A 111,960-nucleotide genomic window follows, 5' to 3' on the forward strand; every position below is an offset into this window, starting at 1 on the left:
CGCAGCCCCACTCTACCCTCAATTTGTTTTCTACAGGCTGACACCAACCTTCTGCACCAAACTCCGTGTAATTTTCTTCTAGTATCACCTGGCTGCCCTTCCACCTGGCTGGGTTCCCATCTTCTTCTTAGGGTTCAAACCCATCCCCTTCTTCTTACCCTCTTTTACAATGTCCTCCTCGCCTTAAATTTACCTCAAATCTTGCTGTGTCCACCACACTTCTTGTCCCTCAGGCACTGTGCCCCACAGGTAGCCTTTCTCATGGAGCACTGTTGCTCCTGTGGCCTCTTCTCAAATGACCTCTTTCTGTGATCCTGTCCTTCTAATTGGGTTCTGCTCCTGGCATCCAGGGTTGGGGGGCTTGTTGCTAGGTAGATTTTGAATACCTCTGAGTCCTTAATAATCCCCTCTCAGTTTACAGTTGCATCTGCTCTGTTATAAGGTGAAATGGAAAGATTTTGTTATTGTTTTTTTGTTTCTTATTTGTTGAGACAGAGTTTCTCTGTGTAGCCCTGCGTGTCCTGAAACTTTTTCTGTGGACCAGGCTGGCCTCGAACTCAGAGATCTGCCTGTTTCTGCCTCTTGAGTGCTGGGATGAATGGTGTGCACCACCACTGCTCTACAGAATGTTTGTTTGTTTTCATTTTAAAATGAAGAAAAGTCCTAGATTCAGTTCTCAGCACAACATGCACAAAGTTAGAAGTGGGAACCTTGGACAAAGCCTGCCAAGACTGCAAGTTGGTAGCAGACAGAGGAGCTGCCCAGGCTGACACTGTGGCCAGGGACATCTATACAGCATCTGTTGCATGACTACTGCCTGGCAGTGCCCACCCCTGACTGCAGGTGCTGCCTGGCATTCTCTGCCCACTGTCTTGGCCACAATCTTTGGCCTTGGGACTCTTACCATTGAGCCTCAGTTTGCTCTGGTCTGTCCACTACCCTGTTCTCATCCTCATGTACTGTTAATATTTAAGTAACCCACAGCATCCCTATCAGGTTTGACCCTAGAAAACCAGGGCACCAAACTCTGATAGGGGTCTGAGAGCTCTTGCAAGGCTGCTGGGTTGCATCTAGAGAGTTAATTCAATACACCTTTGCCTTGTGAATCCACTTTCTGGCCTAACGGTGAAGTCAGGGGCTGGTTGAGCAGCCTTAGATCAGATGTTATTCTGTCTTACTGGACCTTGTCATCCATTCTGGGTATAGCCACAGTCAGAAGGAAGGCCCCAGGGACAGTTCTTTCCTGGCTGGGCTCTGCCAGATGTAAAGTGCCCCCAAATCTCTGCTCACCACACCCTGCAGTCTCTCAGCTCTCAGCAGCCTGGCTCTCACAGGGAGTTGCAGACCGTGTTCCCAATCCTGCACAGAGCCAGACAGCTGCATCTGGGGCTACGCTTGACATTCAGAGCTGCTATTTTTCTCTCACACGTGGGTCCTTTACATTTGCGTTGGAATGAATTCCGGCTAACTTCTTTGCTGCTGCTGGCAGACAGTTCTCCATGGCTCGTACAGCATGGACACTTCACACCTGCCCACTGCTATCCCCAAGGGAGCCTGGTGGACATGAGCAGCTTTGCCCCCATCCTGACCTCTGTCCTCATCTGGACAGAGACATAGCTCCCTCTCCTGCCCACAGCCCCTACTTTTGCTGTGAAGGTGTCTGAGCACACCTCCTTCCCCACTCAGTTCCCCTCCCCCATCAGCTCCCTCTGGTAGGAATGTCTCCATGTTTCCTTCCCTGGCACTAGGGTCCATTCTACCAGCCCTGGGGTAGATGCTGGAGCATGGGTTATGTGAGCCACTGTGGGTCCTGGATCCAGACCTGCCCCATCACACTGTAATTTGATCGACAGCTGTTTTTCTATTGCCAATTTTGCTAGTCTCTAATCTTCACTATTTCCTTTCTTCTGCTTTTCTTTTTAGGTTTAATTTTCTCTCCTTTTCAGCTTCTTTAGGTGAGAGCTCAGAGCATCTTTGAACTATTCTGTTACACGCAGGCTTTGATGCTATCCGTGCCTTTCCCTCAGCACCACATTGCCTGCCTCCCACACATTTGATATGTGCGCCTCGTTTTCACTTCAGTTCTAAGGAGTTTTCCATGTTCCTTAAGTTTCATTTCTGGGGATTCTTTGGGGGCCACTATTTAGTCCAGTTTAATTTCTTTATTTTCTGGAACCACAGTTTGTGTGAGTCCTGCTCCTTTCAACTTACAGTAGGCTCCGCTTAGTGGCCCAGGATCTGTCTGGTGGGGTCAGGAAAAGTTGATCATCTGTGTGTTTGGTTTCCCTGCAGAGGTTGGAGTGATGATTTCTGAATGGTCTTGTGAGTCAGCCTTGCCTTTGTTTTTGGAGGATACTTTATTGAGGTATAAAATTCTAGGTTGTTTTTCTCTTTTATATGTAAATACATTGTCTCCACAGCTTCTTACATTGTTTCTGTTAAGAACAGTGATTAATCTTAGCCCAGGTGGTAGCACGAGCCTTTAATCCCAGAAATCAGGAGGGAGGCAGAGGCAGAGGCAGGAGGCTCTTTGAGAGTCTGAGGCCAGCCTGGTTTAAATAGTGAGTTCCAGGGCCGCCAGAGATACAGAGTGAGGCCCACTCTAAGAAAAAAAAAAAAAAAAAAAAAAAACAGACTGAAACCAAACACACAGCAGCCTAAGAAAGAGCGGTACTCAAAGAGGGAAAATAAGAGCAGAAGCTCACAGGCAAGGCATTGCTGGAGAAAACAAGGGCTGTGGGGGCTGGACAGGGCTGCACATACAAAGAGCCTAAGACACACAAAACAACACATAAAAAGCACTAATAGTAACTCTAACCAAGGACATGTAGTACTGATACAGTACAAACCACTGCTGGAAGAGACCGAAGACCGAAATAAACGGAAGGACAATTGTATTCGCCAGGAAGACAATATTCTTCGAAAAAAGAGGAAATCTGCTATTCTTTTTGGAATTTTAATTTTCAATATTTTTAATGTGTGGGCATTTTGACTATGGTGCCATCTGTATGCAGTACCTCCAGAGGCCAGAAGAGGGTGTGTGGAATCTCTGGAACTGGCGTTAGAGTGTTGTAAGATGCCTTGTGGGTTCTGGGGACCTGAACCTGGGTCTCTATAAGAGCAACCACTGAGACATCTCTCTAGTCCCATCTGCTATCCTTTTTAAAATTTATTCTTATTATTTTAATAGCAGTGGTGTGTGTGTGTGTGTGTGTGTGTGTGTGTGTGTGTGTGAATGCAGGTGTCAGTAGAAGACAGAGGCCTCTAGACCTGGAATTACAAGTGATTGTGAGCTGCCTGGAATGTATATTAGGAACCAAACCCAAACCCTCTGTGAAGGCAGCATGTGCCCTTGACCTCTGAGCCATGCCTCTAAGCCCAAAATCTCTTGTTTCTTATTCTTCCTTTTTTTTTTTTTGACTTGTCTTTCCTAATCTTCGGCTGCTTTACTGATTTATTCCATTGAATTCTGTTAGATATTTCTTTTTGCCATAGACTATGAGTTTAATTATGATAGATCTGCATCAACTGAGTCCCACATATGCCCTGTGATTGTAATGTGTTCAATTTGGAGTGTTGAAATTCTAGAAAATTGTTGGTCAAGATTTGTTTTGGGGACAGGGTTTCTCTGTGTAGCCTTAGTTGTCCTTAGTTGTTTGTAGAGCAGGCTGGCCTCAAACTCAGAGTCTGCCTGTCTTTGCCTCCCAAGTGCTGGGATTAAAGGCGTGCACCACCATTGCTTGGCCTGATATTTTAAACTTTTATTTTATGTATGTGAGTGCTTGCCATGATTTCTGCCTGTGCACTACATGGGTGCAGTGCTCATGGGTGCCAGAAGCAGGAACTGAATTCCCCGTGACTGCAGTTATAGAAGGTTGTGAGCCTCCATGTGGGCACTGGGAATTGAACCAGGGTCCTCTGAAAGAGCAGTCAGCGCTCACAACTGCTGAGCCATCTCTCCAGTCCAGTTGGTCATGGTTTTTTTTCAGGTATTCTTTTCTGTCTCTTTATGGGGACTATAATTATAAGTGCATTATGTCACTTTGCGTTGTGGAGATCATATCATTGATTTTATTTCCTTTAAAATTCTCTTTTATGTTTTATTTTTAGTCCTTTCTTTGCTGCCCAAGTTTACTGGTCTTCTCTTTTGTCAAGTCTACTGAATTCTCTAAAAACATTTGGATCTTTTTTATATTTTCTCCATCACTATTTGAGTTTTTTAGTAAGTTAAATATAGCTACAATAACTTACAAATGTTCTTGTCTGCCAAGTCTAAAATAAATGCAAATTGTGGTCAGTTCCAATCGTTTGGATTTTGGTTCATTTACTCTGTTTCTTTGAATGCCTAGAAATCTGATTTAATATTATACACTGTGAATCTGATCCGCAGGGATTCTTTTGGTAGGGATATTTTCGCATGCCTGTGATTTTGACACTTGTTATGGGGTGATGTTATGTTTCTTGGAATACTTTGAGGTTTGGATCTTGGCTTTAAGATTTGTTCATCAGCATCAGATCAGCATTTATCCTGGTTTCAGCTGTCTTCTGCCCATGAGAGTTCTGTCTGGTGTCTGTTACAAGACTTTCCTTCTGTCCTTGTTTGGACACTTGTACTGGTCTGACCCCTGCATGGTCCTTTCTCCAAATACTGCAGAGCAGATCTCTGTGGAGGAGCACTCAAACCGGAAACTCACAAATCTCCAAGGCCCTGGACCCTCAGCCATTTCTCCTCTGTTCACCAGCCACTTCTGCAGACTTCCTGCTTTGCTCAACAAGTTGGGGCAGCCAGGAAGCACCTAAGAGGAACCAGAGGTCTTGTGTGCTTGCTGTGTCCTGGGTGAACTGTCCCCTTCTGCTTGGCGTCCGTGCCTCAAAGATGCTTCTTTCTGCACCCTGTCAGCTGTTCTGGGACCCTAGCTCTGCTCTACTCATGGTACTGTGTTTGTGTCATGATGTGCTGCGTAGGATACAAGAGCATGTTTGCCTTCATAGGAGACTTTGGAAACTAAGGGATTGCCAAGTTCACTGGCAGCCTGGCCAGCACCTCCCCTGAGCAAGAGGAGACAGATGGAAGTCCCTATTTAGACTTCTACTCCATTCCAACCTAAGAGGTCACCCGTTCCCCAGGGGAGCAGGACCACGGCCACAGGACTTGCCTGAAGGTGCTCATACCACATAGGCACCTAACCCTCCTGGGGACGTCTCCTCTGGTTCCTCACTGCCTGTTGTCCTCTCTTCAAATGGACTGGCTATGTATTATTACATCTAGGGTGAAGAGGAGATAACTCTGGCCAAGACTGAATGGTGAGGTTAGAATCGACAACCGAACAATATGGTCCCAGCATCTGTATCCTTTCGCGGGTCCACTACCAAGCACTTCCACAGTTCTCCAGCAGGTGGCGCTGCAGTCACACCTACTTGTTTGGCTCTGGTGAACTTGAAGCGTACTCAGTCTTGTGCCTGATTGGGTCAGGGTTCCTCCTTTGCAGAGGATGGGCCAGTGCTAATATCCATTTCACAAAGTGAGCCCACAGCTTCCTCAAGTGCACATTGACTTCAGATTAAATAGTTTATCTGAGCTGCATCTACTTAGGGTTTCCTGGGTCTCAGGGTCTGAGCTTCCCTGGAGAAACTGTTTCCAAAGAAGCCTCTGCTATCATTCCCCCCAGGAAAGACTGTGTATCCCAGAGGCAGCCTCCAAGTGGAGGAGGCAAGCACCACTGAATTCAGCTAGGGCTCCTTGCCCTAGGCCTTAATATGGCCAGGGATGTCAAGACAACCTGGGGGTTGGGACAGGAGGTGGGGGATGGGACAGCTCAGGAAGAGAAGGTGCAGGTTTCCCAGGTTCCCCCTTCTCTGAGATGATAGAATTGTCAGGAGAGGGTGAGGGAAGGTATCTGTACTTAGGTTCACACCCTTACATCCAGTGGCCACCATCTCTCAGTCACCAGTCTCCTTGGTTCAGCTTATTTTGAGCGAGGTGAACTCAAAATATATGAGACATCGATGCTGCTGTTTCAAGCCCACTCCTGGGTTTGAGGCTAGAGGTGTAGCAGGGCCAAGTGTTTGATGGGGAGAGCTGCCCTGGGGCAAGGCAGATGTTGCCTATAGAAGTCTGTAGGCCTATCAAGGTGCCTCCGTGGCAACATTTGGAGCCCAGCATGCCTGGGAACCCTTCCCATGGGGCAGCCACTCTGGCCATCTTTTGACTCCCTCTACACAAGGCCTCCCATCACTGCCCCTGTCCATGCTTAACCTGGGCCTGCCCAGGTCTGGCTCCAAGCACAGAGGCAGGTAGGGAGAAGGCCCAGTACACAGCAGGGGTCGGGTGTTTGGAAGTTGAAGTGGCTGTGGTGTGTACATCTGTGCCTCGTGGTCTTCCCTGTCCAGGGAACAGCAGGCTTATGGGAAGCTCTGTGTCTCCCTCCATTCCAGCCTCACATCTCATCCCAGGACTCCTAGATCTGAGTGCCCGTCATGAAGGTGTGGCAGAGCCTGTGGTACCACAGTGGTCTCCACTAGTCTTTGCCAAGTGTCTGCTGGCAGGGCTGGGACAGGAGTGATGACGGGTTAGTCACTGAAGTAAACCACAAAAGTCCCTGGGCAGTCATGGGGACACAGAAACAATAATGGTCTCCACGTTTTATTCCCCAATGGGTAAGTTCCAGTGATTTATTTGGGCTGAGAAATTTGCATCAGAAGTAATGGTTTTTCTATCAGAAATTGAAATGTAGAGTCTGGTGTATGTGAACTGATACGAGCTATTCACTTGTCCCCAAGGAAAGAATAGCCAGATGCTCACAAAGGGGCCTTTTCCTGTTGCTCTCTCAGGATGCGTGATATGATTTAAGCCACAGGGCTGGGTCTCAGCTGGGCCTGTTATAGCCCAGGTCTGAGGGGTCACCATTTGCTCACCCATTGCTAACTCAGGATGCCCTAGATATCGACAATGTAGATACTAGAAAACCCAATTGCCTTGCTATAAAGACGGGAACTCACAAGACACTAAGCCAGCTGTGTGAGATGTTGCAGCACTGGGAAAGTTGGTTCCTCTGCTAAAGTAGGTAGGCCCTCCCTCTACCTGTCCCCAGCCTCCCCAGTGAGTGCTCCTGGCTTTCTAGCTCCACGGACAGGCTCTGGGTAGAGGGGATGAAGTTCCCATAATCTCTGCATTCAGGCTGCTGAGCGGGAAGATCAGGCGTTCCGGCACAACCTGGGTTACACAGCTCCTGGAGCTGTTCTGTCAGGGGACCCCCTCTCCCCAGAGAGTTCCCAGCTAGAGCCAACAGTTGGCCTCTCACTGAGATACCAAACTCGATCATTGTGTGTGTCCTGTGCTGGTTCATGTTGTCACTGGTTATCATGATTCCCTTGTTCTTTTTATCTGAACAGGAGAGCTCTCTCTCTCTCTGGACTTCTTTATCTATTAATTTTACGTGGGCCATTTATCTGTTAAATGATGTTAATCCTGTTTTAGGATGTTCTTAGGGAAATGACATAGGAGGTGATGGGCAGGGCAGGGCAGGAGGATATGCGACGGAGGTACCTACTTGCCCATGGTTTTGGTTCAAGGTCACGGTGTCCCCACACTTGAGCTGTCATGAAGTATTCAAGTCAGGGTGGCACCTTCAAAGAGCTCACTGTCTGAAGAGAACATGTGCTAGTTGCTATGGAAACACATGGGCTACTTGCTGTGGGGGATGGGTCCCCAAGGGTCGTGAGAAGAGGTGCTGAAAGATAAATGAGTTTGCTGAGCAGAACAGGGCAAAGTGAGATGGAGGACGTATCCTGAACAAGTAGGGAGCTCCTGATGCTTGAAAACCTTAGGCAGAGGCCACCATATGTATTCACACGAAGATACCAGTGTACCTAGCAAAACCACTCTCAGACTGGGGGAACACAAAGCCGTCGGTCCCTTCAGCTGGCTTGGGTGGCAGAAGCAGAACTGGCTACTGATATGTGATCTGTGGATGCTCCTGCCCCGAAGCCTGGGTCTAGCTGAGCTCTTCAGGCCCTGGAAGAGAGCAGGACGATTCCATCTGTATCAAGTTGTGTGAAGGAATTATGGGTCCCCACCTCTAGAAGGTCCCAGATCCCAGGTTCTGAAGGGATGCATATTCTCTTGCTCTGAATTGTATTGTATTAGACAAAGTCCTGCGCAGTTTATCCTGAGTAGAGGCAGTTTAGTGAGGAGTGATGTCCCTCCATGGTGGCAGCTCCACGGGGTGATCCTTGGCCAGATATGGGGACCTAGAACCTCAGCAATAGTCTGGGATCTTCTAGCAGGCATCCAGAAGAAGAGCCATGTTATGCCCCTCCTCCTTTCCTTTTTGGCCCCGTCCACTATAAAGGGCGGGCATCAGAACTCAGTTCTTTCTCTTCAGCAACTCGGAGGTTACAGTAAGACCTCAGGAGACCTATGGGTCTGAGGGAGAGGCCTGCAGATGTGTGCACCCTGCAGGGTGTGGCCTCTTGCTTAGCTTTTCTCTGGGACAAGCTCTCCCAGTTCCTGTCTTCTGCATAGTCAGGGCCTGGGGGTTACCCCAAAGTAGATGTGAGCACAGACACAGCAGGACGGTGATGCATTCCCTGTGGTCTTAGAGAGGAGGTGCTGAGGTCTCATTGGGAGAACGAGAATAGTGTGTGTGTCCTGTAGAGAGAGGAAACACCATGTGGTGGGCTTACACAGATGCTGGAGTCCAGTGAGCTTGGTCACAAAGGACCCTAGTTCAAGTCTCCTCCATAGAGTTTTTCACTCTTCCCAAGGGCTTGCACTAGGCCTCATCCCTGGGGCCTGAAAGTCTCCCATTTTGCCTCTGCTGTCAGGAATCTTGGGTACAATGAACTGGTGTGCTTCAGGGCTAGAGTCCAAAGCCCAGGTGTTTCTCCTGATCCCCAGAAAGACCACCGCTCAGATCCAGGAATCTTGCTCTGACCGGGTATTTATACAGATCTAATCTTGCTGACAGTCGGGATTGTTTCAAAGGACATGGTATCCTTCAGATAAAGTGGGCGTCTCTGCCGGCAGTGCCTCTCATCTCTTGGATAAAGGCCCACTGCACAGAGCCCCCTCCATCTTCAACCCAGGTCCAGGCTCATGTGTCATTCTCCCCTGCATGCCTGTGGGACAGAGCTTCACCAACCAGCCCAGACCTGTCTCCAGTGGGACTGAGAGTCCCAGAGGTCTGATCTGTGAAGACATCCCCTAAGTCACAGGGAAGGACCACAGAGACCAGCATAAGGGATGCCCCCTCCCCACCTGCACGTCATCATGCCCTCCTCTCCAGCCCTAGCAAAGAATACAATCAAGTCTCCAACACAAGGCTGAAGTCCTGGATGAAGTTCCTGGTGCTAGGAAAAGGTTCCCAGACCACATAAAGGGTAAGGCCAGGTGCAGGAGAGCTCAGCTAGACCTGGGGGCTGGAGTTGGAGAGCCATCACCCCCCACTCCAAGCAAACAGAGTCTCTCTGAAAATATCCAGCTACCAAGAAACTGCGCTTGGCTCCCGTGTGTGTGGATCTAGAAGCCCTATTTTTTTTAAAAGCTTTTTTAGGTCTTATGTGAATTCATCCCTCAGACAATGGGCTCCATTTTGTAAGTGAAGACTACTCATTCATTTCCTGGCCACCCAGACCCGAAAAATCACACAGAAACTATGTTAATTACAACACTATTTGACCTATTAGCTCAGGCTTCTTATAAACTAACTCTTACATTTTAAATGAACCCATTTTTATTCATCTGTGTATCACCATGAGGCTGTGGCCTACTGGTAAGGTTCTGGCATCTATCTTCTTCAACAGCTACATGGTATGTTTGACTCTGCCTACTCTCTCTATATATATCATTTTGGAGTTCCTGCCTGGTTATATTCTCCCTGACACAGGACAAAGCAGCTTCTTTATTAACCAACAGTAATAAAACATATTCACAGCATCCGAGGGAAATCCCACATCAGTAAGGAACAGACAGGAACAGCCCCCTCATTTCTTTTTTCCAACATCATATCATAAGTCCCATCTGGTGTAATAAGGTAAGAAAAGAAACCAAAAAACCACATAGATGAGAAAGGAAGAATTAAAATTAGTTCTCTTCTTATGCAGAACATCCCAGACAACCTATAAAAAGTTCTTAAAATTAGCAAGGAGTAAGCTTGCAGGTTAGAAACACTACTGTATTTCTTCATGGTACCAATGAAAAGTTAGAAACCAACGTAGTACTAAAAGTGCCACTTCTGGGCTGGAGAGATGGCTCAGAGGTTAAGAGCGCTAGCTGCTCTTCCAGGGACCTGGGTTCAATTCCCAGCACCCACATGGCAGCTCACAACTGTCTATAAATCCAGTTCCAGGGGATCTGGCACCCTCACATAGACAAACATGTAAGTAAAACATCAATACACATAACAAGAGCCACATATAATAGTCCTTAGACTCTGGCTAGAAGGAGTCTGAGCTGGGCTAACAGTTCAGGATCCTAGCTGGCTCTGAGTTCAAGGTCTTGGCTGGCTCTTTTTGTAGGAAGGGTCCAAGGTCTGATGATGAGACTTCCAGTCTTGTCTTCCATCTGAGGCTCAGAAGTCTACCCCTAAACACAGGTACCTGGAAAGGGACAAGCAATTAGTCATCATTGCCACTACATTATTAATTAATTAGGTAGGTAACTGATGTGGGACTCCCCTCTGTATGCTATGAATATATTTTATTACCATTGATTAATAAAGAAACTGCTTTGGCCTATGGCAGGGCATAATATAGCTAGACAGAAAAACTAAACTGAATGCAGGGAGAAAAAAGGCAGAGTCAGGCAGACACCATGTAGTCCCCCAAGAAGCAAGATGTGAGGTAACAAACTGTGAGCCTCATGGTAAAATATAAAATGTTGTAATATGAGCGGTGGGCTATGTTCCTGGCACCCGGCTGCCCACACGGCTAGCTTTACCCGAAATAATTACACGGAAACTGTATTCTTTTAAACACTGCCTGGCCCATTAGTTCCAGCCTCTTATTGGCTAGCTCTTACATATTGATCTAACCCATTTCTAATAATCTGTATAGCCCACGAGGTGGCTTACCAGGGAAGATCTTAACCTGCGGCTGTGTCTGGTGGGAGAATCATGGCAACTGCCTGACTCGGCTTCTTTCTCCCAGCATTCTGTTCTGTTTACTCCGCCTACCTAATTTTCTGTCCTATCAGGCCAAGCAGTTTTCTTTATTAGTTAACCAATGAAAGCAACAGATAAGATACAAGACCCACCTCCATCAATAAAATAATAAAAATGGGTTAATTTAAGATGTACGAGCTAGCTAGGAATACATCTGAACCATTATAGTTTTGTGTGATTGTTCGGGTCTGGATGGCTGGAAAATGAAGACACAGTCTCTCTGTACAGGTAAGTGAAGTATTGGGCCCAACAACCAATCACCAGCACCTATCAGTGTTTTTTTTTTTTTAAGATTTATTTGTTTATTATGTATGCAGTGTTCTACCTGAATACATGCCTGCAGGCCAGAAGAGGGCACCAGATCTCATTACAGATGGTTGTGAGCCATCATGTGGTTGCTGGGAATTGAACTCAGTACCTCTGGAAGAGCAGTTAGTGCTCTTAACCTCTGATCTATCTCTCTAGCCCCCACCTGTCAGTGATCTCATCAGGGCAAAACAGAAGGTGGAAACCCAAAGTCCAGGAGCTGATTCCTCCTGGAATCTGCTCATGCAGGACTGCTGGGGCCCGTGAGCTCCTGGCTCGTATGATGTCAAGATTTTGGGACTGAGACACTTTCTCAGTTTGTAGGATTCTTGATGTGGGAAGTGATGTATGCTGTGAATATGTTTTATTGCCATTAATAAAGAATTTGCTTTTGGGGCTGGAGAGATGGCTCAGAGGTTGAGAGCATTGCCTGCTCTTCCAAAGGTCCTGAGTTCAATTCCCAGCAACCACATGGTGGCTCACAACCATCTGTAATGGGGTCCGGTGCCCTCTTCTGGCCTGCAGGCATACACACAGACAGAATATTGTATACATAATAAATAAATATTTTAAAAAAGAATTTGCGGGGGCTGGAGAGATGGCTCAGTGGTTAAAAGCATTGCCTGCTCTTCCAAAGGTCCTGAGTTCAATTCCCAGCAACCACATGGTGGCTCACAACCATCTGTAATGGGGTCTGGTACCCTCTTCTGGCCTGCAGGCATACACACAGATAGACTATTGTGTACATAATAAATAATAAATAAATATTTTTTTTAAAAAAAGAATTTGCTTTTGGCTTAACAGAGTGAAGTCAGGAAGGAAATCCAAACAGAGATTTAGAGAGAGTAGGCAGAGTCAAGGAGAAGCCATGAAGCCACCGCAGGAGACTGACACCTGACATTGGACAGAACCTTACCAGTAGGTTACAACCATGTGGCGATACACAGATTAATAGAAATGAGTTGATTTAAGATGCAAGAGCCAGCTAAGAATACACTAGAGTCCTTGGCCAAGCAGTGTTGCAATTAGTATAGTTTGGTGTGATTATTTCGTGTCTGGGCAGTGGGGAAACAAACACACAGCCTCCGCCTACAAATTCCGATGTGCCTATACAAAGAGATATGAATGGAGCAACTGAGGCAGTTCCAGGGAAGGCACAGAAAAGTCAGATCAAAACCCAGACATCCTGAGTACGGCTGCCACTGTCACAACCTTCAACATCATCACCATCCTCACCGGCAGCAGGACTGCCACCGTCCTCACCATCTTCACCATCACCACCCACAACTCTGTCATTATTATCATCAGCAGCCTCCTCTTCCTAGAGCAGTGGGCCTCAACTCTCCTAATGCCGTGTTGTAGTGACCCCAACCATAAAATCAGTTTCTTTGCTATGTTATAACTATGCTTTTGCTAGTTATTCTAATGGTCTTAGGCAACCAGTGAGCAAAGGTCGTTCAACCCCCAAGTGGGCTGTGCCCCACAGTTTGAGAACAGCTGCCCTAATCTGCACCGTCAAACGAATGTTCACTGCACCCAGACCTCTTTCCGGCTGCTTCTTTCTTGGGAATTGTGGGAGCGGCAGTCAGGGCCAGGTTATCTTTATCTCACACCTGCCTATCCTGGCAAGAGGTTCTAGGCTTTGGAAATCCACCAGGGTTTGGAAGCTCCCAACAAAGCCACAAGTATTTCCATGTGAATGATAAGTCCTGGAGAAGTCCTCAGGCCTCCAAACCTTTGTACCGTCTCCTTTCTAGTTCCTCATTTACCTCTCTGCTTCTGTGTCTGTGTCTGTCTCATTTTCTCTCTGTCTCTGTCTGCTCCTCTCTCTCTGTTTCTATCACATACACACATACACACGCACACACACATGCACACACACACATGCACGCACATGCACACACACATGCACAGGCACACGCACGCACATGCACACAAGCACACACATGCACATGCACACACACATGCACACGAACGCACATGCACACACATGCACACACACATGCACGCACATGCACAAACACATGCACATGCACACGCACGCACATGCACACAAGCACACACATGCACACACATGCACATGCACACACACATGCACACACACATGCACGCACATGCACACGCACGCACATGCACACAAGCACACACATGCACACACATGCACATGCACATGCACACACACATGCACACGAACGCACATGCACACACACATGCACACACATGCACATGCGCACACACACATGCACACACACATGCACATGCACTCACATGCACACATACACACGCACACACACTAAAAGCATGTACACCGTGGTGCTAAAGAAGCCTGCAGTTAGCTGACTACTCTCAGGTTGCTTCAGATCAGGGATCCTGACAACACTGAGGGTCATTAATGGTTCCCTTTACTTGGATTGTTTGATATCTTTCCCAAACATATATGTCTAACCCATGGAATTGAAGTAAACTCAAATGCATGGATACAAAAGGAAAATTGAGTGTCTGGAAGTGCCTAGTCCACAAAACCTGAATTACCACCAGTTACTGAGAAAATTACCCAAATTCCTGAGTCACAAACCCCAGAGCTGATGGAACCTGCTTCCTGGAACCCTGGCTTCCGGGGAAACACCAGCGTCCATGCAGGTGGATTAATACAGGGTAGAGGTGTGGATCTGGGGTGGGCACAGGGCTAGTCTGGGGTAGTGGGCAGAATTGGGGGTACAGAACTAATGCAGGGCTGGGGTGCAGAACTGGTACAGGGTGAGGGTGGGGCTGTTTGACCTGGTTCAGACTTCCCAGCTGGTGTCAGGACAGCCCTGACTTTTCTATTTTATAAATAGAACGACTATGCAGGCTTTCTTTTGAAGGCGAGTCCTGTGAAGAGAACAAAGTTACCACCTCCACCTGGGGCCACAGCCCACAGTGACTTCTCCACCAGTCCTAGAGCCAGCTGGTGGAGGAGAGGCCCCAGGTAGGGGTGGGGTGGGGTGGATGAGTTCAAAAGAGAACACTGGATGTTCTGTATCCTAGAGACTCTGGTAGCTGTGGTTCCATGCCTTGCCGAAAGGTTATCTCAGAAGATCCTGCACATCCTGGGAGGTGGGAAGGGGTCCCCATAAACCCCGGGGATTCCTCCCACTTGCTTCTATCCAGCTAGCATAGCCTCAGGCATAGGAATTCTATTAACATCACTCTGAGCACAGCTTCTCTGCTACAGCGTCATAGCAGCTCAGCTGGCAAGCAGAGCACACCGCCCGTACATCCGGAGCTGTGGGAGATGAAGGAGCTCTGTGTGAAGCCTACAGGAACCTCTGTAGGAGACAGAGAGAGCCCGCTGGGGCTGAGTGGGTGTCGCTGCTAATTAAGTGGGAGGTAAGGGGCATGAACCTTAATTAGCAGCGTAAGGAGCCTCTACCTCTCCAGAGCTGCGTGGAGGTGGTTTATGGAGCAGAAGTTCAGATCGGATGAGAACAGGTGTTGGAGAAGGGAGATAGATGAGCAAGCAGCTGCCACAGCTAGCGTTGCCGAGAGCCCGCCTGGGCTCATGGACTCACCTCCCTTCCGATACCACACTCTTCCCCGCGACACAGAAACCCCCACCTCCACCATGGGGTATTGGGGGTTCTGAAAACGGATGAGCCCTAGTGTCTAGAGGGTGCTGATGAGGGGCTCCTGGTAGGGACCAAACAGTGCCCTGCTTTGAAAAAGAAACTCCAAGGCCTCAAACTCGCTTGGGTCTTGGGTCCTCGGTTCTTCTCTGATGTGGTCACCAGACAATGCCTACCTAACTATTCCTGGCTCCCTAGAAGGCACTGCCCTAGGGTTTGGCTCTAAGGACAGATCTAGGAAACAAATGTTTTGTGCCAAGGCCCTGCTGTCTTGGGCTTTTAATTCCACAGCTGAGCACTAGGTGTTGATTGTCCTACTTAGCTTGCAGAAGTGAAAAGACTTGCTCAAACACCAAACCCTAGCGAATGTTGGGGCTGGACCCTGGCTGTCACTCATTATCTGTCTGCACATCAACTTGAGACTGTTTCCTCCTGACAGCTGAGCCAGGGATTCCCAAAGAGAACAAGAGAGGCCATTGCGTGTGGGGAGCAAGCTCTGGCTGCACATTTTGGCAGTAGCAAGGGACTAGTGGCAACATGGTTCCAAATTGTCCTTCAGGCATGCTTAAGTGGTTCTCAAAGTGACCCCCCCACCATGTGAGAGATGACAAAGGCCCAGATCTGCCCTGGGCTCTGCTAGAACACAGCGAACACTGCAGGGGGTAGGTGGGAAGCCCAGGGTAGCACTGCAGGGGTAGATGGGAAGCCCAGGGTATGCTCCTTGGGCTGCATCAGGAGGCATGGAGGTAGGGTGCTATCCCAGAGGCCAAAGTGCTTGGCATAGCTCAGATGCAGACCAGGGCTGAAACCCAGTAAGAAGCTGGTACTCAGCCTGCAAAGCCTCTCAGAGCCACTTCACCGAGAAGATTGGGGTCAGGGAGCCTGGGGATGGTGGCTCACACGCAGCTCTGGGGCCTCCTTCTGGAATGCCAGATTGATTTCTTAGGGCAGGATTTTCAATATAGAAAAAAGTCAATCCCATGTTCCACCTTTTAAGCCTTCTCAGCCACAGCTGGCTCCTCCATCAGGCCGGAAGGATTGTCTCCAATACCTAACGGCACCATGCTAGCCAAAGCTTCTGCTAACCCTCCCGCACCCTGTCTTTACACTCAGAGGTGTTGTCATAGGCATGAGTCAGGATAACCGAGGGTGATGCAGCAATGGCCCCCCCTGTGAAGCAGCCGGCTGTGCTCTGTGAAACGGAAAGGTGAATGGGAGGAGCTTAGACTGTTCAAGAACTTGCCACACACTTGAGAGGTGGGGCAGAGTGACAGGCCAGAGCACTGGTGTCCTTTTGTCCAAGGTTATATCATGGGTCCATTTGTCTCCTCGTTCAGCCCAAAACGTCATTCTGATCTGAGCTTTGGGTAGGGTAGGACTATTTTGTTCTTATTTCTGGTGGGGCTGGCAGCATGCCCAGACGGTTGTTAGGCTGAATGGATGGGCAGCAGCCCATCACTGGACTGTCTGGGCCTTGAACTGCAGACCTGATTCAGGGAAGGTAAGTCTTCACCAAAGAACAAGAGCAGGGAGCCATGGGATGGCTGGCATTCATAGTTATCTCAGAGATCTCAAAGCTGCCCTCGGGACGTCCCTGGATGGGCAGAGTCTTCCAGTCTACTGGTGTTCCATATCCTAACACCCCTACGCTTCTGCTTGTCTTTCCTGCTCAAGATGGAGCCTAGTTTCAGGATTGCAAAGCTGACAGGCAGCCAGACCTTAACTTCAAACAAAAGGCACAGGATGAGCTGTGCTTCTTGCTGGCACTGGCCCATGGGGACATCTAGGTACTCTGTAGGCAGTGATCTTTCTCAACGGACAGGCTCCTGTACTCTGGTGGTTGATGCCCATGGCTGGGCTGGTGCTGAGGGCCCAATGAAGAGGAACCTTCAACAGAGATGACTGTCCCAGCTGGGGCCCAGCCAGAGGGAAGGAACACATGCTAACCCATCAGCATACCACAGCCAAACTCATGTTTCCAATGCTGAGAAATCATATTTAAACTCTGCAAATGGACATCAGGGTAATTATCTTCACCAGGGCTGGGACAAGGGCCAGGGTTCTCTGAGAACAGTTCAGGAATGTTCCATGAACTTCACAGAGACAGTGAGCTGAAACTGGCGCCAGAACACAGAAAGGGAAATCAAGCCTGCCCACCCTATCTGGTCAAAGAGAACCATTTGAAGAGAGGAGCTCAAAGTCAGAGATTGGAGTTCCTGGGAAAGCTCCATTGGCTAAACTGGAGGTAAATAGAAAGGCTGTGACTGCGTCCTCAATCATGAATATTCATGAACCACGTTGCTTTGCCTAGGTAGCCAATGGCCCTGGCAGGCACTGAGTCAGGGCTCCCGTTTGAAACAACACAAGCACTCCTGGATTTTTGGATTGGAGAAGTGAGGGAGAAGCTATTTGTAGATGTCTTTGACAATAAGGTATGTGCACTGCTCCCCTGGGCAGACACTCTCAGGAGGACAGGGCTTCTTTGGGTGTGGAGGGGGTGGGGGAAGGTAACATGAGATTCGAGATGCTTTCAGGATGTTAGTGCCCCAGGTCTGGGGAATCAAGTGTCCAGAGGCTGATATGGGGGGGGAGGGCGGGGGAGTCTCAGAGCTGGGTCTCTCTTCTTTCTGCAATGACCTTGGCTTTGATATCATAGAAGTAACAACAATAATGTCACTTCTGATGCTCGTAACAATCCATCTGCTGTGACAAATGCTGGAACATGACAGAAACTGAAGGGGGAAAACAGTTCTCTGATGCAAATGACACCTTTCGTACAGCACTATTGAGATGGTTCAGAGACCCAGGGCAGGCAGTCTTGCCCCGCACCTGCTGGCAGGATAGCATTTCAATGTCCCACCGCCCCCAGCCAGCTGCACTAGGAAGGCTCCAGACCATGCTGACCTGGAGGCATCACCTGGATCCTGGTCACTTAAAGCCCCCCTCTTGTTCCTTGGGGCTTCCCTATCTTTCATCTTTCTTTTCAACCTGGATCCCCAGAGTTACTGCTAGGATAGGACCACTTCTTCACCCAGCCCACCTGAATAAGGACCTCACCATAAGATAAGTCCCAGATGCTGTCATCAGGCACTCAGAGGGCCATGGCAAGCTTTGTCCCTCCTGCTCTGTGGGATAGCGGGTACCCACATCCACGAGAGGTGTATCTGCCCTAGGACATCCTACATAGGATGAGTCATTTTCCTGCACAGGGTCTCAGCAGTGGAGGGCTTACCAGAAACAGCCCCTAGATGCCACAGGGATGCAGGGGGGCACTCATACACTGTGCTGTGGCCTGGACAGTCCTTGGGGACAGTGAGAAGGAAGGTGTGTGACTGGGTAAGAGAGGAGGCCAGAGAACGGGAAGGGGAGGAGGAAGCTGGTTCTGTGTCCTGTGCTGGTCTGGACAGAAGCACTGAGTGAGGAGGAGCCAAGTTAGGGACTGGCGGCCAAGAGCCTCCTGTATGGCTAAGCTTTACTGTCAGTCTCCCAGTTTACTGAGGGGGCATAAAATGCTTGAGCTGTAGGCTGTGGATGCCCAAAACAGACTCTGGAATCTTGGTTGCCAATCCCTAATACTGAGATGCCCAAGAACAGCCGGGCAGTGGTGGTGCACGCCTTTAATCCCAGCACTTGGGAGGCAGAGGCATATGGATCTCTTGAGTTTGAGGCCAGGCTGGTCTACAAGAGCTAGTTCCAGGACAGGCACCAAAGCCATAGAGAAACCCTATCTCTAAAAACAAACAAGAGAGAGAGAGAGAGAGAGAGAGAGAGAGAGAGAGAGAGGAGATGCCCAAGGACACCCAAAGGCAGAGGGGAGGGAAAATTACCCTCACCCATTATTCCCCCTTTTCAGTTGCTTAACAAGGAAAAACTTCCACGTAATGATCTTCTGGGCCTAGAGATCTGAGCCTCCAAGACCTTCTGTTTAGGGTCAGTGTCCTACTCAGAGGCAGAAGCTAAGCACAGGGCTATCCCTGCCTGCAGAACCCTCCAAGGAAATGACGGTAAAAGTGAGCAGGGCAGGGGCTGGGTCTTAGGCTCAGTCACTGGGCAAGCAAGATCACCTTGTCACAAGGGTTAAAAGACACGGCTGGAGGACTAACATGTACGAAGTACACATACCGTATGCAGACACCCACAAAGGCCGTGGACCTACGGCCCCAGAATGTGCACACTGTCTTTTACAAGCAATCATAGGAGGACAGCCCTGTGGTATGGAGACACAGACTATGGAGTCACATGACCTTATGACTAATCTAAATGGGAGCCATGTCTACTATGGAAATTTGGTATATGGAAACGTGGGATTGGCCTGCATGGGCAGTGAGGGAAATGACATGGTGTTCAGGGTGACCTCAGGGGTCTTGGGTATCAGCTTCATGTGGAACCACAGGAATACAATTGGACAGGCTTGGAGGAATAAGACAAGGTGAGTTGGAGCTGAAGGAGGAGAATTTACCGGAAGGACCTTGACTTCTCCCTGGAGGGTCACTTAATCCCTGGCTGGCCCTGCAGCTGCCAAATGCAGAGTGATTCAGAAGGCTGCCCCTCCCCCACCCTCCTCTACAGGGAAGCTGTGGCCATGGCTGCTTGTCCCTCCTGTCCCCCTATCTGTGTCCCTCAGGGTGGGAGCTACATCCATCCTTCACAGGGGCAGAGGCAGCATCTGAGGGACTCTGTCTGGAATCGTTTTCCGGCAGCCAGCTGGTGGGAACAAAGAGCTTTCCTTTGTCAGCCTGTCAGGACAAAATTCTTCACAAAGAGCCATACCACTGCCTCAGCATCAGCTGCAGGGCCCAAGCTGTATCTCTGGGCCGGGGATCAGCAGGTACTGATCGATTTAGGCTATGGTTGCCAGGCATGGGGACTGAGCGGCTGTGGTCCCTGATGTGGGTCACAGCCAATGCTCCTCAGTCCTGGGCCCATACATAATGGGGGAAAAAGCCAGATAACAGAGCCACCTCTTTGGGTTGTCATACCTAGTCTGTCCCATGCCCAGACTCTGAAGGCACCTGAGTTGTGGATCATAGATGCTGGCACTTGGATTATTCCCTGAGAGCTCCAAACTGCCAGGGAGTTAAAGGGCAAGCCCGGCACCTGGTCCTTACTGCCTTCCTCTTGGTGGTGATAACACACGATCAATCGTTGCTACCTCATTCAACAGCTGAGGAAACCAAGACTCGGAGAAGTGAATGGCTTACATGAGGTCACTGCATGGGAGGAGCTGAGCGGTTTTAAATCAGCTCTGGCTGCCAGCCATGATGCTGTCTCTGGGCCAACAGTAAGACTTGGAGCCAGCGGGCCGATCACTCTCATTCATCACCACAGTGCTCCCTGGAGTAGCAGTCCTCACAGTGCTCCCTGTAGACAATTAAGTGTGAGGGTAGAGGTGCCAGGGTAGGGAGAGGGACTGAGCACTGACTGCCCCAGGTCTGCAATCGCCCTATCAGCAAAAAGGAGCCCCCACAGGAAGTCAGATGAAGCAGGAGGTCCTGAGGTTACTGAGACAAGGAAAGTGGACTTTCAAACGCTAGCCACAGCCACAGATGGTCCTGGCTAACATCCTGGCAGCTGCTGACCCTGGATGACATGTCCCCTTAATCCAGAACCAGGCTGCAGGGTGCCAAGGACCCCCGGGCTTAGAGCTGCCACTACCGCACCAGGCCCAGCCTGTAGCTTGCCGGCTCTGCTTCGGCGCATGACTAGAACCTGGGGTGACTGCTCATGTCCTGGGATAAGAACATCTGAAGCAGCCAGGGGTCAGGATGAATTCTGATCAGAGGAGCACAGGAAATGCAGCCAGGCCCTGGGTACTCATGATCACCCTCTGCAGCGGAGATGAAGGGGAGAGAAAGGGCTCTGAGCCCTCCAGATCCCAGCATCTCTGCTCCTGCCTGAGGAGACCTAGTCTTGGGTCCCCAGTCTGTGCTCCAGCTGTTCACTTTGGCCACATGCCCATGGGCCCTAACCAAGCAGAGATACTCTCAGCCTGTTTAAGCCTGCTCCAGGGGTGGGGTTCAGAGTGGCAGTGCAGGGCTATAGAGGCAGAGATGCCCTTCTTCCCTCTTCCCCTTCCCTCCTCCATCTTTACTTCCCTCTGTTCTACATCCATTCCTCCATCTGCATTCAACACACATGCTCATCCACACTAATAGTCCTGCGTGTGTGTGTGAGAGAGAGGCCCAGAGTCTCCCTCCTGGACTCACATCCCTGTGGGATAGCGTCCGAGTGTAGCGGACACAGTCCTTTTATGAATCCCTGTTTATACCAGCATATGGTTACCATGGAAATGTCCTTGGGACAGGGTGGAGGGTAAAGAGGGCAGGGAGGGGGGGAGGGAAGTCCCCTCGGACTGTATCTGCAGAACTCCTGTCCAGCTGGGCAGCAGCATCCTGGGAGGGCAGTAGCTAGGGTGGGAGGCGTGTGCAGGGTCTTGCTCCATCCCCCACCCTCAAGGACACAAGAGTCTGGCTTCGGGGTCACCCTGATCTTCTGCCCAGAGTGGTCTACAGACTTTGTAAACCGGGCTTTTCTTACCTAGTGCCTGTAGTAAGTACTCAGTGCAGGACTCCCAGGGTCCCCAGCAGTGCTTCCTAGTGAGCAGGTGGAGCAGGAGGGGCGGACAAATTAATGAGACTGATTATCTGCTGCTTTAGCAAATCCACAGGGAAAGTCAACCAGCCAGGCAGCTGTGTGTGAGCAGTGAGCGGCGCAGCGGTCCAGGGGGCTGTGGTCCACAGGGCTGAGTCAGCAGAGCCTGAGATGGAGCTGACCCCCACCTGGCCTCTTGCCCCAGGAGAGACCTCCTGCTGGTGAGAGCCACCATCTCAGGCTGTTAAACCCAGAAGGCTGGGCACAAAGCTGTCTCTAGAAGCTTTGAAGAGGAGCAGGCAACTGAACTGAATTTCCCCAAGAAGCTCTCAGTCCCCTGACTCAGGCCTAAGCTAGGCTCTCGCTCAGATGTGGTCTGAGGCTTCTACATTTGAGCTGTCTGGAAAGGGCTTGGAGAATCACAGACCTGATATGTTATCGACAGTCTCAGAGAGTGGGTTACTGTACACAAAACAAATCCCCAAGTACACGCGAACACTGCAGCATCCACACTGTTATGTGTTTTCTTCGTGGAGCCTCTGAGGGCTCATTCAGTTCATCCCCTACCCCAGCCCAACCCCCAACTCCAAAACAACATTCAGAGGAAGCCCAACTCAAGGCAGCCAAAAGACAAAACTGGGTTGGACTTAGGATGGGAGAAACAAAGCAGCTTTACCCCAAAGGAGGTTTTGATTTGCCCTGGGGCAGGAGTCAGGGCCCTCATCACTGAACCTAGAAAGCAGAGTGACAAGCCTTAGTCTGCCTACCTTTCTCCACAGCCATGTCTGAATGACAGCTCCTAATCAGAGTTCCAGGGGAATTGGCAGAGGCTCCAGGGGACCTGAATCATGGTTGACTACTTCTATATATGTATGAGGAGCTCACATGGTAGCCCAGGCTGACCTCGAACTCTCTGTGTAGCCTAGCCTTGCTTTGAATTTGTGGCAATCCTCCTGTCTCAGCCTCTAAGTACTGGAATCACAGGCATGCACCACCTTTGCGTCTGCATCCATCTTTGGCTTCTGGCATTAATGAAAGAAGATGGGGTTAGCCCTGTGCACGGTCACGGAAGGCGATCCCTTTGTTTTCCCACACGGGACCTATGGCCTTGCTCTTTCCAGCTCCCTCAGGGTCCACCATGCCAGGCTTGCTTTCTGCCTCCCCCCCCCCCCACAGGCAGTGCTCCGCCACCTGCTGATTTTTAGTCCAAGACTACAGGTGTACTTAAAAATACCCAGCTAGTGGGGGGATGGGGCTAATACCTGAAATGTGGGGCCAAGGTCTGACTCCTTGGGGGACTGGGGTGGATGAGGACAAACTAAGAAGGGCCCCAAAGGGAGGAATAGCCCGAGTGGTGAGAGTGGAAAGGGTGCAATTCTATTGGGAAAGTCAGGCTTCCCTTGGCTCCTGGAAAGACTCCAGGCAGAAAGGGAGTGGGTACCCAAAGAACTGTCTTCACACAGGGCCAGGGTGCCAACCTGAAGTTCAATAGCTGTGTTGCTATCTCACTACTGAATTATGGTCTTGAGCAAATTGATTAAATCTTTTTGTGCCATTTCCTCTTAGCTAAGACTTAGGTATGGTAAGAACTGGCTTTGGAGGGTATGGTGAGAGTCTGGCACCTACACATCCTCAATACTTGGGCCAGCATCGAGGAGGGCACAATGGGAGAACAATGGCCACTGTTAAGGTAGTCTGCCCAGGAGGAGAATAATTTGGAAGGTTCTGCTCACAAAGTACAGACAGATGGTTCTGTAACCTGGAGGAGTCTGAGTGTCCCCAGGCAGTGTGTGACATGTATTCACTGTAGGCCGGAGGGCAAGAGAGCTGGGTACAAAGATAGAGGGGCAGATGGGGGAGCAGGGTGGAGAGATGGGAAAGAGGACAGTCGTGGGAGCAGGACTTGGGCAGTGAAAACTGTCCCTATACTGTTGTGGATAGGTGTGGGCCAGAGAGACAGTCAGCCTCGGAGCCACCATGCCTGGGGACAAAGGGGGCATGTGCTACTGGGACAGAGACAGCACCTTTATGCCTTCAACTTCAAGATTGTCTCCATCTAGGGGCTCAGAGCCGGCTGTGGAGTCTCTGGGACAAGGCAAGGTTGGGACACATCAAGCTTTTGTGATGTGGCAGGGCTTCTTCTTTCTTGGGAAACTCAGGCCCACAAACCACAGTCCTTTCTCCCAGGACCTCCTGCTCAGACGGGCCCCATTCCCTAGGAACAACAGGACCCGAGCACCTCGTTAGTGGCATCCCCAGCACCCAGCGGTTTTTCTCCAAGCACCTGTCCTCTTTAGCCAGTAGCTCGCTGCCACAGAGTTGGGGTGGGGAGCTGCTTTAGTGCCAGCACAGTCCACCCGGCTGGCGGGGGGAGGGATGGGGGGCGAAAATCTGCACTCCCAGAAAGGACAAAGGTGGACCCTGGTACCGGGCTGGTCCTGCGAGACGCAGGGTCCGGGTCGCCAGGATCTTCTCAGTAGAACAGCAGTCTGAGCCTGGGCGCTGCAGGATGCTTCTTAAGCTTGCAGTACAGGAGGAGGGTAGCAGGCTGATGGGGGTTCTTTCCCTCAACACTGGGCTAGAGAAGGAGACGAGAGAAAGAGAGACTTGTTATTTCCAAACTGCAAACAGTCGCGCCAAGGCGGGGTGGAGAGATGGAGTTAGTCAGAGCCAAGCAGGGTGCCCTCTTCTGCGCACAATTCCTGAATGAGCGCCCAATCTTAGGGCTGGAGACCGGGGTTGGGGGCTTGATTCCTGAAGGCGCTGGGGTTGCTGGGATGACCAGGGGGTCGCCAACCCCACCCGGCACGTCGCGAGCCCCAGGGGGGACAAGAAAACTTTACCCCCACGCGGGGCCGAGCGTGGCCTCCACCTACCCTCGGGGCCCGGTCCGCCCCCTCCTCCCGCCCGCTTCCTCCTCCCTCCCGTCCCTACCCCTCCTCCCCTCTCGCCGGCGGCTTAAGGCAGCAGGTCCGGGCGGGGCCGCGCCGCGGAGCCCACAACCTCGAGCTCCCGCCCCGCCGCCGCGCCCCGCGGGACAAGCTGCGGAGCCCGGCTTGGGGACGAGCGGCCGCGGCGCGGGGCATGAAGTTGGGCGCGCGCGGGTCTTGGAGCGGAGGCGCGGCACAGCTGGGAGCCGCCCGCGTCTAGAGCCCGTTCGGTGCGCCATGGAGCTCTGGGGGCCCCGGGCGCCGCAGCCGCCGCTGCTACTGCCGCTGCTGTTGCTCTTAGGGGTCGGCCTCTTGCCTGGTAAGTTTCAAAACGCAGAACGTTTTTTTTCTCCCGGGTCCTGGCTTCTGGGATTCCCGGGCCAGGGGAGAGGAGGCCCCGGGCTGCGGTGCCAAGCCGCGGGTGCGCGCAACGGGATAGCCAGAGACTCCTCCACCCACTACAGCTCCGACGTCCTGCGGTGCTAGCTGAGCCAGTGAGGAAGGAATCAGCCGCCAAGTGCTGGGAGAGGGGGCTTGAGTGGAGGCGGGTGTGAGGCGGGGGGGTGGGGGGGGGAGGATGGTCTGGCTGCAATTCCGAGCTGGAACCAGAACCTCCAACTAGGATAGAGGTGGAGTCCACCTGGGAGGGAGGTTCCATCCTGTCAAATCTCTCAGCAGACCACCCCCATGTCTGCTCCTGGTTTCGAGGATCTGCCTCTGCCCCTGGAGCTCCCACCCTATCCTTTCTGCACCCCCCCCCCCGCCGTCCCCCGGCTTCCGCCACCTCCCATTTAAACGGACACCTTTCACCCTAACCCATCCAGGGGTTTCCGGGGGTTATTTAATCCCTGGCCACCCCACTGAGCGGTGAAGCTGTGCCTTACTGGTCCAAGGTACCAGGAAGAATGAGATTGAGGGAGGAGGCTGTGGGGGTACTCTAGAAGACCCCTCCTGAGGAGTTCCTCTCAGGTAAGCAGGAGCCAGCAGACAGCAGAGGCTCCCCTCCCTCTTCCCACCCCCCTCTTTAATGCAGCAACCGAACAGATGGAGGCAGGGAGGCCCCCTAGCCACGTAGGGGACCTATGGAGAGAACACAGATGGGCTGCTGACTGGTGGAATGAGGGACCACCCTCTCCAGGCAGCAGTGTGGCGCTTATCCAGGGCATCTTGCTTCTGCCCTGAACTCTGGGCGCTAGTGGCCCTGAGGGTCTGCACTCGCTGTCAGGGTGGACACTAAAACCCAGGCAGCTGGACCACCCTCGCTGCCCCGTGCACCTTCTGTCCCCATTCCCATGCGGCTGTCAGTCACTTCATGTCCTTTGTCTCTGCCGGTCACCGGCGATAGGGCACTTCCATCCAGAGTGATCGTCTGCAGGGAAGTTGTACTCAGTTCAGTGTTCACGCGGTCAGTTGCCTTGTTTTCCTGGCGAAGGAAATGCAGGAGGGCCTGACCCATTCTGAGGGCGCTGGAAAGGCTTCCTTGAGGGGAGTCAGGAAAATCAAGGCAGCATGCCCAGGGCTCCTAAGGTGGAAGGTGATGTGGAAGAGGACCTGGAAGGCAGGAAAGACTGTGGTGGCATGGGGCTGGAGGGACACCCTTTGTGTTCACCTGCCCCTAAACCTCCTGCCTCCCCCACAGCTAGCAGCCACATCGAGACCCGGGCCCATGCGGAGGAGCGGCTCCTGAAGAGACTTTTCTCTGGCTACAACAAGTGGTCTCGGCCAGTAGCCAACATCTCAGACGTGGTCCTTGTCCGCTTCGGCCTGTCCATTGCTCAGCTCATTGATGTGGTAGGTGTGGGATGACCTGGTGTTGTATGGGACAATGGGGTCACGCTGTAGGAGGTACTACCGTGAGACTCCATCTGACAGAAAAATGTCACCCTAGCTTCAGTGGGTACTCAGCGCTGGGGAAGGGAGGTGGGCTCCATGGCTTGGACCTATTCCATAGGAAAGCTGTGGGAAGTGTCACCCTTCCAGTGGGCACTGTGGTACACCGGGGGCACATCCCAGGCTGATCCCAGAGGCCACAGAGTACCAGCCAACATGGAAAGTCGGGCTTGGGTGAATCTCAGACAGATCTTCTTTACCTGGCTGTGTTCATTTTCCCAGTGAGGGTCCAGGAAGATTTCTGGGAGGACCTGTGTGAGCTAGGCAGTAGCCCCTGCTGCATGGGCTGGGGCCCAAGGAGTCCCGAAGGAAGCACCAGAGATGAGTCTTGACCCAGGGAAGTATTCTGTAGGAGTCTGTCCTCATGTGAGGCTGAGATGTTCCTTATGGGGTGGGACCAGGCTTTGGGGAATGCTGCCAGGGGTTGGTACCACTGAAGGCTCTGCCCTTCAGGCTGGGCCCAACGTGAGTTCTGTCCCGGCTGGGGGAAGGATGCTGGGAAGGCATAATCTTACCAGTGGGGCAGCCATAGCCATTTGACTTAGTAAGCTTGAGAGCTCCACACTGAGTTTTGCTGGGTTCAGGGGCAGAGCCTGGATCCAAGGAGAGAGAGGAAGAGAGAGAGAGAGAGAGAGAGAGAGAGAGAGAGAGAGAGCTGTCCCTGCATAGCCTTCTAGGAGGGATAGAAGATAAAGGGGAGGACACAAAAGAGACTTCTGCCTTGCTTGAGTTCATACCCCAGCGTGAGTGTCCTAAAGGTCCACCCCAGTCTCTGCTACAAGAGGAAGTGTTGGCTCGAGACTGTCACTGATCATGTGTGGTTCTCAGTCTTTCCATGTGCTTGCCTGACATGCTCTAAGAGCAACTATACCATCTCTGACAGAGCCAGCAGCATCCCAGGGATCCGGCCTGATGGGATTGGACACAGAGACCCTTGCCAGTTGGCTCTATTCAGCGTAGCCACTCAGACTTTCATCCTCAGGAGAGCCTAGCATTTGGCCCCTACATGGTTCCTGCAGTGTCCCTGGCTGGGGGACATCAAGGACAGTGCAAGATGCACAGGCCCCTCATCCTTGCTGAGGTTTGCAAACACCGTTACAAAGTGGTGGCTGGCAGAGGCAGCTGTTGGCAGCGGCTCAAGGCTCTGGGTCTGCTACCACCAGGCATGCCTAAGCCTGTCGAGTTCAGTCTCATGTTCTCTGCCTTGGGAGACACTAGGCTCAGAGCAAACCCAGCATCAAAATGTCTCCAAGGGATGTGGCCTCCAGGCCTGACCTCTGTAGCTCCTGGGCCTGGTTGGAGGGTGCCCAAAGGCTCTCCCTGCACCCTGCGAGGGATCTACCTTGACTTTTCCGTAAAGGGAAATGCTGGCTCTAGGCAGGCACTGTACATGTTGAAAGTTCATGGCTACATTTGCGTAGAAAGGTCTGCCTTGTGTCTGGCCTACTCTTTCTTCCACTAGGGCCTGGGATCCAGGTGCCCCCATCCTAGCGTCCAGCCTGCCTGTGTCCCTTTGTGAGCTACTAGATCTACTATAGATGCCTCTCTGGGGTCTGCACCCAGTAAGGGAGACTACGTGCCTTGCTTGAGTTTATACCCAGCGACCGCTGCAGAGAAGGCTACGGAATCACCAGGACTTTCCTAACCCAATGCTGAGTCCTTGTGAAATGTGCTCCAGATATCTGTGACATCTATGGGATCCAAAGGCCCTGCGGTGTGACGGCCACATGGGGCTGGAAGGGATGCTTAGGGCAAGAAGACCCAGCCCGGCAACAGTCAAGTTTGTCCTGATAATTCTGGAGGCCCTGTGGGATGAAGCAAGCAGCGTTCCATTTCCAGCTTCCTTGGGTGTAGGTCAAGGTCATGCAGGGATGAGGTTGCTGTCGGCCAGCCCATTCAGGCAGCGGGAGGAAGCCACAGGCTCCAGCTCTGCATCCCACCTTCTCTTTAGTGTCCTTCTAGGGAGGGGACTCACTCAGGCCACTGGGTCACCTTCCTAGGTGACTGCACTGGAGAGGACCCAGGCCTGGGGCTGGGCATCAGGGGATGCAACCTCCTCCCATTTACTAGTCTATAATGATTTTTGTGGGGGCAGGATCATGCTCTATTCTGAGCAAGACACTTTCTTGCTGGATGTCCTGGGAATCTCCTTGGTTAGGTCCCTGGAGGAGTCTGTTAGTCAAGCTTAGGCTGATGACAGAAAATGTTGGTCCAGTTTGGGACTCATGGTGCCCAGTATCAGATGCTCCCTGAGAAGCCCAGTGCTGTTCCCCAGACTGTGGGCATGAGGTCTCAGACCCTTCCTGAGGCTAGAAGGTGTGACAGTGCCTATGGCTGCCAGTCTGTCCCCACAGACATCTGTGCTTACACCAAAGCTTGCTCATTCTCCACAAGGGTCCTGTCTGCTTTAGGAACTGACTGATCAGAACGTGGGTCTCCAACCTGCTGTTCCTCACCAGATGGGCAGCTGCAACAGATGGGCCCATTCCTGTGGCTCAGTGGGGAAATAAACCTGGGGCAGCAACCCTAAGAGACCTCACAGAGTAGTCTGCAGCCTAGATCTTCTCAGCCTGACTGGTTGTTGCATGGTGACCTTGAGATGAAACCACCAGAATCTCTGCCACGGCATCCACCTTGGCCCTGGGAGGATGGTTTTATCAAGATCTCCCTAACCTGTGGCTTTGATGGCCTTAGGAGTAGTGACACGTGGACCCCATCTGCAGAGGGAGGAGGGAGGGAGCAATGTGAGTGGACATGGCTGACAGATTTCAGCCTGCAAGGAGCCTGGGGTTCATTTGGAGCTGAACTGCTCCCCCATGTCTCTCTGGAAGGGTTCCAGAGTCTTTCTCTCCTCATCCTACCTCCCCTTAGGCTGCCATCCCAGACTAGGTTGCCTTCAGGGCTGAGGCACTCTTCTCCTGAAGATTGGCCCTGACTTGTCCATGCCTTTGCTAGCTATGGATTGTAGATTTAAGCAGGGACATATCTGTGACTGAGGGGACCCTCAAGCTCCCTTCTCCCTTGTGCCCTAGGACGAGAAGAACCAGATGATGACGACAAATGTGTGGGTGAAGCAGGTGAGTGGGGAGGGCTCCCCCGCCTCTGCCCTCCGCCCCATACCCCCCCATGTGGCTCTCCACCCCCTCTCAGAAGTGCCGGTGAGTGGGGAGGGCTCCCCTGCCTCTGCCCTTCGCCCCATACCCCCCCATGTGGCTCTCCACCCCCTCTCAGAAGTGCCGGTGAGTGGAGGGGCTCCCACGCCTCTGCCCTCCGCCCCATAACCCACGTCACACGTGGCTCTCCACCCCCACTCAGGAGTGGTATGACTACAAGCTGCGCTGGGTCCCCAGTGACTACGAGAATGTTACCTCCATCCGCATCCCCTCCGAGCTCATCTGGAGGCCCGACATCGTACTCTACAACAAGTAAGCCTCGTGGGCCCTGGCAGGTGAGGTTAGAACCCAGCCCGGCAAGGAAGCTGCTGGAAGCAAAGAGGAACCAGGCAAAGGGAGTGGAAACCCAAGGGGCTGGGTGTAGGCACCAACACCCAGTGCGGGGGGGTCGGGGGTACCCGCTGTGAGGTTCTTCTGTGTCCTGAGGGCAGGGAATGGATTTGACACCCTCTCCCAGAAGTGACTGCAGGTCCCACCCCAGGCAGGTTTTCTTAACCCCTGAGGTGTACAAGTCACAGTCGGAAAGGCCAATGATGCAGGGACTTTGGGGTAGATGGAGAGGTAAAGAGATGTGGGTGCTCCACAGAGACTTGCCTCCGCTCTTCTTGGTCCCAGCTTTGTGCTGTGCCCCACACTGGGCGCCGAGCCAACGGACAATCCCAGCTCCTAAGCTCAGTTCACACCCTGTCGTGGCTCCTAGAAGCTGAAGTCTGCACGGAGATGAATGCAGTCATTGGTGACAGGAAGGCAGGAGACAGGCATCCTCACACTTATTTTCCCGGGGACCCTTACAGAGAGGAGCAGCTGGATTTCTGAGCTTAGTCTACGCGGGGTGATACACTACTCCAGCTCCCACGGTGCTTGCAGACAAAGCAAACAGAAAGCCCTTCCACCCCCTAGTCCCAGCCATCTGCCCACAGCCCCCTCCAGGCCCTGGGGTGCCCATCTGACCTACAAATGCTCCCATTAGATTAAGAATGACTGGGGTTTTATTTCCTCTTTCATTGAGTAGAGTACTAGCCACATCCTTGACTTTTAGAAGGAGCTGTGGGTGTTTTCCCAAAATGTGTTTATTAAGGGCAGGTTTAAGAATGAGCAGATGGCAGGAACCATTAAGGTCCATGACCCTTGCTCTTCCCTCAAAAAGGCCCCTTTGTCTTCTGTACCCCTCCAGTTGAACCTTGAGCCCTGGAAGACTTCTAGCGACTGGGCCTTTCTGGGACTCACCCTCTACCTGTTCCTCCTTGAGCCCTAAGATCAAGTACTGAATCTACTCTGAGCAGCCTATTGGACCCATGCATTCCCTGGGCGGTACTGGGTAGGCAGAGGAGGAGGAGGTGGGGGAGCCGATAAACAGCCCAGGACCAGGTTCCTGATGACGGGCACTCAGAAGTCTCCACTCCTCCCAGGTCGTCTTTGTCTCTCTCTCCTACGTGCTCAGACACATGCCAAAGGGACAGACCCCCTTTTCTCTGGGGCTGGGATGAGCACTTGAGATCTACCTGAGCAGGGCTTGGAGCTGGTGAAGGTTGAAAGGACTTTTATGCTGGCAGGAAGGAGGCCATTTTTAGTGCAATCAGCAGCTGCTAGCCAATGGTTGGTCCCACTGCTGGACTGGGGGCGTCCCTACTCTTTTGTTGACTTGGGGCTTCCTCTCCTGGAAACCCAGATGCTCTCAGCCAGGTGTGGATCAAACATGAACTCATTTCCCCCTGGATCGCAGCCTCAGGTGGTGGGGCCTCTCAGGAATAGGTAAAATCCAGGACCCACCCGCCCCCAGCTCCTGGCCAGTTCACTGAGTCCAGAACTAACATCACATTGGTTGACTGTAGGACCCAAAAGTTTATACTTCCTCTTGTGTTGTGGGGTCTGTAAGGTACAGAACTGGAAACTGAGGACCTATCATCTTTACCCTGCATCAGCAGCCTTGGCACTGAAATGCCGACAGCTCACTTGACAAACCTGCTGTCCTGGTGCGTGGCTGGGCTGCCAGTGGTCACTGGGACAGCATTATCCTTTGGGCGTTCTGACTGCCTTCCTCTTGGCAATGTGAGAAGAACAAAGCAGCCAGAGCTACTACAGAGTGCTGAACTCTGTGGATTCGGCTGCCACCTTCTCCACAGCTGGGGCTTTGTGGAAGGAAACAGAGCCAGAATCTGATGGAGGTGGCCTGCATTGCCCCCCTCAGAGACCTCCTCCCTCAGAGAGTACGCTTGGTACCCATCTACAAACACAAGCACAACAGTAACCTCAGAGGAATCCATCTATACAGGCTTAGGTGCTCTGCCAGGCTCACGCGGGGCTGGGCTGGGGAGAGCAGGGAGTGGTGAGCAGTACAGTTGGAGCCACAACAGCCTGAGCTATGAGTGCCGGGTCCCCAGTGTGTCTGAAGGGTGGGAAACCCAGACCCAGCAGCCAAGGCTGCAGATGGGAGTCACTAATTCAAGTGAGCCCTGAGGGCCCCTGCCGACCAGCTGGTTGCAGCCTTTCCTGCCTGCTCTGTAGAAAGTTGTCAAAGCAGAGGATCCACTCTCTTGCTTGGGAGAATTTAAATTTGTGCCTGCAGTGCTGAGGCTTTGATTTTTGGAGAGAAGGGACTGTGAGAAGGGAACCAGCCCAAGCCTGATTCCACAGGGCCTGAAATATCTGCAAGATCCACCCCCGTGTGCCCGGAGGGAACCTTGGCTTCTGTAGAAACCAGGCTGTGCACTGTGCAGCCTGAAGCCTTATTAGGGTGCATGTGTGCAACCTGAAGCCTTATTGGGGTGCATGTTGACAGCAGCTTTTCCAATGTTTTCTATATGTAGCACAGCTGTGCTGGAGAAAACCAGTAGCATTGACCCAGGATGAGTTAACATGCAGGAGGGCCCAGGCTCTGAGATCATGGGAAGCTCAGGTCTTCTGGACCTTGTGGATGGTGCTGCAGGTGATTGGTTAGCATAGAAAGGACCACTAAGGGTTCCAGGTGGCCACCATGAGCTCTGGTCAGGACTTGAGAAGCTTTTCAGGGGAGGATGGCCAGTTGGCTGATGAAATTTAGGGGACCTGGATTTCTCTGCCTAAGAACCTTGGAGGGCACTAGCCGATGAGCTGGGCCCGTGAATGGAGGTGGGAGGAGGGATGGACAGATGGAGCTGGGCACTTGGGAAATCAGAGGGTTCTGGAGCCTGTGGCTCAGGGGTGCATTGTTTTGTGAGTGGTGAGACGGACGTGCTGCATGCTGGTGCCATTAGTGAGAAGTTTAATCGTGCTTCAGGGAGCTCATTAGCTATAAATCGAGGTTTCCCATCAGTGTTTCTGAGCTGAGGCTGGCAGGGTTTGCCCCAAAGTGTTTGTGCACTGTTGCTGACTCTGATGGACTCGGAATGCTAATTCAGGGCCAAAGCGAATGGTCTGGGCATGTAGAGACACCAAGGCCTGAGAGTGCCACACTGCCGCTTGGATTCCACGGGGAAAATAGGGTACGGATTTCACAGCCAAATAGGGTACGATTCCACAGGCAAACATGAAATACTAGCAGTTCTGGGGAGGGTTGTGGAGGTAATCACGGTGAGAAGGGCTTCATGGAGCTGTTGTCCAGTGTCACCAAGTTCCAAGAATGGGTAAAATGAGACACAGCATCACTGTCTGTGAAGCCCAGAGGTCAAGGCTGGAACTCTGGCCAAGAGAAGAGGCTGGAGGGACAGCAGACCCATGCTCCACTGCCCAACCTGGCAAACATCCCTCAAGGCAGAGAGAGAGAGAGAGGCAAGAAGCCAATAGTCAGGCACCAGAACCTGGATGAGGCAGCTGGGGTCCTCACCCAGCCCGTGTACCACGGCCTGTAGAGAGGGGGCCTCCAAATTCTTGGGGCCAGTGGAAAGGAAAGGAGATCTATCCTGAGTTTGAGCCCTGTCCAGGGGGACATTCAAAGGGGTACTTGTCCTGGGAGGCACCTTGAGCAGCTCTGCGCTACCTCCATATGGATGAGATGGGCAGAGAGTCCTGCTGGCCTCCAGAAAGATTATCCATTCACCGGGGACCTGTGAGAAGCTGCTTGGTACGAAACCTCCTTTTTCATAGGTGAGGAGGAGGAAATCTTGCTTATCCCACACCCTGTGCTCCTGGGCCCAGCAGGCATCCATTCTTCTGAATCAGGCCTCTGGGCACACTTGTCCTGTTCCTGCAGACACATACTTCATACGCAGTGGGCTTGGTCCTGCAGGGACCTCTGGGATATCCATAGCACCTGCTGGAGCCAGTTGTAAGCTCCTGAACTGAAGGAGACAGGCACCTGCACCTCCTCTCAGTGCATGAAGTGCTCAGGTGGTAACCATTAGAATCCAAGGAGAAACTTCCATGGTACCTCAGTCCTCAAAGGCACAGAGGTGACCCAGGCCCCTCTGCAAGGAGAAGGCACAAATGCAAATTCATGGGGCAGTGGGTGTTCAGGAGAGAAGCCAGGAGATTGGTTCCACCTCAAGCCACTCATGATAGTAATGGAAAAGAGCTGTAATACTAACTCCGCTCACTGGGTGAGCACCATGGTCTCTGGACCACATGGCACCTTGACTCTTCAAGGGTGACAAACTGAAGCACACAGGTGAGTGATGGCCCAGACCACATGACCACCATACATAATCCTGCACTCTTCATGGTAGCTGGTGGGGCTGTTGGTCAGGCTGTGAGCCTTTCTCTACAAGAATGTCCGTGGGTGTGGTGTAGGGATGGGCAGACCTCACTGCTCTCTCTCCCTCTTCCTGGCAGTGCGGACGGGGACTTCGCAGTCACCCACCTGACCAAAGCCCACCTGTTCTATGATGGGCGGGTGCAGTGGACACCCCCAGCCATCTATAAGAGCTCCTGCAGCATCGATGTCACCTTCTTCCCCTTCGACCAGCAGAACTGTACCATGAAGTTTGGGTCCTGGACCTATGACAAGGCCAAGATTGACTTGGTGAGCATGCATAGCCGCGTGGACCAGCTGGACTTCTGGGAAAGTGGGGAGTGGGTCATTGTGGATGCCGTGGGCACCTACAACACCAGGAAGTATGAATGCTGCGCCGAGATCTACCCTGACATCACCTACGCCTTCATCATCCGCCGGCTGCCGCTCTTCTACACCATCAACCTCATCATCCCGTGCCTGCTCATCTCCTGCCTCACCGTGCTGGTCTTCTACCTGCCCTCCGAATGCGGCGAGAAGGTCACCCTGTGCATCTCGGTGCTGCTCTCACTCACCGTCTTCCTCCTGCTCATCACCGAGATCATCCCGTCCACCTCGCTGGTCATCCCGCTCATCGGCGAGTACCTGCTCTTCACCATGATCTTCGTCACCCTCTCCATCGTCATCACGGTCTTCGTGCTCAACGTTCACCACCGCTCGCCACGCACGCATACCATGCCTGCCTGGGTGCGCAGAGTCTTCCTGGACATCGTGCCGCGCCTCCTCTTCATGAAGCGCCCGTCTGTGGTCAAAGACAACTGCCGAAGACTTATCGAGTCCATGCATAAGATGGCCAATGCCCCTCGTCTCTGGCCAGAACCGGAGGGTGAGCCTGGCGTCTTGAGTGACACTCGAAACCGAGGCCTGTCATCGGCCCCATCTTTCTGCAACCCTCTGACCACGCCAGTCGAGGCCCAGCCTACATGCAAGTCACCCTCTCACAAGGCCCCTGAATTGCAGACATCAGAGGTGAAGAAGACCAGTCCCTGTCCATCACCTGGCCCCTGTCACGCACCCAACAGTACCAGGGTCCCGACACTTGTCAAAGCCAGGTCCCTCAGTGTCCAGCACGTGCCCAGCTCCCAGGAAACGGCAGAAGGTGGCATCCGCTGCCGGTCTCGGAGTATCCAGTACTGTGTTTCTCGAGATGGAGCTGTCTCCCTGGCTGACAGCCAGCCAACTGCCTCCCCTGCCTCCCTGAAGGCCCATCCATCCCAGCTTCCACTGTCCGACCAGGTCTCTCCATGCAAATGCACATGCAAGGAACCATCTCCCGTGTCTCCGGTCACTGTGCTCAAGGCCCGAGGCACCAAACCACGCCCCCAGCACCTCCCCCTGTCACCAGCCCTGATGCGGGCAGTAGAGGGTGTCCAGTACATTGCAGACCACCTCAAGGCAGAAGACACAGACTTCTCGGTAAGTCCTGGCCAGCAGCTATGCATGGGAGGTGCCCCTGGCCCAGACAGGATGTGATGTCCAGTGTTTTCCATAAATGATCCAGAAACCAAGGGCCCAGACAAATGTTGCACAGCTTGAGGGTACAGGGTCTCTGCCTAGCATCCTTTATAGATCCCTAGGCCAAGTTGGGCTTAGGTGAGGCCCTATCAGTGGGGAGCAAGCTGAGGTGCTTCGTCCAGGTGCCAGGACTTAATGAGCCCTGGTGAGCCGTGGGTTGAGAGGCTGCTTCTAACACTGCCAACCCAACGCTCAGAAGGTCTTCCTTTGAAGTCTTCAGACTGTTACCGGCTGCTTGGAAATCCTGGTTGACAGGCTCATCCCACACTAGCCTTCCCCAAAATTCAGTGGAACTGTTGCTTCTGCTGCCACCCAAAAACAGGTCTCCCTTGAGCTTCTGTGGCAGAGGGTGGTCCTCTGAACGCTAGGAAGGTTGAGAGGGCATAGAGAAGAGAATGGGGCTGCCGGGAACTACACCCCACCCCCACTCCATCAGTCCTTTGGAGGGTTGTGGGGTGAGGACATAATGCTGCCACACTGCAAGGCCCTCGGGAACCTGGAGACAGGAAGCCAGTGCTCAGCCAGCCGACCCCCATGCGTTCTCATGCTCCAAGCTGTGGCTCTCCAGAGGCCTGAGAAGGAATGGTTATCTTGCTCCATAGGTGTTGGTCTCCTGCACTTTTCACAGAGTGCATCTCTGATGAACAGCTGGGCTGGGCAGCAGTGCCAGCTCTGTCTGCCCTTGCCACCAGGGCATTGTGGGTACGCTCTCTCCCCTTTCACATTTATCCGACTGTAGCACGTAGGGGTCTCTGGGACTGGAGTGTGGGCTCAGATGATGCTGAGATGAAGGACAACTGGTGCTAGGCAAGCTGTTTTCCCAGATCTGACTCAGCCTATGAGAATCAGAGTCTCAGCCAGAGGTCGGGTGAAGAGGTCCTCAGGGGAAGTCCTGTCCTGGCCAACCTCTGCTGTGTCCCCTAAAAAGTGACATCACCTAAAAGCATCTGACCTTTACACTGTCCTTGCCCTGAACTGGCATTTGCCAGTGTCCCTCCTGGGACGTCGGTTTTGTTGGCTTCTGCTCATCTTCCTACTCAACCTGGGACTTGCCTGTTGTCTATTCCCAGATGTCTATGGTTTGTCTTCTGGAGCTGCTAAGCCCTGGAAAGAAAGGAGCCTGGTGCCCTACATCCCAGGAGTGGGTCTCTGCTCCCAGAATCACCCCCACTGAGTCTCGGGGACTCATGAAGTCATTCTGGTGGTCTCTGGAATATTCTGGACCTCAGAGACCTGTCTGGAGAGAAATTTTGGTTCTGGGGTTATGTCTTGTTACAGCTCTCGGGTAGAAAAAGAGATCCAGGCATGAACTGGACTGAGGCCACTGAGGGAGGATGGATGTGGAAAGTTTAATTGAAATCTTTCTGAAACCATCCCCAGCATAGTCCTGTAGCTGGAGCTCATGATTTCCCCCATCTCCACTGGCCTACTGCAGCTGCCTGACCTGCTTCCGGGCCTGGGAAGCTTGCTGATAGGAACAGGACAGCAGGTCATGACTGTGGCGTTTCATCTTCAGAGGCTTGGTCCCAGGCACAGGAAGGGACAGAGGGACACGAAGCACCATTTACTCTGAAGAGCCCTTTGAGGGGCTTTTTATTTAGCAAAGATCTATTCTGTCTAAAGTTTTCAAAGTGAACATGTCTGTTTACTTTTGGCTTAACCCATCAGGACACCTGCAATCGCTGTGAAAACTTGAGGTAGGTGCCCTTGCTTCTGGGGAAGCTGCACTCTTCTCCAATTCAGGCCTGCGAGGCCAAGTGTTCCTCAGCCTGCTCTGGGTCTGCTTGCCGTGGCTTATTCCCTGCTGGTCACATGTGCACAGGCCCTTCTAGACTAGTGACACCCTGACAGGACGGTGAAGGGTAAGGAGCAGGGAGGTGGTGTAACCGTCACCCTGCCTGAAGCACAAGGCTAGAGCTGCAGGGAGAATCATTGCCATGCTAGTTCCCAGGCCTAGTTAGACCCAGGCATCAATCCCGTGAGTCTTCGCTTCTGGGAACAGCTTGAGGAAGTGGCTCCCTTGCATCAGCCCGGGGCATAAAGAGCTCACACTGTGGGATCCGAGGAACCGGTAGTCATCTGCACCGTTGTCACCATGTGTGAACGCATCGTCCAGTGAAGTGGACACAGATGGTGGACGTACACATTGTCCCCGACCCTCCTTCCTCCATGGAGCATCTCCTGGCATCATTGCCTCTACCCAGTGTGTGGGCAGCTGTCCATGTAAGAGGTGGATGTGAGTAATCAGGGCCAGGCCAGAGGCAGGTGTGGACTTAACCCTTGCTTTGGGGCGCTTTTGCTTTTGACTATGGTGGGATGGCCTTAGTGATCAGTCCATTGCCCAGCCTGTTCCTAGCCCTTACCTTCTGGTGTAGGACACATGACTGACATCTCCCTGGGATCCATTTTTTTTAAGTTACTTTAATTTTTTTTTTTAATATAAGGTGTCAGATCTTGTGGAACTGCATTTTCAGACAGTTGTGAACTGCCGTGTGGGTGCTAGGAATTGAACCCAGGTCCTCTGGAAGAGCAGTCAGTGCTCTTAACTACTGAGCCATCTCTCCAGCCCCCAAGTTACTTTAATTTTATGTTATATGTATGGGTTCTTTGATTACATATATGTCTGTGCACCAGATGCATACCTTGTGCCAGGGATGTCAGAAGAGGGTGTCGGATTCCCCTGAAACTGGAGTTGTGGACGGTTGTGAGCCACCATGTGGATGCTTGGAATTGAACCCAGAACCTTTTGAAGAGTAGCCAGTGCTTTTAACCACTGAGCCATCTCTCCAGCCCCTGGGATCCACTTCTGACATCTGCACTGTGGGAAGGTAGACTCGACCTCTATAGTGCTACCCAGCTTCAGCAAATTTAAAACAAACTTCACCCTGTTTGTCCAAAGTATGCCCAAACAGCGTCCTTTTGAGGGTAGGCAGCCTACTAAGCAGGCAAAAACAGCTGGGATACAGCATGCACCCCAAGTCTCTTGTGGCAGTGTGAACTACCAGAAAGCTCCAATGAGTCCAAATTCAAAGACCCCACACACATACAGCCTCAGATATGGGCTCTGTAGATGCTCAACCCACCCTTTATGGTGTCTCCCTGGGCTCTGTCCTATAGCAGCTGATCTGCCCCAGCAGATCCTCTAACTGGACAGTCCATGCTCCTTCTCCCCTTGTCACCTCCCACAGGGTGTGTGCAGATGTGTATCCGATGGGATGGATGTGCAGAAACTGCGACTCATGGTTCCAGGTTGCAGCAGTTTCTCTGGCTGCCCATGGGATCTGAGAAATCTAGTGACCCATGTCTGTTCTTGCAGGTGAAGGAGGACTGGAAGTACGTGGCCATGGTCATCGATCGAATCTTCCTCTGGATGTTCATCATCGTCTGCCTACTGGGCACTGTGGGCCTCTTCCTGCCCCCCTGGCTGGCTGGTATGATCTAGAGGCACAGTAATGGACAGGCCCACTTGGCCTGGCTCCCTGCTCTCTGTAGGGCCATGCCACTTGTCAGTTACCCCATCTTCCAAACCTGCCATGAAAACCTAGGAAAGAGATGCGGCTTCTCGGGAGCCAGAAGCTGGCACTGGTTCTAATCCAGCCACGGGCCTGGTTACAGCAACTTAGGGCTGGCACAGGGCAGAGTTACAGTCTGAGCCCCCACTGAAATTTCTCCAGAGCAGGTGAGAATCACCTCCTGGCCTGCGGACAGCACACACTCATCTGTGTCTCAGAGACTGGTCCAGGGTTGGTCTCGGTCAGCCTGTGGGGCCACACGAATTCATTCCTCATCAGCAACCAGAGCCCCTCATCTCGGGGATTCATCCGACCCAGGAAACTCCCACTGTGCCCCTGCTGACCACATCCCCTCTCCCTGCCCCATGATGTGCCCCCATCAACCCTTCAGACTGGGCTGCTCTCTGACTCACAGGTGTCAGAGCTGAGCCCAGGCAAGTTCGGTTTCGTTTAGATTGGGGTAAATTGGTAAAAAGCCAAGCTCTGTGCCGTGCGGATACCCCAACTCACAGAAGAACTAGGGTAGCAAGGCTGAAGCCCCATGGGAGCCCTGCATTCAGCTCAGGGTCACAAGGGTTCTATAGTGAGTGCCTCCTAGGGACTCGCAACCTCAGGAGGATAGCATTGGGAGTCTCAGGGTGGCGAGGGAGCCAGATCACGTCCAGGTCCTGGGCTGCAGGTCCCCTGAGGGATCTTCGTTGATGCCCTTGCATGTTTCTTCCTCTCTGGGATAAAAGACTGAAGGTGGGACTTCTCATCCTGGCCCTGTGGTGAGGCCACAGCTCGCTTGAGCACATCTTGTACAAGAGACCTGGGACTCTCAAGGCAAGCAGGAATAATGGGAAGCCCCAGTCTGCCTTGCACTTAGGTTGTAGGGCTCCTCCTCCCCTTCCCAAGATAGCACCAAACAACCTGGAAAATCCCCAGTGATGGGCTGGGAGAAGCACCTTCTGTGCCCACCCCTGTGAGATTCCATTGGGTGAAGGGCAGAGTGAGGGAGACACCCAAGAAATTATCCTGTGCCGTGGTCACCACCCTGCTGTCCCCAACAGCCAAGTGGCCTTGGCAGAGCTGGGCCATGCACCCTCAGCCAGCTTGTCCTAGGCCCTGAAGCTGGATTATTTGGACAGTTCTGAGGACTGAAGAAATGAAAGAACTTAATGAAGTCTGGAACCAACACACCAAGCTCCCAGGAGGTACAGCTGGTACCTCCGAGGGATAACTTGCCCATCCCAGCTGAATATTAGGATGGAGGTATGCCAAAGGGCCAGCACTGTCTTTACCTGTACCTGTGGGCAAACCTGCATTTGGACACAGCTGCTGGGCATCCCAGGGTGCCCCTGGGAAAGGAACCCTGAACTGGAGACCTCAGGACATCTGTGTGTACAGGAAGGGCCTGCAGAGGCCTGGGTTCTGAACTCTGGATGTTCTAGGCCTCCCCTAGAGTCCTACGGGCATCAAGGACCTCCATCTGCTATGTTTCAATCTATCCTCACTCTGCTGGCTGACTGGGCTGCTAAGCCCCACACTGGAGCCCTCAGGGTGTTGCAAGATAACCCTGGTGGGGAAATTTGTTCCAGAACCTGGGAGCCAAGGGGAACACAAACCTCTGTGAGGAAGACAGCAGACACACCTGTTAGATATGAGTTCCACCTGCTGCATACACGGCTCCAACCTCAAGATTTGCAGGCAGTGGTAGCGATCAGGGCAAGGCCACAGTGGCACACTGTACAGAGAGGGCTGCTCTGCTGCTCTCTTCTGGGTCAGAAAAAGCGAATCCCACTGGCACCCAGAAATCAGGAAAGGAAAATAAAGCACCGTGTTCTCCCCATGCCCACTCAGCTGTCCTTTTGTCTGCCTGTTTCCGGTGTTGCTCTATGGTCAAGATGAAGTTCAGTTAGGGCAGAATGCTTGATCTGAGGCCTTTGGGCCAGTGAGCTTTGAAAATCAGCATGGTCCCAGTCCCTCTGATATGTGGATGTTATCTCCCCAAAGCTCCCAGCCCTCCCATTCCTCCCCTTCCTATGGACAGCATTAACTCAAATGTGAGTCCCGGGCGTCATGTGTCCGGGATGCCTGGCTTCTTTCACTTGTGTGGCCAAAGCTCATCTGCTGTGCTGTGTGCACTAAACTTATGGCTGCTGTGTGCTTGTTGGTTCTTAGTTGCTGTTTCTGTCTGAATAAACCGACTTGTGGTGTCTTCCCTTCTGTGTGGTGTCAGTCAAGGTGCTGCTGACCAAGTTTCTGTGTTCATGTCTGTAGGCATGTTTGCCATTTCTCTTTGTGTTAACGTGCTTCTTTGATTTCTGTATGCTATGATGTCTTAACATGTTGGGGGCTTATCAGACTCAAGGCTGCTGCTTCCATGGCCAAACAATTTCTAGTGCTCAGCTTGCTTGGAGCCTCCCACCTTCATGGCTGATGGGCCATCGACAGTAGCACCTCTCTTCCTTACAAACTTACATCAGAGCCAGCCACAAAGGCAAAGGAAACTAGAGACCCCTTTGTAGCCAGGAGTCTGTTTCCTCTATGCAACCTGAGCCTCTCACAGAAACACTCGTGAGAATGGTACCACTTCCTTCCCTCATCCCTTCCTCCACTGATGGCCCTGGTATCCCCTATTCCTAGCACAACATCATCTTGGTAGTTGCAGCTGACACCCTTCCTGTCATGCCATCAACTAGGGGAGTCCCTTGTCTCCCCCAGTAAACTAAGATTGGGGCACAGAGCCAATAGAAAACTCATCCTATAGGGTGGAAGTGACCCCACTGTTGCCTTAGCTCTTGGGCACTGGCGCATTTCCACTAGAAACACCTGAGAGTCCAGGGTTTTAACTCTGGGCCTCCTGCCACCCACACAGATTGAGATTCATTGGCACAAAGCCACTAACTGGTCCTGGAATTGTCCTGACCTTTGAGGGGGAACATGGGGATCCCTGGTATGTCTCCATGGTGCGCACACAGGTTTTTACAAAAGCTACAGGAGAACACCCTTGGGCTCCTGCTGCTTGATTCTAGTCTTTCCTGTTTCAATCTGTAGAAAAATGCCAGTTGCAGCTCCCCAGATTGATTCGCTGACCCACAGCTGGAAGCTCAGGACACAATACCAAGGGGAAGGGTGGAATTGTCAGGCACTGGGGTTTGTGCTGGGATTTAGGTGATTTAAAAAACACTTTCCACTCAAATGTGCTGTTTACTCTCGCTGTTTGCAGCTAGGAGTTTCCATTACTTTAATCCCTGCCTGACATTTCTTGCTATTTGCTGGCCTCACGGGTGTCGCACAGATAGAAAGTTACCACTCTCGGTAGAGTGTATCCATTTCTGTGTCTAGCTTGTGTGGGTTCCGTCCTGTGGGCTGCACTGCCTGGCTTCCTTTTCTCAGCCTACTGAGGTTTCATCTGTTTACTGCCAACAGCCAGTTCTCTTGTGCTCACTGTGTGGCTACTACACCATTTATCCATCCATTTTCCTTGCAGTGGACGTTTGGGTTGTCCCTGTTTGTCACTGTGTGAGAAGTGCTGCTGTGGAGGGATATAGTCTGCAAACCTGTTCTTTATCCTAACATTAGGAGGGAGATGCGTGAGGATGAGGGGTTTAAGGTCTCCCTCAATAAACCCTTCAAACATTTCCTGCATTCCTCTCAGGCAGGCAGCCAGCTCCAGTTTCAGTGAGTAATCGTATCTCAAAAGATAAGATGGGGAGCAATAGAAATCAGCCTCCTGCCCCCACAAGTCACAGGCACGTGCATGTGCACACACACACGCACGCGCGCGCACACACACACATACTAATGATAATTATAATAATTTAAAAATATATTACATGTTTCTGTTGGGAAAATACATGAATTTAGAGAAGACTTGAACACCATTATTTCCAGCTGAGCCAGGCTAGCTTTTCTAGAACCTTCTCTAACATAGCAGAAAGCATGCTTACTCTGGCCAAGCTGGACCATGAGCCCTTGCCACACTGAAAACGAGTGTGACAAAATTCAGGACTGGGTTAGCAGTATATTCCCCGACGAGTGGGAAATCAACTAGAACGCCAAGTCTTGTGTTTCAGTGTAGGTTTCAATGGAATTCGGAGAGCTCCTCTTCCCTTCAGTGAAGCAGCAATTTCTGCCACACTGGGAGATTATTGTTTAATATGTTCTATCCCCTCCACAGAGGAAAGCTTAATCTATCAGCCACTTTGGACACCCACTCTGTTGGTTCTTGTTCTAGAAGCTGCTCTTTGCTTATAGTAAATACCCGTGCTTCAAAAGCTTTCTGTATTGATCAGAAACATCACTACGCCTCCCCCTCCTGACAGCCCACCACCCTGCTGCTTGGCAGCAGTTTGACAGAATAATCTGGAATGATCTTAGTTTAGACCACAGCTGTGTGACCGCCCAACACAGAGGGAGGTTGCTGTCCCTCCGTTCACAATGCCCCCACTCCTTTGCGGAGGTCTCCATGTGTCTGTTGGCCTCCCTCCCAACAAAAGCTTCTTCCCATGAACTGTGTGTTATACCTGGAAGCATTGTGGTCCTTGAAATATCCTTTGTCCTAATCCTTGATACGAATTTTCCCCCTCTGCCTTCCCACCTCACTGCTGCCTCAGATTCTTATTGTCTGCAGTTTGGGCTGTAGGTTCTCCCTGGGAAGGATTTCCTGATGGCTGTTCCCACTGTCTTTGCATCATGTTGGATGACACGGAGGACATCTCCCAACCCACTCATCAGCGCTCACAGCCCTGCCATCAGTCTGAGATCGGACGCCTTTCTCTGATGCTCATATTTTCAAAGCGTTGTCACCTCCAAGTACCAGTGCTCCATCTGTCACGCCTCTTCCCTCCGGGTCTCCTCATGAGGCTGCTGTCATCCAGGTTCCCTGCATCTCTGCTGATCTGAGCTCCCAGACACTTCTCTGATCCTGCAGTGCTCTCGGCTCACTATGTCTCCTGCTGACTTTGCTTCTGTTTCTTTTCCATACACAATCCTTCTAGTTGGTCTTCCTTCATTTATTCCTGTTATTTTGGACTTTGTGTTATTAATATCCTTCCTCTCCTCCGTGGTACCTCATGAGTTTTAAAAATTAATAGACCAAAGAAAACATAAGTTTCTCTTTATTCATTTGTCTTTGTGTTTTTTAACCTCAGCTTCTTCCTCTTCCTTGTCAGGACATGTCCTAAACCTGCCTAACAATGCTGCTAACGATTGGAGTGTGAATGTACATCTATGTACATGTATATATATGTGTGTTAGAATGTATGTGCATGTGTGCAAGTCCAGGAGGAAACTATCCATTGCCTTATAACAGCTTCTTGAGGACCAGTGCTGCACACATGTGCAAACACATATATACATACAGCGACACCTGCACATACAAAGACATGCATGCACATACGGAAACACATGCAGAGGGACAGGGAAACATGTATGCACGCAACATTGCATAGAAACATGTGCACACACAGATGTGCATGTGTACACAGATACACATGTGCACAGAGACAGATGTGCCCACATATGCACACACATGTACCCACACACGTTGAGTTGTGGTAGTATTCCTTCAGTCAGTATCAAACATCTCTGGTTCCTTGTTAAAGATTTTACCCTTCCCCCAGTGATTGTTTTTAACTTTCCCCTCTTTGTTTCTGGACTTTCTTTGCTTAGCTACACAGATGGGAACAGTGGCCCAATTACTTAATATTTGTTTAAAAAGCAAATAGAAGTCCCCGACTCAGCTGGGATTGGAAATACGGGTGTCATGAATCCATGCCATTCCAGACCCTTGTCTGGCATGGTGGGGTAAGAGAGGAGGCTTACATGCTCTCTCTGAGGGTGGTGAGAGACCCAAAGCTGAGGTGCTATTGGGGGACAATTTGCTCTAAGACCCTGAAGACGAGAGACGGAAGATACCAGATCTTAAAGTGACATCACCACACTGGGAGCCAAACACAGGGTCTGAGGGAAGTGAAGATAATCTGGACTTCTTAGACGGAGGACAGGGGCCAGAGGGCAAATGGGTTTGCTCATACCCAGAGGCAAAGGGGACCAAAAGAGACAGTGAGGCTGAAGTGAGGATAGTGTTCTAAGGGAGAGATGCTGTCGGGATAGAATCCTGGAAAGAGCCAAGCGGATATGGCTCAGGGGTAGCCATCATAGACAGACAGCCTGCTATGCTCAGGGGTAGCCATCATTGTAGATAGCCTGCTATGCTTTACAGTTGGCGTGAGGTCTGGATTTTACCCCAGATGTGATAAGGAACCCTGAGATGTGGAAGTTGTGAGCAGGTTTGTGTCCTAATGGGGTGAAGATGAGCAGGCATCTCAGCTGCCTTGGGTGGAGAATGAGAAGGGGTCAGTGCAGGATCCAGGCTGAGCCTTGATGAGGCCCAGAGGAAGGAGTCTGGGCTTTGAGGAGAATTCTGGAGAATTTTAAATGATCAGTAACATGAGTGGTGGGGACAGCTCTCAGCAGTGACCAGACAGACACCTCACATAGGGTGATGAGCAAGCAGAGGTTTATCTGAACTTTGAAGTGTACAAAAAAGGGACTTGAGAGGCGCCACCCTTCTCCCTTCTAACTCCCGCTGCTTCAGGGTCTTCCTTTGGTTTCCCTTTCTGTCCCTCGAGGACACAGTCATTCTTAGTGTTGAGACAAAAGATATGGATGAGGGTGTTGGGGCAGTACAGGGTGATTTCAAGTGGCGGCGGGGGGGGGGGGGGGATCCTGGCAAGAGAGAAGAGCAGACACAGCTAGACTGTAGCCTAGGAGACCGTGACCCAGCCTCCTGGCACAGTGAGTGCAGGCTACCCCCGGAGAAACAGAACTTGAGGTCCCTACACACAGACTTGTGTTGTGACGTGGAAACAGAGCAGAACCGTGAGTTGTTCTGCAGCCTCCTGAGCAGGGGCAAGGCTGTCATACTCACTCAATCCTTTAGTTTGTCCATCTGATGGCTCCCCACTCCCCACTGCCACCCACTTTCCATCAGACATGTACCCCAGCACCCCGAGTCCTTGTGCCTGCTGAGTCTGCTCCCAGATGCCCCCAGCGCCATCACCTTCTTGAGGACAATGCTGCTGCACTCATATGAACCCATGTGGATCCATCTGTGCCATCTGCACTCACTGCCTTCACCTGCGCTTATGTTCACAGAACTCACCTGTGTTTATCTGTATTCATGCCCACCTGTGTTCACTGTACCCTATCCCCCACATGTGCGCCCGGAAACACCTCCTCAGGCAGGGTTGCACACAGAAAGCTGCTCAGGACATCCAGAGGAAAGGAAGAGGCCATCTGATGTTGCACCCTGCCCCCTGGTCTCAACTGTATCACCCATGCTCAGAACCCCCACAGCGCTGTCTCAGACCTGGCCAGGTGCTCACTGGAGTGCCTTTCTGAGTTCCAGTCCCTGTAATCCCTCCTCCCAGGTCCATGAGCACCCACACTCCTGCAGCTCAAACCTCTGCTCTACCCTATTGCTCCTCCACACTCGCTGGCCCAGTGAGAGTCTGCAGGCAACCGGTTTCCCACTCTCACGACCGGTGCTTCTGAGATGGAGCCAGCACCATCTCCTGCCCTCTCACTGTGCAGCCCAAGTACGTATCCTTTACTCAGGCTGTTCCTCCTTCTTGCTCCATGGCTAGCATGATGATGGAAATTCACCTGTTCACCCCAAGGATTCTGGGATCTTCCCTTCCTGCAGTCCAGGGCTGCCTGTGTGGCTGATGGCTGATGGCTCACCTGAGAGGAAAGGGGGACATTGCAGGGTCAGGGAATGTAGCAGCTTCAGCTTCTCTGCCCTGTCTTTCCAGAGGGAAGCTGGGTCCTCTCAGGATAAGCATGAGGCTCAGCCCTTGGCCAAAGGCTGAGCATTCAGGACAGAAGTACTCTTTGAGCCCCAAGCAAGTATCTTCGTGTGGGTTCAGTGACCAGAGAAGCAATGAGGTGGGGTCACCTGAGGGTGGGGTCACCTGGGAGAGGGGTCACCTGGGGGTGGGGTCACCTGAGGATATCCCAGGCTGTTCCTGGTTCATTAAGACAACTTTGGGTAAAGGGACTGACAAGGAGGAAACACACTCACACACACACACATACTCGCATGAGCAGGGAACCAGCCACTGTCTACTTCTAGAATCCCTCCCAAGAGCAGAAAGCCTGTTACTTTGGTCCTCGGGATGGTGGACATGTCCCCCGTCTCCACGAAGTAGATCCTCATTATGTGATCCGGGAGACTCTACAGACCCAGGTTTGCCTGGCTTTGCTGTGTCCACCATGAAGGGCATTGGGGGCCGGGCATTCTCATGGAGGAAGGAATTCAGCTTCATCACATGTGCTGGAGAAGAAGAAGACATTAGCTGGGGACCAGCCTTGTCAGGGAGGCTGAGGCAGGGCAGGGTGGGCGTCACTCACTCTGTATGGCTGACTCGCAGGCCTGGCTCACCAGCTGGAAGATGGTGGCAAGGGACTGTGGTTCTCCCTGGAAGGAGGACATGGCATTGGTGCCCATGGCTGGTGCCGATAGGGAGTCCCAATGTCTGGAATACGGCCATTACTCACCTTCTCTCCTCGTTCACCTTTGGATCCCGGTAGACCCTGTAGCAGGCGGTAAAGGAAAAGAGCTATCAGTGTAGAGACAAGGCACTGCAGGCATAGCAACATGTGGTAATCTTGACTCCACCCTGATGCAGTGCTAAAGCCCCAGCCCAGCTACCAAGGTCCAGGAATGTATGTCCTCAGCTCCTGCCCAGAGTGAGCAACTGAAGCTGGACATCCACATCAGGAACAGCTCCAAGGGGATCTAGAATGAGCTGCAGAGAACCTACCCCCAGCTGTGCTGAAGGGGGGTGCAGGCAGAGGTCCCAAACAGCTGGAATGCTGCTTTGAGAACAGACCCTCCCTTGGCCCGGAGGCAGGCTTGGGCCAAAAACTCCTACTCATCTGTTTCTTCCTTTCCATCATGCCCACACTACGGAGCCCACTTAAGTAAGGGGCCCTGAGCTACTGGAACCTTACTCCTCCTGATTGAAGGCTAAGGTGGCCTCTCAGGGAACTAGAACCCCCGAAAGTCAGCTGCTGCCTCCTTCCAGTTCTGTACCTCCATGGAAGCTAGGAGAAGCTCTGGACAGGCAGATCTTCAATCATGGAGTCTCTGAACCTGCGCTTGTACCATCCCCGTCACTTGGCTGCCTTGCTGGAAGGAAGGGGGTACTTACTGTGGGCCCCACTGCCCCTGGAGGTCCTCGCTCTCCATTGGTGCCTCTGGCCCCTGCCGAACCCTGGAACCCCTGTAAAAGAAATGCAGCTATCAGAGTTTAGGCCCCAAGGAGTCTGTTCCCTTCCCCAGACCTGGTTTGATATTCAGGGTCCCATTGCCCAGCAAAGTTAACCCTAGCTGCTCTCAGACCTTGCTCCCCTCTCCATCAATGCTCCAGGTCCTGTTCCCAGACCAGTGTCTCTGACAGACTATTAATCTTCATTCAGAGCTAAGGGCAGACCCCTCCAGCCACTCCTCCGGCACCCAGAACAAACCCTACCTCTGTTTGGTACTTAGTACAGGCATCCGACCCTCACTCAGCATTCAGAGTAGACCACCCACCCCTCACCCAGCTGTTCACTAGTGTTTATGCTACACTGAGATGCCCCCTGATAGGCTCTGGCGGAAACACAGTGGGCTTGCAGTATATCCCAGTAAGTCTCGGCTGCTGGCCTGAGGTACCCTCTCAGAGGTTCACTGGGTACAAAGCTCAGGGTGAAGAACCCCTGGGATTGAGGAAGGAATGTCTTCTCAAGGTGAGAAAGCCCCAGCTTTTCTGCAGGGTCATAGGGCTGTCTTTGATGTCCCAGGTGCTGGAACAGCTGTAGGAACAGCATCACTGTCTAGCCGGTTTAGCCGGGCTAGCCGCCTACCCGGACCAGGCCGTCAGGAGTCCTGGCACTCTTGCCCTGGAAAGTTAGATACGATTGGGCTTTTGCAGGTTCTCTTCCCATAGGAACCTGCTCCAGGGGCAAAGGTCTTTTCTGGGTTAGAGTTGGGGTACTCCCAGGTACAGACACTCAGACGGCAGCAGAGCCCTGTGGAAGGCCACAGCAGGAACAAGTCCCTCCTCTAAAGTGGTCTGTACAGTAGCAGGTGACGTTCAATGCCTTTCTCTCAAACTAGCTGTCCAGCTCCAGGGAGCCTCAAGGAGTCCGGGCAGAGCCTACCCTGGGGCCAGGTGGTCCAGGCAGGCCAGCAGGTCCTTCCAGTCCCCTCATTCCCTGGTGGGCAGAGGAGGGGAAATCTAAGATGGGGGCTTATATCCATCCTTGCCCTTTATGGTGCCCACCCCAACAGCCCCTGATACACTATTCTCAGTGGCAGTTCTCTCCTACAAATGTGATTCCCTTTGGGTCTACGCCAGTACAGTCCCTAGAAGGTGACCCACCCTGAGAAGGTGGGATGTACAATTGCCCCAGCTCTGATTAGAGGAGCTGCCTCCCTTCACCCCACCCCAGGGTGACACCATTTATCCTTAATGTGGACTGAGATACCTTTCTTCCTAGCCAGACCTTAGAGAGCGGGGAAAATGAAGCCTCGGGTGGAGGGAGAAGACTTTTCACCCGCTCACTCCCCATAGCCTTTTTCTCTAAGCCTCTACCTGGGCCCACTCTCTCCCACACATCATCCCGGACCTGGAGCCAGTACCTTTGGTCCCTGTAGGCCAGTTTTCCCGGGGATGCCTTGCTGGCCAGAGAGGCCCTGGAAGGGAACAAAGATAGTCCACCAGGCAGGGACCAACATCATATGTAGAAGAGACTCCTACCCATATCCCTGCCATCACCCTGACCCATTACCTGCAAGCCTGGGAGTCCATGGTCTCCCTTCTCTCCTTTGACTCCTGGGAGACCCTGGAGGAGAAGATGAACTGAGAGACAGGGAAAAGAGACAAAACAGAAGAAGATGGGTACAGAGTAGTACCTACCATGGGTCCCTGGACTGTGCGGCCCTGGGTCCCCGGTGACCCCTGCTGACCTCCAGGGCCTTTGGGTCCTGTCTGTCCAGGTGGTCCTGGCTCTCCCTGGAGACACAAGAAGCATTGGAAGGACCGAGAAGGCATGTCCCCTGTCCCTCTGCACTCACTACCTGCCCTCAGCACTGTCCACCACCCTGTGTTTTCATAGGGGGCCACAGGCACCTTAACTGGAGAAGAAAAGTCCCCTTGTGCCTACCCTGAATGGATCCTGCTGGGACCCTGTCTTTAGGGCACAGCCAGACCCTGGCCACTTATCCAGAGCCACAAACAAGCCAACATTGAGTCAGGATTTGAAGCCAGTTCTTCCGCCCCATCTCTATTCAGTTCTCCTATTCTGCTCTGGGTTTAGTGGGGCTTGGAGAGGAAATGTGCCCAGAAATCACCAAGAGGAGAGAAGGAACTTAGTGGGCTGCCGCATGGGGCAAAAGGGGCATTAGTGGGCTGCCACATGGGGGCAAAAGGGGCATTAGTGGGCTGCCGCATGGGGGCAAAAGGGGCATCTCCTTAAGCTCTGACGCCCAAACACCAAACTCAGTTCTCACTAGATAGCCAAGCTCTAAGGGACGGTGACACCAGACATATTTAAACTGACCTTAGGGGAAAATACTTCCAAATTGTTTTTTTTTTTAATTAAGCAAATCAGTGTTCCAAATAGGATGCAGCAAACTGCTCAGTCTTATTAATGCACAACTATAAATAAAACTCTGGCATACAGAGCAGTGCCACATACTAAACAGTGGTGAGGGCTATCACCATGCTGGCTTCATAATGATGCAAGAGTATTGGCATGTGGGGAAACAGCAAAATTAATAGTAAGTTGCTTCAAGAAGAAAATTGCTTGATCATGTCCATAACCACTGAACAAATAATACACATTTTATTTACTGTCTGTTTGATTTGTTTTTTCAAATTTCAAATAAATTAGGATTAAAGGAATCTTGTTATCACATGAAAATGAATATCTGTTTTAGTGTCTGAATTGGCGCTGTATTTAATTAATTACTATTAAGCCAAGACATCTGTACTATCACATGATACCATTTGACAGAGTTCTGAATTACTTGCCAAGTAAGAAAAAGAAACCAGAGTTATAAACATTGGGCAGGAGAAGAAAAAGTAACTATGTAGGTGATCTTATGTGAATCTAAAAAACATGGATTATAAAATATACCAAAAATAAGACATGTAAGAAGCTCTGATACAAAAGTAACCTTCAGGGAAAGAGCCTGTGCAAAAACCACAAGAGAAGCTGTAATGAGAACAAAGACAGCCACTTTCGCTAGCAACAAAAAAGAAACAATATTTAGGCATGAACCCGAGCCTATCAGCAAACAGGATGCCATGCTCTTGGATGAGAAAATGCAAATTCTGCAAGCACCACTTCTTCCTAAGTACAGTTCTAACCTGAACTTGGTTCCAATGAAAACACCAACTGCATTTCCCAGTGTAGGGACAAGCGAGTTCTACAGTCTGCAGTGAATCAGCAAAGAGAACCAGCAATGTTCCGGAGAGTACCAGACTGGGCTGGCAAGATGGCTCAGTGGGTAAAGGCACTCACTGCACAAGCCCGGTAACGTGAGTTCAATCCCTGGAACTCGTGTAAAGGTGGATGGAGAGAGCGGACTCCACAAAGCTGTCCTCTGATCTGCACATGCAAGCGTACACACAAGCTGCTGTGGGTTGGATCTGCCACGCTGAAGCTGTAGGTATAGGAGCCAACTGTCATTCGTGACGCTTGGCCCTATCCAGTGGACAGGAAAGCTTTGGTCAGGCCAGACTGTGGCCTGGTAGACAAATCAGTAAGGAGGGTGAAGTGTGCTTCGGAGGCAGGACTAGGTGAAGATGGTACTGACTAGCCAGGCTTAGTCCTCAGGGGACGGGGGCTGGAGACTGACTTTTCAAGGACTGGACATGACTCCTGCATCTTGTACCAAGCAAGCTGGGATGAACTAACGTGTGCGGGTCCATAATGCCCAAAATCCAGAGAAACTATAGGATGTTTCTCATCTAGTTCAGACTGAGGGAAGCCTTTTAAATTTTAATTGTATGTAACTTGTGTTTATTTAGTGTTTGTGGACACCTGTGGAGGTCGGGGCATAACTTGTGAGTGTCAGTTCTGTCCTTTAATCGTGTGGGGCCTGAGAATCAGGTGCATGGAGGCTTGGTGACAAGCGTCTTCACATCAGAGCAATCTTGCCCACCTGGGGAGGCCTTTTAAAAGAGCCTACAAAATTCAAACTCCAGAAGAGACAGAGCAGTGATGTAGACTAGAGAAAAATTATCCTAAAAATCTGTACTGAAACCAGTCACAAACAAGTTCAAGGGGCACAAAAGTACCAAACAGGACAGCAGAGAGTTGGAGGACACACAAGTACCAAACAGGACAGTGGAGAGTTGGAGGACACACTTCTAATAAAATCCTGGCCGCTTCCAAAAGGCACCTGAGCTAGCGTAGCAAGTTCCAGGCTAGTATGGGATACACAGCGAGACCCTCTCACAAACAAACAACACCTCATAGCTATGCCCATTCTCACCCACCAGACTACCTGACATCACCTAGTTATCCAGGAGTGGCCTAGAGAGCGGATGGCTCTCCAGGGGAGCTTCCGAGGAGGACAGCTCATAAGGGCACAGGCATCCATCCCTGGGGACTCGAACTGCAGCAAAATGTGTGCATATAGGGTAGAGTACTGCAGCGCCTTGACAATGGAGAGAGCTGAACATTTCTCTGACAGAAGGCTGACTACTATCTAAACATGTCCACAGTAAGAAGACCTCAGCCAGCTCTGTCTGAGTTCACACAGTCCCTCCAAGAGGCACTGTGCCAGGGTCAGGGCAGGATAGGGTGTGAGGACAGACACCCCGGAAGGCTGTGAGGTGAAGGTGTCGATGCAGAGAAGGAGCATATCCCAACAGCTGCCACCCCTGTACGACTCATATTCTGTACACGTGGCATTGTGGCCTAGAGTGGTACCCTGTAGGCCACTGTGGGGGCAGTACTGCTACCGACGTACACTGCCTTCCACGGCCCACACCTCAGCCCAAGACCCTTATCCCAGCAAACCCATAGACCTTACAGAGCCAGATCCTGCCCTGTGTAGAGAGACCAATTCTCCAGCATCTAGTTAGAGGACACCATCCTGCAATGGACTATCACTTAGCTGGTTTATCTGTCAGACTACAGCAAACCTCCGTCATTCCCACAATCAGACTGTGTTTGCTAAGACCAGCAGAATCCCTGATGAGGGTAAGAACAGAACACACACCAACTGCTTTAACACTAGCAGTGTTCTGAGCTGAGATTCACATGGAGGGCAAAATGTTGCCTATATTTGTCTCTAAGTAATCCCTAATAAGCTCGTTTTACTCCTCACCGAGATCAACTCTAAAATGAGTCATTTTTTGGGCTGCTGGTGCCAGCCCAGTCGATACAGATATTAATTTCACATCTTGTCATACTCTGACAAACCCACAAACCTCTGCACAGTCAGACCCTCCCTCCAACAAGCCCACAGACCCTGTAGATGGCATCATCTCAGAGGCTAACCATGTCTGAAATCACTCTGGAACCCAGTTCCCTGTGCGCTGTGGATGAATGAGTTAGCAAGTGTCTGCAGAGGGGAATGAGGAGACAGTTGAAGAGCTAGGCAATCTGGATGCACCCACTGGGCTTCCTCAGTTTCCCCACCTGTGCCATATGGGTGATCCTGTCTCTGTCATTTGTTGCATATTTTGAAAGTTGCTGATTGCACTTCCTGCTACTCAAGTAATATTATTTCCCTTCTCGGATCTTCAATGGGGTTGAAGACTAGATAATTGTAGTTACTTTCCTCTTGTGACTTGGCCAAGTTATTTATCTCACAAGATTTAAACTAGTGAAAATAGGATAATGATTAAATATATTTGTTCTTATTGTATATAATTTTGTATTAGGTTTAAAACTCTCTTATTTAAACAAACGGGGAAGGTGCTGTAGGAAATCTTACAGCTTGTGGTCACACGCCTACTGGGGCGTGGCCTCTTAGACCATATGTGCTGACACAATACTTGGTTCAGGTGCAGATGTCTGGCAGGGGATAGGAGAGCCCAGAATAATCTCTGATTTCCTTGTGATATCAGACCCCTGCTTATCTACAGTGGGGAGCCCTTTCACCTAACACAGAAGGCCATGCAACTGCTCCCTGTGCTCTGAAAGTGCGGGATCCTCCCGCTGCAGGTCAGATCAGGCACACGGCTCCTGTACTTCACAAGACCTACCTTGGGCCCCGGGTGTCCCTGCTGTCCTGGAGTGCCATTCCTTCCAGGGAGGCCCTGTAAAGATACAGATAGGACTGAACACAGCCCCATCATAATCCTCAGTTCCACTCAGGCTCCCCCGCCGATACCCAGCCTCCTCCAGTCCTGGACTCCTGTCTGTTTTGCTGGGAGGAACAGGATCCTCCAACATCAAAGGTGTCCTTACTGTCCTCCCCTTCATTGATGGGCACCCACTGGATTCAGGCAGATCTGAGGTCACACCCTGGGCCTTTATACAAGGAGGCCTGAGGATGGCCAAGTGCAAAGTAAGTGCCCTTGGTAGGCGTACTGTGACCTCTGACTCGGGAAGCATTGCCACTGGCCAGAAGCCTTGGGCTTGCAGAGAAAGGACCAGAGAGGTATGACCATCCTCTGAGGGCCAGTACCCAGAGCAGAGCTGGTTCGCAGTTTGCCATATCATAGCCCACCAGCCACTACCAGCACAGTCCTGGAGACCAGTGGGACCTGGGCTCATTCTGTCGAGAAAGGCCAGCATCTGCCCACAGATGGAGGACATATATAAGAGAGAAAAGCTCAGCCAGTGTGCAGAGGTGTCAGCCAGACTGGGCTTCTGGGCCTATAATGGCTGTAGAAGAAGCATAAGGAAGTCTGTCCTCTGTGTAACATGGCTGGGAGGCTGCTGGTGGGCTTGGCTTCCTAAAAGCTGGCGTGAGGTGGTGTGGGAGGTCCATCAACCACTCTGCCTCCACCAATGGCAGCAGAAGTCCCTGGTCACTCCCAGGAAAGGAGACACTGGACTCACTGGAGGGCCTTGGGGCCCTGGTGGCCCAGGGGTCTCAGATGAGCAGGCACAGGAAGAAGGGAAGGCTGGGCATGTCTCTCCATCCCTCTGGAAGAAAAGAAATCATTTGCTCAATGGACCCCACCCCCTCTGGATCTCATCTGAGCTTGAGACTCAGCATGGTCAAAGGACACCTGACTCTAGGGAGCGTCTAGCGTCATCACCAGAGGTGGGGCAGGTCAGAATGAAGGCTGCGAAATCCTGTGTGTGCAGCAGACTGTGTCCCTCCTGGATACCCACATGAGTGCTATAGCTCCTTTCCCCTGCTCTTCTCCCAGGCTCCTAGCATGGCCAAATTCAGCGTGAGCTCTCAAGGGACTAATGGGGATAGCTAAGTCCCCAGAAGCAGACCTAGGATGGTTCCACAGCCTCCCTGAATGAGCTTCTGCCTGGGCCTATAGCGAAGGGGGAGCAGCTTCTCCTTAGAGCTGACCAGGGACTGCCAATTGACATGTAGCTGTTATGGGTGGAAATGGGATGTCCTCACGTGTTCTCTTCAGGCCCCTGACCACCTCGTCCAGAAAGTCTGCTTTTGTCTCTCTCAGCAAGGGTCTAGACAGGCCATCTACACAGACTGGGTGGCCCTTGGTGGTCCTCTCACAGGGTCAAGGACAGTGTCCAGGACCTTGCTGCCACCTACCAATGCAGGAAGCTCGCAGCACTTGTCCTTGTCTGCCCAGGTATCACTGCACACGATTTGCAACATCTGGAGCTGGAACTGTGTAGCAGGGGGAAAATCAGCCTCCTAGGCAGAGCCCACCCGCCCCATGAGACAAGGCCCAGACTCACCGTGGCCGAGCTGCTCCGTGGCCCTCTGGCCTTGGCTAGCCTCCCTAGTGTGATGAAACCAGCCGTGGGTGGGCTGCCAGGATCCCCGATAGGCCTCTCAGCCACCTTCCGACAGTCCACGTAAAGTCTGACCTTGAAGTGGCCTACAGCCACGTGGACCTATAGAAACCATAGTGAGTTTCCCACCCCACACCAGGTCAAAACCAGATTTTAAGGGGGCCCAGCACATAGGGCGTGGGGTCAGATCCCAATTCCACTCTGGGACCTACTGGGGCCTCAGCTTCCCCAGGGGAAGTTACTGCAGGAGCCTCCCAGAGAGAAGAATTTGCTCTCTGACCCAAATTAAGAAGGGAAAATCATAATAGAGGAGCATCAGGGTCAAGGGCCCTAGGTGGATCAACGCTTGACTGGGAGACAACCACATGCAGAGAAGGCCAGGCCAGAGGGTCAGGGCCTGCAGGGCTTGGGCAGACAGTTCCCAGGACCTTGTGGAAGCTTCCGAAGAAAACCTTCTTTGCATCCTGCAGGTCAAAGGTGACCTCCTGCAAGGCTGCCCTGGGATCATGGTTGAAGTAAGTCAGAGACTTTCTGCCAGCTGCCAGGGAGGATAGGGAGCAGAAGAGAATAGTGAGCTGGAAGACGCTGGCAGTGAGAGAACAAAGGGCTGACCCAAGGTCCAAGTAGGGCCCCCATAATACAAAGACACAGTGGTATCCAGGATATCTGCTCTCACTGAAGATGGGCTTTCATGCCTAGTTGCCTGGGGGAACCCACAGTTTGGCCTGGGGGCTGGCATCCTTATGTGTTATGAGATGAGGAAGATAAGCAGGGGCCCCATCCCTCTCAACTGCCAAGGGTGATACGGGGCCCACAGTCACCATCCAGCAGAACCCCAACAATGGGCTGGAAGTCCTCGGCCATCATCTGCCACAGCGCAAAGGCTTCTCGGGGTGTCTCAGGGAGTAGGCGCACAAGGAAGACAATGGTGTGTTCTGGTGGCAGAGTTGCTGGGTAGATATCACTGGAGAGACAGGGGATCGGAGCAGATTTCAGAGGACTGAGCTCAGGTCTTCCTGTCTCGGTTTCTCTGTAAAGATCACGGGAGTGTAGCAGAGCATCCCCCTACCCAAAACTGTTAGTGTTCAAGAATTAGTGCCGAGGCCCCTAGGCCAACAGATCCTCTACTCCCCAAAACTAGGCCAAGGCTACAGTGGAAGTCACTGTGCAAGGGCTACTAAGCCCCTGATGCTCAGTGGCACTGTGGGTTAAAAGGGGCCTGACCAAGGAGACTCTAGCAGGAAGGTCCCTGGAACAGTCCTGGGACTCAAGAGCTGCTCCCACTGAGTATATATGCTGAGTTATCAGACTGGGCAGTGGGGAAATCCATGCCCATGCTGATCCAGGCTCTCTAAGGGCAGAACAAGGGCAAAGAATGGGGTCTTGAGTCACTCTGTAAGACTGTTCTTACCAGTCTGCAATCTTCCTATTTCACCTTCATCTGCTCTTAGGACAAAAGCCAAGAGCTAGAGAAATACCACCTCAGTCATGATCCTATAGTTCTTTCTTCTTAGAGACAGGAACTCACAACATAGCCAGGGCTGGCATTAGACACACAGTGATCCTTTCTTGGCCTCCTTAGGTCTAGGATTCCAGGTGCCGCCACACATAGAACGACATTACAATTCTCTAAATAAACCACAGAGCCTCACAAGTGCCTCCCTCAGGCAGCCTCTCCACTCCTCTACTCTCAGCAGCTAAGTGAGCACTCCGAGGAAGCTAGTTAATTGTCCCACCCTCTTTTGGAGTCCCAGAAAGGCAAATAGATAGAGAGAGAACTCCAGGAAAAATCACTCATTTGAGGAGAGGAACAATTAAGGGAATTCACTACTGGGAATGTGGGCAGCTTTGGTTTAGGCTGTGTGGTAAGAATAGAGACAGGGACAGCAAGTAGCAAAGACAAGGGGGAGGGAAGAGGTTGGTGAAGGGAACCAAGAGACTGTCACTAAGACGAGGGGCAGCCAGCTATGCCAAACCTACACGAAGATCAGGGACACTTGATGACAAGGTCAAGCACAAAGTACGTGTGGCCATGGCCATGCCTGCCTCAAAGGACACATCTCAGGAGAAAATGTAAAAATAGATCATGCAGATAGAACAGCTCTCAACATCACCATCACTGAGGAAATGTAAACAGTGAGAAACCACCTTGCTGTCAGGAAAACAACCTATTGAGTGTTGGTGGAGCGAGGTGCGAGGAGAGCCTTGAATGGTGTTGGGACTGTAAATTAGTACAGCCACTATGGGAAGCAGAATGGAGAGTCCTCAAGAAACAAAATAAGAAATATCAGATGTGGCAAGTCCATTCCTGGCTACAAGGAAATAAGGTCAGACTTAGTGATCACCATAGCTCTAAAGAAATGGAATCGGCCAGCATGCCTGTCAAATTTTAAGTGAGAGATGGAGCCAGGCTCTGAGGAAGAGTGGTATGTATAGCCCTCAGGGTAGGAACAGTAGGGGATAATGGATGGGAAGGCTATTGAGATGCCCAGAGAAGGAAGATCGCGAGGAACTGGAGTGTGGGTATCCAGAGGACAAGCGCCGACTATCACCAGCAACGGTTTTACAGCAACAAAATAATAAATGTTGGAAGACATTGCTATTTACCCATATCTAACCACTAACTAATTGATGCAGCTATAGACAAAGATGGTGAGCCTGTGTGGGTCTCAGCTGAGTGGACAGGAAGGACATCTCCAACCCCTCTTCTGCTTGACCAGGAGGCTGCTGCATCTACCTGCCCAAAGTTTCTAGCGGTTCTTACGGAGGAGCCTGAACAAGAAGACCCCCAGCTTGCTGCCTGCACTTGGACCCCAAACTGCTGGGTGAGCCCATGGGGCCATGCTCTGTCTACCTGTGGCCTCCTTTCTTGTTCATGGGAGCGTGTGATGGTCAGAGCTTTCCAGCGCTCCTTGCATACCTCTGTGAGGCCTTATTTATACTTCCGTTACATGCCTGGGTCTCAGTTATTTCAGGATGTGGGAAGTGAGACTGCTGCTTGGTCACACTGTGTGCATCAAGTTCAGGTTAATGGCTCATGCATAGGGTAAGCAGAAATTGGTGTCTCCTAGATAACAGGGACCTCATGTGCCTTCTCATGCCTTCTTGGAAAGCACCCACTTCTCACAAACCAAGGATGGTAGTAGATTTGCCCATCGTCAGGCTACAACGCAGAGGGAATGGTGTCATGGCTTATATGCAGAATTTTCTGAATGTGAATGATCCCTGAGCTACATATGGAAAAGACCCAGGCATGGCTTCAAGTCATGCTGGGCACGGAGCCTACTCCCACACACAAGGCTTCATTAATCTGTCAAATGAGAATTTCTGGAGTATAGGGCTGAGGCCAGCCAGTCTATGGTTTGCTGATATGGTGTCAGAGGCTGGTCAGTTATGGGCCAGGGTCATGGCAGAGCCCATGTTAACTCTTCCTACCTCATTTTGTACAATCTCTCTCTCTCTCTCTCTCTCTCTCTCTCTCTCTCTCTCTCTCTCTCTGTTTGTCGAGACACGGTTTCTCTGTGTAGCTTTGGAGTCTGTCCTGACATTCACTCTGAAGACCGGGCTGGCCTCGAACTCACAGAGTTCCACTTGCTTCTACCTCTTGAGTGCTGGGATTAAAGGTGTGCACCAACATCACCTGGCACACAACCTCTTCTTGTATTACGGTTTCCTCTGCCCCTCGCACCTGGCTCGCCGCATCAGCTGAGCATCCTTGAAGAGCGTGAAGGTGGGGGCCGCACCCAGGGCCGAGGGTTCCATGGCCACACCTCGAACGGAGGCATACTCCTTTGCCACGAGACCAAAGGCCACCATCAGGTCAAACCCTGTTGGAACAGGGAATGGAACGGTCAGGAAAGAGGGAGGGACAGGGGCAAAGATTCGACTTAGAGGGGGGCAGGATGTCGAAGAGAGGGCCTGAGAAGATGGCCTGGGATGGGGTCTTAGAGGTGGCTGTGGGCCCAGCACAGCTCCACCCTCCAGAGGAGAATCTAGCCCCTTTCTCTCTAGGCTGACGTCTATCCCTGCTCCCCTTCCTCTATTCCAGTTCTGACAGTGGGGAAATCGCTCACCCAAATGCCCCAGCTTGGAAAGCCATATACAGGACACAGTGGAACCCCTGACACTCAGAGCCAGCCACCTGCCTCATACACCTACCAAACAGGACCCACATTCTGCCCCAACCCAGCTCCAAGTTTGTTCCCTTTAAGGAAGACCTTGGTGAATTCCCCTCTAGCCAGAGTAGAAGTTTCAAGCAGCCCCTTTTGTTCCTTGTAGCCTGAGGACCCTTTAGGGTCCAGACCCCAGCTGTAAGCTGAACTGGCATACCAGTCACTGGGATGATTAGTGTCATGGTTGATCCTCCAAGTACCAGCTCCTTTTATAGCATTAACTGGCACAAATCAGGGAGTGAGATCACATAGGAATTTGGTGTTTAACTATGCACCACCAGACTCAAGGGTGCAGAGGCTCAGCCTTTCCGAGGCCCATTTTAAGGAAGCAGCTGTGCCTGCCCATCTGTCCACTGGCCCTGCATTCCATGGGTCCTTCCATTCATGGATCTCACCACTCACCATCCCTGCCAGCTTCAGGGCAGTGGAAGCCTCAGGCAGACTCTCTTGCTGGGATTCAGGTGAGATACAGCCTTCCTATCACAAAGCCTATCTGTCCACTCAGTACTTTTAAGGCCCTCCCTTGCTGGAAGAATCCCCTGACATGCCTCATGTTAAACATCTGTTCTCCACACTCTTGCATAGTCCTCATGAGGATTCCAGGCTTGGCATGACTTACCCCAGATGCCTGGCAGTAGGGAGCCACCTAGGGCCCAAGTGGGGCTAGCCAGCTCTGCCTCCGCCCTGCACACACCCTGCACACACCCTGCACACACCCTGCACACACCAATACTAACTTTGGATGAAGCAAAAGTAAACTTCCCTGACGGCTTCCGGGCTACCTGACCGGGCTACCTGAAAAGTACCCTGTGGTTGATCCTGGGTCATGAATGCTCCGCCCCAACCTTGGAAGAGTCAAGCAAAGCAGAGGTGAATGCTCCGCCCCAACCTTGGAAGAGTCAAGCAAAGCAGAGGAGGCAAATGACAAGGCACAGCTGACAGAGACGTACAGGACCTACCTGAGAGGGAACTGTCCGAGTTCAGGGCTGGGCAGGCTGCTGGGAGGACAAAGAGTGTCCAGTGAATCACACCAAAGCTAGTCCAACTGCCAAAAGGACCGCTCTGTGGGCCATTTCAGGCCTCTGGTGAGCACAGATGGACCTGCACAGCCCCACTTCCCTCCCTTTGCAATGCCCACCCTGCCACTCCATCCCTCCCTGCCATGCCGGGATCTCACCGAGTGAGCAGGTACCTCTGCCTACCCTGTGCACCCAGGGCCAAAGCCAAGGTTCCACTGGGGACCGCACACAAAAAGTTATGGGCCCAAAGTGAGCCCCCCGGCACCAGATGGTAGGGCCAGGGAGGTGACTGGGTACAGCAACTAGCACAGGCCTGGGGGAGGAGATACAGGCTGACCCTGAAGCCACAGCCAGTGTTCCAGTCACAGTGGCCATTCACTGAGCATTGAGGAACCAATCATCACAGGCATTTGGGCTATGACTGGATAATCCAAGATGGGATATTATAGCTGGGGCAGTGAGCTTCATGGACTTTGAAGGCCCTGTGCCCTGAGCAGCTGATCCTGGCCTTGTGGATTGGAGGCTACCAGGCCACCAGAGACCTGACTATGTCCTGTGGTATCAATGACAGGTTTCTTCTGGGTAGAACTCTCCACACTCTCCATCCATTCCCCAGTCACTCTGATCAGCCCACTCTACTTGTTTTGGGCACCCCACTCTCCATGGCCTCTCCAGTCTGTGTTGGGCCTGGGACCTCACTGGCTCTGGGGTGCACTGGCTTCTGAGCTCTTACTGGCTATGAGGTCTCACTGAGTGAGATCTGGCCTAGTCTGGGATGTGACCAAACCTAAGGTCTGACAGTGTCTATCTGGACCTGGAGTCTGGCGTGGGTTTGAGGTTTAGAAGGAGTCGCAGTCTTGGTGCCTACCAACCTGTGCGGTAGGTGGCAGACACTGCTGTACTCTCTCCTGCTCCATAGACGGCTGAGACCAGGACCCTGTACTTGGTGGCAGACAGCAGGTCAGGAAGTACAACGTGGCTCCTGGTGCCTGGCACAGAGATCTGCAGGGGAGGAGGCCTCTGAGCCTTCCCTCTTAGGCTGCCTTCTCCTTCCAAGGCTGTACTCCCTCTGCCCATCTTTCCCTCTGTAAAGAAGCTGCTACCCTCAATCGATAGGTAAAACCAGCACCTAAATCCCTGGGAGGCTCTTTATAGACTCACCGATTTCTCTGGTCCAGAGCCCGAGGCCGGGGCATAGTTGAGCCGGTAATGTAGGACATGGCCACTTGGTGGTGTCCAGCTGACCTGTAGGCTGTTGGGGGTCTCCGAGGACAAGACCAGGCTGGATGGGGGGTTCCTGCTTGCTGAGGCTATCCAGTAGCACAGACAACATGGAATGCAAGGCTCTCCAGAATGGAGGTACCCACAGCTAGAAGGCCGGCCAGCCAGTCCCTGCACCATCACCTTATGCTCTGTCCTGCTCAGCCCTAACAATGCCCCCTGATGAGTACCCCGCTATCCCTAGAAGGTCTTACACAGAGGCTATGTCACTCTGGCTGGGGAATTTGAACCTCAGCCACCTCAAGAGCCTGTACCCTTTGTGGGCTCGGATCCAATGGTCCAGCCCAGGGTCTCAGGAACTCAGGGGGCCTGCTTGCCAGTGGGAGTATGAGGTTCTGGGCACGTGGATCCAGGAGGGTCTGGGTCCCCTCTGTGCTTCCCCTGTCCCAAGCCCATCTGAGTGGAGGAAAAGGCACCTACTGGGGATGTAGCGGAGGGACACAGGGTCACTGTGAGTGCCGTTCCTGTAGTAGGCAAGGATGGTGATCTCATACTCCACATGACTCATCAGGCCAGGTAGGATGGCTGTGTCAAGGGTCCCTGGGACAGAGATCTGAAGAAAGGAGAGTCCAGGGGTCCGCTTGGATCATAGGGAACCTCCCCTCCAGAGGCAGGATCACAGGCTATGGCAGACAGGTATTCCCAAGATACAGGACATGGATGGACACAGAGTCTAAGTCTCCCATGGTTTTGGGATCTGGGGCCATAGGAATTTCTCTGAAAGGTCTTCTGCCCCTGTTTCCTTACCTCATGGGCCTTCCCTTCTCCCAAGGGCGTCCACTTGATCTGATAAACAAGTACACCAGACAAGGCAGCAGCCACCCATGATAGCTTGACCGAATCTCCTGCGAGCTCCACCACAGACAGCTGAATAGGGCTGGGAGCCTTCTCTGGAAGACAGGGGTAGAAATGGGGTGTAGGGTGTTGACCTAAGGGTCCATCGTACTGAGTAGTGGCCCTGGCCCCTTGTCTCTTGGCAGACCTTACATCACGGTACAGACACTTGTACCCACCTGGCCTAGTACAGCCAGTCAGACACCCAACATAGGCCCTTCAGCAGTACATAAGGACACAGTCCAGCTCCTCCCAGACTTGCTGTCACTGACTCACTTGTGGTCACATGGCCGGTCAGCACAGAGGAGCCACCCCCGAAGTAAAAACAGGTGACTCGGACGGTGTACTTGGTAGAGGAAGAAAGGGGGCCCAGGATGGCTGAGGTAGCATTCCCAGGAACCTGAGTCTGTGGGGGGTAGACAGGCAGATCAGAGAGGCACATGAGCCCCTGACAGGATGGGGATCTAGGCTCAGGATCTACAGCCAAGGCTAGCCTATGGCTCTCAAAATAGGATCCTCAGAATGTTCCCTTAGTGGAGACTCCTTTCCCTGTCTCATCTTTTAGCCCCACAAGCCATTCTGGCTTTCAGTCTGGTGTGACCACAGTCTCAGAGTGACATCGCTATGCATGAATGTATATGTATGTGTCCTTGCTTCAGGTCTTCCCCAATTCCTGCCAGACACAGCCCCCTTGTGGACTGGGACATAATCAATACCGTGTCCCTTGCACCATCTCAAAGGTTATGTAAAGGAAGATAAACAGATCCGGACTGAAGGTGTCCATAGGGAAGAAGAATACAAGGGGTGAGAGCCTAAGAATACTAGGCTACCAGTGCCTGTGGGAATGCCGAATCTACCTAAGATTCTGGGTCCCCCAGGAGGCCCTTGTGACTTTTGGGCCCCTGCTCTTACCTGTCCAGAGTGGCTGCCGTCACTGGAGACATAGCTGACCTTGACCAGGCGCACGGGCCTCTGGGCTTCCCAGGACACACAAGCTGAGCTGTGGTTCACATCTGAGAAACTCAGGTGTCTTGGGGGCCACAGAGCAGCTGCAGAGAATAGCAAGGCCGCAGGAGCTGGCATCCCTACACTTGGGACTGGGAAAAGGGTGGGATGTGCTAGGGCTGAGGAGCATATGGGGCATCTGAAGTCAGCTGTGGTCTCCTGATGGAGGAAGGTCATTGGTTAAAAAAATAAAGAAACTGCTTGGCTGGCCCTCATAGGTTAGAACATAGGGGGAGGAGTAAACGGAACAGAATGCTGGAAGAAAGAAACTGAGTCAAGGAGTCGCCATGATTCTCCCACTCCAGGCAGATGCAGGTTAAGATCATTCCTGGTAAGCCAGCTCGTGGGCTACAGCAGATTATTAGAAATGGGCTAGTCCAGGTGCGAGAGCTAGCCTAGAAGAGGCTAGATAGAAATGGGCCAAGCGGTGTTTAAAAGAATACAGTTTCCGTGTAATTATTTCGGGTAAAGCTAGCCGGGCGGGCGGCCCGGTGCCGGGGACGCAGCCCCGCCGCTCCTAATGCAACAGAGTGGCGCCCAGACGTGATGGACTAAATCCACTTAAAAACCTGAGAAGGCTTAAAAATAAGGAAGAGGGCTGGAGAGATGGCTCAGTGATTAAGAGCATTGCCTGTTCTTCCAAAGGTCCTGAATTCAATTCCCAGCAACCACATGGTGGCTCACAACCATCTGTAATGAGGTCTGGTGCCCTCTTATGGCCTGCAGACATACACACAGAACATTGTATACATAATAAATAAATATAAGAATTTTTTTTTAAAAAAAAAAGGAAGAGAGAGTTTAACACAGATTTTTGCTGTTTGTTGGTGGCGTGCTATAGAGAGATTTCCTGATGCGGCAACAGCAGCATAAAAAACGCTGCGTCATTTTAAAGCGCAGCTTCCTGGGGCTTTGCTGCCAGCATGAACTCTGGCTTTAAAGCATTTCAAAGGCTTTTTAGGGGACTGGATGTTTCTGTTCCCGCTTGGGATCGGAAGGAGAGTGCTCTGAGACCCTGCGGATGGATGGCTCAGCGCTCCCGCCTGCATCCCGCCTGCAACTGGGCAGCCGGCTGAATCAGGCTTAGGCAGGTGGAAGAGCATGGCGGATTCCGGCTCTGCGTGTCAGATTTAGCTGTAACTTGGATGAAAAGAGTTTCTGTGCTGCATGCTCAGTCTCAAAATTAAACTGCTGAGTGTGGCTCCAATGTGGACTTGCTGTGTGCCTGGAACTGTGCGCTGCTCAGGGGCACCAAAAGGATCTGAGGCAGGAGCGAAAGCTCCCTGCTGGTCAGCAGGAACTACCGTAATTACTGTAATAACAGCGCACTTAAGGTTTCAACTGGGCAGGACACAGATGGTACCATATTACCTGTACATGGTGCAACTTAAGTTTTTAAGAACTGCTTAACATTTTAAGAAATGCTCCTGGATAGTAAAAAAATGTTACAGATTCACAATAAAACAGATTCAGACATAAAAGACCACACTGTTGGATGAATGTACGTAGGCTTGAGAGAGAGAAGAAAAAGAATATAGAGAATAAAGTTAATGGTTTAAAAAAAAGGTAAAGTCTTTAAAGAGACAGAGTACAGATAGTTATAGATTAAAAGAAATAAAGAAAAATAAGCCATGTAAAAATGGAAAATTCACAGAGAGTCTGGATTATGTACATTGTGTTTTCTTTAAAATTTTTGACTGTGAAGGAGCTAAGTACAGAGAGACATTTCATTACATGGGCTGCCAAGCTAAACCAGAATGGATATAAGGGTATTACGATTTCAAAATTTGGGTCTAAGGATATGAGGCTTTGGAGAGGGTCTTCTTTTGTTTTCACAGAGGACCAGACCCTATGGATTGCATCTATCCCGATATGGTATGATAGACCACGACCTCCTGAAAAGTTTCTGTGAACATCTTCAGAAAATTGCTTCGCTCAACTGCCAACTGAGATGAAACTAGCACACAGGTTATACCATGAAAGACCTAATTAATGACGCCCCCATTCAGCAGGAAGCAGTTTGGAGAGAAAAAACTGCGCCCATGTTCCCAAATATGGTTTATAAATGTTCTTTTACATTTAAAGGGGGAAATGATATAGGTATGAATAATTTGCATTGGTATGGATTTTACAGTCAATTTTGTTATATGTATATGTATTTCTGATCTTGAATAAGGTGTTGTGATTATGTAGTTCATTTTTAAAATGTAATGTATAATAGGAAATATAGGTTGCTAATGGATAATCATCGATGATAGTAAAGTTTGTAGTCATGTTACTTGGATTTTCTAGATATATAGAGATATATTTCAGATAGGCATTCTTCATATCTCTCAAAGGCTACAGAATATGGCATTTAAAATAGTTTAATAACTTAGGACTTTTCATGACAATGAGACACTCTGCTCCTGGCAGCACCAATCTACTTCAAGAAGAAGATGGGCATCAAAGAGGATCCTTATGGAGTTTGATAGCCATTTGGGCAAGAAACTGTTCTTGCCTGGACTGTTGCATAAACTGGACAAAGAGAACCTGCAGAGAGAGGACTGCTGAACCTGCCTAAAGGTGAGATGATCTTTTGGGGTTCCTGATTCATGAAAGAGTCTGCGAGACATTCTGCAGGACACAACAGATAGTGACTGAACTGACTTTGAATTTTCCTGCTTTATGGAAATGTCTGCTGGATACCATGGGCCTGAAGGCTGAAGATGGATGCCCCAACGGTACAGAGGAACTTTGGGTGACTGTCCAGGCAGCGAGATGTCTTTGTCATTTATAGAGTTTGAAGTTTCTTAGTTCTTGTTTACTTAGGTAATATTATATCCTTCTGGAGTCTTTGATGGAGTTGAAGAATGGATAGATAGTTATAGTTTTCCATTGTTATGATAAAAGATAAAATAGATATAAATATTGCAACTGTAATTCTTGCTTAATAACTGTTTTGTTATATGTAATTTTGCTATGTTAAAGTTAAAGCCTTTCCTTTTTGTTTAAACAGAAAAAGGGGAAATGATGGAGGAAGGTCATTGGTTAAAAAAAAAAATAGGGCTGGAGAGATGGCTCAGTGGTTAAGAGCATTGCCTACTCTTCCAAAGGTCCTGAGTTCAATTCCCAGCAACCACATGGTGGCTCACAACCATCTGTAATGAGGTCTGGTGTAGACATACAGACAGAATATTGTATACATAATAAATAAATATTTAAAAAAAATAAAGAAAGAAACTGCTTGGCTGGCCCTCATAGGGTAAAACATAGGTGGGAGGAGTAAACAGAACAGAATGCTGGGAGGAAGAGTAAGTGAGCTTAGTTTCGACAGCTCTCCTCTCGGGGGCAGATGCCTCAGAGAGACGCCATGCCCTGCTCCCGGGCAAACACACGCGATGAAGCTCCAACCCAGGATGGACTTAGGCTAGAATCTTCCCGGTAAGACCGGTGCTCACAGATTATTAGAGATGGGTTGATCGGGATATCAAAATTAGCCAGTAAGAGCTAGAGCTAAAGGGCCAAGCAGTGTTTAAATGAATACAATTTGTGTGTTGTTATTTCGGGGCATAAACTAGCAGGTGGCCGGGGTGCTGGGGACGCAGCCCCGCCGCTCATATTACTACAGTCTCCTACCCTGGAGGGAGCTAAAACACAGAGCAGGGAGCCGGGCAGTGGTGGTGCACACCTTTAACCCCAGCGCTCAGGAGGCAGAGGCAGGTGGATCTCTGTGAGTTCGAGGCCAGCCTCGAACAAGAGCTAGTTCCAAAGCTACAGAGAAATCCTGTCTCAAAAAAAAAAAACAAAAACAACAAAACAAACAAACTAAACCCAGAGCACGGTATCCGCTCTGTGGATGCATGACCTGGGAAGGTTACTCACTGGTCCTGGCACTGATGCTCCGGACCTCACTGGCCTCTGGTCCCCGAAGGCTCTGCACTGACACCTCATAGTCACGGCCTGGCTCCAGGCCTTCCAGCAGTACCTCAGGCTGTCCCACATGTACCTGGCAGGGACACGGCAACACATGTCTCAGCACCAAGCCCTGCCATCTGTCCCACCTGTCTCCCTTTTCCCACCTCTCACCTCTCTCCTTTGCTTCTCCCCAGGGGAGGCAGTCAGCAAGTACCGCACCAAGTACTGAGTGGCCCCAGCAGAGGGCTGCCAGGTGAGGTGGAGGGTTCTGGGTGTCGCTGAAGCCAGGGTCAGTGCCCCAGGTGGAGGGAGGGGTGCTGAGGGGGGATGACCATCCCATCAGGGCAATCTTAGGGGTGTGGCACATGCAGAACTCATAAACATGAACAAAGAAACCCTTTTCCCAATGATAAGACTTTCAGTAGGTAGGGATGTATAGATGGGGCACAGTCAGGTAGACAACCACCAATCAGAGCACTTGTCTCAATTGTCAGTGGGCTGTAGTTTTCAACTCACAGTTCTGGGGGAGCCAGATAATCCTGCTGGCCTAAAGCAATTTGCTACAAAGGTAGTGATTGATGTAACCTCCAGGTTGAAAGACACACACACACACACAATATATGAAGCCATCTCTGTGAATGACTAGAGACAGACAGCAGAATCGAGGTTGCCAGGGCTGGGTGAAGAAGGACCAGGGGTACCAATGAAATGTACAGTTTCCTTGGGAAATAAATATGATCTATGATGGCCTTGGTGTATATAGCCTTGAATATACTGTGCTTTTTTATTTATTCATATTTCTGTCTTTTGAGACACCGTTTCTGTTTGTAACCCTAGCTGTTCTGGAACTCATTATGTAGACCATGCTGGCATTGAACTTAGAGATCCATCCACCTGTCTCTGCCCCTCTAGTTCTGGAATTACAGTGTGTGCTACTGCACCTGGCAAAGTCCTGAAAATACTAACAGCCATCAATTGTCCCCTGTAAGTGGGTGAGTGAGGGCATATGAGTTCTCAGCGCAGCTGTTAGCCAGGCATCATGGTGGGTCCATGAACAGCTGGGAGCTAGTGGCCTCAGCCATGGGCTTTGGTTGTTAGACAGGATAGGAGCCTTAGGACACCTTAAGCAGCAGTAGTAAGGAATGATGTTTGAAAGAGGATACCAGGGTCAGAGAGGCTTGGAATGGTGGCTCGTGGGAACACTCTAGACCCAGAGCTGCCTATAGTTATGCCCTGGCAGTGTAGTCCCAAAGGGGCAGGACTAGACGGAGGTCACCCCTCTACCTGTGGTTGCCCAGCCTTGCAGGCTCTTGCCAAAACCACTCTCATAGACAGGAAACACGGAGACCATGTATTCTGTGTTGGAGGTCAGGTTTCGGAGCTCCATGGATGAGACAGGGCCCTCCACCACCACCTGGGCAGAAAAGTCCTGTCAACAGGGTGTACTTGGGGGGCATGGTCCCATCATCCTGAAATATGTCCCCATACAGAGCAGAGCAGCACCAGGTACCATGGAGACAGGCGAGACAGTGGAACAATCCATTTGTCTATCAGTGTGTCATCAAAACCACATCTGGGTGTCTTCAGTCACTGCTTAGCGCTCCCCACTCTGACTTGGTCTGGTTGGATACATCTTATATAGCTACCCCTCCCAAGTCCACCCCCTTGGCTTTCCTGTCTCATGTGGACTTAGTGAGCTGGAGACCTTCATTCTATGGCCCATCTACAGCTCAGCAGAGCCCCCCCCCCCAGCCAGGCTGCCAGAGTCCTGTCAGCCCAAGCTCCCAAGAAGAGGTTGAACCAGGAGACCCCCTCTTACCTCCTTGGGGGCACCACCCCTAGAAGGCTGCCACACAATTAGATACTTAAGGGGTGGGTATGAGGCCGGAGTCCAAGACAGGTGGACACTGGATGAGGTGACGTGGGTGAGGACAAGTCTGGTGGGCATGGGGAGGGGATCCAGGGCCAGAGTAGCCTCTGCTGGTTTGACTGTGGGGAAAGGTAGTTAGGGAGCAAGCAAGCGCGTCTATTTGCTCCCCCTGGTGGCCATGTGCAGGAGGTACAGGAAAATTCTCCCAACATAGCCAAGGACAGACATCCCCCTGGTTTAGTACAGGCCATGAAAACTGACCAGGTGTAGCCTCAGCCTCCCTGTCCTACGGTCACTGTGGGGTTGCATCCTTACCTGGGCCCCTGCCCTGGATCTTTTGGCAAACGAGGCGGCTGAGCAGAGCAGCTAGGGTGGCCAGCTGGGGGAAGTCCAGCACATTGTGGACGGTGATGTCCAGTGGCTGGGACGCCAGGAGCTTCAGTTCAGCCTCATCGGCGTTCTTCACACCTGCTTTGGAAAGCACGTGATAGCAGGTGGCCAACAGAGTGTGCCACTCTGAGTTCTCATCCTGTTTACACACAGTGCCCCTGGGGAGAGACCTGCCAGAGTCCCCAGCATACCGGAGGACACACAGTGAAGCCAATGACCTAGATCCCATGGGATCTCAATGGGACATAGGAATGAGCCAGGGGAGGCCAGTATGCTTAATTCTGGGAGCTCTGGAAAGCGGGCCAGACTATGTGGATGTTGGCGACGGGTGTCCATAAAAGAGGGGACTCATGGGTAGAGTAGGGCTCCTAGAGGAACCCCTACACTTGAAGTTTCCTTCCCCATCGAACACAGGGCAGTGAGTGTGGTTGATGCCCCAGAGAGCACCAGGAACAATCCTTGCTTGGGGAGCAGATGGAGAAGGTAGGAGAGCTGTCAGACACAAGAGCAGTTGCCAGGCAGGGAACCCATTTGAAGGCTACCTGCAGTGTGAGCTGAAGGGCTGCAAGGAGTTAGGGGAGTGTCACAACAAAGTGGGCAGGGACAGATACTGAGATGCTGCTACAAGGTGCAGCCATGTCTCACGCTCTGGCCTCTATCGGTGTGGAAACTGCAGGTCACCCAATCTTTCAGCGGAGGTGAGCCCAAATACAGATGTGTCTGTGACCCAGAGCCCACCCAGCCATGAGCATTCTAACCTAGGGCCTGGGCACTGTGCAGGCTCACCCACAACAAAGACATCGATGTCCTGATCCTTAAGAATCCGGGCAGCTGTGCGCACATCATCTTGGGACTTGCCATCTGTCACCAGAATCAACACCTTGGCTGCCTCTGAACGGGCACCTGCTGCTGGCTTCAGGTTCTGCCCCAGTACATGGGTTAGGGCGAGGCCTTAGGAAAATGAGGGACAAAGTGACAGGCAACCACTCCCTCCTCAGGTGCCTTTTCGGCTACAGCTGCTCCCACACTTGATCCCAGGGCTCTCTGTTCTCGCGTCTTGTCCGTCCTTCCTTGCCAGACTAAGGACACCGGGGACCAGGGACAACGCCTGCTGTGGAGGGTACCCAAGGCCCAGCAAGGCCATGTCTGTGTCTTCTAAGGAGCCACCTGTGAGACCGAGAGTTCAGCTGAGTGGGACCCAGACAGAAGCTGCCTATGATCAGCATAGACACTCGATCTCAACAAGGTGCCCAAAGTTCCACACTTTTGCCGAAGGTTGAGGTGGGTGCAGGTGGAATTTGCTCTCTAAAGTATGGAGTGGGTTCAGCACCTGCCCATCATACAAATGTTCAGGGGTGGAAGGGGATTAAAAGGAGGTTGGTCAAGGGGCTTCATAATAGCCAAACCTCAAGGCTCAAGACTTACCTGTGAATGTGTTTCCTCCCCTGTACCGGAGGCTGTGCACAGCTGCCAGCACCTGCTCCTTGGTGTGGAAGGAGTTCAGGTCCCACTCGGTCCGGGGGTCTCCACTGTACTGAGTCAGACCTGGGGGTGGACTCTGGCTGCTGAGGGTGTTTTGTTTTGTTTGATTTTGGTTTCTTTCCTTCTTCTTCTTTTTTTTTTTTTTTTTTTTTTTTTTTTTTTTGCAGCCCTAGGGAAAGCACGCTAGGCAATATTGTACTACTGCACCCTCAATGCCAGGACTATTTTGAAGTCTACAGAGTTGCCTGCTCTGGGCACAGCCATTGGTGGTTCCACTTCCAGGAAAAGACACATTTTCAGGGTCCAAGGCTCTCCTAGGAGTACCATCAGAGGGACTGACTAGGAGTCAGTCATTCCCGCAGACTATAACAGCTACCCTGGTTCACAGGGAAAGTGAATCAGTCACATGACCCAATCCAGACCAAGCAGGCTTCCATCAGCCAGGTTTCTCAACTCTCCTCACAGGCTGATGGACTTTGGGAGGCTATAGCATTTCCTATCCTGTTATGAGGGCAGCTGCCAGCCTTTGCTGGTGAGGGCTTAAGAGGTCCCATCTCCCCCAAGGGCAAGACAAAGGAGGTGGTACCCACCTACTTGGACTTTATCTGGTCCTATTTCAAACGGTGTGATGATGCTGGCCAGGAAGTCTTTGACCTGCTGGAAGTGGCTGTGGCCGATGCTCCAGGACCCGTCCACCAGGAAGATTATATCGGTAGGAGTTGGGGGCATACAATGGAACTGGGGGTCAACTGGGGCAGGTAAGAATGGGTGAGCTATTGGGTGAGGCTTGTGACCTCCCCAGGACACCTGAGGTATTGTAGACCTGACTGAAGGCCTCAAAATACCCTTCCCTGAGATCTTCGGGGTCAGGGTCTTCAAGGACTTTGTGTCCCCCTAGATTTAGAAAAGCCTCTTGCATCCTAGTTTGGGGTTTCAAAGAGGGCTGATCACAGTCTCAGGTCTAGGGGTCACCTCTGCCTTCCAAGGCCCCTGGCAGCACTATGTCTGAATCTGACAATTTAGTCCCTGGGCTGAGCAGGCTCCAGCATCCACATTTCCAGACCTAACTGCCTGTAGGTGGCCACCAGTCACGGGTGAGGGTGCTAGCACCAAAGACAGTCCAAACCGGATAAACTGGCAGGAAGACCAGGCAGGGCAGTAGCAATCAGGAACTACTTCTGTGACCTCAGAATCTTCCATCACCCTAGAGTTCTTTGTGGATAACATGCTTCCTTGGGCCCCTGATAATTTGACACAGATTGCTCCTGGCAGGCCTCATGAGATTCTTAAACACAGCCAGGTAGGTGATTTTTCTGTGGTTTCTGATGCTCAGTCTAAAGGGGGAGGCCCAGGCATGTCTGTAAGACCCTCAATAGTGGGGTAAACATTGCAGTAGAAGACCTGATTCCTAACAACATAATGGGGCACAGGGCCTGACATGAGGCAGTAATGACCAAATCTGAGCACAGAAGTCTTTCCCCAGCTCTGTGTCTGGTGAAGAAGGCAGTGTGCTCCTGATGCGAGGGGCACAGGCGAGGAGGTGGCCTCGCTTGATCTGACCCCACAGAACACAGCAGTCACCTTACCTAGCTGTTCTCCCTTCCCCACAGAGTCTGCAATGTGGCTCTGCCTCTCCAGGTCTGTGGTTGGCTGAGCGGGGTCCTGCACACCAAAGCCTTGCTTGGGTTTCCTCTGATCCTTATTGGCCACTGCTGGAGGCAAGGGGAAGAGTTACATCTGCTACCACGCACCTCCCAGACCTAAGCTAGGGCTCTGGGACAAAGGCTACCTGGCCCCTATACCTGAGATTGTGAGTCCAGGAATATGACTAGCCTAAATTAAAGCTAGAGCATGTGATCAAATACAAATAAGAATTTATGGCCATAAGGCAAGAGACACAAGAAGCATCAGAGGGCTTCCCTCCCCCCCACCCCCACCACACACACAACCTCCAGGATTTACTTCCACTCCACTTTGACCCACCAAGAATGGGCCGGTCTCTGTTCAAGGTGAAGACGATACTGGGCTCAGGTGTTTTCTCAGGGTCTGAGGCCTGCAGAGGGAAAGAGGTAGGATCCAGGGTGGGTCCTACCAGCCTCCGGCTGCCTCTGCTCAGAGAGTGGCTCTTCAGATCCTCAACTACAGAGAGAGGAGGGACTGACTGTTAGGGCATCAGCCCAGGGTGGAAGCAGGGGCTTGGGGTTTGGGGGTTTATATACTTTCCTGAACATTTCCACCTCATGGGAGGAGAGCAGCAATGTCAGGAACAGGAAACAAGACCCTAGCACCTCACAGGCAAAATGCCCCAGGTCACAAGGCCAGATGCCTTCCGCCCACACCCACCCCTGTCTGCGTGCAGGAGGACTTACTCACAAACTCCCTTCGCACCAGCAGGACAGGCCCAGAGTCAGTGAGCTCGAAGATCTGCAAGATGTAGCCCTTGGAAGGGCTCAGGCCACCCACAGTGGCCTTGGGCATCTTGGTGGTTAATATCAGCTCCTGCTCCAAGTCCCCTAGGTGGAGGTGGAGAATTGTTGAGACTCCCAAATTTACTATACATATGTGAACATACATGTGGGTCAACGTGTGCGCACCAGGAATGGAGTTAAGTGTAATGGAATTGAAGTCTGTGTTCCAGGAGATAAACAGATTAAGAAATAGAAAAATGGTAGTGGTGACCTCTGGGCACCATCCCACCCGGAGAAGTTTCCAACTTGTGAAAGAAATTACAAAGAAGCTTACAGCCAGGTGTGGGGATACATGCCTTTAATTCCAGCACTGGGAGGGCAGAGCCAGGCAGATCTCTTGTTTGAGGCCAGCCTTGTCTACAAAGCAAGTTCCAGAACAACCAGCCTTAGCAGTGAAGGAAATTATCGAAAACAAAGCTGGAGAAGTGGCCAAGAGAACTCGGCAGCTTTGACCTCATAATTCTGGCTTCGAGGATAGAAGAAAGGTATGTGGAACCTTCCTCCTTGTTTAAGGAAAGCGACTAAGGCCATCCATGTGTCAGGGGTGTGCTGACTGGAAGCCCAGAGAGGTTACTGTGTGAAACTGTGAAGGAGAAACCTGTATTTCCTTGGAGACCCCAAGATATTGGAGATGCCAGAGTTATGAGATATCTGGTGAAGAAAGCTGCTCACAAGGAGTGGGGCCATCCCCTGAGAAAGAAGTGTGTTGCAGTCAACACAACTGAAGGGAATTGGATTTCTGCAGAACATTCTGACATCAGACGTGGAAACATAGTTTGGAATTTCTCGGCTGGTTTTCGGTCTTGTTTTGGTCCAGTATTTCCATACTTTCTTCCCTGTGTTTGGGGATGGTAATGAGTATCCTGTGCCATTATATGTTGGAAGTATGTAATCTGTTTTTTATTTTAATTACAATGAAAGTTACTACATGACTCAGAAGAGACTCTGGACTTTGGACTTTTAAATGTTGTTTAGATTGTGATAGAGTGGGATCTTTTGTATTTGGACTGAATGCATTTTTGTATTATGATATAGTTACATGCCTTTAGGGGATAGGGAGTGGAATTTGGTGGTTGGAAAGAAAATGTCCCCCATCGTGTGTGGGGTTTTAAGGAGGCATGGCTTTGTTGTTGGAAGTGGGGGTCACTGGATACAGGCTTACACTTGTCCTGTGTAAACCGTGTTCATTGAGATAGTTTACTTCCTGTTGCCTTTGGTTTGTTACAGATTAAAGACAGCTGACTTCATTTTTCTTTTTAATTCAACAATGTTAGATTTTTATCATTTCCTCAGCTAGAGGTTAATATTTTGGGTGGTTTTTCCTCAACAACATTGTGAATTACACATCATAAATTGTTTTTGTTGTTCTGAGAATTGACTGACCATAAGATGTTTTGTGGTTTGTGAACTCTATGACCATAAACATGTACCATTCCCATGATCATAAAAATAACTGCAATATTCCACTCTTAAATCACTTTCTTGCTTAATGTAAAGAAACTGCTTTTGCCTTTAATATGGACTGTTTCTATTCTCCTACTATGGGAGATTGAAAATAAGACCTAGCCATTAATAAATTTTTGCCTTGCAAAAAAAAAAAAAAAGACTAGCCTAAACTATATAGTGTGACCCTATCTCAACTTAAAAAAAAAGAAAAAGAAAACAGACTAGGACATTAGCCCACCTTTATAGATATAGACTAATAACCAACTGTCATACTGAAAATATGTTATGAGATTTAATATATCTACTGAATAGGATTCATGAAGCAGGATAGAGATGGGGTATTCAGAGGTTGAAGCACCACCTATGAAAGGTGACAAAGATATCAGGCTTGCCACATGTTTATAAGGATGTGTACTGCTCTGTCTAAGGTGGTCACCAGGGCATGAGGAGATGAATGAGTGACTATCAAGCTTATGAAGACATGAACTCTTCATCCAATACCTGCCAGCCAATCTTAATGCTACAGTAAAAGTAAACATGGACAGCCATCTGCGATACAAAAAAAAAAAAAAAACCCAAGAACACCCATACCACTAGCAACAATCTTCACTAGCAAACACAGGCTAACTTGAACCTGACTAAACTCCAGGATCCAACTACCAATCTGCAGGAGACACAGGGGAGAGAGGGGCAAATCACACAGCATCTCAAATATGTCATTGCTAGACAAGGAAACAGGGATCTGGCTTCTCCTACAAGTAAATACCAAGGGAAAAGGAGAGAAGAAAAATTAAAAGAGGCACAAGACTAGTAAGATGTATACCTCAACCTGGCGTGTGGCGCACACTTGGCAATCTCAATACTCAGGAGACTGAGGCAAGGGAATTGTGAGCTCAAGGCCAAGCTGGGCCACAAAGAAAGACCCTATTTGTAGTAATAAGAGTGGTGGAGCGGTGGGGCTGCCCGGCTAGCTTATGCCCGAAATAACAACACACAAACTGTATTCATTTAAACACTGCTTGGCCCTTTAGCTCTAGCCCTTACAGGCTAATTCTCACATCCCGATCAACCCATCTCTAATAATCTGTGAGCACCGGTCTTACCGGGAAAGATTCAGCATGTCTAACCTGGCGGCTTGCTTCATCGCGTGCGTCTGCCAGGGAGAGCGGAGCATGGCATCTCTCTGAGGCGTCTGCTCCTGAGAGGAGAGCTGTGGAGTCTGAGCTCACTGCCTCTTCCTCCCACCTATGTTCTAACCAATAAAATGGGCCAAGGCAGTTCCTTTATTAGCCAATGACCTTCCTCCATCACCTATTTCGGGGGGGGGGGGATGTGTATCCTCGTTTGGGGTCCTAATTAAGGTTGCGCAATTATAGAAGATATTTCTGGATGAACTACAAAGTTGTGGTTTTAATTTGGAGGCATGCCAATGGCCCTTGAGCTGTGTTTGAGTCGTTCCTTCTTCAAGAACAAATACAGACAGACTTGTACAATGTCTCAGATTTTGCTTTAAGATCATGCAGCCAGGAGGGTGACAAGAAGGGAAACAAAGCTGGCCTGGCCACATGTTACCTGTGGTGCTTAGTGTGGAACCCCAGACTCCGTTACACCCTGTTGTTTTCCAGGTGTTTAAAATTCCCATAAAAATAGCCCCAAAGAAGAAGAGAATAAAAGTGTAACAAAAGTATATCAAAAAGAAACCAAATTGGAAGAATGTAGCTTTAAAGTTCAATAAATCAATTACTTTGTTAAATAAAAATAGATAAAATGTTTCAACTAAAAGACAAAGATTGGGGCTGGAAAGATGGCAACCAGTTACGAGTAGCAGATGAAGTTCAGTTACCGGCCAACGCTTAGTAGCTCGCAGCTGCCAGTAACTCTAGACCCAGAAACATCCATCTCCTCTGGCCCTTAAGGGCACCTGCACCAATGCACACGCACGCACACGTGCGTGTGTGCACATACACACACACAATTTAAGAAGACAGACTGTCATACTGGCTAAAAAGAATACTCTGGATCACTATCCGTTTAGAATCTTTCTAAAAAGAAAGCAAATTGGAAGACTGTAGATTTAAACTCAAATCAATTACTTTGTTATTGATTTTATTAGTATTGTGTAATCCATTTTATTTGTATTTTATAAGATATCTTTTGGCTTTGTTGATTCACCTCATGTTTTAATTTATATAATTCATTCCCTTTTCTATCATTTCTTTCTAGTCTACCCAAATTTACTTTTCTGTTTCATATAACTTAATATGGATGTTTAAATTCTTAGTTTTTCTTTTTTCCTTTTTCAATACTGGAACTCAATCACACCAGGGCCTCGCACATGCTGGGCAAGCCTACCACTGATCTACATCCCCATCCCTGCAATTGTTATTTTATAACTTATGAAGCTGAATCTATTAATCTTCCTCTAAGCCACAGGGGGGAAAAACAAAAAGAGCATCTATGTAACTCAAGTTGGCCTTGAACAGGGGATCCTCTTGCCTCAGTATTAGAAAACAGGTAAACCTTACCACACCCAACTTAAGCCTGTGTCATCACGACCCTGTCCCTGTAACTAGAGGGCTAAGTGCTCTCTCACACACTCACTGCATGCAGGATCCAGGCTGTTCTTAAAGCCCTCAGACCCATTCTGATGAGGGAGTCACCACTTCTTCAAAGCATATGTCCTGAGCACCTTCTGTGTGTGCTGGTGCTGGGTGCAGGGGAATACAGAGGCCTCCCCAGCTGCAGCTGCTCCATGTGATGGAGGCTGACAGTGGAAATGTAGAAATGGCCCGGCCAGAGAGTGGGAGCCACTAGGTGGTGTGGGGAGATGCCGGCTGGAGCAAGCCCAGTGACCCCCTGTTAAGAGTCATTCTCCTTGCTTTTCTCAGTGGAGAGCCTCGGTCCTGTAGGTGTAAATAAAATGCACTGCCTTTTCTACTGAAGCATTTAATGAGACAAAGGAGGTTCCATCTTTAAAGAAATTTGTGGAGAAAATAAAATTTTTTTTAAAAAGGCATCTGGGAGAAAAAAGTCCCTGTCTACCCTTCAGCATTTTTCTAAGATCCATGTTTGTGCTCAAGGTTGCATCGTACTCTTAGAAGCTGTATTCTGTTAACCAACTATATTGCTTTAAGCTGCCAATCTGTAAGAATGTGAGACCCAGCTCTGATCGCTCAGAGTGCAGTACAAGACTCCTTTGGTTAGGAACAAAACCACAGTGGGGCCTCTGACTGGCTGTGCTCACTTACTTGATTAAACTTGGCTATATACCATTCCGCAGAAGTAAAACTGCATGCTTTGCCAAAACACTTGGGACTGGGTTCATTTTCTTGAGAGCCTAGACCCATTTCTAGCAGTCCTAATGGAAAAGGAGCAGAAGCCATACCTGCCATGGGTGTCACCTGCACCAAGTAGCCAAGGCCACTTCCCTCTGCTTCCCTCCACTTCATCTGCAGCTGGTCCTCAGGCAGTACTGCCAGCCTTAGACGGCCGCTTACTGTAAAAACAGGATTGGAGGTTGGGGTGCAAGACAGACTTACCAGTGACTAATTGACCACCTCCTACAACCAGAGGGAGGCCTCCCCTAAGATCTTGGAAGGGACATATCTTCATCTAGGTGTCTGAAGAGTCTGTGGCTCAAGATTTTTCTGTGAAGGAAAAATCCTTCACCCTTAAGATTCTCAATGACATGGCCACACTGTTAGCTTCAGCAGGAGGGAGTCTAATCCCACCCAAGGGGAAGCCCCTGCTGCAAAGGAGGCTCAGATCAGCATCAGGGGCAGTGCCCACCCTGGGATGATTAGAGGTGCAGAGGTAAAACAGCAGCTGCTGACCCACTGCCCAGGGCCTTAGAAGCTGCTTTGAGTCTCCTGCTCTCAAGAATTCTGTAGAAGGGGACTGGAGAGATGGCTCAGAGGTTAAAAGCATTGCCTGCTCTTCCAAAGGTCCTGAGTTCAATTCCCAGCAACCACATGGTGGCTCACAACCATCTGTAATGAGGTCTGGTGCCCTCTTCTGGCCTGCAAGCATACACACAGACAGAATATTGCATACATAATAAATAAATAAATATTAAAAAAAATAATTTTGTAGAAGCAGCCATGCTGCTGAAGATGCCCCCCCCCCACTGCCAAAGTCATGCTAAGTTGATGCACCCCTTGTGGGCAGACTGGGTAAAGGACGTCAGCTGGAAGTGTGGCGGTGGTTGTCTGTTTATGCGCACACGGTGTGTCTGTGTGCACCTGTGCCTAAATGTGGGCACGTGTAGGATGCACACCTAGCTTTAGCCCTCACACTAGGGTTGGCAGTATGATGGCTAGTCCTGCCAGCTTGACAGAATCTAAAATCGCCTGGGATATTAGACTGACAGTATGCCTGTAGGGGATTATCTTGATTTGTTAACCATGTGGGGAGACACATTTTTTTTTTGACTGTGTACAAAAGCAAATGTATTGAGAATTATGTTGGCTCAAATGCTCTACACCAATTCAGTTCATTAATTAAACAACAACAACAAAAAACTTGCCTAGGGAACTCAGTCTTCAGAAGGAACTCGCTACTACTATTCTGCCAAAAGAACACAGAGTTGAGCCACCCTCCACATTCTTTTTTTTTTTTAATTTATTTTATTGGGGAGACACATTTTAATTGCAGATGGAACTATTCCTTTGGCGACACTGAGCTAGTGAGTTGAGCTCTAGCGCACACGTTCAGTCCTCTCTGCTTTCGGATGGTGGACGCAATGTGACCAGCTGCTTCAAGCTCCTGCTACCCATGGAAGAGGGGGAGATACCCATGGTCAATGGGGAGGACAGGACAGTGGGGTCTGTGCTGACCTCCCAGAAAGCTTCCGGGCTCTGTGGTGCAGGCAGTTATTTTTGGAAAATGGGGACAGAGGCCTCTTCTAGTCCCTTCGCCATGTGCGGGGGCACAGAGAGATAGGCAAAGACTGGGGCGTCTGGGGTAGACACAATGGCCCATTCAGAGTGAGCTGTTTCCAGATGGGCTTGGCTGCTCTGATAGTGATCTGCTGAAGGCAGAAATGTGACAGGAGAAGGTGGGGCTCTGACAGGCCAGCTGTGAGCAGGGGCCCCAACCCTTGCCATGAAGAGCCTTCTGTTTCTCTCCTCCCCCTGCAATGTGTTAGAGACTTAGAACTTCCCTCTCAGAGACCACACAGGCACATGCCCCCCTCCCGAACCTCAGCTGCACTTCCCAGCCAGTAGGCGGACATGTGGACCCTGCCTCTTTGGTTGTTCTCTGAGACCCCAGTCCACTGCAGCCATGCAAAGGGCTGATGAGGGGCAGCCTGACAAGCTGAGATCTGAAGTGGGAGAGCAGTGCATTGTGGGTCTTGTGGAATCTCTCTCAATTGGTCATACTCATAGCAAGACTTCCTTCTGATTGAAGTCCCAGTCCACAAGCCTGCCTTGGGGTTCCTCTGTCTGAACAAAGGGAGCTTGAGGGACTCTCCTGTATGGCAGTCACCTCTCTGGATGGTGGATATGCTGGGAAATGAAGTCTGCTGGGCTCCAGGCCAACCTGAGCTGGACCTGCCTACAGTGCAGTGGATAGTAGGGACAGGAAGAGGTTCTTAACATGGATGAGGTTAGATATTTGTATAATCCTAGAAACAGGTTCAAACCAGTCAAGCGCTCCTGGGACCTAGGTGTAGTCATGAGTATGGAGGCTAAAGGGACACAGCAACTTGTCTTTCTGGGACCCACCTGAGCCAGCAGCAGTTCCACTGGAAGGAATCTGCAACACAGACCCTCCCCAAGTCCTGTACACACCCCTTGGAGGTCATGGAAGACACCAGGGGAGCCTTTTCCAAGAAGAGCGGGTGGAGTGGCCAAATAGGAGGGGACCAAATAGAAACTCTTGTCCTAACACTTGTGCAGAGGAGAGATGCACCACCTGTCTAAGACAGTGCAGGAAGGCCTTTTCATCTCAGGAAGGAGGAGGCAGGAATCTTTCTCTCGATTAAGCTGTGTGTGTGCTGTCTGATACCACACTGAAAGGTTCACAGAATAACTAAGCAAAGCATCGCTACAGGATTAAATTTGGAGTATGCTAGTAATCCTGAAAAAGCTGAGAAAAAAACAAAAAACAAACAAACAAACAAAACTCCCCAAACAAGACTGAAGCTGGAAGAGCACAGGGCCAAAGGTCAGGACAAAAGCTGAGAATGAAGACTCTCTCCCTTTGTCTTGACAGCTTGCCTGTTGCTGTAACAGCTCTTACACAGACATTCAATCTGTTTGGAAATGCCTGTTATGGAAGATCAAAGGTTTGCAGCAGGGTTCCTCCTGCAGGCAGTGGAGGCATTGTCTCCTTACCTTGCCCCTGCCCCAAAGCCAAGGTGGCACCCAACAACATCCAGAGGCAGGAGTGGAGGTGGGAGCCTCGGAGGCTCATGACGAGCAGCCTGTGGGAGGAGAGGCCACAGCCCTTCACCACTAATTCAGCCATCTGCTCCCACCCCAAACCAGGAAGCCAGTTTCTCCATCCATTCCCATGGACCAGCAGAATGTCTCCACAGACATGTGTGGTACCCAGAGGTCTATGACTTGTTATAATGGGGATGGTGACAGACACTGAGGATCTAAGACTAGCACAGAGGCGTCCCACTGAACAAAGGATCCTTAGCTGCACAACCTCCTGTGCACTCCAAAGCACCCTCTGCAGGGAACCAGTTCTCCCCGAGTAGGGTCCATCCAGTCCAGCACGCCTGTCCATGCCCCTTGGTGTCCACATCCACAACAGATGTACACAGTGGGGGTCACTAAAAGTGACAAGACCTTGAGGCTCCAGCAGCCCCACAGAATCTGGGATTTGGTTTGGATAGAACCCTACCATCAAGGTCCTTACATTGGGTGGCTTGCCCTCAAGCAAAGGACACACTCAAGATCAGAGCAGAAGCAGGCAGGCATGTCAGGGGTAGGGATGAAAAGTATCGGGAAACTTGAGAGCTCTCAGAAGTTGGGAGGCAATGTTTGAGAGGCCAATGGGGTGGAGAGGCCAAGAGTCCACTGCCCAGGGGTGGGACTTCGGAGGAGGGGGACACAAACATGACCCAGTCTGGATTTTGTGAGCCTGAGTTTTGTGAGTCCTGGGGAATCCAGATTCTCCACCCCACTGAACAAAGGACCTGAAAAACTTCCCTGCATATTCAAGGGTACCCTCTGCAAGGAATCCAGCTCTCCCTGAGCAGGGGCCCAGACCTGCAGGAAGGCTGCAGGCTGATACATTCTAGAGCTGTGTTTCTCAACTGTGGGTTGTGACCCCTGAGGGTTTGAATAGCCTTTTCACAGGGATGGTATAAGACCATCGGAAAACATGTTATGATTCAGAACAGTAGCAAAATTAGTTACAAAGTAGCAATGAAAATAATTTAAGATGGGGGTTACCACACCATGAGGAACTGCATTAAAGGGTCAGCATCATGAGGGTTGAGAACCACCACCCTAGAGTGGATATATGCACCTAGCCAAGGAATCCAAACTAAGGCTTCAGTATGAATCACTGTCTATCTACAGGTGCCACATTTAGATGGCCCTAACCTTCTGAACTCATTCTGAAGCCGCTCCTATCTCATGTCACAGTTGAACATAAACCTCCCTCTGCTGGACACAGCCTTTTTGTATACCCAGTTCTGAGCGTCATTTGAGACCCTCACAGGATTCCAAGAATCTGCTCGGGTGTTTGGGCTGCACTTGGTCTCTCTGCTTGTGAGACCTCAGCACCTATTCCAATCTTTCTGGAAGTTCAAAATCACCCCCCAGTACAGCCCTGAGTGGACTCTTGGTGGCCCCTTCACCCATCCAGCCCAGGGGCCATAGATGAGTCACTAACCTTCTGCTCCAAGGATGCCTCGTGATCCTCCTGGTCTAGCTGTGCCCATCGGAAAGCTGGGGCTTATAAAAGGCCCTTTTCCCTGACATCACCACTTGTCCCGCCCATAAGTCCTTTCTCCTCCCCTCTGTCCGCCGCTGCCTGAGGCGTGTTTTGGAGAATGAGATGGTGGTCCCTGCACAAAGGACCCCGTTGCATGCCACAATGGGAATCCCAGTAGGGGAAGTAGGGAACAGGCTTCTTGAGAATAAAGGCCAGTTGTGTGGTCCTGGGTGCTGGACATTAGGAGTCTCCGCCAGCCTACTGGGAGGAAGGACCACTTAGACTCTACCAACCACTTGGGTTCATGATCTCTACTCCCTTTCTTCCTGTCTGCCCTAGAACCCAAGTGTTCCCTAGGAGCAGGCCCAGTCCTACACTACTTGCACCTAGTATGCCCTTACAGTCTCCACTCCAGCCCGAACTGGTTCTGCGCTAAGCAAAGCTCTCCTGATCCATCTTGAACTCCCCATGGCTTAGCTGCTGTAACTCTTGGCAAGCTGGCTCCGAAGACTAGGCCTAGGATAAAGGCATGGCTTGTGAAGCAGTCACTCTGGGTTCCCGTGGGTCCAGTGCAGCCTCAGCTTGGTTTTCAACTACACATTGGCTCCAGCCCACCGTATCCTAGGCTGATCCAAGTCCCTTACCACCTGCCCTGCCCCCTAGCTTAGCCCCAGTCCAGCAAGATGGGAGGCTGCAGAACAGCCAGCCTTTCCTGTCTTATCAGACACTATGTTTCCCTACTGAGTTGCCCAGAGGATGCATAGGAACATATATCCTGGGATATGCTCCTTGAAGCTGGATGACTTAATTCCACTTGGTCAGGTTATCCATGTCTGTGGGAAGAGCAATGGCAGGTACCTCCTTCCTAGATGCTCTTCCGAGATGAATCAATTGTTCATAGGAGCCCTCATACAATACCACCTTGGCCAGGAGACAACCTGACTTACACATGACCTCGGACAAACCTGGCCAATGGCCAATATGTAATATGCAATCCATGCAAGTGGGGGCATAGTCTTCTTTCTTGATGCCATGCTGAAAGCTCCTAACTCTGGGACCTAGCTCTGTTCCTAGGGACCCCAAAAAACCTAGGCTCAGTCTTTGCAGACCTTCACCATGGTCAGTCAGATGAAGGAACTCATCCTGGTAATCTCTGGGTATACGCATGTGTGGCCACAGCTCACAGACACCTTGAAGCACCTATATGCATCCACAAACACCTCAGCACTCCCCTACACTATGATCCTCAGGTGGGCTACCCTGTATCCACCTCAGGCTGCCTGGTAATGCCCTGGAATCCCTAAACCAGCCCAATGGTCCTCTTCCCCATGTACAATGGCATGTGTACAGCCCATCCCCATGCTCTGGGATCCGTGCTATAAACCAGAACAGGGTACCCTAGAGTCTGCTCACCTTTCTCCTGGACCACAGCCTGAAAGTGGGGATACCAGGATGGGAGAGAAGACCCCAAGTGCACGCAGACACTCAGAGTATTGTCTTAATGGTTTCACAGAGAACAGGGCTGACCCAAAGTGCCCTCTGGTCTGGCTGGGTTTGGACAGGAAGTCTGACTTGTAAGACAGATGCCCCTGGTGGTCAGCTGCCCAAGCCCACACTCCCAGTTAACCAGAGGCACCAACTCCACCAAGTACACTTGGTGGGAGACCATGTATCAGCATCAGCATAACCCCTGGCCCTTACGTGCTACCCACGGAGAAGCCTCTCTGCAGGCATGTATCAGCATCAGCATAACCCCTGGCCCTTACGTGCTACCCACGGAGAAGCCTCTCTGCAGGCCACTACTCATAAACTCCACACTCCCCCACCGGACATCTCCCGGTCAGGGTCAGGAGGATGGAAGGCGGAGGCCAAGCTACCTGCCTCAAGAAGGATGTGGAGTCTGGATAAGAGCCCATCAACATGGCCCAGGAATGGCTATCTACCCAAGCCACAAGCTCAGAGCCAGTCCACCACCAACTCTCCCACCTTCCAAGCTACCCGACCAAGCAGAGAGGCAGCCAGGGTTGTTCAGCCCCGACTATCTGGCCTGAGTGTAACCAGCCCTATCCTGGAACCGTTGCCTCGTTGAAGCCCAGGAGTACCTGGCACGTGTTTGTCCTTGTGTACTCGAGGTCTGGCAAGTTCCCCACATACAGGCTCCAAAACCCAGCCAAATGCTCTAGTACCTTGACCTGGGCCTTACTCATCCTTTCCTTTGAGGGCTGTAAAAGTCTGGAGAACTCTGGGTTATGTTAGAACAAGGACTGACATTTGCAATCCTTCTCTTTACTGGACAAAGTACCAGAGGAAACTGTAGGTACCTAGGGTCATTTCCCACCCCCAAAATGACCTGGAGCAGGCTGCTTCTCAGCCCCAAACCAACCAATTCCATCCCCTTTATACCACCGTGTATCCACGGAATCATGGTCTCTGCTCTGGGATGTACCAGCACTCGGTGTAGATCCTCCCTCCATGGTCAGACTTCCTTGGCTTTTGACCAAATGTTTATGTGCTCCCAGAAATCCCATTGGCTTCTCACCCCAAGTCTCTGACCTCTGATCTCATCCACCTGTGGTTGTTCTGTCAATCACGAGCCCTGGGTATCTCCCTTTGTTTTCCCAGCTCAGGGATGTTCCGTGACCTGAGGATAAAGCACCTAGGAGGGGTCCCCAAACCTAAAACCTATCAGTTCTGTGAAGAACTAGAATTCCCAAGGTAAGCCAGGACTGGAACCTTAGAGCCCGGACAGCTCAACCCCGGGAAGCAGAAGTAAACTTGACACACACAAACCACACAGAGCTTCAGGTCATGCACTGCTGGTCAAACTGAGGGTCAAGACAGGCGTGGGTTTAAAGAGACAGAGACCCAGCTGGGCTCTCCGCCACAGCACACAGCAGCCATGGAATCCTGGGAGGAAAAGGCTGTCACACCAACCACTGGTAGCACATGGGTCTCAACTGCAATGTTCCACGAAGTCCACAGGGTGGAAAATGGGGCCATCTGGAGAGACAGCTGCATGCTGAGGAGACATGACTGAGTGTGCTCTGACCCTGAGCAGGCTGGGGGGAGGCCTGGGCTGTTGTGGACACAAGGGTCCCCATCAAGATGCTCCAAACCTGGCAGTGGCCGCTGGCCCCTCAGCCCGCCCTCCATGTTCAGGCTCCCTTGTGCCAGGCGGGAGTGGCAGATACGCTGAAAATGATCCCAGTTCCTTTACTTTAATGACTTTCCTCTTTCTGAGCTGTCCGGGACTGGCCAAGTTCAAGTCAGGTGTCCAGGGAGGGCCAGAGCCCAAGCTGCCATGTGTGGCCAGCTGTGGAGAGTTTGTCCCATGGAACTAAGGGCTGGACAGGCTGATGCAGGAAAGGCAAAGGTCACAAAGTGAGGTTCACAGCACAGGCCACAGCACGTGGACTTAGGTGAGGGCGTCGGTGGCAGTGCGAGCTCCAATATTGCTTTTGTCATTTCATTTCCAGCTTAAGATTCCAGGCGTTTTCTTCAAGGAAAAAAAAAGGACAGGAGCAGACCTTTCAAGTTTTAAGACATTTCAACAAAAAGCAGATGTCTGGCTTGGCTGACATTGCACAGGACTGCAGTTCCAGGCTGGGCCAGGGCTGCAGACACAGTGCCTGGGTCCCAAGAACCTAGAGTCCAGGAAGGCTGCTCAGGGGACCCAGGAGGCAGATGATGACAGGTGCCCTGAGACCTAAGAGGAAGCCGCCCCACACCAGGCAGGCAGCACCCACTCAAGTCCTGCCTGAGCTACTGTCTTTACACTGAGGTCAAATGAGGAGGATCAGAAAGGGTAAAGTGCAAACACAGCAGTCCCAGCAGAGCTGGGGCCTAGGTGCAGCAAGGCGCCTACCAGTTCTGGTTGTCCCAGCCCTCATCAGTGGTCGTAGCTGGGGCAGTCTTCTTGGTGGCCTTGGCCCTGCCCTCCCCACTGGCGCCCTCCCAGCTCTCCCAGCCATCACTGTTGCTGTTCTTGTTGTTAGATGCAGAACCCGAGCCCCAAACATCCCAGCTGTCCGAGCTCCTCCTCCCTGTTGAAGCATCTGCATAGGTCCAGCTGTCACTGCTCGGGGACTTGGCCTTGGGGGGCTCAGCACTCCCGAAGGTCTCCCAGAAGCTCTGGTCTATGTTGCTGTTCTGGGAGTTGTCTCCACTGCTGTTCTGGTAGCTGTGGCCCTCTAAGGGTCTATTACAGAGAAGAACAAAATCTCGAAAGTTTTCACAAAAAGACACTTGCATTACCTGCACCCACCAAGCTGCCCAATCTGCTCAGGTCTCAGGGGCTCTCTAGAACAAGATTTACCACTTCACAAGCCAGCCTACATTTGACCAGGGTGTGGCAAATGCCTATAACAGCTCGTTGCTTTCTTCCTGGCTAGACAGGGTGCTGTCCTTTAAAGTACCTCCTAGCTACCCCTGTAGGGTCAGAGTACCCTACTAAGTGAGGGATCCTTTTCTTTGAGAGCAAATTTGGCCTTGGTAAGGGTTCACCCTGGTGCTAAGGGCGTGAAACTTTTAGAAGGGATTGAGTTCCTCCTGCTACCTCAACCTGTATTATCATCACCTAAACTGTAGAGCATTTACTAGGGCACTGGGAAAGAGTGTGCAGAAAGAGCATACAGGAGCCTCAGTGCTGAGGGCGAGAGGGCAGTCACTTTGCCTCTAGCAAAGGACTCAGTGTGCAACACTGGGCAGAGGGCGTGAGGCCAGGCCACCAGCGACCTCGCAGGGAGCCCAAAGGACCCAGGGCCTGGGTGGGGACATGGCTTACCTATCTGAAGTGTCTTCAGCTTTCCCAGAAAAGAAAGTAGTGACATCACGCCATCCCTTGCTGCCAACTCCCTGGACCTAGAAGGAGGCATGAAAAGAAGCTAAGGCCACACTAAGGCCACACTCTACACAGCATCTCTGGCTGTGAGACATGAACAAAAAATGATGCTGTTCAGATGAGGCCTGGACAAATCCTCGAGGAGACACGCATACACAACACGCATACACATGCACACAGGAACACAGCAACAACCTGGACACACGCACACACATGCACACAGGAACACAGGAGCAGTGCTGAAGCAACACCAGCTGTTGGCTGCTTAGTTAGATATTTAGAGCATCTCTCTCAGAAGCAGTTCCTGTGGTGGGTGGGACGATCCCACACAGACAGTAAAAAGCATGGCCTTATGACAGGCGGTGGTGGCGTACACCTTTAATTCCAGCATTCAGGAGGCAGAAGCAGGTGGATCTCTGTGAATTTGAGGTCAGCCTGGTCTACAGAGCGAGTTCCAGAACAGCCAGAGCTACACAGAGAAACCCTGTCTGGAAAACACACACACACACAAAGCACATGGTGTTCCCAATGTCACACTCAACACTTTGGAGGTGTTCAAAAGTTTCAAGCCACTACAGGCCTTGTCTTTACCACAGTGCAATGAAGGTCTTCAGGAGGTGCCTTCATTGCCACCATGTTGGGAAATCTGATGACCGCCCCCACCCTCACTCCACCAGGCCCTGAAGAGGTCACAGGACCAGCAGCAGCTAACAATGGCATTGGCACTTACCAAGGGACAGGCCAATAGCAGCAAGACAGAAAAGAAACACAGGTTAGTGGCTGGCAAGTCCCTGATAACCAAGCTGTTTCCATATTCCTCAAGCCTCAGAAATAAGAGGGCAATGGCCACTGTCTCAGCCCAGGGACCTGTGGGCTCCAGTGTCTGGAATATGGAAACTGGCTTTGGCCGTGCAAGTCAGCAGGGTGGCCCTACCTTGGATGCCAACTGAGAGACCCCACTGGACACATCATCAAAAATCCTTCCCTCCTTCACCTGTGCAATTTAAAGGGCATTGTTAGGAGGACCAAAGCTTCAGAGTGCAGAGAGACCTGTCACATGAAGTTCCCCAAGTTCTGCCAGAAGCCATTTGGCTTCAGCTAATTAAGGAACCCATCACTACCAAGAGAAGCCAACTGTCGTCCGGACTCTGTTGTAAGGAAGAATAGAGCTACTGACTCCTCCCCAGGGCTAATATCCTTCTGAAGATAAGCACCACTCACTGCCTGTGGCCAGGCCACTGGGGTAAAACAGAAGGAAGAGCAAGTTCAAAGACACCCTTGGAAGCTAACTGGGGGGGGGGGGGGGGGGGGGACACGACTAAGGAACCCAAGGCCACCTGGGCCAGAGGAAACTATAGGTAAGATCTTGCTGATCCCCAGTATACGCATTTCCCTCCATACCTTCTCCTGTGCAGGCTTAAGGACATTCTCATTCAGGCTGTGGCCCAGCTCCGAAGCCTGTGGGAAGAGATGCTATGTGAGCTTCACATGCAGCAACATTAGCTGCTGAAAAGCAAGCACAGGACGGCACAAGCTTTGCCAACAGAAGGGAAGGCAGTGGGATGTGAATACACACGGGGAAGTAGGCTCACACAAGGGACACCAGAACGGAAGAACCAAGACATGAAGAAAGCTCCCTCGCAATGCTGGAAGCAGCTCTGGCTCTAGTCCACAAGTGGGGAGGACAGACAGATAGATCTGCTAACTGCTAATCTTCATCCATTTCCTGAGGCTGGCACTGAACCCTCCATGGGAGCCAAGCTATGTGAGGCTCAGGTGGAGGGATGGAGAAAGGGTTGGGCAGAGAAGTAGCAGACAGGGTACAGCCTCTCCTGGAGTAGCAGACAGGGGTACAGCCTCTCCTGGAGTAGCAGACAGGGTACAGCCTCTCCTGGAGTAGCAGACAGGGGCACAGCCTCTCCTGGAGTAGCAGACAGGGGTACAGCCTCTCCTGGAGTAGCAGACAGGGGTACAGCCTCTCCTGGAGTAGCAGACAGGGTACAGCCTCTCCTGGAGTAGCAGACAGGGTACAGCCTCTCCTGGAGTAGCAGACAGGGGTACAGCCTCTCCTGGAGCCGCCATGGTAAAGCTCAGAAGCTTTGCCTTGCTTGGACCTTAACCTCAAAGAAAGGCCAGACAAAAGGCTTGAAGGGGGTAACTCATTAACATGGAAGGCTCCTTTCCAGCAGGGTGTGATCCCAGGATAATCCAGGAAATGAACACTGAAGTAAGCATTCCTTCTCTCAGAGCCCACTGGGCCCAGACAACCTTGCTCAGGGAACAATTGGGCTGTGGATCTTGAGGAAGATGAGCTTCCAGCACCAGCAGGCCAGGAAGGTGACACTGGTGACCAGACACAAAGGGATACGCAGCCAGGAGCAAAGCACGTGTTTAGCAGACATGGGCAGCATGCACCAGTAGAAACAGGGTTTTACCGGCTCTGATTGCTGCTTGTAACCCCAAAACTTGACCCAGTTGGCATGAAGGCAGTTACAGAGAAAGAGCAGGTGGTGGGAGTCACATTAGCAATGCCCAGAAGTGCCAGAAAACACGCCTCTTAAACTTTAACCAGGGTCTCACACTGCAGCCCTCTAGCGACCCCGGCTGCCTGACTGCTGGAATGTGACAGCTGTGGGCCACCACCCTCTTATTTCCTGCATCAGAACCACATGAATCTGCTTTGGACCCTGGAATCAATATTTCTCTGCTCCAAATTTATCACAATCCAGACCCCATGATATGCCTGAGGAGTCTGAGCGGCAGAAGTGTCTATGAAGAGAGAACTGCGGGCCACAAGGACCTAAAACCCTGCCCACCTCACCATGGAGGACACTTGACAGAGCGCTAAGCATGGCAACTATTCTTATATTCAGCTTGGAAGAAAAGTAAACCTCACCCGGCACTGTTATCGGGGCCACGTGGGGAAGCAGTGATACCTTTGCAGCTAAAAGCCCAAGGCCCAGACAGCCCTTCCCATACGAGGCAGCTACGGCACAGTGGCTTCATTGGTGGCTGTGGTAGATGAGGAAGCCTCCTGCTCACAGCAACCGGAGGCACTGAGGTACACAGGGACACATGAGGACAGAGGAGGACCTTCTTCCCTAGGACCTCAGACCTGCAGCATCTAGACACTGCATACGACGGAGACTAAAGAGTTCTGAAACAGAAAATAAATGCTTCCCCTTCTTACCTTCTGACTAGCTTGGGATCCAAATTTTGTAGCCTAAAAAGAAAAACATAAGCCAGCATTTTGTAGTCAAATTCCAATGTCTTGACCCTAGCCATAAGTCTTTATCTATATGGGGCCCAGGTGGAGTTAGTTCCAGAACTCCCTCCCGGCAAGTACCCAGGCAGTCAGTACGACCATGGCAACAGCTCTCAGGGACCAGGTTGCTGTAGGGAGGCCTGGCTTAGCAGATGCTGGGGATAGGACATGTTTGGGCCCAGCAGTCACCCCTGGTCCTACTTGTTCCACATGTGGGCAGCACAGTGTCTAACTTATCTAGACATAAGAACTGCTGACCCTTGAGAAAAAACAGGCCCGCCTAGATGCCCAAGCTGGAGATAACTAGATCTCCCCTGGCATCAGTCTTTCTAGAGAAGAGAAAACACCTTGTGAGAAGCCAGCAACTCCTCCATGGCAAATGGGCAAGAAAGACAGATACAATGGCTTCCAGCTTGTTTGGATGGCTATGGGCACTACGGTCAGGTTCCTATGGACCAGTGGGCCAATTTACCTCTATCCCTGTTCCTCTTGTACCATGGTCACAGAGCCTAACCCCAGCCTCAAAGTCTACACCTTCTGGCTCTTTCCAATCAGTGACTGCCAGCTCATTGCCAGAGTCAGACATGTTCCCTATACAGCATGGTCTATCCCAACTAGGACTCTCCAGGTCTCCTCTCACGGAGAGGAGCTAGACTATCTCAACACTACTTACTCTCAAGACCTAAAGGGAAAAGTTCAGGCACAGGTACCCATCAGATATTCACTAAGGACTGTGTCTGTCACCCCCCACATGACGTCAAGTCACCCTGACACAGAAACAAACATCTGCTACAATAGGGGTTCCTTGGGCCATCCTGCAGTGGACAAGGCCCCACGCTTGTCTGCTATGCAGAAGAACCCCAGGCCAGAGGTGGACAGCATGCACCCCAGTCACTTACACCTTCCTTCGCTGCAGAAGCAAACTTGCTTGCCCCGGTGGTAAAACTGCTCCATCCCTGGGAAGGCAACAGAGAATGATGAAGCACGGCTTTTCTGGACCCGTGCACGCCACACTTGTGCCACTGAAGCACAGCAAGGATCCACAGAAGGTACCGACCTGTGACCAGCAAAGGCAGCCAGCGCTGTAGCACCCACATTGCCCTTGCCAGCTGCAGCACACAGCACACATCAGTACTGTCCTCCCACAGCACAGGATGGCTACCAGCCCTCTTAGGCAGACATAAAAGGGTGTCGGCAGAGCTGTCCTCACTTCTGTCCTTACTCCTTCCTGACTCCCAGAGTGGCAGAAAGCGGTGGGCAAAGGCCTTCCTCTAAATTCAAAGTTATTTCCTCACAAATACCTTCCAACATAAATTAAACTAAAGTTACTTCAAAATAAAAACATCTCACTTAAACCACAGCTGACATTTGTCATTCCCCCAAGTTAGTGCAGAGGAACCATGGACTTTAGGAGACATCTATGTGCATTGTGTTCCTTAGAAAAGAGTCATCAGCAGAAGATAGGGACTCAGTTTCCAAATGGTGAGGAAGGGCGCGCACTTTTAATCCCAGCACTTGGGAGGCAGAGACAAGTTGAACTCTGAGTTCAAGGCCAGTCCTGTCTACAAAATGAGTTCTTAAAAAAAAAAAAGAAAGAAAGAAAGTCCTCTCAATAGCAACAGGCTTTCCGATAGAAGCCCCTTCTCTGTCCTAAAGACCCAGTGTGACAGCAGGATGGTTGGTGACTGCCACAGTCTGGGGGCAAAGAGGACAGTTTTAAACAAGGTTTTGGCTTTGCAGCCAGGGTGGCTTCAGGCTCAGGGCAATCTTCTTGCTTCATTCCCCAGTGCCAGAGCAATAGGTGTGCCCTACAATTCATCTTGTTTTAAAACAGTGTTTGAGCCAGGCATGGTGGCGCATGCTTGTCATCCCAATATGCAGGAGGACGATTGCAAACCTGAGACTGGCCTGGTCTACATATGATTTCAATCAGGACCACCACACAGAGCTGCGAGCAAGACTGTCTCAAAAAAAAGGTAAAAAAAAAAATCCATAAATTCATGATTCATGAAACAAAAAAGGGTAATGACAGATGTCAGTCTTTCATCTGTGGTGTCAGTCCAGACCTCAGTGCAGCGTGCGATAGCAACGCAGATTTTTACATCCTGCCCCTATTCACAGTATTTGTTCCTCTTATGGACCGTGCCTGTTTATTCTCATCAGTATAAAAAGCCTTTCCTTTTTTTAGTTTTTACTAGTTTGCTGTTGTTTTTGTTTTTCAAGACAGGGATTCTCTGTGTAGCCCTGGTGGTTATCCTGGAACTCAACACTGTGTCCTGTAACACAGGAGGTACTCTGTAGACCAGACTAGCTTTGAACTTCGAGATCTGCCTACCTCTGCCTCCCAAGTGCTGGGATTAGAGGTGTGCCTTTACCACGTCTGGCCTATTTCCTCCTCTTTTCACTTGCAGCATCCAGGAATGGATGCATCATCTGCCACTCAACTGCAGCCCTTACCAGCCCTTCAGAGTGCTTGCATTTATGATTACTACAGAACAACACTGCACGGAACAAAAGGAGCTCTAAAAGATTGGTTTCCCTGGAAAAGCAAGCCTTAAATGCCACACCCTGAACTTCTGACCTGGCACTTCCAAACTGCCTGGAAAGCCAACAAATGGCCCCAAACCCAAGCACCACGCCCCAGTGGAGTGCTGGAACCTTGGGCAGCCTCTGCTCAGGGCCTCACTTCCTGAGTCAGCCTGCCCAGCACAGGCCAAGAGGCTGGGTCAGCCTTCCCCTGAACTCAGGACATGAACTGGGGATAAGAAGTGTACTCACAGGCTCCACAGAAAACTTGTAGGGCTCTGGGGAAATCTACCTTGGTAAAGTTGAAATACATGTTTTATGGTCAGAGTAAGTGGCTGAACACATTTGGGGTATGAATAAAATGCCATTTTTTAAAAGGACCATTCACTGAAGGTAAACAAGAAGGGACCTTTAATCAGATCATGTGCCCCAGGACTACCCACTCTTCCATAAAGGGTCCTCCCTGTCTTGGCACTGGACAACCCCTTTGCTGTGCCTGTCACAGGAGGCACTCTCAAGGACCTAGGTCTCCTTACCGAGTACAAGGATGACATCGCATTGTTGAGGAAGTCGTCCTCTCTCTTCTGAGGTGGCACTGTGTTCCCAAACCCCACATAGCGATTCTCCTGAGCCCTGAGAATAAACACAGACATCGCTAGCCACAGCCATGAGCTTTGCCACTCCTCACCAGTGAGACGCTGGCCACCAGGAGAGGTGCCTCCTCCCTCTCAGGACACACTGCATTCTGGGCAACGGGCACTGAAGTTATACAGATACTTCCTTCCATATGACCTGAGATTCCCCAGCAAGACCCAACCCCGATAAGTGGGGGTTACCAGAAAGCACCATTTAAAGGTCAAACTGATTCCAGGAAGAAAATGCATCATCTTTGATACTGGGATTTCTCCACATTCAAAACCTCCATTCAAACCTGGGCCATCTTGGAGCTTGATATAAATGGACCCCTGGATTACACACACTGTGGACACACAGGAGTGGGCCCAGCCTACCCTAAAGGAAAAAGCCCCAACCTAATGGAGTAAACCCATGTAGAGTGGCCTGTCACGGATGCCCTCAGCTGCCTGTTCTCTATCCCTGGCTTAAGAGGTCTTACCCCTGATAGGAGCCCAGGTCATCATTCAGCCAGTCTTCAAAAGCCTTGTCCCCAGAAGTAGTCACATTCTGCGGCTGGCCAGAGGATCTGAAATACAAAGTTAAAGGCCAGTAAGGCCTTGACAACACCAAATGAAACCACAGTTTTGTGACAAGGACTTCCATATCATATATGCGCTTATGCAGCAAACAGCTGACCCACAGGATGCTCAGCACAGCTTATGGTCCAGTGGTTCTCTGCCCAGCCTAACGGCAGCTGCCGGTGAACTCTGCACCCAGAGCTGGGAAGTAAGACTGAAACCGTCAGTGGTGCTAGGACCTTCCGGTAAGTTCTGCAGGACCTGGGGTGGAGGATGTGCTGTCATCTGTACAGTCCTCCCCTGTCCCGCATCCACCTTGCACCAGAGAAGGGAGACTCTTCACAGTGGAACTTGGGGTGTACAACAGGATCTGTACCATTTTGGGGCCTAAACTATGGAATGAACAACAGCTCACAGAGGAGGGACCACATGCCAAAAAAACACAACCCACACCCTCACAGGCACTGTGCACAGTGTATGATACACCTGCACGGAGAGGAAACCAAGCCTCCTGCAGAACAGGGCAAGACGCTACTTCTTATTTGTTAGAAGTCTGCACTGTTTCCCTGACTTCTAGGAACAGCTCTCAACAGAAGCTGTTTCCACATGCGGAGGAAATGAGGTTTCTACGGGAACCCTGAGCTACCACTAACGTGAGGGTGAAGCTGAGATCTGACTAGCAGGTCAGAGGTACTACCGGTGGGCAGTGGACTGCAGCATCTTGGGCTGAGGTGGGGTCCAGTTCTGCGCAGGCGAAGACTCCAGAGACCACTCTCTGCCTTCTGCCAAAGTAGCCACCTAACAAGACGACACAAGACATAAGCAGTTACCATCTACTTAAGCACATCCAACCACACAAGTCAATATCTCAGTCATGAGCCAGGGCTCACGTGACAATGAGAGTGTTAGTGGGTTACTGGCCTCTACGGCTGCAACTTCCAATGCACAGGGACTCATTAGCTTGACCCCCAACCTGAGGAAGGCCAGATTCCCGGATGGTCTGCAAATGAGTTAGTCTAAGGCACTCCGATCACTGTTCCTTTACTCCCTTTAATTACAGGCCATTGGCATCACCTGTGGGCAAGAAGAGCCTGCCGTAGCTCTGGTAAAGCTCACTTGTCCTTGTCTGTCCCTGGACAATACATGGCCTCCCAGATGCTAAAAGTGCCTCCCAAAGCCACTACAGCCACATCTGGCCGCTGTGAAAGCGTGTGTTACCATTCAGCCAGGAGTCCTCACCTTATCCCGGAAGAGCGCTGCGGCCCTGCTGCTGTACTTGTCCTGCAGGGACCAGCTGGGCTCATAGTCCGCCTGGGCCTCCAGGAACTCTCGGAACTTAGCGTTCCCACCAGCCTTCATCTTCTCCAGCTCGATGTCCTTCCATTTGTCCATTGTAACAGAGCGCACGAAGCTAGAAACCAGACGTCTGATCTGATTACCAAGTATGAGGGCCCCAGGAGCCTCCCAACCCAGGATCACGTCCTGAGCTAGACAAGGCGTTCCTGTCTGGGGCAGAAGCCAGAAGAAGCTTCATGGAGGCAAGCTGGACAGCAGTGGTTATCCTGGCCGGGTTAGTGGGGCGAGGACCACCTAACAAGGTAGATAGCAGTGGTTATCCTGGCCGGGTTAGTGGAGCGAGGACCACCTAACAAGGTAGATAGCAGTGGTTATCCTGGCCGGGTTAGTGGAGCGAGGACCACCTAACAAGGTAGATAGCAGTGGTTATCCTGGCCGGATTAGTGGAGCGAGGACCACCTAACAAGGTAGATAGCAGTGGTTATCCTGGCCGGGTTAGTGGAGTGAGGACCACCTAACAAGCTGGACAGCAGTGGTTATCCTGGCCGGGTTAGTGGAGCGAGGACCACCTAACAAGCTGGACAGCAGTGGTTATCCTGGCCGGGTTAGTGGAGCGAGGACCACCTAACAAGGTAGATAGCAGTGGTTATCCTGGCCGGGTTAGTGGAGCGAGGACCACCTAACAAGGTAGATAGCAGTGGTTATCCTGGCCGGGTTAGTGGAGCGAGGACCACCTAACAAGGTAGATAGCAGTGGTTATCCTGGCCGGGTTAGTGGAGTGAGGACCACCTAACAAGCTGGACAGCAGTGGTTATCCTGGCCGGGTTAGTGGAATGAGGACCACCTAACAAGGTAGATAGCAGTGGTTATCCTGGCCGGGTTAGTGGAGTGGGGACCACCTAACAAGGTAGATAGCAGTGGTTATCCTGGCCGGGTTAGTGGGGTGAGGACCACCTAACAAGGTAGATAGCAGTGGTTATCCTGGCCGGGTTAGTGGAGTGAGGACCACCTAACAAGGTAGATAGCAGTGGTTATCCTGGCCGGGTTAGTGGAGCGAGGACCACCTAACAAGGTAGATAGCAGTGGCTATCCTGGCCGGGTTAGTGGGGTGAGGACCACCTAACAAGGTAGATAGCAGTGGCTATCCTGGCCGGGTTAGTGGAATGAGGACCACCTAACAAGGTAGATAGCAGTGGTTATCCTGGCCGGGTTAGGAGTGAGGACCACCTAACAAGGTAGATAGCAGTGGTTATCCTGGCCGGGTTAGTGGAGTAAAGACCACCTAACAAGGTAGATAGCAGTGGTTATCCTGGCCGGGTTAGTGGAGTAAAGACCACCTAACAAGGTAGATAGCAGTGGTTATCCTGGCCGGGTTAGTGGAGTGAAGACCACCTAACAAGTGGGGAACAGCTCCCTAGCACCTTTGTCCGACAGCACTTTGGGCAGCAGCCCCACAACATGGCGAGTACGACAGACGCAGGCTGTGCAGGACACTGACCTGAGGTGCACCCCAAGCCCACGGTGTCTCCCAGAGCATTCCAGGCAGATCCAGATGCCGTAAGTCACGCTGACCCACTGAGGATTAAATGCACCACACTCAAAGCAAACCTGCAAAGAGGGGCCACACGCAACTCACCAGGCAGCTCAGGGCAGTGTTAGGACCCCAAAGATACCCCAAAAAAAGGTGGAAGAGCAGGCACATGTGCAAAAACGGAACTAAAGAGCAGGCTGCTCAGGTTGGTCAAAGGATGTGGGTATGGGACAAAGATGGAGGTTGCAGAAGCTGCCTAGAAACTGGCATAAAGATAAAGAACCTCTCAGGAGAAAAAATGTTCAGAAAGGAGACCAAGCATCCTTAGCACAACCTGAGCAGTGTGACAAAGTCCCATTCCCTTCAGCTACACGAGTGAGCACCGAGACATGAGCACCCTCTCCAAGGAGGACATACAACCATGGTTGCATCTGACACCGAGACTTTCACCAGTCATCCGAGCCCAGCCTGAAGGTTCACACTCACGTTGTTCTCATCTTGTGCCCTGACTTCTTTAAGTACTTTTCTGGTTCTTGGGCTGGCCATGGTGCTGCAAGGAGAAGAACAAACCCTTACTATGCAGGAAAGAAAATGAGCTGGCAGTTAGTGATGACTTCATAGGCTCTGCCACAAAGCTGCTCTGATTTGACAGCGGAAGTCCTGCCCCGTACAGGAGACACTTCACATTGGGGGAGGGAATCTCAGGCCATAACCAACTGTAGTCAGGAACGCCTGCAAGTAAGTTTAGCCACTGTGTGCCACCAGGCAGCATAAATGATGAAAAAAAAAAAAAAAGACCTGTCATTTCGTGACAAAACTCACAAGGAGTAACCTTACAAAACACATGAAGATTGGCTGCTTAATCTGCTCCCCTCTAAAAAAGGGAGCTCACTGATGGGAGAGAGAGCATCCTGCACTTCCTGCCTCCCCGCCAGCTCTCCAAGTCTGTGTAGGAAGCCCTCAGGCTGCAACAAGGGGCAAGGAAGAATTCCTGGCAATGGTATCAGACGGTGTGTAAATAGGTCCTGTATGAGGGCATCCTGACGAGGAACGTGAGCTAATACAGCCATACGACAATAATGACCACAGACCACCCGCACAGTGCCTTTGGTGGGAAGAGCAGTAAGGCTCAGCTGAAGAGAAAGCTCATTTCCTTTTTAAATATTCTCTTCCTTCTTTCTTTCTTTGTAACTGTCCATCCACATGTATGACTGTGTGCACACACGTGGAGACCAGAGGAGAACACAGTTGTCTTCTACAGATGTCTATCCTATTCCTTTGGGATACTGAGCGTGGAGCTCAGCTGGAAACAAGCTCCCACAATCTTCCTACATCCATCCTCCAATGTTGGGGTCATATGCAGCCATGCTTGGCTTTTATGTAGGTACTGGAGATCTAAACTCAGATCCTCATGCATACACAAAAAGAGCTCTTACCCCCTGAACTGTCTGCCTAGCTGCCAGTTTCAGAAATGTTTAACTTTAAATGGTGGTCCATTTAATTCAGGACTAGAAATAAAGCAAAAGGAACAGACTGTGCCAACAACAAGGCTGGGCATAAGCTAATGCCAGTGTTACTGCACACATGAGCACTGAGGGAACTGGAGGCAGGACCTGGGCCTCTAGCCATCCCCCTTGCCAGTCCACAGTCAGGTGTGGTCTCTCTAGAACTCATCTGTCCCAACGGACCTATGTACTCCCTCTGACAGAAGTTACAGGTTTTCAGTGTTTCACCTTGTTGTTAGACTGAAAATGACCATTTTCTATTCATGTTGTTCACATTAAAAAAAAAAAATCCTGTCTCAGATCCTATATTTCATTTTAATATGAAATATTATGCAGAAATATGGTGTTCAGTAAAGGGAATCTTGACTCTCAATTCTCCTGCATCTTGAAATTTCTATCTGGTTGCGTGACTGGGAACCCCTTCTGTTGGATGTTAGGAAATATTTGCTTTCTGTAACTTTGAAACCAAATCCTAGCTCACTCTAGCTTCCTTTCACTGTGTTAACTACATGTGAGGATGGCATCCTGAAACCACAAACACACAAATGCAGACTCCTGCATGCAGGACTCAGGCCCTGGCGTGACTCATTCACCAGGCACAACAGTTACACCCCAGGCATCTGCTCATGTACACGCCCAGACAGTTCAGCGCCTTTAGGGAGACACTGGTAGGCTGGAGTTTACAAAGCCCTCTGCAGTCTTCTCAGTCGCTACATAATAGCTGTCACCAGACCAGTGGAGGTTTCAGTAGCCAATCTCAGTACTCAAAGCGCTGTGCCGGCCCTCAGAGGCTGACAACCACACAATGGAGGCAAACAAAGGCAAGAAGTCAGCATCTCGTGAATTTCTGACTATGTAAAACAGAGCAGGCCATTTCCGTCTCTAGGGGGAAATGGGGGAGAGTGGATGACTTGGCTTGGATTTTGTTTTCCAGACAGGATCTTTCTTTGAAACCCTGGCTGTCCTGGAACTCACTATGCAGACTAGGCTGGCCTCAAACTCACAGAGATCTGCCTGCCTCTGCTTCCCATGCCTGGCTTGGTCTGGATTTAAGAAGCACTCCTGTGTGGTAAACGTTGGGTATTGGTGAGTAATTACTTATCTTAAATGTTGCTTAATAACATGAAAATAAGTATCTCCTCACTTTCACCAACCGAAATATGGCTCAAAAAAGGGTCAAGAATCCTTTTTCTTTTTTAACATTTTTTTTCTTGGGTTTTTTTCTTGGGTGTGTGTATAAATGTGTCCACAGTACAACCCAGAAGCCTAGAAGGTGGGAGGAGTCAGCGATTCCCTTCCACCATGTGAGCTCCAGGAATCAAACTCAGGTAGTGAGTCCTGGTGGCAAGTACCCTTACCTGATAATCCACCTCACCCACCCCTAGGAATTCTTAATAGCCGAAATCAAAAAAATGACAAAATGCTCTTCCTTCAAGCAGACATACCCAGTGAATACTGAAGCAAACAAGGTTATTTCCGGACATTACTAAACTACATGTCATACTACAGAGTGTCTGGGTCTTAAACTGGGACGTGATGAACCTTGGAGGTCACAGAGGCATTTGGGAACATAGCCAGGCCCTAAGGTTACAGAATGGGTGACAAGGAGAAACACTAATCGTCTTTCCCAGAACTGCTCGAAGCACACAGAGAACCGATGTCTAAGTTGTGCTCCTCGCTCTGAAGAACAGGTGATTTCAGAACATCACCTTGCCGGGGACCATAGAGCTCCATTGCTGCAAACACGGCACAGCAGAAGTATGAAGCCTGAAACAGTGCATTATGTATGACTTGTGGTGCCTTCTGAGGGCAAACATCAGCACATCCTTCCAAAACCAGGTAAAACTGAGGAAAGGCTTAGGAGCCTGGTCCTTTGGGGTGGGGGTGGGGTTGATGTTATTGGTTTGGTTTTTTGTTTGTTTGTTTTGTTTTCTCCTCCTTCGGCAGAGTACTCACTTCAAAGGCCGAGCAGGAAAATGATCAACGAGCTGTGGCTAGGGAGTCTGGCTTCCCGGCACCGCTGAACAGAATCCAAGTGACGAGCAGCTGCCCTTTCCCGGGCAACTGGGCTGTGCAGAACCGGTCTACGCCCGAGAGCGATGAGGGACCACAGAGAAGAATGGTCCTAGGCTGGAGAGTGGCAAGCTCAGAGGCCGAGGGGTCTGGACGGCCGCAGCGAGGAGGTCCAACCGCGCAATGGGGCGGCCGCTGGAATCGAAGAGGGCAGCCGCACACGGGGACCCTGGAGTTTGGGGTCCGAGGAACAGAAACGTCACGGGTAAGGACAATGGAGAGTCCGGGGCCGGGAAACTGGGGAATGGGAGGCAGGGGGCGCGGGAGGAACCGAGAGCCGTGGAGTCAGGGCTGGAGGCTGGGGGTGTCGGACAGCCGGGGCATTAGGGGATCAGGGCCTAGGGCCGCAGTACCGAGGGTTAGAGGACCAGGAACCGGGTAATCTGAGAACCGGAAGGTCAAGGAACTGAGGGTCCGCGGGTCGCGGGAGTCCCGGCCGCGAGCTCACCTGCTGCTCTCAGGGGGTCGGGTCCGGCCGAGATGCCAAGCTGGACTGGGCGCTCAGAGTTCCCCCACCAGCCGCCAGCAGCTTCCGGCTACGTCGCGCTGCGAAAGGACTCCTGGGAGGCCTGCGAGGAGCGACTTCCGCCTCCGTGCGCGCGAGCCTAGCAGCGCGGCTTTCTTCCGGTCTGTGCAGACCTAGGGCTGCGCGTCGAGTTTGCAGGGGCGATCAGGTGTGGGCGGTGCCGCGTGGCAGCGCAGAGGTGCTGGGTCGGGGGAGCGGTCTCTGCAGCCGGGATTCTGGGGAATCCTTGGTGCAGTGAGACCAAGGCTGGCCTGGAGCAAGAAACTCCCACGGTCACTGCTCGACCAATTGTCCTGGTCAAATCACTGGAGTTAATTGCTGGTGGTTTTTAGTTTTGTGTTTACTTTGGGCCTCTTTGTGCCACGTACTCCTTCCTCATCGGCTGCTTGACTTTCTGTTTTTGTTTTTGTTTAGTTTTTCGGGATACGTTTTTTCTATAACCTTGGTTATCAGCGTGGCCTCGAACTCAAAGATCCGACTGCCTTTGCCTCCCGAGGGCTGGGATTTAAAAGCGTGTGCCACCACCTCCCGGCTCGTTTGGACATTCAGAATGACCAAAAGTTAATGTTTTTATTGAGGTCAAACCAAATCTACCTGCTTCGAAATGTACCGTGAGGCGGTTTGTCAAATACATTCGGTTGATACCACCGCCAGGGCTTGTACAAACAGCTCAGACTTGAGAGCCCTTCGGTGTGAAGGTCACCCTGAAAACCTTCCCCTAGCGGGCTCCTTCTCACCTCTGACCTGGGATGTAGCCCTGACTGGCCTCCAGGGGGCGGGTCAGCCCATTTGGGCTCCTCTTCCATAGTCTCCTGAGAGTCTATGGAAGAAAATATTGCCATGGAAGGTCTAGATAGTTCTGGCAGGCCAAACAGGGTTGGGATGCAAAGAGTGAATTCAAGGAGGACTGGGCAGGTGCAAGTAGCCCGGGTCCTAGACCTGGAAGGCTCTTGCCTTGTGGAATATCTGAAGTAAACTGACAGAGACGTTCCTGGTGAACAGAGGCCATAGTCAGGAGTCTGCTTGGCCTGAGCTGGGGCCATTTCAGCCAGAGAACAGAGCTAATCCCTCCAAGGCAGACCTACTGAGGAACTCAGAGTTCACAAAATTAAAATAGTGGGCAAAATCCTGAGTCCTGGACCTGTTATTTATCCCCAACTGCAGGTGTACCGTACAGCTAACACAATGAAATAGACAGCAGAGTAAACGCAAGGCCTTTGTAGGCCCCTGCCCACTCCTGTTCAGCACTGGGAACCCAGCATCTAACCACACGTATATCCTCTGTAGGGCACTCAGAAGGCCCAAGGCATATGGCACCTTTCTCCAGAGAGCCGGCCTCTGGTCTCCGAGAACAGACACCAGACCTTGGCCAACAACCAAGAACTGAGAGCAGAAGCACCCCCTCCTCCAGCGACGAGCAGGGCTGTCAACTGAGGCTTCTCTCCAGCTGACAACATGCCTCTTCATCATACCCTCCTTATGGGAGCCTCCTGTACCCCCTTGAAATTCAGATTGTTCCCAGTGCCTGTGTCGTTGTACTTATTTGTCATAGCTTCCCTCTTCTGGGTGTCGCAAAGCTCCTCTCTTTGTATGTGCTGAGCTGAGCTGTGCCACCTTCCAGTGAAGATCTTACTTTTTTTTTTTTAAAGTGAGGCTTGAGGCTAGGCAGCCGATATTAGTAGTTGTATACCCACTGAAGCCTTTGTTTTTCTGGGGGTTTTTGGTCTGTGTGTGTGTGCGTGTGTGTGCACACACGCACACACACACAGGTGCACGTGCTTCTATTGATTGAGTACCCCCTCCAGATCCTTCCTGAATCAGGAGACAAGAATGTGAGCTGGTTTGTGTCCACCCAGATAAGGTTGCTGCAGTGTTGAGTGGCCATGATGGAGAAGGGCCTGGTGGTATCCAGTCTGCCAGCTCCTTACCACACGCTTGCAGTGTTCAGGAGGTCCTGGGGTTGGGACAAAGGAAACTAGAGGAGTGTCAGAGCAGGCAACACTTGTCAACACTGCAAGGTCAAGAAGCCATGTGACTTTCGGAAGTACAACTGTCCTTAGACCATAGTCTTGGGCCACCCTTCCATCCTAACCCTCCAAGGAACTTGCAGCTGTGTTGAATCACATTTGGTCACCGTAGCTAAGAATATACCAGGACTGGCCAGCTCCTCAGATCGCAGGCTTGATGGTTAAGATCTCAAGGATCTCAGGTCAGGACCTAAATACTCCCTGAGCCTTAGCCTCCCATTCCTATTTTAAATGAGTGTCTTTCCTTCCTTCCTTTATTCTTTCTTTCTTTTGGTGTTTTGAGACAGGGTTTCTCTGTGTAGCTTTGGTGCCTGTCCTGGAACTCACTCTGTAGACCAAGATGGCCTCAAATTCACAAAGATCTGCCTGCCTCTGTCTTCCAAGTGCTGGGATTAAAGGTGTGCGCCTCCACCACCCAGCTGAGAGTCTTTCTTGATCTAATTGCTAGAAACAGAAACCCAACCTTAAATGGTGGACACAACAAAGAAAATGTACTAATTCAAGTGAAAGCTAGTCCCTGGAGAGCAGACAGTCCACAGCCTCAGTGTAGAGCTGCCTCTGTGTTCCTGGTTAATCAGGTACACTTTCCCTGAATGGTGGGGGTGTTTTTAACTCTTTGTGTCCCCAGATCCAGTAAGGCTACAGCCTTCTAGAGGAAAACACCGATGACAGACTATTGGGACTTTGTCGGGTTTTTCTGTTCTCTACAGGGTCTTAGACTGGGCTGTCTCCCTTCAGATCCAACCATGGGAGAGCATTGCTAGACTCTAGCAGCTAGAGGTTTGAAGATCCAGATATGGTAACAGCGAATACACATATGGACTGTCCTGAATGTGTACAGGAGTCTCCGTGTGAGAGCCCAGGGATGCTATCAAAGGCCTCTGAATCCCTCTGTCCCCAAGTCTACTGCCTGGGAGGAGGGATGGCTGAGGTATGGTAACTGCACCTTGCCCTATCCAGGAGATGAGAGAGAAACAGGTTGTTGGATCTCTGTTGAAGGCAGGGGAAGCTTGCTGGAGGCCAGAAGGTCCAGGAAGACTAGTGGATGGTATCATTGGAGCCACGACTTCAGACTTGATTATATCCATTCCTAGTTACGCAATACCAAACCCACGAGCCTGGAGCTGGCTTGCAGAAGAAATACAGGACTGGTGTGAGATCTTTGAAGGGATCCCCAGGAGGGGACCCTGGAAGAGACCCTAGGGACTCTGGAGTTAGTAGGTAGAGGAGTTGGTACCCACTGGGAAGCTGAGAAAGGAGTCAGTGGGGACTTGGGAGAGTCAGCAATAGACTCAAACCTACCCTAAGATCAACAGGACCAGTGGGTAGAGATCAGGCTATAAGAGGTCCACACAAAGACATCTAACCAACGCCGACATGACACCCACAGTGGTGCTGATCAGCTCAAGACCTGTAAGCTGACAGACCCAGATAAGTGAGTTCTGCCCCTAAGACAAGGTATGGGCTATGCACCTCTCCTTTGGGTATGGGTAAGGTGGCCTCCTTGCTACTCTCCTCGTCCCACCTCCCAGGGCCTTGGGATGTTCTCTTTAGCATAGAAGCACAGTCTGTGTCCAACTCCGGAGTTGAAGAGACCTGGCGTCAAATCTTGCCTCTGTCTTCTGCAGGCTCCACGCAAGTCCCTTAGGATGAAGCTGCAGTTTCCTCACCGACAAGTAGAAGAAGATACAACACTAACCCACAAGGGCTTTTATGACATTAAAGAAGTTGTCAGGATGGCAGGGACTGCAGGGACCACTACTATTGCTGTTGTAGGAGTGGGGACTTCCCAAAGTGGGGTACCCTGCAGAAGGAGGCAAAACAAAGGGCCTGGAAAGAGTACCCTGTGTTTTGTGTGGCAAAACTTATGTATGGTCCACAGTGAGAAATGACCATGCTGTGATTTTGAAGCTGAGTTGCTGGCTGGACATTTCTGCATCCCCCTGGGCTCTCTCTACTATGATTTAATGATAAACTCCCCTCTAGAATTCATGCTGGGCCTGAAACCACAGTGCAAAACTTCTAAGGTGTGGTCATAGAGAGATGAGTGAATTAGAAGACTCTCACCTGAGAGCTCCAGGTTGAAAGGCTCGCTTGTCCTGCTTTCTGCGCCCAGGCAAGACTTCCACAGCGGCCATACCAGACACGAACTCTGATGAAGCTAGATATTGAACTTCAGGCTCCTGAACTGTAAAAAAATAAGTTTCTTTTCTTTATAAACTAGCTCGGGTCTTTTGCTCTAACGTTAGTTTCTGTCAACATTTGGGGATCACATTATGGGCTCCATCATGAGAGACAGAGCAACGGAGAGAAACAGAAGGGAGGGCAGAGGGAATACATATAGGATAGGCTGAAGGGGAACAGCTGCTAGCCCCAGGAGAGGGCAGAGGGATCCAATGAGGCCTGCAGCTGGCTTTTGATCTCCGAGTTTGTTTAATGAAGCTAATGTTTGAAAGCTTGGGAGAAAAGCATCAGCCTCGCCTGCTTCTGCTCTGCTCTAGTCTTTGATCCATGGGTTTTGGAGACCAAAAATGAGTTCCTAAGACATCCTGGTAGATCCCTGGCCTTAGTACATGGCTACAAGAAAAGTCTCCTCCCTCATGCTATTATATTCCAAGCATGGGCCCTTCTTCTGCTGCAGAGAGTCTCAGTCTCCTAGAAACTGGTTGACTTTTCCTAAGGATACATGGGCAAGTGTTTATTAACTCCAGATAAAGCACCAACTACAGACCAAAGGAACTACTCCATCCAAGTCTAGCTTCATTAATAAGTGATCACTTATGAAGTGTAACTGAAGGCTGTTTGCAGGACCAGGGTGATGCAAATGCACCTACATTACAAAAAAGCCCTCTTCAACATGGCAACTCACGCAGGAGTGCTGCACCTAGAGAGAGCACTGCACCGGTTGCAGACGGCTTCATGGGAAAGTCTCCTCAACCCAGCAGTTGTTGCTTGTGTAGCCTTGGGCAGAGCTTTATGGATCTGAAAGCATTCTGAGCTTCCTGGTCTTGAAAAGTGGCATGTGCTTCTCTCTTCACTCCAGGAGAGAATGTTTCAGCCAGAGGAAGTGGGTCTCAGGCTCAAGCCTCCCTCTGTAGCTGACCATGCTGCCTGATTAGTGAACTGTGAGAAGGGACTGACCCCATCTGACTTATCTTACTCTGGTATGGTGACCATAGTCATTCAGGGCATCACCAGCACTGGCTGCCATGGGCTCCGTTCTATCTCAACACTTGTGCTTGAAGTTCTCTCTCCGCCTTGGTACCCAGGGAGGCCCAGGCCTTTTGCTCACCACTCGGCAACAACAAGATTCTGTGAGAGCAAATGTGCACAGTAAGACTCAGCCTAAGCCGGGCAGTGGTGGCGCACGCCTTTAATCCCAGCACTCGGGAGGCAGAGGCAGGCGGATCTCTGTGAGTTCGAGACCAGCCTGGTCTACAAGAGCTAGTTCCAGGACAGGCTCCAAAACCACAGAGAAACCCTGTCTGGAAAAACCAAAAAAAAAAAAAGAAAAAAAAAAAGACTCAGCCTATCAGGTTTGGTTATTACCACTTTCTCCTCCTCCTCTCATCTGTGATCCCCCTCAAACAGCTTCCTCTTATGAAATGAGGATCAGAATACCTGCTCCACGGATCAAGCAAACCAGATAAGAAGACAACCCTCTGTTGGTTCTTGCAAGGCCAGCCCAACTTACCCAAGCTGTATTAGTCAAAATTCTCTAGACTCTAGAGCAGTGGTTCTCAATCTTCCTGATGTTGCGACCCTTTAATTCCCTTTAATACAGGTCCTTATGTTATTTCATTGCTACTTCATAACTGTAATTTTGCTACTGTTATGAATTGTAATGTGAATATCTGATATGTAGGATATCTGATATATGACCCCAAAGGAGTCGCAACCCATAGGTTGAAAACCAGAGCTCTGGAGTCTCATATATGTGTGTGTGTGTGTGTGTATGTATATATACATTCTGTCAGTTCTTTTCCCATATATATATATGTATAAATAAATATAGATATATGATTTTACTTAGATTTATTAGAGTAACTTACAGGATTGGTCCTGCTAGTCCAACAAAGGCTGCCTTACCAACAGAAAGTCCAAGAATCTAGTAATTGTTCAGTCCATGAGGCCGTCTCAGCTGGTCTTCAATATGCAGTGGAAATCCAAAGAAGTAGGCTCTAATGCCAGTGAAGGAAGAGAGTAAGGACTATCAGGTGGGAGAGAGAGAGAGAGAGAGAGAGAGAGAGATATTGATTCATTCTTATGGGTCCTTTATATAGGCTGCCAGAAAAAGACATGGCCCAGATTAAAGGTGGATCTTCACACAGCAAAAGATCCAAGTTGAAAATTGGGTCTTCGATTTCTTAGGTATGCCAGCTGCTTGAATTTGAGTTAATTCTAGGCGCCGTCAAGTCGTCAACCAAGAGTTACCACCAGAAGTTCCCTCCATGTCAACAATCTCCTTATGTCACGCTTAATTTCCAAATGAAGACAATAACCAGTTCATAAGTAGACCTAACATGATAAAACTATCCCACATACAATTGCAAACACGTTATATATTATAACATCATAATTACATCTTGTAGTAATAAGAGCAGTGGGGCTGCGTCCCCAGCACCCCAGCCACCCGCACTGCTAGCTTATGCCCCGAAATAATTACACGGATACTGTATTCTTTTAGACACTGCTTGGCCCATTCTCTTCTAGGCTAATTCTCACATATTAATTTAGCCCATTTCTAATCATCTGTGTATGGCACCCCAAGGTGCGCTTACCAGGAAGATTCTAGCCTATGTCCATCCTGGGTCGGAGCTTCATCGCGTGTGTCTGCCAGGGAGCAGGGCATGGCGTCTCTCTCAGGCGTCTGCTCCCGAGAGGAGAGCTGTCGAGACTCAGCTCACTTCCTCTTCCTCCCAGCGTTCTGTTCTGTTTACTCCTCCCACCTATCCTCTAACCAATAAAATGGGCCAAGGCAGTTCCTTTATTAGCCAATGACCTTCCTCCATCAACATCTAACATGATAAAACTATCCCACATACAATTGCAAACACGTTATATATTTAACCGGGTCATAATTACGTCTAACATGATAAAACTATCCTGCGTATAACCGCAAATGCGCTATCAATTTTAGAACAGGTGGCCATGTCCCTTGAGGGACATTCTTCACCATTGACAAGAAAGGCAGTCACAGTACAACAAGACAAGCTGGTCTATAGAGTTTGACACAGGGAGCGGAGGGGGACCTGGAGGGAGATGACACCGAGCATGTGCCTGGGTTTGTCATAAAGTCACACTATGAGGTGGATGAGATGCGTGGATATCTGGTGTCTAAACTCTGCCTGCCCTTCCATGTACCCAGACAAGGTCAAACAGGCCAGGAAGTTGGGGTGACCCAGAAACTTTATATGGCATGCTCCTGATCCGGATGCAGAAGGACAAGTTCCCACAGGCAGACCAAATAGCTGAGGGAAGCCCTGAGGTCCCAGCCACCCCTGAGCCACAGTGTGTGTCAGGAAGAGTCCACTGCTCATGTTTGCTCTCCTGTGAATAGGAACACCCCTCTTGTCTCAGAGAGTAACCCTAAAAAACCTCAGAGAGGCTATAGCCAAGACTCAAGGACCTGCAGGCACCAGAAACACAATGTCTGCTGTCTGCCAAGAGAACAGGGAAGAAGACAGGCTGGGTGCCCACCTGGTTGGAAGTCTGGAGGGTACAGGCTTGGACCATAAAGTACTCAGGAAGGATATGCTAGGCTCAGTGCTGCACTCTGATGTCTGGTACAGTTGGGTACCACGGCAGCTGGAGCGAGCCAGCAGGCTGCAGAAAGCATGTGTGCCTGTATTCGAGCCATACAGAGGAGCCTGTGATCCACACACATGGGCATGGTAAGAATGTACCCAGAGAAGATGCGCACAGTGTCATGTGGTGTCCTGTGCCATCTAGCTATATACACAGTGTTTCCCTTCTGATGACATCAAACCCACACGGGAAGGGACTGAGTGGACATTTGTCCACACTGAAGACATGTAGCTGTCACAACTAGAGAAGGGTGCCGTGTCTTGGTAGGAGTTAAGGTGCCTCTAATGCTCATCCTACTCAGCCTCGGAGAGCCCCACCTCAGGAAATTATCCAGCTCCACATGTCAAACCCTCTCAGGCACATTGCTGTTTTCACTGAGTGACTTCCCATGAACACCTGCCCCAGACATCCTACCATCTTCACACAGCTTGCTCTGATGATCAGAACTTCTATGTGGCTCTCTCTCTGCTCCAGGCCTAGGTAGCCCCATTAAGCGAACAGCTGTTGAGTCTCTTATCCTGGGAGGGGGTGACTTTAGGATCCCCTTCCTGGGCCCCAGTTCAGTCCCCCCAAGGCTGCTCTGAGCAGGCAGGGGGGCAATTGGATGTCCTACCCTCTTGTTTCCTTAATTTTTCCCCTCTCATCAGTCTGAAATCTATTGTTTTGACCCCCCAAACACACACACACATAAATACAACCCTCTCCTCTGAGCTTTCCTGTTTGTTGGATCTGCGACTTGTACTTCCACGACCTTGTATTGAGGATCTCGATGGGCTTCCTCCCCCCAAGCCTTGACCTTTGACCTTGACCCTTGACCTGCTTTTCTATGAAATGAGCTGGCGAGAAACAACCCTGGCAGTGCCGTATGTGACTGTCCACAAAAATGAGATCAGGGGAATTTGGTAATTCATAAAATAGTATGAATGGTTCAGGAGTTAAGCGGCCACAGGAAGTCACAGATCATTTCTCCGTGAGAAGCCAATGGTGAGAGGGTGCTCTGTGATCTGTGTCTGGCACACGGAGGAGGCCTATCTCCATGTTCTGAGCGTTCCCATGAGGCTGGGTGAAACTGGAATTTGGTTCTCTGTCTCTGGGCTGCTCAAGTCAGGACCAAAGCTACCTAGACCCAGTTTCCTCAGAAGGCTGTGGCCAAACCACCAGGTGGGAACCTCCTATTCCCCTCCTCTGTCTTCCCACATGAGCTACCAGGTGCCTGGTACTTCTTTTACTACTAGCACAAGATTCCTGCCTCTGCCTCTCAAGTGCTGGGA

General features: G+C 51.0%; 3 protein-coding genes across 8 annotated transcripts; 1 reads left to right on the plus strand and 2 right to left on the minus strand.

Annotated features, from left to right (window-relative positions):
• The first annotated feature begins 24,429 nt into the window (after positions 1-24,429).
• Positions 24,430-44,468, plus strand: Chrna4 (cholinergic receptor nicotinic alpha 4 subunit). 2 transcript variants are annotated; one of them, XM_041641774.1, is made up of 6 exons: positions 24,430-24,913; positions 26,234-26,385; positions 29,517-29,561; positions 29,800-29,909; positions 34,404-35,778; positions 39,194-44,468. In XM_041641774.1, the coding sequence occupies exons 1-6, from the start codon at positions 24,442-24,444 to the stop codon at positions 39,317-39,319; spliced, it is 2,280 nt and encodes a 759-aa protein (XP_041497708.1). In that variant the 5' UTR covers positions 24,430-24,441; the 3' UTR covers positions 39,320-44,468. The 2 variants fall into 2 exon arrangements, with proteins under 2 accessions (XP_041497708.1, XP_041497709.1); XM_041641775.1 differs by lacking the exon at positions 24,430-24,913 and adding an exon at positions 25,435-25,563.
• Positions 44,469-47,049: 2,581 nt separating this feature from the next.
• Positions 47,050-84,074, minus strand: Col20a1 (collagen type XX alpha 1 chain). Its single transcript, XM_041641696.1, has 36 exons — positions 84,058-84,074; positions 82,542-82,630; positions 79,589-79,699; positions 74,659-74,802; positions 74,273-74,428; positions 72,880-73,038; positions 72,233-72,352; positions 71,594-71,758; positions 70,733-70,885; positions 70,367-70,536; positions 69,832-69,961; positions 68,719-68,864; positions 68,515-68,638; positions 64,558-64,694; positions 63,922-64,051; positions 63,559-63,701; positions 63,232-63,364; positions 62,692-62,840; positions 62,403-62,532; positions 61,471-61,509; positions 60,028-60,166; positions 57,161-57,303; positions 56,768-56,877; positions 56,283-56,441; positions 56,134-56,211; positions 55,455-55,541; positions 54,653-54,706; positions 50,345-50,440; positions 50,217-50,270; positions 50,068-50,121; positions 49,587-49,640; positions 48,596-48,667; positions 47,940-47,975; positions 47,793-47,859; positions 47,545-47,715; positions 47,050-47,123 (listed from the first exon to the last, which is right to left on the minus strand). The coding sequence occupies exons 2-36, from the start codon at positions 82,618-82,620 to the stop codon at positions 47,050-47,052; spliced, it is 3,966 nt and encodes a 1,321-aa protein (XP_041497630.1). The 5' UTR covers positions 82,621-82,630; positions 84,058-84,074.
• Positions 84,075-86,398: 2,324 nt separating this feature from the next.
• Arfgap1 (ADP ribosylation factor GTPase activating protein 1) lies at positions 86,399-102,352 on the minus strand. Of its 5 annotated transcripts, XM_041641827.1 has the most exons (14): positions 102,212-102,352; positions 99,237-99,300; positions 98,718-98,827; positions 97,163-97,334; positions 96,621-96,721; positions 95,845-95,931; positions 95,267-95,363; positions 93,104-93,160; positions 92,130-92,162; positions 91,375-91,404; positions 90,341-90,397; positions 89,874-89,933; positions 88,883-88,959; positions 86,399-88,297 (listed from the first exon to the last, which is right to left on the minus strand). In XM_041641827.1, the coding sequence occupies exons 2-14, from the start codon at positions 99,294-99,296 to the stop codon at positions 87,961-87,963; spliced, it is 1,278 nt and encodes a 425-aa protein (XP_041497761.1). In that variant the 5' UTR covers positions 99,297-99,300; positions 102,212-102,352; the 3' UTR covers positions 86,399-87,960. The 5 variants fall into 5 exon arrangements, with proteins under 5 accessions (XP_041497761.1, XP_041497763.1, XP_041497764.1 ...); XM_041641829.1 differs by lacking the exon at positions 91,375-91,404; XM_041641830.1 differs by lacking the exon at positions 89,874-89,933 and having other exon boundaries at positions 88,883-88,953.
• Between the last annotated feature and the right edge of the window lie 9,608 nt (positions 102,353-111,960).

The sequence above is a fragment of the Microtus oregoni genome, unplaced genomic scaffold (assembly GCF_018167655.1).
Source record: "Microtus oregoni isolate MIOR12 unplaced genomic scaffold, Mior012 000071F_ref0000514, whole genome shotgun sequence".
Taxonomy (NCBI): Eukaryota; Metazoa; Chordata; class Mammalia; order Rodentia; family Cricetidae; genus Microtus; species Microtus oregoni.

What these genes read in the sequence shown, in the direction of transcription:
- Chrna4 (XM_041641774.1), top strand. Translation starts at nt 24,442, where the DNA reads ATGACCAGGGGGTCGCCAACCCCACCCGGCACGTCGCGAGCCCCAGGG. An exon ending in AGGGGTCGGCCTCTTGCCTG is followed by an intron (nt 24,914 to 26,233) that starts GTAAGTTTCAAA and finishes CCTCCCCCACAG; the next exon opens with CTAGCAGCCACATCGAGACC. An exon ending in CAGAAGACACAGACTTCTCG is followed by an intron (nt 35,779 to 39,193) that starts GTAAGTCCTGGC and finishes CTGTTCTTGCAG; the next exon opens with GTGAAGGAGGACTGGAAGTA.
- Col20a1 (XM_041641696.1), bottom strand. Translation starts at nt 82,620, where the DNA reads ATGAGCCTCCGAGGCTCCCACCTCCACTCCTGCCTCTGGATGTTGTTG. An exon ending in GGGGTGGTGCCCCCAAGGAG is followed by an intron (nt 69,962 to 70,366) that starts GTAAGAGGGGGT and finishes TTTTCTGCCCAG; the next exon opens with GTGGTGGTGGAGGGCCCTGT. An exon ending in GAGCATCAGTGCCAGGACCA is followed by an intron (nt 64,695 to 68,514) that starts GTGAGTAACCTT and finishes TATTCTCTGCAG; the next exon opens with CTGCTCTGTGGCCCCCAAGA.
- Arfgap1 (XM_041641827.1), bottom strand. Translation starts at nt 99,296, where the DNA reads ATGGCCAGCCCAAGAACCAGAAAAGTACTTAAAGAAGTCAGGGCACAA. An exon ending in GGGCTTGGGGTGCACCTCAG is followed by an intron (nt 97,335 to 98,717) that starts GTCAGTGTCCTG and finishes TCTGGTTTCTAG; the next exon opens with CTTCGTGCGCTCTGTTACAA. An exon ending in GACCTGGGCTCCTATCAGGG is followed by an intron (nt 95,364 to 95,844) that starts GTAAGACCTCTT and finishes GTTTATTCTCAG; the next exon opens with GGCTCAGGAGAATCGCTATG.